Raw genomic sequence first — 132,394 nt, 5'->3', positions numbered from 1 at the left:
CTCCTTCTCACTCCTCCATATCACTACTCCATGTCACTCCTCCATGTCACTCTTCCATGTCTCTCATCCATGTCACTCCTCAATGAAACTCTTCCATGTCACTCCTCCATGTCGCTCCTCCTTGTCACTCCTCTATGTCACTCCTCCATTTCACTCTTCCATGTCAATACTCCATGTCACTCCTCTATGTCACTCCTCCTTGTCGCTCCTCCATGTCACTCCTCCATGTCGCTCCTCCACATCACTCCTCTATGTCACTACTCCAAGTCACTCCTCCTTCATGTCACTCCTCCATGTCACTCCTCCATTTCGGTCCTCCATATCGCTCCTCCATGTCGCTCCTCCATGTCACTCCTCCATGTCAATACTCCATGTAACTCCTCCATGAAGCTCCTCCATGTCACTCCTCCTTGTCACTATTTCTTGCCCCTCCATTTCACTCCTCTATGTCATCCCTTCATGTCACTCCTCAATAATACTCCTACATGTTGAGCCTCCATGTCGCTCCTCAATGTCACTCCTCCTTGTCACTCCTCCATGTCGCTCCTCCACATCACTCCTCTATGTCACTCCTCCATGTCGATCCTCCATGTAACTCCTCCATGTCAATCCTCCATTTCACTCCTACATATCACTCCAACATGTCACTCCTCCATGTCACTCCTCCATGTCACTCTTCCTTGCTCCTCAATGTCACTCCTCTATGTCACTCCTCCATGTCGCTCCTCCACATCACTCCTCTATGTCACTCCTCCATGTTGAGCCTCCATGTCGCCCTTCTCCTCCATGTCACTTCTCCATGTCACTCCTCTATGTCACTCCTCCATGTTGAGCCTCCATGTCACCCTTCAATGTCACTCCTCAATATCACTCCTATATGTTGAGCCTCCGTGTTGCTTCTCCATGTCACTCCTCCATGTCACTCCTCCTTCTCACTCCCTCATATCACTACTCCATGTCACTCCTCAATGTCGATCCCCCATGTCACTCCTATATGTCACTCCTCCATGTCACTCCTCCATATCAATCCTCCATGTCTATCCTCCATGTCGATCCTCCATGTCACTCCTACATGTCACTCCTTCATGTCACTCCTCCATCTCGCTCCTCCAAAACACTCCTCTATGTCACTCATCCATGTCACTCCTCCTTCATGTCATTCCTCCATGTCACTCCTCCATTTTTCTCATACATATCGCTCCTCCATGTCGCTCCTCCATGTCACTCCTCCTTCTCACTCCTCAATGTCGCTCATCCACATCACTCCTCTATATCACTCCTCAATGTTACTCCTCCATATCACTCCTCCATGTCACTTCTTCATGTCTTCCATGTCACTCCTCCAAGTCTCTCATCCATGTCGCTCCTCCATGTCACTCCTTCATGTCACTCCTCCATGTCACTCCTCCATTTCGCTCCTCCATATCGCTCCTCCATGTCGCTCCTCCATGTCACTCCTCTATGTCACTCCTCCATGTTGAGCCTCCATGTCGCCCTTCAATGTAACTCCTCAATATCACTCCTACATGTTGAACCTCCGTGTTGCTCCTCAATATCACTTCTTCATGTAATTTCTCCATTTCGCTCCTCCGCGTCAATCCTCTATGTCACTCCTCCATGTCACTCCTCTAGTTCACTCCTCTATGTCGATCCTGCATGTCACTCCTCCTTCTCACTCCTCAATGTCACTCATCCACATCACTCCTCTATATCACTCCTCAATGTTACTATTCCATATCACTCCTCCATGTCACTTCTTCATGTCTTCCATGTCACTCCTCCAAGTCTCTCATCCATGTCGCTCCTCCATGTCACTCCTACATGTCACTCCTCCATGTCACTCCTCCATGTTGCTCCTTCTTGCTTTTCCATGTCGCTCCTCCATGTCACTCCTCTATGTCACTCCTCCATGTTGAGCCTCCATGTCGCCCTTCAATATTACTCCTCCATGTCACTCCTCCATGTCACTACTCTATGTCACTCCTCCATGTTGAGCCTCCATGTCGCCCTTCAATGTCACTCCTCAATATAATTCCTACATGTTGAACCTCTGTGTTGCTCCTCAATATCACTTCTCCATGTAATTTCCCTATGTCGCTCCTCCACGTCAATTCTCTATGTCACTCCTCCATGTCACTCCTCTATGTAGATCCTCCATGTCACTCCTCCATGTCATTCCTACATGGCACTCCTCCATGTCACTCCTCCATGAAGCTCCTCCATGTCACTCTTCCTTGCTCCTCAATATCACTCCTCCATGTCACATCTCCATATCACTCCAACTTCTCACTCCTACACGTCAACCCTCCATGTCACTCCTCAATGAAACTCCTCCATGTCACTCCTCCATCTCGCTCCTCCACATCACTCCTCTATGTCACTCCTCCATGTCACTCCTCCTTCATGTCACTCCTCCATCTCACTCCTCCATTTTGCTCCTCCATATCGCTCCTCCATGTCGCTCCTCCATGTCACTCCTCCTTCTCAGTTCTCAATGTCGCTCATCCACATCTCTCCTCTATATCACTCCTCAATGTTACTCCTCCATATCACATCTCCATATCACTCCAACTTCTCACTCCTACACGTCAACCCTCCATGTCACTCCTCAATGAAACTCCTCCATGTCACTCCTCCATCTCGCTCCTCCACATCACTCCTCTATCTCACTCCTCCATGTCACTCCTCCTTCATGTCACTCCTCCATCTCACTCCTCCATTTTGCTCCTCCATATCGCTCCTCCTCCATGTCACTCCTCCTTCTCAATTCTCAATGTCGCTCATCCACATCTCTCCTCTATATCACTCCTCAATGTTACTCCTCCATATCACTCCTCCATGTCACTTCTTCATGTCTTCCATGTCACTCCTCCATGTCACATCTCCATATCACTCCAACTTCTCACTCCACCATGTCAACCCTCCATGTCACTCCTCAATGAAACTTCTCCATGTCACTCCTCCATGTCGCTCCTCCTCATCACTCCTCCATGTTGCTCCTCCACATCACTCCTCTATGTCACTCCTACATATCACTCCTCTATATCACTCCTCCATGTCGATCCTCCATGTCACTCCTCCATGTCAATCCTCCATGTCACTCCTACATATCACTCCAACATGTCACTCCTCCATGTCACTCCACCATGTCACTCTTCCTTGCTCCACAATGTCACTCCTCCATGTGACTCCTCTATGTCACTCCTCCATGTCGCTCCTCCTCATCACTCCTCCATGTTGCTCCTCCACATCAATCCTCTATGTCACTCCTACATGTTGAGCCTCCATGTCGCCCTTCAATGACACTCCTCCACGTCACTCTTCCTTGCTCCTCAATGTCACTCCTCCATGTCACTCATCCTTCTCACTCCTCCATATCACTACTCCATGTCACTCCTCCATGTCGATCCTCGATGTCACTCCTAAATGTCACTCCTCCATGTCACTCCTCCATGAAGCTCCTCCATGTCACTTCTCTGTCACTCTTCCTTGCTCCTCAATGTCACTCCTCCATGTCACTCCTCTATGTCACTCCTCCTTGCTGCTCCTCCATGTCACTCCTCCATGTTGCTCCTCCACATCACTCCTCTATGTCACTCCTCCATGTAACTCCTCCTTCAAGTCACTCCTCCATGTCACTCCTCCATTTCGCTCCTCCATATCGCTCCTCCATGTCGCTCCTCCATGTCACTCCTCTATGTCGATCTTCCATGTCACTGCTCCATGTCATTCCTACATGGCACTCCTCCATGTCACTCCTCCATGAAGCTCCTCCATGTCACTCCTCCATGTCACTCTTCCTTGCTCCTCAATATCACTCCTCCATCTCGCTCCTCCACATCACTCCTCTATGTCACTCCTCCATGTCACTCCTCTTTCATGTCACTCCTCCATCTCACTCTTCCTTGCTCCTCAATATCACTCCTCCATATTGCTCTTCAATGTTGCTCCTCTATGTCACTCCTCCATGTCACTCCTTCTTGCTTTTCCACGTTGCTCCTCCATGTCACACCTCTATGTCATTCCTCCATGTTGAGTCTCTATGTCGCCCTTTAATGTCACTCCTCAATATCACTCCTACATGTTGAGCCTCCGTGTTGCTCCTCAATATCACTTCTCCATGTCATTACTCCATGTTACTCCTCCACATCACTCTTCTATGTCACTCCTCCATGTCACTCCTCCAGATCACTCCTACATGTTAAGCCTCCGTGTTGCTCCTCTATGTCACTCCTCCATGTCGCTCCTCCATGTCACTCCTCTATGTCGATCCTCCATGTCACTACTCCTTGTCATTCCTACATGGCACTCCTCCATGTCACTCCTCCATGAAGCTCCTCCATGTCACTCCTCCATGTCACTCTTCCTTGCTCCTCAATATCACTCCTCCATGTCACTCCTCTATGTCACTCCTCCATGTCACATCTCCATATCACTGCTCCTTCTCACTCCTCCATATCACTACTCCATGTCACTCCTCCATGTTGATCCTCCATGTCACTCCTACATGTCACTCCTCCATGTCACTCCTCCATGAAGCTCCTCCATGTTGAGCCTCCATGTTGCACTTCAATGATACTCCTCCATGTCACTCCTTCTTGCTGCTCCACGTCGCTCCTCCATGTGACTCCTTCTTGCTGCTCCACTTTGCTCTTCCATGTAACTCCTCTATATCACTCCTCTATTTCGCTCCTCCAACTCACTCCTCTATGTCACTCCTCCATTTCACTCCTCCATATCACGTCACTCCTCTATGTCACTCCTCCATTTCGATTTTCCATTTCACTCCACCATGTCACTCCCCCTTGTCGATCATCCATGTTGCTCCTCCATGTCACTCCTCTTTGTCACTATTTCTTGCCCCTCCATTTCACTCCTCTATGTCATCCCTTCATGTCACTCCTCAATATCACTCCTACATGTTGAGCCTCCATGTCGCTCCTCAATGTCACTCCTCCATGTCGCTCCTCCACATCACTCCTCTAAGTCACTCCTCCATGTCGATCCTCCATGTAACTCCTCCATGTGAATCCTTCATGTCACTCCAACATATCACTCCAACATGTCACTCCTCCATGTCACTCCTCCATGTCACTCTTCCTTGCTCTTCAATGTCACTCTTACATGTCACTCCTCTATGTCACTCCTCCATTTCCTCCTCCACATCACTCCTCTATGTCACTCCTCCATGTTGAGCCTCCATGTTGCCCTTCAATGATACTCCTCCATGTCACTCCTCCATGTCACTCCTCTATGTCACTCCTCCATATCACTCCTACATGTCTATCCTCCATGTCGATCCTCCATGTCACTCCTACATGTCACTCCTCCATGTCACTCCTCCATGAAGCTCCTACATGTCACTCCTCCATGTCACTCTTCCTTGCTCCTCAATGTCACTCCTCCATGTCACTCCTCTATGTCACTCCTCCATGTCACTCCTTCTTGCTGCTCCACGTCGCTCCTCCATGTGACTCCTTCTTGCTGGTCCACTTAGCTCTTCCATGTAACTCCTCTATATCACTCCTCTATTTCGCTCCTCCAACTCACTCCTCTATGTCACTCCTCCATTTCACTCCTCCATATCACGTCACTCCTCTATGTCACTCCTCCATTTCGATTTTCCATTTCACTCCACCATGTCACTCCCCCATGTCGATCCTCCATGTCACTCCTCCATGTCACTCCTCCATGTCACTCCTCTATGTCACTCCTCCATGTCACTCCTCCATGTCGCTATTCCATGTGACTCCTCCATGTCATTCCACCAACTCACTCCTCCATGTCACTCCTCATGTCACTCCTCTATGTCACTCCTCCATTTCACTCCTCCATGTCACTCCTTCATGTCGCTACACCAACTCACTCCTATTGTCAATCCTTCATGTCGCTACACCAACTCAATCCTCCTTGTCACTCCTCCATGTCACTCATCCATATCATTCCTCCATGTCACTCCTTTATGTCACTCCTCCATGTCACTTCTATATGTCTTCCATGTCACTCCTCCATGTCACTCCTCCATGTTGCTCCTCCATGTCACTCCTCCATGTCACTCCTCCATGTCACTCCTCCATGTCACTACTCCATGTCGCTATTCCATGTCACTCCTCCATGTCGCTACATCAACTCACTCTTCCATGTCACTCCTCCATTTCACTCCACCACGTCACTCCTCTACGTCACTCCTCATGTCACTCCACCATATCATTCCTCCATGTCACTCCTTTATGTCACTCCTATATGTCATTCCCCCATGTCGCTACTCCATGTCACTCCTCCTTGTTACTCCTCCATGTCAAAAATCCATATCATTCCTCCATGTCACTCCTTTATGTCACTCCTCCAAGTCACTCCTCCATGTCACTTCTGTATGTCTTCCATGTAACTCTTCCATGTCCCTCCTCCATGTGACTACTCCATGTCACTCCTCCATGTTGCTCCACCATGTCAATCCTCCATGTCGCTACACCAACTCAATCCTCCTTGTCACTCCTCCATGTCATTCATCCATATCATTCCTCCATGTCACTCCTTTATGTCACTCCTCCAAGTCACTCCTTCATGTCACTTCTATATGTCTTCCATTTCACTCCTCCATGTCACTCCTCCATGTTGCTCCTCCATGTCACTCCTCCATGTCACTCCTCCATGTCACTCCTCCATGTCGCTATTCCATGTCACTCCTCCATGTCGCTACATCAACTCACTCTTCCATGTCACTCCTCCATTTCACTCCACCACGTCACTCCTCTACGTCACTCCTCATGTCACTCCACCATATCATTCCTTCATGTCACTCCTTTATTTCACTCCTATATGTCATTCCTCCATGTCTCTACTCCATGTCACTCCTCCTTGTTACTCCTCAATGTCAAAAATCCAAATCATTCCTCCATGTCACTCCTTTATGTCACTCCTCCAAGTCACTCCTCCATGTCACTTCTGTATGTCTTCCATGTAACTCTTCCATGTCCCTCCTCCATGTGACTCCTCCATGTCACTCCTCCATGTTGCTCCTCCTTGTCACTCCTCCATGTCACTCATCCATGTCACTCCTTTATGTCACTCCTCCAAGTCACTCCTTCATGTCACTTCTATATGTCTTCCATGTCACTCCTCCATGTCACTCCTCCATGTTGCTCATCCATGTCACTCCTCCATGTCACTCCTCCATGTCACTCCTCCATGTCGCTATTCCATGTCACTCCTCCATGTCGCTACATCAACTCACTCTTCCATGTCACTCCTCCATTTCACTCCACCACGTCACTCCTCTACGTCACTCCTCATGTCACTCCACCATATCATTCCTCCATGTCACTCCTTTATTTCACTCCTATATGTCATTCCCCCATGTCTCTACTCCATGTCACTCCTCCTTGTTACTCCTCAATGTCAAAAATCCAAATCATTCCTCCATGTCACTCCTCCATGTCGCTACTCCATGTGACTCCTGCAAGTCGCTCCACCAACTCACTCCTCCATGTCACTCCTCCATGTCACTCCTCGACATCACTCCTCTATGTCACTCCTCCATGTCACATCTCCATGTCACTCCTCCATGTAGCTACTCCGTGTCACTCCTCCATGTCGCTACACCAACTCACTCCTCATGTCACTCCTCCATGTCGCTACTCCATGTCACTCCTCCATGTCTCTACAACAACTCAATCCTCCTTGTCACTCCTCCATGTCACTCATCCATGTCATTCCTCCATGTCACTCCTTTATGTCACTCCTCCAAGTCACTCCTCCATGTCACTTCTATATGTCTTCCATGTCACTCCTCCATGTCCCTCTTCCATGTCACTCCTCCATGTCGCTACTCCATGTTGCTCCTCCATGTCATTCCTCCATGTCACTCCTTTATGTCACTCCTCCAAGTCACTCCTCCATGTCACTTCTATATGTCTTCCATGTCACTCCTCCATGTCCCTCCTCCATGTCTCTCCTCCATGTCGCTACTCCATGTCACTCCTCCATGTCGCTACACCAACTCAATTCTCCTTGTCACTCCTCCATGTCACTCATCCATGTCATTCCTCTATGTCACTCCTTTATGTTACTCCTCCAAGTCACTCCTCCATGTCACTTCTATATGTCTCCCATGTCACTCCTCCATGTCCCTCCTCCATGTCACTCCGCCATGTCACTCATCCATGTCCCTCCGCCATGTCACTCCACCATATCAATCCTCCTTGCTGATCCGCCCTGTCAATTCTCCATGTCACTCCTCCATATCTCTCCTCCACGTCAATCCTCTATGTCACTCCTCCATGTCACTCCTCCAAGTCGCTCCTCCATGTCACTCCTTTATGTCACTCCTCCAAGTCACTCCTCCATGTCGCTACTCCATGTGACTCCTTCATGTGACTCCTCCATGTCACTCCTTTATGTCACTCCTCCAAGTCACTCCTCCATGTCGCTACTCCAAATGACTTCTGCAAGTCGCTCCACCAACTCACTCCTCCATGTCACTCCTCCACATCACTCCTCTATGTCACTCCTCCATGTCACATCTCCGTGTCACTCCTCCATGTAGCTACTCCATGTCACTCCTCCATGTCGCTACACCAACTCACTCCTCATGTCACTCCTCCATGTCGCTACTCCATGTCACTCCTCCATGTCGCTACAACAACTCAATCCTCCTTGTCACTCCTCCATGTCACTCATCCATGTCATTGCTCCATGTCACTCCTTTTTGTCACTCCTCCAAGTCACTCCTCCATGTCACTTCTATATGTCTTCCATGTCACTCCTCCATGTCCCTCCGCCATGTCACTCCTCCATGTCGCTACTTCATGTCACTCCTCCATGTCGCTACACCAACTCAATTCTCCTTGTCACTCCTCCATGTCACTCATCATGTCATTCCTCCATGTCACTCCTTTATGGCACTCCTCCAAGTCACTCCTACATGTCACTTCTATATGTCTTCCATGTCACTCCTCCATGTCCCTCCTCCATGTCACTCCTCCATGTCACTCATCCATGTCCCTCCGCCATGTCACTCCACCATATCAATCCTCCTTGCTGATCCGCCCTGTCACTTCTCAATATCACTCCGCCATGTCACTCCTCCATGTCACTCCGGAATGTCACTCCAGAATGTCACTCCTCCATATACCTCCTCCATGTCACTCCTCCATATCGATCCTCTTTTTTTGCTCCTCCATGTCGCTCCTCCATGTAACTCCTCCCTGTCTTCCATGTCACTCCTCCATGTATCTCCTCCATGTCAGTCCTCCATTTCGCTCCTCCATTTCACTCCTCCATGTAACTCCAGAATGTCGCTCTTCCTAGTCACTCCTCCATGTTTATCCTCCATGTCGCTCCTCCTTGCTCCTCCATATCACTCCTCCATGTCGTTCTTTCATGTCACTCCACAATGTCGCTCTTCCATGATACTCCAGAATGTCAATCCAGAATGTCCCTCCAGATTGTCACTCCTCCATGTCCCTCCTCCATGTCACTCCTCCATGTCGATCCTCTTTTTTGCTCCTACATGTCGCTCCTCCATGTCACTCCTCCATCTCTACCATGTCACTCCTCCATGTCACTCCTCCATGTCGATCCACCTTGTTGCTCCTCCATGTCGATCCTCTATGTAGCTCCTCCATGTCGATCCTCCATGTCGCTCCTCCATGTCACTCCTCCATGTCGATCCTCTATGTTGCTCCTCCATGTCGATCCTCCATGTCACTCCTATATGTAGATCCTACATGTCACTCCAGAATTTCACTCCAGAATTTAACTGTAGAATGTCACTCCTCCATGTCACTCTTTGTTGTTGATCCTCGATGTCACTCCTAAATGTCATTCCTCCATGTCACTCCTTCTTGCTGCTCCATGTCACTCCTCTATGTCACTCTTCTATTTCACTCCTCCACGTCACTCCTCTATATCACCCCTCCATTTCACTCCTCAATATTACGTCACTCCTCCATGTCACTCCTTCTTGCTGCTCCACGTCGCTCCTCCATGTCACTCCTCTACATCACTCCTCTATGTCACTCCTCCATGTCACTCCTCCATGTCACTCCTCCATCTCACTCCTCTATGTCACTCTTTCTTGCTCCCCCAAGTAACTCCTCTATGTCACTCCTCCATGTCACTCCTTCTTGCTGCTCCACGTCGCTCCTCCGTGTCTCTCCTTGTTGCTGCTCCATGTCGCTCCTCCATGTCACTCCTCTATATCACTCCTCTATTTCGCTCCTCCAACTCACTCCTCAATGTCACTCCTCCATGTCACTCCTTCATGTCGCTCCTCCATGTCTCTCCTCCATGTCACTCCTCCATGTCGATCCTCCATGTAACTCCCCCATGTCAATATTACATGTCGCTTCTCCATATCTTCCATGTCACTCCTCCGTGTATCTCCTCCATGTCGCTCCTCCATGTCACTCCAGAATGTCACTCCAGAATATCAACCTTCCATTTCCTCCCGCCATGTCACTCCTCCATGTCACCCCTCCATGTCACTCCTCCATGTCACTCCATCTTGCTGCTCCATGTCGCTCCTCCATGTCACTCCTTCTTGCTGCTCCATGTCACTCCTCCTTCTCACTCCTCCATATCACTCCTCCACGTCACTCCTCCATGTCAATCCTCAATGTCACTCCTCCTTCTCACTCCTCCATGTCACTCCGCCATGTCACTCCTCTATTTCACTCCTCCATGTCACTCTTCCTTGCTCCTCAATGTCACTCCTCCATGTCACTCCTCTATGTCACTCCTCCACATCACTCCTCCATTTCGCTCCACCATATCGCTCCTCCATGTTGCTCCTCCATGTCACTCCTCCATATCACTCCTCTATGTCACTCTTCCTTGCTCCTCAATGTCACTCCTCTATTTCGCTCCTCCAACTCACTCCTCTATGTCATCCCTTCATGTCACTCCTCAATAATACTCCTCCATATTGCGCCTCCATCTCGCTCCTCCATGTCACTCCTCCATATCACTCCTCCATGTCACTTCTTCATGTCTTCCATGTCACTCCTCCATGTCTCTCATCCATGTCGCTCCTCCATGTCACTCCTACATGTCACTCCTCCATATCACTTCTCCATGTCGCTCCTCTATGTCAGTCCTCCATGTCACTCCTTCTTGCTTTTACACATCGCTCCTCCATGTCACTCCTCCATGTCACTCCTCCATGTCACTCCTCTATGTCACTCCTCCATGTTGAGCCTCCATGTCGACCTTCAATGATACTCCTCCATGTCACTCCTCCATGTCACTCCTCTATGTCACTCCTCTATGTTGAGCCTCCATATCGCCCTTCAATGTCACTCCTCAATATCACTCCTATATGTTGAGCCTCCGTGTTGCTTCTCCATGTCACTCCTCCATGACGATCTTTAAATTCACTCCTCCATGTCCGTATTCCATGTTGCTACTCCTTGTCACTCCTCCATGTAACTCCTCCATGTCACTCCTCCATGTAGATCCTCTGTGTCACTCCTACAAGTCACTCCTCCATTCACTCCTCCATGAAGCTCCTCCATGTCACTCTTCCATGTCGCTCCTCCTCGTCACTCCTCTATGTCACTCCTCCATGTGACTCTTCCACGTCTCTCATCCATGTCACTCCTACATGTCACTTCTCCATTTCGCTCCTCCATATCGCTCCTCCATGTCGCTCCTCCATGTCACTCCTCCATGTCAATCCTCCATGTCAATACTCCATGTCACTCCTCCAAGTTCATCCTCCATGTCACTCCTCCATGTCACTCCTCCATGTCAATCCTTCTTGCTTTTCCACGTCGCTCCTCCATGTCACTCCTCCATGTCACTCCTCTATGTCACTCCTCCATATTGAGCCTCCATGTCGCCCTTCAATGTCACTCCTCAATATCACTCCTACATGTTGAGCCTCCGTGTTGCTCCTCAATATCAATTCTCCATGTCATTACTCCATGTCGCTCCTCCACGTCACTCTTCTATGTCACTCCTCCATGTCACTCCTCCAGGTCACTCCTCTCTGTCGATCCTCCATGTCAATCCTCCATGTCATTCCTACATGGCACTCCTCCATGTCACTCCTCCATGAAGCTCCTTCATGTCACTCCTCTATGTCACTCCTCCTCGTCACTCCTCTATGTCAGTCCTCCATGTCACTCTTCCTCGTCACTCCTCTATGTCACTCATCCATGTCACTCTTCCATGTCTCTCATCCATGTCACTCCTCAATGAAACTCCTCCATATCACTCCTCCAAGTCACTCCTCCATGTCGATCCTCCATGTCACTCCTCCATGTCACTCCTCCATATCGCTCCTCTATGTCACTCCTCCATGTCACTCCTCCATGTCGCTATTCCATGTGACTCCTCCATGTCATTCCACCAACTCACTCCTCCATGTCACTCCTCATGTCACTCCTCCATGTCACTCCTCTATGTCACTCCTCCATGTTGAGCCTCCATGTCGCCCTTCAATGTCACTCCTCTATGTCGATCCTCCATGTCACTTCTCCATGTCATTCCTACATGGCACTCCTCCATGTCACTCCTCCATGAAGCTCCTCCATGTCACTCCTCCATGTCACTCTTCCTTGCTCCTCAATATCACTCCTCCATGTCACTCCTATGTCACTCCTCCATGTCACATCTCCATATCACTCCTCCTTCTCACTCCTCCATATCACTACTCCATGTCACTCCTCCATGTCACTACCCCATCTCACTCCTCCATGTCACTCCTCCATGTCACTCCTCTATGTCACTCCTCCATGTTGAGCCTCCATGTCACCCTTCAATGTCACTCCTCAATATCACTCCTACATGTTGAGCCTCCGTGTTGCTCCTCAATATCACTTCTCCATTTCATTACTCCATGTCGCTCCTCCACGTCACTCTTCTATGTCACTCCTCCATGTCACTCCTCCAGGTCACTCCTCTATGTCGATCCTCCATGTCACTCCTCCATGTCATTCCTACATGTCACTCCTCCATGTCACTCCTCCATGTAGCTCCTCCATGTCACTCCTCCATGTCACTCTTCCTTGCTCCTCAATGTAACTCCTCCATGTCACTCCTCTATGTCAATCCTCCAAGTCACATCTCCATATCACTCCAACTTCTCACTCCTCCATGTCACCCCTCCATGTCGCTCCTCCTCGTCACTCCTCTATGTCACTCCTCAATGTCACTCTTCCTCATCACTCCTCTATGTCACTCCTCCATGTCACTCTTCCATGTCTCTCATCCATGTCGCTCCTCAATGAAACTCCTCCATGTCACTCCTCCATGTCGCTCCTCCTCGTCACTCCTCTATATCACTCCTCCATGTGACTCTTCCACGTCTCTCATCCATGTCACTCCTCAATGAAACTCCTCCATGTCACTCCTCCAAGTCGCTCCTCCATGTCGATCCTCCATGTCACTCCTCCATGTCACTCCTCCATATCGCTCCTCTATGTCACTCCTCCATGTCACTCCTCCATGTCGCTATTCCATGTGACTCCTCCATGTCATTCCACCAACTCACTCCTCCATGTCACTCCTCATGTCACTCCTCCATGTCACTCCTCTATGTTACTCCTCCATGTTGAGCCTCCATGTCGCCCTTCAATGTCACTCCTCAATATCACTCCTACATGTTGAGCCTCCGTGTTGCTCCTCAATATCAATTCTCCATGTCATTACTCCATGTTGCTCCTCCACGTCACTCTTCTATGTCACTCCTCCATGTCACTCCTCCAGGTCACTCCTCTCTGTCGATCCTCCATGTCAATCCTCCATGTCATTCCTACATGGCACTCCTCCATGTCACTCCTCCATGAAGCTCCTTCATGTCACTCCTCTATTTCACTCCTCCTCGTCACTCCTCTATGTCAGTCCTCCATGTCACTCTTCCTCGTCACTCCTCTATGTCACTCCTCCATGTCACTCTTCCATGTCTCTCATCCATGTCACTCCTCAATGAAACTCCTCCATGTCACTCCTCCAAGTCGCTCCTCCATGTCGATCCTCCTTGTCACTCCTCCATATCACTCCTCCATGTCGATCCTCCATGTCACTCCTCCATGTCACTCCTCCATGTCACTCCTCCATGTCGCTATTCCATGTGACTCCTCCATGTCATTCCACCAACTCACTCCACCATGTCACTCCTCATGTCACTCCTCTATGTCACTCCTCCATTTCACTCCTCCATGTCGCTACACCAACTCACTCCTATTGTCACTTCTCCATGTCGCTACTCCATGTCAATCCTCCATGTCGCTACACCAACTCAATCCTCCTTGTCACTCCTCCATGTCACTCATCCATATCATTCCTCCATGTCACTCCTTTATGTCACTCCTCCAAGTCACTCCTCCATGTCACTTCTCTATGTCTTCCATGTCACTCCATGTCACTCCTCCATGTTGCTCCTCCATGTCACTCCTCCATGTCACTCCTCCATGTCACTCCTCCATGTCACTACTCCATGTCGCTATTCCATGTCACTCCTCCATGTCGCTACATCAACTCACTCTTCCATGTCACTCCTCCATTTCACTCCACCACGTCACTCCTCTACGGCACTCCTCATGTCACTCCACCATATCATTCCTCCATGTCACTCCTTTATGTCACTCCTATATGTCCTTCCCCCATGTCGCTACTCCATGTCACTCCTCCTTGTTACTCCTCCATGTCAAAAATCCATATCATTCCTCCATGTCACTCCTTTATGTTACTCCTCCAAGTCACTCCTCCATGTCCCTTCTGTATGTCTTCCATGTAACTCTTCCATGTCCCTTCTCCATTTGACTCATCCATGTCACTCCTCCATGTTGCTCCTCCATGTCAATCCTCCATGTCGCTACACCAACTCAATCCTCCTTGTCACTCCTCCATGTCACTCATCCATATCATTCCTCCATGTCACTCCTTTATGTCACTCCTCCAAGTCACTCCTCCATGTCACTTCTATATGTCTTCCATGTCACTCCTCCATGTCACTCCTCCATGTTGCTCCTCCATGTCACTCCTCCATGTCACTCCTCCATTTCACTACTCCATGTCGCTATTCCATGTCACTCCTCCATGTCGCTACATCAACTCACTCTTCCATGTCACTCCTCCATTTCACTACACCACGTCACTCCTCTACGTCACTCCTCATGTCACTCCACCATATCATTCCTCCATGTCACTCCTTTATGTCACTCCTATATGTCATTCCCCCATGTCGCTACTCCATGTCACTCCTCCTTGTTACTTCTCCATGTCAACAATCCATATCATTCCTCCATGTCTTTCCTTTATGTCACTCCTCCAAGTCACTCCTCCATGTCACTTCTGTATGTCTTCCATGTAACTCTTCCATGTCCCTCCTCCATGTGACTCCTCCATGTCACTCCTCCATGTTGCTCCTCCATGTCACTCCGCCATGTCACTCCTCCATATCGCTCCTCTATGTCACTCCTCCATGTCACTCCTCCATGTCGCTATTCCATGTGACTCCTCCATGTCATTCCACCAACTCACTCCTCCTTGTCACTCCTCATGTCACTCCTCCATGTCACTCCTCTATGTCACTCCTCCATGTTGAGCCTCCATGTCGCCCTTCAATGTCACTCCTCAATATCACTCCTACATGTTGAGCCTCCGTGTTGCTCCTCAATATCAATTCTCCATGTCATTACTCCATGTCGCTCCTCCACGTCACTCTTCTATGTCACTCCTCCATGTCACTCCTCCAGGTCACTCCTCTCTGTCGATCCTCCATGTCAATCCTCCATGTCATTCCTACATGGCACTCCTCCATGTCACTCCTCCATGAAGCTCCTTCATGTCACTCCTCTATTTCACTCCTCCTCGTCACTCCTCTATGTCAGTCCTCCATGTCACTCTTCCTCGTCACTCCTCTATGTCACTCCTCCATGTCACTCTTCCATGTCTCTCATCCATGTCACTCCTCAATGAGACTCCTCCATGTCACTCCTCTTAGTCGCTCCTCCATGTCGATCCTCCATGTCACTCCTCCATGTCACTCCTCCATGTCGCTCCTCTATGTCACTCCTCCATGTCACTCCTCCATGTCGCTATTCCATGTGACTCCTCCATGTCATTCCACCAACTCACTCCTCCATGTCACTCCTCATGTCACTCCTCTATGTCACTCCTCCATTTCACTCCTCCATGTCACTCCTCCATGTCGCTACACCAACTCACTCCTATTGTCACTTCTCCATGTCGCTACTCCATGTCAATCCTCCATGTCGCTACACCAACTCAATCCTCCTTGTCACTCCTCCATGTCACTCATCCATATCATTCCTCCATGTCACTCCTTTATGTCACTCCTCCAAGTCACTCCTCCATGTCACTTCTATATGTCTTCCATGTCACTCCTCCATGTCACTCCTCCATGTCACTCCTCCATGTCACTACTCCATGTCGCTATTCTATGTCACTCCTCCATGTCGCTACATCAACTCACTCTTCCATGTCACTCCTCCATTTCACTCCACCACGTCACTCCTCTACGTCACTCCTCATGTCACTCCACCATATCATTCCTCCATGTCACTCCTTTATGTCACTCCTATATGTCATTCCCCCATGTCGCTACTCCATGTCACTCCTCCTTGTTACTCCTCCATGTCAAAAATCCATATCATTCCTCCATGTCACTCCTTTATGTTACTCCTCCATGTCACTCCTCCATGTCGCTACACCAACTCACTCCTATTGTCACTTCTCCATGTCGCTACTCCATGTCAATCCTCCATGTCGCTACACCAACTCAAGCCTCCTTGTCACTCCTCCATGTCACTCATCCATATCATTCCTCCATGTCACTCCTTTATGTCACTCCTCCAAGTCACTCCTCCATGTCACTTCTATATGTCTTCCATGTCACTCCTCCATGTCACTCCTCCATGTCACTCCTCCATGTCACTCCTCCATGTCACTACTCCATGTCGCTATTCTATGTCACTCCTCCATGTCGCTACATCAACTCACTCTTCCATGTCACTCCTCCATTTCACTCCACCACGTCACTCCTCTACGTCACTCCTCATGTCACTCCACCATATCATTCCTCCATGTCACTCCTTTATGTCACTCCTATATGTCATTCCCCCATGTCGCTACTCCATGTCACTCCTCCTTGTTACTCCTCCATGTCAAAAATCCATATCATTCCTCCATGTCACTCCTTTATGTTACTCCTCCAAGTCACTCCTCCATGTCCCTTCTGTATGTCTTCCATGTAACTCTTCCATGTCCCTTCTCCATTTGACTCGTCCATGTCACTCCTCCATGTTGCTCCTCCATGTCAATCCTCCATGTCGCCACAGCAACTCAATCCTCCTTGTCACTCCTCCATGTCACTCATCCATATCATTCCTCCATGTCACTCCTTTATGTCACTCCTCCAAGTCACTCCTCCATGTCACTTCTATATGTCTTCCATGTCACTCCTCCATGTCACTCCTCCATGTTGCTCCTCCATGTCACTCCTCCATGTCACTCCTCCATGTCACTACTCCATGTCGCTATTCCATGTCACTACTCCATGTCGCTATTCCATGTCACTCCTCCATGTCGCTACATCAACTCACTCTTCCATGTCACTCCTCCATTTCACTACACCACGTCACTCCTCTACGTCACTCCTCATGTCACTCCACCATATCATTCCTCCATGTCACTCCTTCATGTCACTCCTATATGTCATTCCCCCATGTCGCTACTCCATGTCACTCCTCCTTGTTACTCCTCCATGTAAAAAATCCATATCATTCCTTCATGTCTTTCCTTTATGTCACTCCTCCAAATCACTCCTCCATGTCACTTCTGTATGTCTTCCATGTAACTCTTCCATGTCCCTCCTCCATGTGACTCCTCCATGTCACTCCTCCATGTTGCTCCTCCATGTCACTCCGCTATGTCACTCATCCATGTCCCTCCGCCATGTCACCCCACCATATCAATCCTCCTTGCTGATCCGCCCTGTCACTCCTCCAAGTCGCTCCTCCATGTCACTCCTTTATGTCACTCCTCCAAGTCACTCCTCCATGTCGCTACTCCATGTGACTCCTCCATGTGATTCCTCCATGTCACTCCTTTATGTCACTCCTCCAAGTCACTCCTCCATGTCGCTACTCCATGTGACTCCTGCAAGTCGCTCCACCAACTCACTCCTCCATGTCACTCCTCCATGTCACTCCTCGACATCATTCCTCTATGTCACTCCTCCATGTCACATCTCCATGTCACTCCTCCATGTAGCTAATCCGTGTCACTCCTCCATGTCGCTACACCAATTCACTCATCATGTCACTCCTCCATGTCACTCATCCATGTCATTCCTCCATGTCACTCCTCCAAGTCATTCCTCCATGTCATTTCTATGTCTTCCTTGTCACTCCTCCATGTCCCTCCTCCATGTCACTCCTCCATGTCGCTACTCCATGTCACTCCTCCATGTCGCTACACCAACTCAATTCTCCTTGTCACTCCTCCATGTCACTCATCCATGTCATTCCTCCATGTCACTCTTTTATGTCACTCCACCAAGTCACTCCTCCATGTCACTTCTATATGTCTTCCATGTCACTCCTCCATGTCCCTCCTCCATATGACTTCTCCATGTCACTCCTCCATGTTGCTCCTCCATGTCATTCCTCCATGTCACTCCTTTATGTCACTCCTCCAAGTCACTCCTCCATGTCACTTCTATATGTTTTCCATGTCACTCCTCCATGTCCCTCCTCCATGTCTCTCCTCCATGTCGCTACTCCATGTCACTCCTCCATGTCGCTACACCAACTCAATTCTCCTTGTCACCTCTCCATGTCACTCATCCATGTCATTCCTCCATGTCACTCCTTTATGTCACTCCTCCAAGTCACTCCTCCATGTCACTTCTATATGTCTCCCATGTCACTCCTCCATGTCCCTCCTCCATGTCACTCCGCCATGTCACTCATACATGTCCCTCCGCCATGTCACTCCACCATATCAATCCTCCTTGCTGATCCGCCCTGTCAATTCTCCATGTCACTCCTCCATGTCGCTCCTCCACGTCAATCCTCTATGTCACTCCTCCATGTCACTCCTCCAAGTCGCTCCTCCATGTCACTCCTTTATGTCACTCCTCCATGTCACTCCTTTATGTCACTCCTCCAAGTCACTCCTCCATATCGCTACTCCATGTGACTCCTCCATGTGACTCCTCCATGTCACTCCTTTATGTCACTCCTCCATGTCGCTACTCCATGTGACTCCTGCAAGTCGCTCCACCAACTCCCTCCTCCACATCACTCCTCTATGTCACTCCTCCATGTCACATCTCCATGTCACTCCTCCATGTAGCTACTCCATGTCACTCCTCCATGTAGCTACACCAACTCACTCCTCATGTCACTCCTCCATGTCGCTACTCCATGTCACTCCTCCATGTCGCTACAACAACTCAATCCTCCTTGTCACTCCTCCATGTCACTCATCCATGTCATTGCTCCATGTCACTCCTTTATGTCACTCCTCCAAGTCACTCCTCCATGTCACTTCTATATGTCTTCCATGTCACTCCTCCGTGTCCCTCCGCCATGTCACTCCTCCATGTCGCTACTTCATGTCACTCCTCCATGTCGCTACACCAACTCAATTGTCCTTGTCACTCCTCCATGTCACTCCTTTATGTCACTCCTCCAAGTCACTCCTCCATGTCACTTCTATATGTCTTCCATGTCACTCCTCCATGTCCCTCCTCCATGTCACTCCTCAATGTCACTCATCCATGTCCCTCCGCCATGTCACTCCACCATATCAATCCTCCTTGCTGATCCGCCCTGTCACTTCTCAATATCACTCCGCCATGTCACTCCTCCATGTCATTCCAGAATGTCACTCCAGAATGTCACTCCAGAATATCACTCCTCCAAATACCTCCTCCATGTCACTCCTCCATATCGATCCTCTTTTTTTGCTCCTCCATGTCGCTCCTCCATGTAACTCCTCCCTGTCTTCCATGTCACTCCTCCATGTAACTCCTCCATGTCAGTCACTCCTTCTTGCTGCTCCATGTTGCTCCTCCATGTCCCTCCTCCATATCGCTCCTCCATGTCACTCCAGAATGTCACTCCAGATTGTCACTCCAGAATGTCACTCCTCCATGTCCTTCCTCCATGTCACTCCTCCATGTCGATCCTCTTTTTCGCTCCTCCATGTCGCTCCTCCATGTCACTCCTCCATCTCTACCATGTCACTCCTCCATGTCGATCCACCTTGTTGCTCCTCCATGTCGATCCTCTATGTAGCTCCTCCATGTCGATCCTCCATGTCGCTCCTCCATGTCACTCCTCCATGTCGATCCTCTATGTTGCTCCTCCATGTCGATCCTCCATGTCACTCCTCCATGTAGATCCTACATGTCACTCCAGAATTTCACTCCAGAATTTAACTGTAGAATGTCACTCCTCCATGTCACTCTTCGTTGTTGATCCTCGATGTCACTCCTAAATGTCACTACTCCATGTCACTCCTTCTTGCTGCTCTATGTCACTCTTCTATTTCACTCCTCCACGTCACTCCTCTATATCACCCCTCCATTTCACTCCTCAATATTACGTCACTCCTCCATGTCACTCCTTCTTGCTGCTCCATGTCGCTCCTCCATGTCACTCCTCTACATCACTCCTCTATGTCACTCCTCCATGTCACTCCTCCATGTCACTCCTCCATCTCACTCCTCCATGTCACTCTTTCTTGCTCCCCCATGTAACTCCTCTATGTCAATCCTCCATGTCACTGCTTCTTGCTGCTCCACGTCGCTCCTCCGTGTCACTCCTTGTTGCTGCTCCACGTCGCTCCTCCATGTCACTCCTCTATATCACTCCTCTATTTCGCTCCTCCAACTCACTCCTCAATGTCACTCCTCCACGTCACTCCTCCATGTCGCTCCTCCATGTCTCTCCTCCATGTCACTCCTCCATGTCGATCTTCCATGTCACTCCCCCATGTCAATATTACATGTCGCTTCTCCATATCTTCCATGTCACTCCTCCGTGTATCTCCTCCATGTCGCACCTCCATGTCACTCTAGAATGTCACTCCAGAATATCAACCCTCCATTTCCCTCCGCCATGTCACTCCTCCATGTCACCCCTCCATGTAACTCCTCCATGTCAGTCACTCCTTCTTGCTGCTCCATGTTGCTCCTCCATGTCACTCCTCTACATCACTCCTCTATGTCACTCCTCCATGTCACTCCTCCTTCTCACTCCTCCATGTCACTCCTCCACGTCACTCCTCCATGTCACTCCTCCATGTCACTCCTCCTTCTCACTCCTCCATGTCACTCCGCCATGTCACTCCTCTATGTCACTCCTCCATGTCACTCTTCCTTGCTCCTCAATGTCACTCCTCCACATCACTCCTCCATTTCGCTCCTCCATATCACTCCTCCATGTTGCTCCTCCATGTCACTCCTCCATATCACTCCTCTATGTCACTCTTCCTTGCTCCTCAATGTCACTCCTCTATTTCGCTCCTCCACGTCACTCCTCCATTTCACTCCTCAATATTACGTCACTCCTCTATGTCACTCCTCCATGTCACCTCTCCATGTCACTCCTCCTTCTCACTCCTCCATGTCACCCCTCCATGTCACTCCTCCTTCTCACTCCTCCATGTCACCTCTCCATGTCACTCCAGAATGTTACTCCAGAATATCAACCCTCCATTTCCCTCCGCCATGTCACTCCTCCATGTCACCCCTCCATGTCACTCCTCCATGTCACTCCTTCTTGCTGCTCCACGTCGCTCCTCCATGTCACTCCTTCTACCTGCTCCACGTCGCTTCTCCATGTCACTCCTCTACATCACTCCTCTGTCACTCCTCCATGTCACTCCTCCATGTCACTTCTCCTTCTCACTCCGCCATTTCAATCCTCCATGTCATTCCTCCATGTCACTCCTCCATGTCACTCCTCCATTTCACACTTCCTTGCTCCTCAATGTCACTCCTCCATGTCACTCCTCTATGTCACTCCTCCATATCGCTCCTCCATGTCGCTCCTCCACATCACTCCTCTATGTCACTCCTCCATGTCACTCCTCCGTCTCACTCCTCCATGTCACTCCACCATTTCAATCCTCCATGTCATTCCTCCATGTCACTCCTCCATTTCGCTCCTCCTTATCGCTCCTCCATGTCTCTCCTCCATGTCACTCCTCCAAATCACTCCTCTATGTCACTCCTCCATGTAACTCCTCCATGTTACTCCTCCTTCTCACTCCTCTATGTCACTCCGCCATTTCAATCCTCCATGTCATTCCCCCATGTCACTCCTCCATGTCACTCCTCTATGTCACTCTTCCTTGCTCCTCAATGTCACTCCTCCATGTCACTCCTCTATGTAACTCCTCCATATCGCTCCTCCATGTAACTCCTCCATGTCGCTTCTCCACATCACTCCTCTATGTCACTCCTCCATGTCACTCCTCCTTCTCACTCCTCCATGTCACTCCACCATTTCAATCCTCCATGTCATTCGTCCATGTTGCTCCTCCATCTCACTCCTCCATATCACTCCTCCATGTCACTCCTCCATGTCACTCCTCCTTCTCACTCCTCCATGTCACCCCTCCATGTTACTCAATGAAATTTGACTCACTCAAATCTTAGCATGTCGGAAAATTTAATGAAAAAACAGTCATAGTTTAGCATGCCGAAAAATGTCAAGAAAAATGTCCATTGTATATGTCGAAAATTTCATGAAAAATATCCATTGTATATGTCGAAAATTTCTTAAAAAAAATCATATGATATTGTATGTCAAAGCTTTCACGAAAAAACAGTCATAGTTTAGCATGTTGAAAAATGTCATGAAAAAAAGTCATCTTTCAGCATGTTGAAAAATGTCATTGAAAAAAGTCATAGTTTAGCATGTCGAAACATTTGTGAAAAAAAGTCATAATATAGTATGTCGAACAACTTATTATAAAAAGTCATAGTATTGTATGTCAAAAAATTTCATGCAATAATACTAATAGTATAATATGTCAAAAAATGTCAAGAAAAAAAGTCATAGTTTAACATGTCGAAAAAATTTCATGAAAAATATCCATTGTATATGTCGAAAATTTCTTGAAAAAAAAGTCATACTCCTAAAAAGTTATAGTTTTGTATGTCAAAAAAATTTCATGAAATAATCTTAATAGTATAAAATGTCAAAAGATTTCATGAAAAAAAGTCAAAGTATAGTTTTTTCCAAAAATGTCAATAAAAACAGTCATAGTTTAGCATGTCGAAAAATTTCATTGAAAAAACTTCATTGTATAATATGTGAAAAGATTTCATGAAAAAAAAGTTATAGGCATGTCGACAAAGATTCATGTATAAAATTTCGAAAAAATTCATGAAAAAAATGTATTGTATAAGATGTCTAAAAATTTCTTGAAAAAATTCAAAATATAGTTTTTCAAAAAATGTCATAAAAAGTTATAGTATAGCATTTTGTAATTTTTTGAAAAAAAATACAATATAGTATATATTGTATGTTGAAAAATTTCATGAAAAGAAATCATTGCATAGCATGTCGAAAAATTAATTGTATACCATATCGAAAAATATCATTAAAAAAAGTCAAAGTATTAATATGTCGAAAATTTAATCAAACGAAATCTTAGCATAGCATGTCGAAAAATGTATTGAAAAACAGTCATAGTTTAGCATATCGAAATATTTCATGAAAAATATCCATTGTATTATATGTCGAAAATTTCTTGAAAAAAAAGTCATACTATATTGTATATCAAAAATTTCATGAAAAACTTAATTGTATAATATATCGAAAAATGTCATTAAAAAAAGTCATTGTGTAATATTTTTAAAACATTCATGAAAACAAGTCATAATATCGTATATCGAACAATTTATTATAAAAGTTATAGTATTGTATGTCAAAAATTTCATGAAAAAAATTCTGTCGAAAAATTTCATGAAAAAACTTCATTGTATAATATGGTCGAAAAAATTCTTGAAAAAAGTCAAAGTATAGTTTTTAAAGAAATGTCATGAAAAAAAGTTATAGTATTGCATTTCGAAATTTTTGAAAAAAAGTCATATTATATTGTTTGTTGAAAAATTTCATGAAAAGAAATCATAGCATAGCATGTTGAAAAATGAGCGGAACGTGCCCGCTGTGTGATGCTGTGGGTAAGTTTGTCCGGTGCTAGCCTCCGCTATAATAAGTTGTTAGTAATATAATTAAAGTTGTTACACAATGTGGAAAAGTGTTCAATTATTTCTCTTTGTTGAGCGGAAAGGTGCCCGCTGTGTTCCGTGGCGTTCCTGGAGGTGGCAGCAGAGCATAGTTAGCTGCATGTGGGCCTCTTCTGTTGTTGAGGAAGATAAAACTAAGGGACATTTGGAGTTTAGGGTAAAGAAAACACTAGCTACATTACATTACATTTAATTCATTTTAAATTGATATAACTATGTGGATGTGGAAATATGTTTTATGTATTTCATGTTTATTCCTTTACAATGTAATTGTAACCTGTGTTGAAATGTACCACTATACGATCACAATGTACGACTCGAGTTTTCATCACTAAACTTGCGTTAACTGTCTTTCTCTCCCAAAACCACCCAAGAATGCATTTCTCCTCAAGATTCACTAAAAAGTGGATTCATATAAAAAATGTGAAATTTCTTCACAGAAAAACATTTCTTGCATTGGAAACATACAAAAAAGGATAAATATGAAAGGGAAACACAGTTTTCCAAAATCTAATATAATAGTTTTGGATTCCAGGAATCAAACTTTCAGTCTGAGCTGAATTCCATGTAAAACGCTAGTTTTCATCACTAAACTCGCTTAATATGTCTTTCTCATCCAAAACCACTCAGGAACGCATTTCTCCTAAGAAACACTGAAACGTGCATTTATATGAAAATGATGTAATTTCTTCAGAAATAAATCTCTATATTGGAAACATACAAACAAGACAGAAATGAAAAGAATCATGTTTTCTCAAATTTTACATTAGAATTCGCTTCCAAGTATCAAATCTTCATTCTGAGCATCAATTTCTTTGCAAAAACTCTTTGTTTTTCATCACTAAATCGGTTTAATATCTCTTTCTCTCCAATAAACCACACAGAAAAGCATTTTCTCCTCAAGAAACACTGAAAAGTGCATTTATATGAAAATAGTAATTATTTACAGAAACACATCTGTTATACTAGAAACATACAAAACAGGATGAATATGAAATGAAATTGTTTTCTCAAATTTTTACATTAGAATTCGCTTCCCAGTTTCAAATCTTCATTCTGAGCTGAATTCTATGCAAAACTCTTGTTTTCATCACTAAACTCGCTTAATATGTCTTTCTCATCCAAACCACTCAGGAACGCATTTCCCTCAAGAAACACTGAAAAGTGCATTTACACACGTAGGCAAATTGTTGGTACCCTTCCGTTAAAGAAAGAAAAACCCACAATGGTCACTGAAATAACTTGAACTGACAAAGTAATAATAAATAAAAATTCACTGAAAATTAACTAATGAAAATCAGCTATTGTTTTTGAATTGTGGTTCAACAGAATCATTTAAAAAACAAACTAATGAAACTGGCCTGGACAAAAATGATGGTACCCTTAACTTAATATTTTGTTGCACAACCTTTTGATGAGGCAATCACTGCAATCAAGTGATTTCTGTAACTCTCAATGAGACTTCTGCACCCTGTCCACAGGTATTTTGGCCCACTCCTCGTGAGCAAACTGCTCCAGCTGTCTCAGGTTTGAAGGGTGCCTTCTCCAGACTGCATGTTCAGCTCCTTCCACAGATGTTCAATAGGATTTAGATCAGGGCTCATAGAAGGCCACTGCAGAATAGTCCAATATTTAGTTCTTAGCCATTCTTGGGTGTTTTTAGCTGTGTGCTTTGGGTCATTATCCTATTTGAGGACCAATGACCTGCAACTGAGACCAAGCTTTCTGACACTGGGCAGCACATTTCGCTCCAGAATGCCTTGATTGTGTTCAGATTTTCATTGTACCCTGCCACAGATTCAAGACACCCTGTGCCAGATGCAGCAAAGCAGCCCCATAACATAACCTAGCCTCCTCCATGTTTCACATTAGGTACAGTGTTCTTTTCTTTGTATGCTTAATTTTTGCGTCTGTGAACATAGAGCTAATGTGACTTGCCAAAAAGCTCCAGTTTTGTCTCATCTGTCCAAAGGACATTCTCCCAGAAGCTTGTGGCTTGTCAATATGCATTTTGGAAAATTCCAGTCTCGCTTTTTTATGATTTGCGTTCCTCCTCGGTTGTCTTCCATTAAGTCTACTTTGGCTCAAACAGCGACGGATGTGCAATCTGACACTGATGTACCTTGACCTTGGAGTTCACCTCTAATCTCTTTAGAAGTTGTTCTAGGCTCCTTTGGTTACCATTCGTATATCCGTCTCTTCAATTTGTCATCAATTTTCCTCCTGCGGCCACGTCCAGGAGGTTGGCTACAGTCCCATGACCTTAACCTTCTGAATAATATGTGCAACTGTAGTCACAGGAACATCAAGCTGCTTGGAGATGGTCTTATAGCCTTTACCTTTAACATGCTTGTCTATAATGTTCCTTTCTAATCTCCTGAGACAACTCTCTCCCTTAGCTTTCTGTGGTCCATGTTCAGTGTGGTACACACCATGATACCAAACAGCACAGTGACTTCTTTTCACCCTTTAAATAGGCAGACTGACTGATTACAAGTTTTGAAGATACCTGTGATGCTATTTACAGGACACACCTTAGTTTAACATGTCCCTATGGTCACATTATTTTTACATCTTTTCTAGGGGTACCATCATTTTTTGTCCAGGTCAGTTTCATTAGTTTGTTTTTTTAAAATGATTCTGTTGAACCACAATTCAAAAACAATGTCTGATTTTTCATTAGTTCATTTTCAGTAAATTTTTATTTATTATTACTTTTGTCAGTTTCAAGTTATTTCAGTGACCATTGTGGGTTTTTCTCTCTTTAACGGAAGGGTACCAACAACTTTGCCTACGTCTGTATGATTAATTAGGCTTTTTTAGGTACAGTATGTATTTATTTAGCCTATTTATCTTCTACCGTATTTAAGCTCCTGTGCTTAAATAATGTTACACTTTATAGAATGACCAAACTATCTTCTGGCTTTTATTTTGGACATGTTTGCCTTCACTTCCGGGTCATGTGACTTGCCATTTTCCGCTCTTCGACTCAAAAGAGGAAAATGACCAGAAACTTGAAGAAACTAAATTCGGATCGTTTTTTTTTTTTCGTTTTTTCGTTTGGAAACAAAAACCAACAGAGGCACCACATGATTTAATTTTTCTTTTTTGGTTTAAAACGAAAAACTAAAAACCCACGTGACTTCTGTTCTTCAATCAAAATGAATAATGATAAAAGGAGTTAGCAAAAACAAAAACGGCCCGGGTTGGGTCCGTTTTTCTTTTTTGATCAGAAACCGAAAACGAGGAAAAAGGCAGTTTTCTTGTTTTTTGGTTTTAAACGAAAAAATAATAATTGGCCAATCAGAATTGAGTATTCAAACACAGCCGTGTAATAACACTGGATCTTGATTGTCACAGTTTTACAGTATAATAAGTCTAATAACTAACTCTAATAACTCACTTTTATAAAGAGGTAATTTTTACAAACTTTAATATGATGTCCCTGGACAAACATGTAAATTAATCCCAGGTAAATATTGCTAGCTAAATAAATAGTTGTTTATTTAAGCCCAAATTCACATCCATGGGGCAGTTAATTATATTTATGGTAATTATTTTCATTCTCAGATTCAACCCACAACCTTAGGCTAACCTACATACGTTGTATACAGGTTTACAGTTCAATTTATTTTTATATAGCGTCAAATCATAACAGAAGGTTATTCTCGAGACGCTTTTTATATAGAGGAACCTTACACCATAGTTTAGATACCCAACAAGAGATTCCACCAATACAAGTAGGACTAAGTAGAACTAATAACAAAAATCCATAGCAGTGGATGTAAAAGAGTGATAATACAACTGTTAAGTGCCTGTTGCATAAATGTGTTCATGATATATAATTAGTAATTGATCACATAAGTTCATGCAATAAATAAATAAATAGATAATTCATTTAATGTAAGGTTAAAAATTTAAATATGATGTGAGTAAATTATTTGTTTCATACAGTTCAAATGTGTAACAGGTAGAAGTGTTTCAGTCAAAAGTACATTAGTCCACTGTGTTTTACGTTCCGCCCCGGAACCAATGTTCCCTGTGTAGTACCACTACGACGGAATTCATGAGGGACTGAAACAATCCAACGTAAGTGAAGGAGCAGATGCCTTTCGCGAGCTCTGTAAAGTGTTTAAAGCTATGATTATCGACGTCTGAAGCTAAAAGCAGACAGTCAAAGAGACTTTCAAAGGACCTTTCATGGACTCAAGAACCTCTTTTCATGACAAGCGGCCAACGAGGTATTGTTGTTCTACCTGTAAATGCAATTTAACTCATGTTTCCCGCCAATTTGTATTTTTCCTTTGTTCCTCATGCTATGTCAAGTGTATTTTACCGATATGCTTGTGCTATGTTGATTCGTAGTTTTCACGGGTGTGCATGATGTGGACTGAGAAGTGAAGCATCAGAGAAAGACGTGTCCAAGCAATAAACGCCCGTATCAAAGAACCGACCTGTGTCTGTGTTGTTGTGAAGAGAGCTACAGTGAAAACTCGCCTGCCTCAACACGGGTAGGAGAGACGACACCGCAGCGGGTAACGGCGCGACGGAGATCCAGCAACTGACTACGGTTGATGCTATAGGAACCAGTCACAGCGTCATAGTGCGACAAGTGACACTGCTGTGCAACCATCAGTTGAGCTAAAGAAAGAATGTGCACTTTGTGTGTAAAACTCAAGTCAAAGAGATAAAATCCAACAGACATCATCAAGGCTCTCGAAGCTGACTTCACAGAGCACACTGCAGACGATAACCTAGTCTCTCAGGAAGACCTTCTCTTCTTGTCTAAAGTGAAAGAAGGTATAAGGCAGAAAGAAGATGGCCACTATGAACTCCCACTTCTTTCAAGACAGACAAACCTAATCTCCCATGTGAAGAGGAAATGGTGGGAGAAGTAGAAACGACTGACCCTGAGCTTCGCAAAGCACATGTTCACGCAGTCAAGACGAAAGAAGTGGATTCAATGGCGAACCACTTCACTAAGTTTTCTGACTGGTCCAGAGCCGTGAGAGCAGTCGCCAGGCTCAAGAGATATGTCAGAGAATTCAAGGCACTTCAGGAAAAGAACGAACGAAGCAACCAGTCTGAAGAAAGAAGAGAAGCAGAAATCTCATTATCAAGTTGGTGCAAGAAGAAGCCTTTGCTGAAGACATTCAAAAAATCAAACTCCAGAAAGAAAACACCCTGAACAAGCACAACAAGTTACACCAGTTGAATGCTTTCTTGGACAAGAACAATGTCCTCAGGGTGGGAGGACGGCTATCCCAATCAGCCTTACACCATGACGTAAAGCATCCCGCAATACTTCCGAAGAAATCTCATGTGTCAGCCCTGCTCCTCAAACATCATCATGAATGTATACACACCAAGGAAGAGGCATGACTATGAACGAGTTGCGGTGCAAACGGAATATGGATCTTAGGATGCAGAAATGTTGTCTCCTCACATATTTACAAGTGTGTGAAGTGTAGAAGATACAGAAGAACTACAGAGGTTCAACAAATGGCAGATCTGCCGGAAGAGAGAACTGAGACATCCCCTCCCTTTACCTACTGCGGCATCGATTGTTTCGGCCCTTTCATCGTAAAGGAAGGAAGAAAGGAATTAAAACGATATGGATTGTTGGTTTACCTGCTTATGCTCGAGAGCAGTACATATAGAAACACTTGACGGACTGACAACAGACGCCTTCATGAATGCGCTGCGCACATTTGTAGCCATCAGAGGACCTGTACGTCAATTAAGATGCGACCAGGGAACAAATTTCATGGGCGCCAAGAGAGGTTTTTCTGAGTTGCTCAAGGGAATGGATCAAGAACGTCAAAGAGCTATCGGTTGTGAATTTGTGATGAACGTCCCATCGGCAAGCCATATGGGTGGAGTCTGGGAGCGCCAAAATTCGAACAATCCGAAGCATTCTAACTGTCATGCTTGATAAGTCAGCAAGCAGACTCGACACTACAACTCTGAGGACGTTTCTTTACGAAACAATGGCTATAATCAACAGCAGGCACTAAGTGTCGAACATCTTCCCGATCCTACCGGTCCAGAACCTCTCACACCAACCATATACTAACCATGAAATCATCAGTTATTCTGCCCCCTCCTGGACAATTCTGCAAAGAAGACCTCTATCTGTGTAAAAGGTGGAGAAGAGTGCAGTTCCTAAGCCAACGAAATTTTGGCAAGATGGAAGAGGGAATACCTGCTCAACCTTCAACAACGACAGAAATGGCAAAGAACATCCCGGAATTCACAAGTAGATGACATTGTGATTCTACAAGATGACAGCTCACCAAGAAACGAGTGGAAGCTCGCCAGAGTGTCTGTGCAAGCTCACCCCAGTGCAGACGGCATGGTGCGAAAGCTGAAGCTACTAGTCAGTGACACTACACTTGATAAAGGAAAACCACATACTAGATCCAGTTTACCTTGAAAGGCCTATCACAAAGTAGTTACCTTGCTAGAGGCCAACTAAGTCACATACATAAGATCAGTCATTCCGACTTAAAACACTTTGTTGATTATTTTCATAATCTTTGTTTTAAAGAAAATCCACATTCAGAGTTAATGAGGTGATTTGGTGGGAGTGTAAGTGCCGTTGCATAAATGTGTTCATGATATATTAATTAGTAATTGATCACATAAGTTCATGCAATAAATAAATAAATAGATAATTCATTTTAATGTAAGGTTAAAAATTTAAATATGATGTGAGTAAATTATTTGTTTCATACCGTTCAAAATGTGTAACAGGTTAGAAGTGTTTCAGTTCAAAAGTACATTAGTCACTGTGTTTTACGTTCCGCCCCGGAACCATGTTCCCTGTGTAGTACCACTACGACGGAATTCATTGAGGGGACTGAAACAATCCAACGTTAAGTGAAGGAGCAGATGCCTTTCGCGAGCTCTGTTAAAGTGTTTAAAGCTATGATTATCGACGTCTGAAGCTAAAAGCAGACAGTCAAAGAGACTTTCAAAAGGACTTTCATGGACTCAAGAACCTCTTTTTCATGACAAGCGGCCAACGAGGTATTGTTGTTCTACCTGTAAATTGCAATTTAACTCATGTTCCCGCCAATTTGTATTTTCCTTTGTTCTCATGCTATGTCAAGTGTATTTTACCGATATGCTTGTGCTATGTTGATTCGTAGTTTTCACGGCGTGTGCATGACGTGACTGAGAAGTGAAGCATCAGAGAAAGACGTTGTCAAGCAATAAACGCCCGTATCAAGAACCGACCTTGTGTCTGTGTTTGTGTGAAGAGAGGCTACAACAACTATCAGAATTAATATCGTTGGGTCATCCTCAGACGGGCTTTCCAGCGGAGCTTCCAGCTATCTCAGTCCTCCATACATCTGGCTAGCTCGCCAGCACTGTCCAGCATCTCTCCTCAGTACGTCCATGTATGTTGGTGTGGAACGGTCCCTGCGATCGATGCCCCCTGCGTTAGTTCCCGCAGCACCAGCATGCTTGCTGGGAGTTCTTGATGTCTTTGGCAGTGACCGAGAAGTCTCATTTCCAGGCTGCCACTTTGTCACTAAGCCTTGGTAGTCCCCTCATACAGACGGAATTAATTAATGATGGTAGCAGTTGGTGTCAAGCAGGCAGCAGACGCGACAGCAGATGCAACCACAGTTCGCAGGACACATTAACTACACACTACTAAAGAATGTGGCCCATATGTGACCCAGACCAGCTCTGAATGGTGGTCTGAAAGATCCAATCTCAATGCGTCCTGAGTGCGTTCACACCTGTACTTTGAGCTGTCCACTTGAGGACGCATGTTAATACCAGGTGTGAACAGGGCCATTGACTCATGAATGGGATCACTGGTGGACTCTGTTAATGGGCTGCACGGAGAAACTGTAGTAATGCAACTCATGGATGCCAAACGCAATAAAACTCAAAGCAGAACTACATCACCCACACTGCATAGCGTTGTAACGTCATCACAACAGGAAGTATCAGAGGCTGGGCAGAGTAGCGTTGTTGGTGAGAGCAGTGAGAGCAGTGTGGACGGCAGGATGGGAGAAGAAGTGGAACGTTACTGTAGATCAGTGTGTCCCCTTCCGCCCAGCGCCTAGGACGACGCCCAGTAACAACACCCGCCCATTAGGAGCAAGTAAATCCGACGGGCGAGGCTTTGTTCCCTAGGTTCTTCCCGGTGGACCGTTCACCTAGGATGGAAAGGGCGATGGAGCAGCTCAACGTACAGCTCAGTCGGCTGGACCCCGCCTCCTCCGCCGGGCCAGGACCGTGGAACTCCGGAAGGTAAACGAGACAACATGCTAACGAGACAGGATGCTAACGGCTGGAGCTAAGAGACAGGATGCTAAAGATGCTAAAGGCTGGAGCTAACACAGCTGAGCTGCCAGTGTAAACAGCGTCATAGTCATAGCGAGGTGTCATAGCTCACTGTGAGGGTCATAGCTCACTGTGAGTATAGTCTGTAGGTAACGTTACTGTCATACCGAGGGTCATAGCTCACTGGGTCTTCTTTAGTTCTGGAGGTAAACGTTACTGTCATACCTAGGTGTCATAGCTCACTGTGAGGTGTCATAGCTCACTGGGATTCTATAGTCTGGAGGTAACGTTACTGTCATGTCTGTTGAATTAGTCAGTATGACTTTCCACCTTTTTGACTATTAGCTTGGACAGCCTAGCATACAGGAGCAGCCAGGTAGTTATTATTCACTCTGACCTGGCAGCAGCAACTGAAGCTCAGTTTAATTAATACAATTTAAAAAAGAATTGTGCTACTGAAATTCTCTCAAACTGGGCTGTTTATGAGAAAGCATGATGTTTTTATGTAGGTGTTTGCAATCTTAACTCTATAGCCTAGCCTATAGTCTGCAATATGACAAGCACATGTATGTAGTCTTATTATGACTGACTTGATACCAGGAGCTACAGTAGGAATACTTGACCTGTAGTCACAAATGCTGCACCTGAAATGGGTTTGTATAAACATTCCTACGGTAAAGATTAGTGTTGGAAATGGTATAGCATCTCACATAGGGCTAGGGTTATTACTGATGTGAATATAATATAATACAAAAATGTTTTCTATAAGTATTCCTCTGAGTAGGCTAATTGGTATTTTTTGTCGGTGGACCTGTACAGTAACTTTAGAAACTATAGCTTTTAACTAAACATGAGGAGCCCTGGGAAAGTAGAAGTCAGAGCACCCTCTTTGGCCCCCACCTCCTGTTGCTTTACAAAAGCATAATTCAACCCACATTACTGTGATGAACCTCAATCACACATATTACACACATGGTTATCGCCCTCTTCTTGCCCCAGACCATAACCACACAGCCATCATTCACAAAACACTCACCATAGCAAATTACATTGATCACCCCCTCAATGAATCCACAGCTATAACGCCACCAACAACCCCACACTCACCGCTGCCACACACACACACGTTAAAGTTACGCCGCGCTGACCGTACTTTATGTGTGTGGCGTTGGCGAGCACGAAACCACCGGCAATGCTACAGCTGTTAACGTAGCACAAATTGACACACTGTTTGTCGGTCACTCGCTATCGTTACACCGGGCAGACACACAGCTGACAACCTGCTAAACTAACTAATGTGCGGTGGAGACTTTTACTGGGAAAGTTGCTGCATGTCCGCGACACTATACACGCCAGCATCGTAGCTTGCTACAGTAACTCTCCTGACAGTGGTCTGTTGTGTTCATACACTGCAGTTGGCGCACCGCCTGCATGTGAGGCACTAATCTTGTCAGTTAACGGTTTAACAAGGGTTGGTTAATTGGTTAAGAATTTTTTTCAAAATTAGCATTCCTAATATACACACGTAAGCAAAATTGTTGGTTACCCTTACGTTAAAGAAAGAAAAACCCACAATGGTCACTGAAATAACTTGAAACTGACAAAAGTAATAATAAATAAAAATTCACTGAAAATTAACTAATGAAAATCAGACATCGCTTTTGAATTGTGGTTCAACAGAATCATTTTAAAAAACAAACTAATGAAACTGGCCTGGACAAAAATGATGGTACCCTTAACTTAATATTTAGTGTACAACCTTTCGAGGCACTCACTGCAATCAAGTGATTTCTGTAACTCTCAATGAGCAACTTCTGCACTGTCGACAGGTATTTGGCCCACTCCTTGTGAGCAAACTGCTCTAGCTGTCTCAGGTTTGAAGGGTGCCTTCTCCGAATGCATGTTTCAGCTCCTTCCACAGATGTTCAATAGGATTTAGATCACGGTTCATAGAAGGCCACTTCAGAATAGTCCAATATTAGTTCTTAGCCATTCTTGGGTGTTTTTAGCTGTGTGTTTTGGGTCATTATCCTGTTTGAGGACCATGACCTGCAACTGAGACCAAGCTTTCTGACACTGGGCAGCACATTTCGCTCCAGAATGCCTTGATTGTGTTCAGATTTCATTGTACCCTGCACAGATTCAAGACACCCTGTGTCAGATGCAGCAAAGCAGCCCATAACATAACCTAGCCTCCTCCATGTTTCACATTAGGTACAGTGTTCTTTTCTTTGTATGCTTAATTTTTGCGTCTGTGAACATAGAGCTGATTGTGACTTGCCAAAAAGCTCAGTTTTTTCTCATCTGTCCAAAGGACATTCTCCCAGAAGCTTTGTGGCTTGTCAATATGCATTTTGGAAAATTCCAGTCTCGCTTTTTATGATTTGCGTCCTCCTCGGTTGTCTTCCATTAAGTTCTACTTTGGCTCAAACAGCGACGGATGGTGCAATCTGACACTGATGTACCTTGACCTTGGAGTTCACCTCCAATCTCTTTGGAAGTTGTTATAGGCTCTTTGGTTACCATTCGTATTATCTGTCTCTTCAATTTGTCATCAATTTTCCTCTTGCGGCCACATTCAGGGAGGTTGGCTACAGTCCCATGTACCTTAACCTTCTGAATTAATATGTGCAACTGTAGTCACAGGAACATCAAGCTGCTTGGAGATGGTCTCTATAGCCTTTACCTTTAACATGCTTGTCTATAATTGTCCTTCTAACCTCCCGAGACAACTCTCTCCTTAGCTTTCTGTGGTCCATGTTCAGTGTGGTACACACCATGATACCAAACAGCACAGTGACTTCTTTTTGACCCTTTAAATAGGCAGGCTGACTGATTAAAAGTTTGAAGACACCTGTGATGCTATTTACAGGACACTCCAATTGTGCCTACGTGTGTATATACACACGTGGACAAAATTGTTGGTACCCTTCCGTTAAACAAAGAAAAACCACAATGGCCACTGAAATAACTTGAAACTGACAAAAGTAATAATAAATAAAAATTTACTGAAAATTAACTAATGAAAATCAGACATTGCTTTTGAATTGTGGTTCAACAGAATCATTTTTATAAAAACAACTAATGAAACCTGGCCTGGACAAAAATGATGGTACCCCTAGAAAAGATTGAAAATAATTTTGACCATAGGGACATGTTAAACTAAGGTGTGTCCTGTAATTAGCATCACAGGTATCTTCAAACTTGTAATCAGTCAGTCTGCCTATTTAAAGGGTGAAAGTAGTCACTGTGCTGTGTTGGTATCATGGTGTGTACCACACTGAACATGGACCACAGAAAGCTAAGGAGAGGAATTGTCTCAGGAGATTAGAAAGAAAATTATAGACAAGCATGTTAAGGTAAAGGCTATAAGACCATATCCAAGCAGCTTGATATTCTTGTGACTACAGTTTGCACATATTATTCAGAAGTTTAATTTAAGGTCCACGGGACTGTAGCCACCCTCCCTGGACGTGGTCGCAAGAGGAAAATTGATGACAAATGAAGAGACGGATAGTACGAATGGTAACCAAAGAGCCTATAACAACTTCCAAAGAGATTGGAGGTGAACTCCAAGGTCAAAGTACATCAGTGTCAGATCGCACCATCCGTCGCTGTTTGAGCCAAAGTGGACTTAATGGAAGACGACAAGGAGGTCACCAAATCATAAAAAAACGAGACTGGAATTTCCCAAATGCATATTGACAAGCCACAAAGCTTCTGGGAGAATGTCCTTTGGACAGATGAGACAAACTGGAGCTTTTTTGGCAAGTCACATCAGCTCTATGTTCACAGACGCAAAATGAAGCATACAAGAAAAGAACACTGTACCTAATGTGAAACATGGAGGAGGCTAGGTTATGTTATGGGGCTGCTTTGCTGCATCTGGCACAGGGTGCCTTGAATCTGTGCAGGGTACAATGAAATCTGAACACAATCAAGGCATTCTAGAGCGAAATGTGCTGCCCAGTTTCAGAAAGCTTGGTCTCAGTCGCAGGTCATGGGTCCTCCAACAGGATAATGACCCAAAACACAGCTAAAAACACCCAAGAATGGCTAAGAACAAAGTATTGGACTATTCTGAAGTGGCCTTCTATGAGCCCTGATCTAAATCCTATTGAACATCCTGTGGAAGGAGCTGATAACATGCAGTCTGGAGAAGGCACCCTTCAAACCTGAGACAGCTGGAGCAGTTTGCTCACAAGGAGTGGGCCAAAATACCTGTCGACAGGTGCAGAAGTCTCATTGAGAGTTACAGAAATCGCTTGATTGCAGTGATTGCCTCGAAAGGGTTGTGCAACAAAATATTAAGTTAAGGGTACCATCATTTTTGTCCAGGCCAGTTTCATTAGTTTGTTTTTTAAAATGATTCTGTTGAACCACAATTCAAAAGCAATGTCTGATTTTCATTAGTTAATTTTCAGTACATTTTTTATTTATTATCACTTTTGTCAGTTTCAAGTTATTTTCAGTGACCATTGTGGGCTTTTTCTTTCTTTAACGGAAGGCTACCAACAATTTGTCCATGTCTGTATATATATATATATAAGTTGGAAACTTGTGTTTGGTTGATTATTTCTCTGTTGTTACAATGCTAATTGGCATTGTATTTTTATATAGTTGGAAAGCCTGTTTATTTACCTTCACAATGATGTCCAACTTGTAAGGAGCATGCATTTGTGGGATGAGCAGCACAGCTGATTATGTGGGTAGCACCCAAGAAAAATTTGCCAAATGCTCTGCCAATGCTAAACAGTGTATTCTCCTGTTGGTATTGACTCTTGTTTTGAGTTGTTACACTTTATTCATTTAATACACCGTCAGGAGCCTCAGTAGCAGGTGGGAAGATCCATACGCAGCCCACAACAGCCTTGCACCTCCTCCTCATGCTGGTCACCAACCTGGTCACACGTTGCTGTGGGATGGCGTTCCATTCCTCAACCAGGATTGGTTGCAGGTCAGCCTGCGTGGTTGTGTTGGTCACTCTAACACGTACAGCATGCCTAAGCTGATCCCACAAGTGTTGAATTGGGTTGAGGTCTGGACTCTTTGCAGGCCGTTCCATTCTCTCTACTCCCACATTGTGGAGGTAGTCTGTAATAACCCTGGCTCTTTGGGGGCGAGCGTTGTCATCTTGGAGGATGAAGTTCCAGATTGTGGAGATATTACTGTAATTTGTTCTGGTCAAAAGCTTTCTGGGCATCAAGTTCAAGAACAGAGATTTTAGAATCTTGGTCATATTTGGATTACATTATATTAATCAGCTGCCTGACATTAAAAAGGAAAAACTACCTGGAATAAATCCAGTTGGATCGTGGTGGATTATGCTGCTATGCACTTGCTAAGTGTGTTAGCAAGAATTTTTATTAAAGACCTTGAGATCACAGCCGAGGAGGGCAATAGGACAATATGAGGTTTAGATCGGGTCTCATCCTTATTTTGTATTTTCTAAGTCAATCTCCAAGATTATAGGGATAGTATGCACTGAAAGTGTTTCTAGAACTCAGCAGGGAAGTTGTTGTCAGGTCCGATGTGATTTCTTATTTGGCATCATCACAAGTCTTAAACCAACTGTCAGAACCTGTTGTAAATGTCCTGAAGGAGATGAAAATAACTGTAAATAGTTGTTGAGTCCGTGACGTTTTGGTAGTCAAATATTTTGTTGCATTTTGCTCAGGTTTTTGATGGATATAAATAAAATACACTAGGTTGCAACCAGGTCTGTGGCATGTCATTGAACATTTCTACTAGCCACACAATTTTTTGTCTGCCACTTCGGAAATCTATGTAGAACGCTTTAGAATTGTATAACTAAGGTTGTGTATTGGCAAGAATCTGGCGATGCAATACGATACACATCATGACACAGGTGTAACGATTCAATATATTGCGGTACTGTAAGCAAAGCGATATAGTGTGATTTTTTTAAAAAAATCTAAATTTAGGAAAACTGTTTATAGTTTAAAGAAACTTACCACCATATGCATAAAATCTGAGTAAAACATTTTTTTTGTGCAATCAGAATAGTAGGATCTGCATTTGCATTTATCACACAGTGGTAATAGACACTACAATATGGATCATGTAACCTTAATCCCTGACTATTTTTTATACCCCCGCGACAACGTAGTCAGGGGTATATAGCGCTCTGCATGGCCGTCCCTTCCGGTTCATTTCTGGAGCAGAACTCGGAAACTATTTAACTTAGGAACTCAAATTTGGTATGATGGTTGACAGTGTGGTCTAGTTGTGCTTTTTGGGGGTTTACAAGTCCAGGGTGCCCTACATTTTTGATAATAACAAGCTAGATTGTGCTCAATTCATAGTTTTCAGTCACGTGACTTGGGCAGAGCCTGGATGGCAAAACCAAACCCCCAGGCGGACCACAAGGCTGTCAAATTTTTATTTTTTACAATCAGCAAATGTTTAGATCACCTTTTAAACGAGGAAAAACAAATATATATATATATATATATATATATACGAACTGCAAGTCTTAGGCACATGTGACCCATATACAGTACCTGCGGTATTTTAATCATTGAAGTGGAAGTAGACAACTTTTCAGCTATCTAGCAGGCTAGCTTATCAACTTTTTTGGTCATAACAGCATCTAATAACTTTAACCACTGCTCATTTTAGAAACGTCACCACAACAAAACCTCGTCTTTGTTTATGTAATGTTGCGTTTAGATTGGTTTCCCATAAGCCTCGCTTTCACTGTGCAATTCTGTCTGATACTGGGAAAATTTGGGCTTATTAGCTCACTTGCATGCTAGCTACATCAGCTAACGCTGACATCTATAATCCATGTCTGTTTGATAATCTAAACAAAGAAGACGTTTTCTTGCGGTGGCCTTTTCTAGCTAACGCTGTCTGGTTATTAACTCCTTGATCAGAACAGAATATAGTAACATCATCACTGCTCATTTTAATGAGCAGTGATGAATGCTACTATATTCCTGTTCTGATCAAGGAGTTAATAACCAGACAGCGTTAGCTAGCATAGCTTGCTAGTTTGAAAAGTCTGTCTCAGCTACGTCCCCGGAGCTGTACTTTGGTGATGTTTAGCTACATAACGTTATATCTTGTGGAGACTCCATCCCTTATACTGTCACCAAGAGGAAAGTGTAACGTCACAGTTATCTGTGCTTTCAATCTGGAAGGGTCACTACTTGCTTTTGTTTGCGAGGTGAAGGAAAAGAAATTAACGTTGGTTACTGTGATCAAGCTAGCTGTCACTCGCATCTCCGTAGTTAAACCAGCCGCTGGAGACGGACACAGGCGAAGCAGACGTAGTAACACCACTGGAGATGGACACAGACAGATTAGACGAAGTAACACGCTTTGTGAAGCAATGTCTGGAAAATTATTTAAATGGTTGAATGGTAAATGTAAGTAAGTAAGACTTTATTTATATAGCACATTTCATACAAGAGTTGCAGTTCAAAGTGCTTTACATAAAACTCAATAAAAACAAGCAGCAAGAGCAGTGCATGGAGTCAACAAAATCATGATAAAGTAATAAAACATTTTAGAACAGTAGAAATAGTAAAATATAAATAGTGGAGGATAAAATTCGTAGTGCAAGTTACAGAGAAAATGCTCTTTCTGGTAAAAAGATAGGTTTTAAGATGTCTTTTGAAAATGTCTAGCGTGTTTGCTTCCCTAATATTTATGGGTAGTGCGTTCCATAATTTTTGGGGCGTAGTTGACAAAGGCGCATCACCAATCTTCTTACGACTGCTTCTGGTGACCTCTAATAGACCTGCATCTGATGATCGCAGTGTTCTAGCTGGTGTGTAGTTTGTAAGGGAGTTAGCAATGTAGCTAGGTCCTTGTCCATTTAGAGCTTTGTATGTGAGGAGGAGGACCTTGAAGTCAATTCTGAAGGTTAACAGGAAGCCAGTGTAAAGTAGCTAGGACAGGACTGATGTGTTCTCTCCTCTTAGTTTTTGTTAATAATCTAGCTGCAGGTTTTGAATGAGCTGGAGTCTTCAGTGGTTTTCTTGGGAAGACCAGCGAAGAGTGCATTACAGTAGTCCAACCGGCTGGATATGAAAGCATGAATTAGCTTCTCAGCATCATGTTTGGTTTATGAATGGTTGTACCTTCGCTATGTTCCTGAGGTGAAAGAAAGCTGTTTTGGTCACTTGTAATGTGGGAGTTGAAATTCAAATCTGCGTCCAGGATGACACAGAGGACTTGTCACCTCAGGTTTAAGCCAGGGGGTTAAACCTCCTAGGATTCTTGGTTAGGCATCTCTCTTTTTGATTTGGGGCCGATAAGTAGAACTTCAGTTTTGTCCTCATTAATTTGAGAAGGTTATTGTTCATCCATTTGTTTATTGCCAATAAGCAGTTTGTAATGGAACTTTATGGCTGTCGCATCGTTAGGTTCAGCGGATATATACAATTGTGTGTCATATGTTTTGATCCAGTCAGTACACTATCAGTGAGCCCAATAAGCTTTTCAAGTCTATTGATTAGGATGTCGTGATCAATGGTATCAAATGCCGCACTAAGATCTAACAGGATAAGGATAGATACTTTATTTGCATCAGAGTAAGTCTGAGGTCGCTAATTATTTTGGTGAGAGCAGTTTCAGTACTGTGATTTTTCTGAAACCTGATCTGAGAGACTTCCAAGATGTTATTTCTTCAAGAAAGGAATTTAATTGGACTAATACTATCTTTTCCAATACTTTACTAATAAATGGAAGATTTGATATCGGTCTGTAGTTTGCTAGTGTACTGTTATCCAATTTGGGTTTCTTTAATAGGGGCTTTACAACAGCTGTTTTAAAGGCATCTGCGAAAACGCCAGTTCTAAGGGATGTGTTTATAATGTCTAGGACCGGACCTGAGACACTATCAAACACTCGCTTAAAGATATGTTGTGGGTATAGGATCAATATCTGAGGTTGTAGAGTTACATTCGCTGACGGTTTTGGAAAGTTCACTTAGTGTGATACATGTAAAAGTGCTCATGGTTACGTTGCAGGATCTACTGATGTCAGTTTCACCTCCACTAGTAGTGATACTAGCTATGATCGAAATTATTTTGTTCTTGAAGAATAGGGTAAGCTCTTCACATTTAGCTGCTGAGGATAGTGGGGGGACAGGGACAGTGTTTAGCAGCTGGTCAATGGTGGAGAAAAGAACTCTGGAATTTCTGGCGTTTTTCCTGTAATAATGCTGGAAAAATAATCTTTCCTTGCTAGACGGATGTTTTGTTATAGGTATATAGTGCATCTTTATAGATATCGTAGTGGATAGTGATCTTTGTTTTTCTCCATTTTCTCTTTACTGCGCGGCATTTTCTTTTATTTTCACTAACATTTTTATTTCTCAGCCATGGGGAGGTTCTGCTTGTAAACTTCTTTTGGTTTTCAGTGGAGCTACAGAGTCTAACACAGATGATAGTGCATCATTGAGGTTCTCTACCATTTCATTCAGAGAGCATTCATGACTAGTTGGCTCATATAGAGCAATCTGCCTCAGAAATGTTTGCTGTAGCTTCATCATCTAGATGTCTTCTTTGGACTAAGAATTATTTTGTGGTTTCTGTTAAGGTGATTTCCACATCAAAAAGTATACAATGATGGTCAGAGAGGGGTAGATCAGTTATTGAGATTATTATTGATGTTTAGTCCAGTTGTTATTACTAGATTTAGTGTGTTTTCGTTGCGGTGTGTTGGATCTGTTATGTGTTGAGTTAGATCGAAACTGTCGAGGAGATTTAAAAGCTCAATAGTTCTTGGGTCTGCTTTTTATTTACGTGGATATTTAGGTCTCCGTTTAGAACTACTTTGTCATATCTGGTGATACATAGTGATAATAGTTCAGAGAATTTCTGTATGAATATTGGCGAGTGCTTAGGTGGCCAGTATATAATAACAAGCAGTATTGATTCAGTTTTGAGCTCTATAGCAAGATATTCAATTGATGTAAATTCACCTAGCTCGGCGATTTTGAACAACAGTTTTGATGAGAAAATAGCTGTGACTCCTCCACCTCTTTTGATTTCCTAGAAACTTGGTGGAAGCTGTAATCAGGCGGACCGCTTCTATCAGTGTTGCTGTTGCCGTGTCATCGTTTAGCCAAGTTTCTGTTAGACAGATGCAATCTAAGTTGTTTTCTTTGACCAGGATCGTAACTAGAAAGGTTTTGTTTATTTAGAGATCTGACATTTAGAAGGGCCAGTTTCACCTGTGGGTATTAATAGATAAAACAGGAGGAGATATATTTGTAACATGGACAGTTTTCAGACTTCTAGGACGAGTTTCAGGTTTGAGCTGGTTTTGACCATGGAGATGGGAGAGACGGCTAGCTCTGTCGTAGTCGCTTGGTTGTATGGGTGTTTCAGTTGCAGTCAGTGTCGGTTGTAGTCCGCTCTCGTCAGGGACGGTGGCACGTCTAATTTAATTGCACAAATTCACAATCCTCTGCTCTGGGTTTTGGTTCCGAGAAGGTGATGTAGAAACACAGTCCAGTCTCGTCTTCTCTTCGGTTTGTGCATCAAATTGAAGAACAACCCAACAGTGTTGTAAAAGCTGAGCTGTCGCTGGCGGAGAGTGGAGAGCAGCTTTGTTTTGCCCTCCAGGTGGGCGTTCCATAGGGCTGTGACGTCACATGAAAACTATGAATAGGACTAATGCCATTAGGTCCAAAAGGCAAAACCTTTGGCCCTACTTTAGTGGGGGTCAAGCAGTGAGCGAGGATATGAGAGCCATGCTCACATTTGCCTGTTTGTTTGTTTTTTGAACAATGTCTTTATTGTTTTTTTTTGTTATATAAAACATCAGCATTATTATGCAATATATTCAATACAGGATTTACTTTAACAAATATAACATACCCCACCCACCCACCCGTTCTCTCTTAACTTTTCTCTTTCTCACAGGGCCAAATCAATATACAGCTTCACAGTATCACCTCACCTCTAACGAAATGAAGATACAACATTAGCAGAAAATAAATATATAGAAAATAAATAATAAATAAAATAAAAAGATTTTCCCAAAACATGAGTTCATTCCCTTCTGAGGGACTACCACTATTGTGAATTTTTACGTATCCTATCTTAATTATCCTCCTGTATAAGCTCACCAATATCACTATTTTTATGAAATCATTAAATGATTTCCAATTTCCTCATAAACACCCATTTTGTTTTTCAAGGTATATGTTTATCCTCTCCATTGACATACATTGTGCCATATTTTTAATGCAAGCGCCCAATGTAGGTGCGTCGGATTTCTTCCAATTAAAAGCAATCATTCGTTTTTGCCTGCAATATAGCAAAATCAATAAATTTACATTCTTTGGTTCTCAGATTGAGATCTGATGGGTACAAATGTAGCAATATCATGTTGGGGTCTAGTAGGAATGTTTACAGACAAAATGATCATGATTTTATCCATCACCTCCCTCCGGAATTTCTTAATTTTGTCACACTCCCAAATGCAATGTATAAGTGTTCCTTGAGCCTCATTACATTTAAAGCAAGTGTCAGGTATATTACTGTTATATTTATTCAATTGACAGGGGTTATATAAGTCCGCATCAACCAGTTGTATTGAAGTAGCTTCAAATTAGTGTTAGCTGTTTGTGTCTGAGCCTCCTTGCACACTATGTTCCAATTATTATCTGAGATGTCCTCCTTTAAATCCACCCTCAATGCGTCAAGTTTGGATATTGAGGTCTCCTTGGAGCCTAGATGCAAGCCAGTTGTATACTAATGAAATAAACCATTACTATTACAATTTTTGGTAATAATTTCTTCTAAGGATGAAAGTGCAGGAATTACTAATGACTGGATCTGCATAGAGGAAATAAAATTCTCAATTGCAAATATTAAAGAAATGCTTCTTTGGGATGTTATGTACTAGAGAGATTTCCTCAAAGGTCATTAGAACCTCTTCTTTATAAAGGTCAGATATTTTACTAACCCTTTCTTTGACCATAACTGGAATCCAGCATCCAGCCTGCCTGGTTGAACGAAACATTGCCCCAAATGGGACTATACAAGGAGTTAGCTATATTCATATATTCTTTTACCTCGTACCAGACATTAATCATATTAAGCACTATGGGGTGGGTAGTTGAGCTCTTAGATGTTTTGGAGTGGCTGAGTACAGATACAGATTTAATGTATCTGAACGGCACACACCTCTATATCCATCCATGATGGAGTATCTGCCAATAGAGGAAATAGAACATCATAGTTCTCAGCTGTGCAGCCAGATAATACCAATAAAGATTGGGGCACTTCAACCCCCTGTATCAAATGGAAGATACAACAGAGACAAGCGAACTCTTGGACACTTCTTATTCCAATAAAATTTTGTAATGAGTGAAGTAATTTTTGCAAACATTCCTTCCGGTGGTGCCAAAGGGATATTTGAAATAATATGTGAATTTAGGTAATATGCTCATCTTTAACGTGTTTATTCCCCCTATCAGAGAAATAGGCAGAGGCATCCATCTTTCTATAGATATGAATGTTGAATCCATTATACGGTCGTAATTTATTAAGGCTATATTTTCTACTTGAGGTACTAATTTTGATGCCCAAATAAGTAAAACTGGTTGAAAACTTAAAGATAGATATATGTCGGTCAGGATCTTGTCTCTCATTTTCATTAAGCAACATAAGTGAGGATCTTGAAGCGTTCAATTTATATCTGGATATTTACTGAACAGGTTCGATCAGATCTACAGTGCAGGTATGGAGGTGTTTAGTTGTTTTAGGAACAGAATGACATCATCCGCAAAGAGAGATATTCTATGATCCCTGTTACCAAATTGGATCCCTGTATCTGCCTGTTAGCTCTAATTGCTATTGCTAATGGTTCAATAGCTAGAAAATAAAGAGAAAGAGAAATAAATAGAAGCGGGGACAAGGGTGAACCTTGAGGGCAGCCTCTTGCGGTATTGAAGGAGTCAAACACCACTTCATTAGTTAGTACTTCAGCTATAGGGTTGAGATGTAGTAATTTAATCCAATTACAAAAGGTGTTTCCAAATCCAAACCTGGCAATAACATCAAAAAGATAGGGCCACTCAACCCTAATCAAAGGCTTTCTCTACATCTAGGAGAGAAGAGCTGTATCCTTTTCTCCCTTTTGGTTATATACGATATTAATAATACGTCTTACATTATGAAACCCTTGTCTTCCCTTTATGAACCCGTTTTGGTCATCCCCGACAATTCCCTTAAAGTACACCTTCTAGCCTCTTTGCCAGGATTTTACTGAAGATTTTTGTATCTCGTATTTATAGACTTATAGGACGCATATTCTCACATTTAGTATTTGCTTTACCCGGTTTTGGAAGAAGGATAATCAAACCTATCTCAGTGAGACAGATTAGATAACTATTAATGTAAGATTCCAAGTACATCTCGTAGAGAGGAGTTACAATTTTTCTTTAAAATGTTTATACAAGTCAATTGGGAGGCCATCCGGCCCTGCTGTCTTTCCAGCCTTTAATGCACTAATGGCTTCTGATAACTCAGCTATGCTTAGTTGTTTATCCAAAGTTTTTCTTACTGTCCTCAGAAATTTTAGGAATATAAGTTTGTCTAGGAATTCCAGTCTGGGTATCAGAGCTAACAGTATATTCAGATCTGTAAAGGTTTTCATAGAAATTTTTAAATGCTGTATTAATTTCCAATTGAATCAACTATGATACTCCCGCTTGCATCCTCAATATTAGTAATTGTCCTCTCTGTTTGCTGTTGTTTGATGCGCCACGCAAGGAGTCTACCAGGCTTTTCACCTGGTCGTTAATAGGTTTGTTTAAGCCTCATTAAATTAGCGGCAGCCTTATCAGATGTTAACTCATTGTACTGAGTTCTAAGTAGTAATAACTGCTTAGCAATGTCATGTTTATCCTGCCCTTCCTGAAAACTTTTATTCTCAAGCACTTTAATTTGGGATTCCAAATCTCTCATTTTTTTCTGTGTTTCTCTCGTTCTTCTGCTCGTATAACTTATAATTTGACCTCTAATAAATGCCTTGAAGGCTTCCCACCTAATTGTGGCAGAAGTTTTGGATGTGTTAAACTCAAAGTAAGTATGGAATTTGTTCTCCTAAAATCTGTAGAAACCTTGAGTTCTGCATCCATTTTATTTGAATCTCCATTTAGGGGATTGACGTATCAATTTTGGCTCCTACGTAGACCATGGATACAGCTGCATGATCCGAGATTACTATGCTGTTGTAATGGCAGCCTCTAATGTTAGAGAGGAGTTCTGCTGACACCAAAAAGTAATCTAACCTATAATAAGTTTTGTAAGTAATGGAATAACATGAAAATTCCTTTCTTTGAAGGGTTCAGGTGTCTCCACATATCTATTAAGTTCAGTTCTTTTATAAAATGATGTAATGTTTTCCTAGATCTTGTGTGAGTATTATCTATTCCGAAAGATCTATCTTTTCTTGGATCTAGGACACAGTTCAAGTCCCAGCGATAATGTATTTGCCTGGTAGTGTTGAAATTATCAGAAATAAATTATTGTAAAAATTAACATCATCATTATTTAGTCCATATACATTAATGAAATTAAGTTGTGTAGAGCAAAGACGACCTTTTATGATTAACAATCTTCCGTTGGGATCTTTGGTTACCCCTTCAATCTGTAATGAATAGACTTGGTGTATTAATGTCATTACACCTCTAGAATTAGTAGAGTATGAAGCTGAAAGGACCTGTACTGGCCACCTCCGTTATATCTTTGATGTCTCATCAGCCAATAGGTGCGTTTCCTGCAAGAACAATATCTTGGCCTTTAGCTGTTTTATTCCTGTTCATCACCTGTTTTACTTTAATAAGTTTATGTAAGCCTCTACAATTCCATGAAATACATTCAACTAAGATATTCGCCATTAATTGTTTGCGATAGTACGTACACATAGTGGTGTATCCCCCCTTTTTTAATTAGTTCCTTGATGTTTCTGAAACTAATGTAGAATATGGGATGAAAAGGCAATAAAGTTGGTAACTACTAGAGTAAGGCAGACTCAACTGTAAAATAAAACTATCATGACAACTAGAGTAAGGCTGACTCAACTGTAAAATAAAAACTATCATGACGACTAGAGTAAGGCTGACTCATCTGTAAAATAAAAACTATCATGACGACTAGAGTAAGGCAGACTCAACTGTAAAATAAAAACTATCATGACGACTAGAGTAAGGCTGACTCAACTGTAAATAAAACTATCATGACAACTAGAGTAAGGCTGACTCAACTGTAAAATAAAAACTATCATGACGACTAGAGTAAGGCAGACTCAACTGTAAAATAAAAACTATCATGACAACTAGAGTAAGGCAGACTCAACTGTAAAATAAAAACTATCATGACAACTAGAGTAAGGCAGACTCAACTGTTAAAATAAACACTATCAATGACGACTAGTAGTAAGTAGATTCAACTGTAAGTTATCAGAGTGTATAGAAATAGCTGGATTCAACATAATGTATATCAAGATGCCTGGAGTGAGGTAGATTCAAATATAGATTCTCATATCTAGAGTGAGGGTCTCAAATGTCAGTACTCGTGATATCTAGATTATAACTAGATGCCTTGAGAGAGGCATATAACACATATACACTCACCGGCCACTTTATTAGGTACACCTTGCTAGTACTGGGTGGTCTTCTGCTGCTGTAGCACATCTGCTTCAAGGTTGGACGTGTGTGCGTTCAGAGATGCTATTCTGCGTATCTTGGTTGTAACGAGTGGTTATTTGAGTTAACTGTTGCCTTTCTATCATCTCAAACCACTCTGCCCATTCTCCTCTGACCTCTGACATCAACAAGGCATTTCCGTCCCACACCAACTGCCGCTCACTGGATTTTTCTCTTTTTCGGACCATTCCTCTGTAAACCCTAGAGATGGTTGGTGCGTGAAAATCCCAGTAGATCAGCAGTTTTTGAAATACTCAGACCAGCCCGTCTGGCACCAACAACCATTGCCACGTTTCAAAGTCACTTAAATCCCTCTTTCTTCCCCATTCTGATGCTCGGTTTGAACTTCAGCAAGTCGTCTTCACCATGTCTAGATGCCCAAATGCATTGAGTTACTGCCATGTGATTGGCTGATTAGCTATTTGTGTTAACAAGCAATTGAACAGGTGTGCCTAATAAAGTGGCCGTGTGAGTGTATATCACAAGTCCTTTCAGTTAGCTAAGCATAAGATCTATAAAGAGTGTGTCATGTCAAAGCTTTAGCATTAGACTTATTAGTGACCGTAACTTCGGAGCAGGTTGTGTCCTCCTTAATCTCCAGGCATCTGTTCTCCAGCACCCCAATGTATCTGTCCACGTCCGCTGGTGTGTCAAAGACAGCTGTGTGCTCTCCTCAACACCGTGCTTATTGTCTCTGTTGTTTGTAAACTTCTGCTGACAGATCCGGGAGGAATCTTATTTTGTTGTTTTGTACAGCACCTCTTTCTTGGTTTCTCGCAGCTCTAAAGATGTTCTCTCTGTCTTTGTAGTGGAGGCATTTCACAATAAAAACTCTCGGAGCATAGCTGGGCCTTTGGCTCGTTATTCAGTGAGCCCTCTCCAGAACGGGAGGCAAATGTTCAGATTATCCGCGATCCATTTTCTCCATGTAGGAGCAGGTGTTAGATCCTTCTTCTTTCTCGGGTATGCCAGTCAGTATGCGGATGTTGTTGCGCCGGCACTCCTGCACTCCAAGTCTTCTACTTTGGTGGCGAGAAGTTTTGCCTTCTTTTCAAGTTTATCCCATGATGCCTTGCAGCGTGTTAACATCGTCTTCAGTTGCAGATATGCGGCGCTCCGCTTCGGCGATATTGACCTCTACATTCTTTAATGTCATACTGAACGACCTTAATTGGCTGCTAGTACGCTGTCCATTTCAGTATGAAAATCTTGTTTTGAATGACTGTATAGCCTTCATGATGTCCATAGAAAGAGGGATTTTCCATGATTTTAGTGCTGTCGGTGTTAACCTGTCTCTGGGAGGCCTGCATGCGCTACCTCTTCCAAGTCAGATCCCGACACGTTTTCTTCGTTACAAACTCCTCCAGCTGTCTTATGTTTGTCCTTATTTCCTTTTTTTCGGCGCATTCGCTTGTAGTTCACCTATATTGTGAAATTGTGACACTTTTGATAGAGATTTGGATTACTTAGAAAGTATTAATTTCAGGATTAGCAACAGGGCAGGGCTAACCACGACTACTCAGCACTCCGCCATAACGGAAGTCCACATTTGCCTTGTTAATTTAGGAATTGCTTTTAAAAATAATATTTCTTAATATAAGGAAAACATATCTGCCATGGTGGCAGGTCACGTGAATTTTTTCCCTGCCACAGCCAACATTTACCCTGTATTGTGGCAGGTGGCAGGTGCTAATTTCATTCCCTGGTTGCAACTAATAATCATTTTCATTATTCTAATCATTTGCTCTAAAATATATATACAATCTGTTAGGATGCTTCTGTTGCTGTAAAAGTTAACAAGAACAGTGGTAGGGAATTTTTCCCTGCTTATGTTCCTTAAGAAATACAGCTGTTTCTGAGCTTTTTTAACCAGAGTGGAGATTGTGTGATAAACCATGTCAGGTGTGGCCACAAAGTTTTATCAGGTCTCTCTTGAGAATGAGACTGCGTTGTCTCAATGAGATTACGGTGTCCGTGTCTGAACTGAACTGTGACGAAAGCGCCCCTGTTTTCTATTTATTCCTGTTGCTGACTCTTTAAACACTGTAGCTCACATATGTATTTCCTCCAGTCACTGTGATAAGGTTCCCACAAAATTTCTAAATCCGTCCTTCCTCTTTTAGGCCCAGCCTGCTCTCAATCATCAACCACTCTCTCACATCCGGGTCTGTTCCTGACTATTTCAAAACTAGCCAGTGTTCAACCGCTTCTTAAAAAACCCTCTCTCGAACCCAACTCAATTAGATAATTACAGACCAATCTCCAAACTACCATTTATATCAAAAATTCTAGAGAAAGATAGTTACGGAACCAACTTCTGAAAGTGGTGGAGGGGCACAAAATATTCGATAAATTCCAATCAGGCTTTCACCAAAAACATAGCACAGAAACAGCATTCCTCAGAGTAACCAAATGACATCTTAATGCATGCAGACAAAGGTGAACACTCCATACTCATCCTACTGGAATTTAACTGCTGCCTCTGATACCATCGATCATACTATATTACTTGATAGGTTGCAAATGGGTTAGCATATCTGGTACAGCTCTTTAAACTGATTTAATTTCATACTTAACTAACAGATATTTCCATGTTTGCATTAAGAATCCTGTCTCCTCATCAGCCGCTTTGGCGGTGTGAGTCCCTCAGCGGCGGTTCATAGACCGATCCCCTTCTCGTTGTACATGCTTCCTCTGGGTCATTTGTTCAGCAGCTTTCCTGACGTGTCATATCATTGTTATGCAGATGACACTCGGATCTATTTTTCAGTCAAAACCAATAACCTCAATCAACTTTCCTCCCTCCATGACTGCTTAGCAGCAACCAGTCTTTGGTTGACTGGATGTCTCCCAACTTTCTCCACGTAAACCCTGATAAAACAGACATTCTTTTAATAGGACCAGGACAATTTTGCCACTGCAGTTCATCAGTTTGTTGGCCCACTTCAATCCAATATCAGTCCTACAGCTAAGAATCTTGGTATCATCTTTCGCCCGGAATATGACTTTTGACCACCATGTCACTAAACTTGTCCAGACCTGCTTTCTCCAGCTAAGAAACGTTGCAAAAATCAGATGCATCTTGTCTTCCACGGATCTTGAACTATTAATTCACACTTTCATATTCTCCCGTCTAGACTATTGTAATTCCCTCTACACCTGCCTCAGTCAAACTGCTTTAAATTGCCTTCAGTGGTTCAAAATGCAGCGGCCAGGTTATTAACCAGAACTAGCCATCGGTCTCACATAGGGCTGGGCGATATGGCCTAAAAATAATATTGCGATATTTTTAGGCAATATCGCGATACTCGATATATATCGCGATATTTTCAAATATCCTCTAAGCACTTCATAAATGCCTCGATTTAACCCTTTGATGCATACAATCACACCAATATGATGATTCTTGTAGTCACTGCAGCATATGTCTGCATTAAGACCTTCTTGTTTATATTCATTAGTGGTTTCTATTTGAACTATTTTAATCTGGCAATGCAAAAAGGGGGAAATCACAAGTTAAATTTAACAAAACAGTATCCAACTGTATTCACTTTTAACCAATAGTATCTGGCCAATATATGCTTTATATATTTTGATAAATACATAACACACACACACACAGTTTTTAATGACGTTGAAATATATGTAAAGTAACTTATTGTTATGTTTACCAGTAAGCTGTTATAACATTGCTGATAATAACAATGATTATTTTCCCAGCAGTGTAGAAAGACTCACCAATAGCGAGGTGCAGCTGTGGCCAAAACTGCAGTCTTGTCCACTTATTCAGGCTCACAGCTTTAGTTTCTGTTAGCTGGACGTTCATTATTTTGGATCAAGTGTCTTAATGAGTCTTTTGAATCCGGGCTTTTCAACTACGCTAACGTTGTGATGTAGTTTACAGCGGTCGTGATTTCTTTGCATTTCGCACTTTTTTTTGTCATATGGGATTGCTTTGGAAAGCGAGAAATCCAGAGACATTTGCCTCTGGGCTGGTTCTGGTTGCTTTGGTCGTGTTCTCGCTATCGGTACTCGCTTTGCTGCTTCAGTTCTTTCGCTTTCTCCGGGCTCCGGGGCTTTCTCTCTCCGCTGCTTCCCTCCATAAACAAAAACACGCTGGCCGATCACGTCACACAACTCGCCCAGGAGAGTGGTCTGGTGGAGGCGGAGTCTGTGACGTGTGTGTCTGTGAGAAGGAGCCGGAGGGAGAGAAGGAAATGCCAAAGCAAGTTTCAAAGCGAATCTCATGCCGGCAGGGTGGCTTAAAACATTACATAACAATTTGTAGTCGATGTTCGCGATATAGTCATTTTATATACCGCGCGATTGGGACAAGCCGCGATACATCGAACTATATTCGATATATCGCCCACCCCCTAGTCTCACATCACCCCTGTTCTGGCATCCCTCCATTGGCTTCCTGTAAAATCCAGAATCAACTTTAAGATCTTGCTAATTACATATAAGGCACTGCATGACTCGCCCCCCACTTACATCTATGATCTCCCTTGTTCCATATTTGACCTGTGGAACACTTCGATCCTCTAATCTCGTCCTTTTATCCATTCCCTGCTCAAACTGCAAACCCCCCCCCTCCGATCTTTCAGAGCTGCTGAATCTCTGGACTGTTTAAAGCAGCTTCTAAAAACCCATCTCTATAGGCAAGCCTTTTCCATAGGCACTCATCCACATGTGTGTTGTGTCTGTTTTAGTTTGATCTGTTTCTCATTGTTTCTGTGTTTCATATTGTAATTTTTCCTTGTTTTCATTATTGTTTGATGTTTCATTGTGTGTGAAGCACTTTGTAATGGTGTGTTTTAAAAGGTGCTATATAAATAAAGGTATTACTTACTTACTTACCTACTTACTTTGAAAGTGCAGCAATGGACGGAGAATGGCTGATGGTGAAGATCCCTTAACGTTAGTTGTTAGCTGTTAGCACCCAGTGGCAGCACGGTCCTGCTTTGTTAAATAACAGAGCTAACAGCTAATGTTAACGGAGGTTCCACTGAGTTACACTATGATGTGTTCATCTCATTTATTCAGTAAAAGGTCTGCACTCTCTGAGTGCCTGTATAGATTTTACATACGTTTAGATTTGGGCCACCAAAATGCACCAAATTAAGGGGCTATGTGGCTCGTCGGGCCAGTGCTTAAAAACATTTGCGTCTGTCCTTGAAGTCTCATCATTGCGTGTGATCCGGCAAGATGATCGTAGTGTCATCGTTTACAACAGAGTTCTCTTCATGTCGGGGTTTTGAACAGCATAAACGGGAGGGGGGCTGAGCACACAGCCCTGGGGGACTCCAATATTTAACACTAGAGTGGACGATGTGTGACCACCAACCTGAACTGCTTGGGGTCTGTTTGTGAGGAAGTCCAATATCCAGTTGCACATTTTGGTACTCAAGCCCAGAGTGCCAAGTTAACCAATCAGTTTCATAGAGGAGTATGTGTTGAATGCTGAGCTGTAATCAACCAACAACATTCTGATGTAGCTGTAGTTATTTCAAGATGTTTGTGGGCTTAGTGAAGGGCAGCGAATCTGTTTGTTCTTAATTCAAACTGGTGAGGATCCAGTTTGTCTCTTTGGAAGTGTTCAGTTAAAATCTAATAGTTTTATTTTTCTTCTGTGTTTCCCTCTACAGACAATGAGACTGCCGTGTACACACTTATGCCAATGGTCATGGCTGACCAGCACAGGTGAGCATCAAACCAGACTGACTGTACAGCAGAGTAGTGTATTAGCTAAGGGTGTAAACAATAGTTTTTACAACGATACGATTGCATGGTTCCGATACGATTCAAGGACGATATTTGGCTCATCTAGAGCAATACGATCAATTCATGACTTGAAATCAATACAGTAAACTTTTTTTTTTGCCAAAGATTCAATCAGTGTGACTGAGAATAAATATCTGATACTGGACAGAGCAGGGTCAGGATTCCTCAACGTTTTGACAATGAATAATGGCAAATACATACAGCTTTATTAGAAAATAATAATAATAAAAAAGTGCAACTGCAGGACCTGCTGATTCAGTTCTCAAGATACAAGGCAGTGCAATATGTAACAGTACATATAAGAAACCAACTTCTATTCAAGTAAATGAACATTGATTAACCTGCCTGCTTCTGTCCTCATCTTCAATATAAATGGTAGATCAATAATACAGAGATCAACCGCTGATAGTGATCAAACAGCTGATAGTGATCAACCAGCTGATAGTGATCAAACAGCTGATAGTGATCAACCGCTGGATAGTGATCAACAAGCTGATAGTGATCAACCGCTGATAGTGATCAAACAGCTGATAGTGCTCAACCGCTGATGGTGATCAAACAGCTGATAGTGATCAAACAGCTGATAGTGATCAAACAGCTGATAGTGATCAAGCAAGTGATAGTGATCAAACAGCTGATAGTGATCAAACTGCTGATGGTGATCAAACATTTGATAGTGATCAAACTGCTGATAGTGATCCAAACAGCTAACGACAGAATCATTCCTCTACAAATGCTGTTTAAATAATCTGCTGATAGTAATTCAGTAGTCCACCTACAGGGTTCATCTGGGGTCTTTTCATACATTAAAAAACAGCTGGAACAACATGTTAAAACTACGTTAGACTAATGTTAGTTGAGTTTCTGTTCTGTTTTTTGCTTTACTCCCTTGATGCTTTGCCTCACGGACCCCCGCTACCTGAATGTTGAGCGAGCATCCGTTAAAACAGTGAGACGACACACGTCAGCTAAAAGCACAATATCACTCTATATTTCAGCTGCTTGGCAGTAATGTTAGCTGAGACAGACGAAGGTCTCTCCATGAATCAATGCTGATCCTAGTGTTGGCTTTTCCTGTTGGTCTGGAGGAGCTGCAGCAGTTATTTCTGCACAAACGTCCACTGTACATTCACTAGATATTCTCAGAGCTAAACTAACTCTTCTGCAGTGTGGTAGTAGTGCGCGCATGCAGGTGAGTACAGTAGAGACTCCGGTCTTGGAAACCAAAGCTACGGTCTCCCTCGCGTCCTCCGACCGCGGCCAACACTGTTTAACAGACGGGCTTCACTAGATACAACCAAGAGGTTTTGGTGCTTCACTGTAGTTTGTGTTGGAGTCTGAGTCTGAACAGCGTAGCGACACGTAAGTGCGTATGGGACACCGACCCGGATTGATTTATACGAGTAAGAAGTTACAAACAGTCCCTTTAACGACTATTTGACAAATCGAAAATCATAACCCTTCGCTAATAAATATGATGACGGGGAAAGGAAAGTAATTTTCTCTGAATGAAAAAACGGAAAGCGCCTGTGGGTGAAGCTGCCCTCGTCAAGTGATTGATAACGCCTGAAACTCTGCCGACCTGCTCCTCTACCGGGTGAGAGAGCGAGGAGTCCAATGCGCCGTTCGTCTGCATGCACACCATGGATGCATGCTCGCGCTGCAGAGGGCAGAGCTGGCAAGCTGGCGCATGTCTGGAGAGTGAACCGGAGTAACGTTTAACATTTCTTTACTAATAAAAGTGCTAAAAATCACTTTCATATAACGTTTGTCGTCCTTAAATACAAGGTACAAATCCTTAGTATCCATACAATCGTACCTATGGATGTAGTTGGATAGTAGGAATATAAATCGATACATTGATGTAGTAGATGAATCATTGCTCCCCTAGTATTAGTGTTGACACACTTTGAGCTCAGCGCTTGAGGAAGAATGCATGTGTCGTGGCATGCTTATCAGCTTTTGCTAGTAGTCTCATTGTGTCTTTACTTTCTTATAATGGGTATGGTGAATTTTTGTTGTTGTCTCCAGAGGAAATGATTTACTTGTTGCATCCTGTCTCTAAAAGATCAGTGTCAGAGTTGCTGCTCAACTCCAAGTTTGATGTGAACTACGCCTTTGGACGAGTGAAAAGAAGTCTGCTACACATCGCTGCCAAGTAAGATATTATTACCTCCGCCAAGGCCGAAGGCCTAGGAAGGAGGTCATGTTTTCACCGGCGTTGGTTTGTTTGTTTGTTTGTACATTAACAGGATTACACCAAAAGTCCAAGATGGATTTTAATGAATTATTTTGGAGGGGTGGGGTGTGGCACAATGAACAAACCATTAGATTTTTACGTGGCTGGCATATTTTTACAAATTCTGATCAGCCCAAGCATTAAAACCACAGGGTAGAACACATGCGCTGTGTAACTAATGACGCATTGGTGACGCGTGACCCCGCCTCCTTCTGAGAGCAGAGAGATACGTGTGTGGATGTGTGTGGGAGCTGCTGTCCGTCCGCGGTGAGAAAGAACAAAGCAGTAGATGACGGGATGAGAGACAACGTAGTGTAACGTTATACAGACATAACAAGGCTGCTGAATGAGAGAGGCATCCACCGATACGTTACACTGAAACACACCGTGTTAATAATAAGCCGACCACCTCATGGTACCGCCAGCTGGGAGGTGTGTTTAAAGTCACGCGTTGGCGGAGGTCTGCGCTCTCGAAGTGCCATTTCAGTTCTCTTCAAATAAGAGTAAGCACACCCTTAAATTTTGGCGTCTTTTATACATGCAACAAAGATGGGTAATTACGTTGGAAGAAAATTTTGATTTGAGGTGCAGTCTTGTGCTTATAGTAAGTTGTGTGTGACAACACACGGGTTCATATTAGAGCTAGACCAGCTAATATTAGCTTATTGCAGATATAACAATATGGGTGTCGGGTGAGGTAATTTAGAAACAGTGTCTTCTTTACATAGTTTGTCCATCAGAGACTTTTTACAGTTGATATTTCAACTGTAAAATGTCCCGCTCAGTGTTTTAAGGAAAAAAAAAAAATATATATATATTTTATAAGTAATATAATTAAATTAAAGACAAAGTTGTGGCTGGGTTGGGTACAACCGGTGTTTGAGCAAACACAGCTTCTTTTTACAGCGCGCAGATCATGAACAAGTCACCAGGATTTACCAGCAGCTTCTTTCACTAGAAGAAGTGGAGTGTTGCATGAAGATGTCGGGCATGGAACAATAATTCTATCTGTTAAAAGTTTCTCAATAATGGGAGCCATTTTTTTCTTCTGCATCAGCTCTCAGAAGGTACCGTCGTTTGTTGGGCCTGTAAAATAAGGGATCATAGGGGGAAATGGATCTACCAGTTGAACTGTTCTGTGAGCGCTTATTGTGCAGTGGAAAGGGTGACTCCCGCCCCCGCCCCGATGTTCACCTTTTAATCTGTGGCTAAATCAGTGTCACAACAGGACACACCCATGCCCTTACCCATAATGTCATTCTTACATCATAATCTAAAGATGAAGAAACAAGCAAAACCACAAAATCCTCCGTGACCCTGATACATTACCTTGCAACCCGAGACACACACTTACAGGTGTGTAAATCATGCCTCAAAGACTAGGGATGTCATGATACCAGAAATCTAGTAGTCGATACCAATACCAGTGAATTTCCACGATTCTTGATACCCAATTCGATACCATGGTAAAAGGAAAATGATGAGACTTTATTCCTCAGGTATAGCTCAATGACTGTAAGAAAACAGCAGAGGCTGTACACGCACACACACTCTCTCTCTATATATCCTCAGATTGCAAGCAGTAGTTTAAATTCACTGACATGGTGACAGACCAATAAATATTTATTTAAAATGCTAATGTTATATTTTGATGATGGATGACACAGACCGATTAGGATGATAGCCCACTGCTACGAGCTATGGTTACATTATGTTAGCTAAAATACGGTAGCCTTCAGCAGTTTGCCATTGCAAACGTTGTATGGAACATACTTGGCTCAAAAACAATGCCAGTTGTCTCAAACAAAAATAATGGTAACGTGTAGGATATATCAGGATAAAGATAACAAGTAGTTGTTAATTTAACGTTAACATGAAACTCACTCACTGTCCTCCTCGCGGTGATTATCCCATTAACGTAATGGTTCCCTCCCTTATAGCATTGGGTTTAAATCAGAAATATTGCCAAATAAACACTTTTTCTTTTGGCTTCAACACCACTTTTTGTCTGTCAACTCTCTGTCATCCCGTGTGTGTGAAATCTGACTCCTGCTACTCTGAGCTGAGACTCCGTACGGAGCAGACTCTTTCACTCTCAGTTTGTAGCGTCTGTCGTCCGACTATGTATTGATAACACGGCGCTGATATACCAAAATGAACTAAATGGGTTTTATTTCTGTAAAAAACAACACCGAGCCTAGTTCTGCTGCGCGATTTGACAGCACGATTGTTTGGAGGGCGAAATGATGGAGCTCCATTTCTCATGCTTCTGCGTAGGAAAGCAGCGTCAAGTAAATGCATAGTTACTGACGCCCTACATGGTTACGTAGTTGCTCTGTGTTCTCTCTGTACAGCTGTGGGTCAGTGGAGTGTCTGGTTCTACTGCTGAAGAGAGGAGCCAACCCAAACTACCAGGACATCTCAGGCTGTACCCCTCTGCACCTCGCTGCTAGGAACGGGTATGGGCCTCATACTACATTTCATCTTTCGTCTTAACATGTTTGTATTCAAAGTCTTATGACACTTGGTCCAGTGAGTTCACTTTTACACATACCGACCTTACCTGGTTATTTGCTGATTCTTCTAAACACATTGTGTGAATCCTTGAGGTCCAGCAAACATATTGAATTAATTTCCTTCCTCATACATCAAATATAAAGCCAATTTTTAAATACTGCATTGTTTACATCTGTGTTTACTATAATGCAGTCTTCCCTTCCTTTTGTTGGCACATTACTGTCTTTCTTGGCACATGTGAAACTATTGGCAGGAATGTGGATTCACGATGCACATGTGCATGCATGTGTAACGCCACAGGATGCTTTGAACTCTCCTTAAGAAATGCTGCCAGTGGCCTTAGTGCGTAACAAGATTTTTTTTGTCCTACATTACTTCCCCTTATTGATTATTCCAGTAATATGTATCATCCCAGACAACCTCCAGCCAGTATGGTATTGCTCTTTAAAATGAGATCACCCAGACATCCAGTGGCTGGCCAGGCTAACATTCACTTTGTTCCTGTATTTCTGCTGCTTGATTCGAATGTCATCTTATCAAATGGTTGACATTAGTGAGACATGTAACTTGATGGATCTATTACTTTGATTTTTCCTTTTTAAATGCTTGCTTGTTAGTCTTGTAGATGTTATTTGCATGTAGTCATAGAAGTATGAAATGGCGTGAAACAGAGTGACACTGATACTTAACACTTTCCTCCATGTTTCCCTCAGACAGAAGAAGTGTATGGGCAAACTACTGGAATACAACGCTGATGTGAACATTTGCAACAATGAGGGACTGACTGCTGTGAGTGGACTGTAATCCCCCGGCTGTGGTTCATGTTGTATTGAATGTCTTAAAATCATTGTAATCATCGTTGCTAATTAAATGACTGTAGTGTTATCTCTGTGACGGGTGGTTAATGAACTCCTCCTGATTGTCCATGTGAACTTCTGCTGCAGATCCACTGGTTGGCAGTGAATGGAAGGACGGAACTCCTCTATGATCTGGTCCAGCATGTGTCCAACGTGGATGTGGAGGACGCCATGGGGCAGACAGCTCTACATGTAGCCTGTCAGAACGGACACAAAACTGTAAGCCAATTCGAAAATATCTCTTTAATTGAAAAAAATCTGATCTGTATTTTTAGCCCTAGTTAGAGCATAGGACTCAAATGTTGGCAACAGATGTTGGTCTTTGGCTTGATAAATTGAAGCCACTGTTCAGTCCAGCTGGGCGTTAGGAGCAGCATGGCTTCTAGGGGCTGCTTGTTAGGCTCTTTTGTCCCAGTGAGGTCTACAGGTAAGGGAAGGAACATACTGTAAGCCGGTGTTGTCAGGCGTAAGGTTGCCGTTTATTGAAAAATGGACAATCAAAAAAACAACATGAGTCAGTAGCAAAGACGCAGCGAGCACATGCAAAACACAGACACACACTCACACACACACACACACACACACACACACACACAGCCGTGTCAGCAAAGGTAGACGAGTGTAGGAAAAGGCTGCGGATGGCTCCTGATAACTTAGATTCACAGCTGTCTAACTGACCAAACTCCCCCAAAATAGAAACTATAAATAAAACTCTATCCTTCCTACACTTATCGTAGAAAAACAAAACACAATAGTGGCAGCCACCCCTTTTGCTAGTGTCTCTAATAACAGAGGTGCTCAGCGTTCTGTATTCTATACTAAAAAACTAATCCCTGCCCAGTCAGTCCCAAAACACAATACACCAGTGCCTCTATTTAACAACTTGTGCTATTACAAACGAAGCTAACAATTACCCACAAAGTCAGCAATTTCTAAGCACAATGTAACTGCACCGGAGAAGCACAGTGGCGGACTGATCACATGAAGGTTAATCTTGGCAACAACACAGAAAAATAACACGGCCCATAGCATACTGTAGGCCTTTATGGCCTGTTGTTTGAGGGCAGTAAAGGTTGCGTTTTACCGGCAGTAAAAGCAGTTGTTGACAGGCTACAGAGCCCCTGTAAGCTCACTGTGGGAAATGTACAGTATCTCTTAACTACTTTTGTGTTGCCTCAGAATACTTTCTATATTCTCTTTGATCCGTATGTGTGTTCAGGATCAGCTTCACCTCAATGCTTAGCTAACACATCCTGGTCCATTCACTGCACCCTCCTGTGAGTTAGTGTTATAACCATTAAATACATATACTGCATGTCATAGTGTTGTAATGATGCAGCCTTTCACTTGAGTTACCTAATGTGACCATAGCATGAGCCAGCCACAGCCAAAGGCTGCTGTCCAAGCTTGGCCCTCCTCCAGAATTATGGATAATATACCAGATGTTGTCCACTGGAAAGATTCCCTCATTTCATAAGCTTTTATCCTATTGATGATTGAAAATGTAGACACCAAAATCATTTCTGTAAATCTTGAAATTGTTATACTTGAGTGTTGCTGAAATCCGTTTTTTCTCTTGTTATCCAGTATGTCAGTGAAATATTTGCCAGTATGTGATCCCAGTGTGTATTTTGTCAACTTAGACGGTGTTGTGCCTTCTGGACAGTGGAGCGGACATCAACCGGCCGAACGTCTCTGGAGCCACGCCTCTTTACTTTGCCTGCAGGTGATGTCATCAGTGATGTCATTAGGCTCGTTGGGGATGAGCCAGGCCTGTGCAGAATCGATCACCGGCGATCGCCGTGCATGCCGGTTAGATTTGACTTGATCGCGGCTTGCTCTGGTGTTGTGCACACGTGGGCAACGATGACCTCACGAGATCGAGGCGGCCGCAATTGCTCTCCACCATCTGCAAGACCCAGGGCATTGTGGGAAACGCCTGGCTGTCGCCTGATCAAAGAGCTGATTGGCTCTTAGTTTTGACAGCAAACACCATGTGTTGTACAAGTCAGACATAAAAATATTAAAGGATAGAATCCAACACCAGACGCACATTTCCACATATATTTACAAACAAATATAGATAAATCCCAACGTGGTCTGAAAACTACAAGTGGCCTACAGATTGGATCTAACAGGATGTCATTATTTCTGTGACTTCCCTGTAAATTCTTTTGGAAACAGCTTTCTGTCTCCGCCCCCTGCTGCTGCCGCCTGATCTCGTCTACTTTCCTGGCGAGGCGCAGTTCATCTCCAACGAGCCTGTTGTAATGTTGATGATTCATATTGTGGTCTCAACTCACCTATCTTACTCTTACAGCCAATCCCCACTGAAAGCGTTTTTAGAAGCACTTTTGACACTTGTCACTCGCACACCTCCCAGAACAGATGCACTTCCATTTTAATAGATGTATCAGTACACACTGACTCCATGAGTTGACGTCTGACGGATACCTCTCGCGTTTTTTAATGCGCCAAATCCATTTTTCATGTGTTTAGTGAAGCATAATCTACAAAGACAGCTGTTTAAATCACACAAATATCCTGCTGTATGTGTGCTTTGAACTTATTAACGGTATTTACACTGAACAAGGCATTGTCTGTGAGCTCACCTGTTTCACCACAGGAAGATTCCCCTCACTCGCTACGGTGGGCGGGGAATTAGTAAGGGATAATGTACAGCGAGTCTGTTATACACACGTAGGCAAAATTGTTGGTACCCTTCCGTTAAAGAAAGAAAAACCCACAATGGTCACTGAAATAACTTGAAACTGACAAAAGTAATAATAAATAAAATTTCACTGAAAATTAACTGATGAAAATCAGATAATGCTTTTGAATTGTGGTTCAACAGAATCATTTTAAAAAACAAACTAATGAAACTGGCCTGGACAAAAATGATGGTACCCTTAACTTAATATTTAGTTGCACAACCTTTTGAGGCAATCATTTCAATCGAGTGATTTCTGTAACTCTCAATGAGACTTCGGCACCTGTCGACAGGTATTTTGGCCCACTCCTCTTGAGCAAACTGCTCTAGCTGTCTCAGGTTTGAAGGGTGCCTTCTCCGAATGCATGTTTCAGCTCCTTCCACAGATGTTCAATAGGATTTAGATCAGGGCTCATAGAAGGCCACTTCAGAATAGTCCAATATTTTGTTCTTAGCCATTCTTGGGTGTTTTTAGCTGTGTTTCTGGTCATTATCCTGTTGGAGGACCCATGACCTGCAACTGAGACCAAGCTTTCTGACACTGGGCAGCACATTTCGCTCCAGAATGCCTTGATTGTGTTCAGATTTCATTGTACCCTGCACAGATTCAAGACACCCTGTGTCAGATGCAGCAAAGCAGCCCCATAACATAACCTAGCCTCCTCCATGTTTCACATTAGGTACAGTGTTCTTTTCTGTGTATGCTTCATTTTTGCGTCTGTGAACATAAAGCCAAAAAGCTCCAGTTTTGTCTCATCTGTCCAAAGGACATTCTCCCAGAAGCTTTGTGGCTTGTCAATATGCATTTTGGCAAATTCCAGTCTCGCTTTTTTATGATTTGCGTCCTCCTCGGTTGTCTTCCATTAAGTCTACTTTGGCTCAAACAGCGACGGATGGTGCAATCTGACACTGATGTACCTTGACCTTGGAGTTCACCTCTAATCTCTTTGGAAGTTGTTATAGGCTCTTTGGTTACCATTCGTACTATCCGTCTCTTCGATTTGTCATCAATTTTCCTCTTGCGGCCACGTCCAGGGAGGTTGGCTACAGTCCCATGGACCTTAACCTTCTGAATAATATGTGCAACTGTAGTCACAGGAACATCAAGCTGCTTGGAGATGGTCTTATAGCCTTTACCTTCAACATGCTTGTCTATAATTTTCTTTCTAATCTCCTGAGACAACTCTCTCCTTAGCTTTCTGTAGTCCATGTTCAGTGTGGTACACACCATGATACCAAACAGCACAGTGACTTCTTTCTTTCTTTTGACCCTGTAAATAGGCAGACTCATTAAGAGTTACAGAAATCACTCGATTGAAGTGATTGCCTCAAAAGGTTGTACAACTAAATATTAAGTTAAGGGTACCATCATTTTTGTCCAGGCCAGTTTCATTAGTTTGTTTTTTAAAATAATTCTGTTGAACCACAATTCAAAAACAATATCTGATTTTCATTAGTTAATTTTCAGTGAATTTTCATTTATTATTACTTTTGTCAGTTTCAAGTTATTTCAGTGACCATTGTGGGTTTTTCTTTCTTTAACGGAAGGATACCAACAATTTTGCCTACGTGTGTACATAGCAACGGTCTGTTATACATAGCAACAGTCTGCTATACATAGCAACGATCTGCTATACGTAGCAACGATCTGCTATACGTAGCAACGGTCTGCTATACGTAGCAACGGTCTGCTATAAGTAGCAACGGTCTGTTATACGTAGCAACGGTCTGCTATACGTAGCAACGGTCTGCTATACATAGCAACGGTCTGTTATACATAGCAACGGTCTGCTATACATAGCAACGGTCTGTTATACATAGCAACGGTCTGCTATACATAGAAACGATCTGTTAATAGCAACAGTCTGTTATACATAGCAACGGTCTGCTATACATAGCAACGGTCTGCTATACATAGCAACGGTCTGTTATACATAGCAACGGTCTGCTATACATAGCAACGGTCTGTTATACATAGCAACGGTCTGCTATACATAGCAACGGTCTGTTATACATAGCAACAGTCTGCTATACATAGAAACAATCTGTTAATAGCAACAGTCTGTTATACATAGCAACGGTCTGTTATACATAGCAACAGTCTGCTATACATAGCAACGGTCTGCTATACATACCAACGGTCTGTTATACATAGCAACGGTCTGCTATACATAGCAACGGTCTGTTATACATAGCAACGGTCTGCTATACATAGCAACTGTCTGTTATACATAGCAACGGTCTGTTACACATAGCAACAGTCTGTTAATAGCAACGGTCTGTTATAGAGAAATTACAGACCGCAGAATGCCATGATTGACCAATCAGAATCGAGTATCCAACACAGCCGTGTCATAAAATCAATTAGTCAATACATAGATCTACAAACACTGTTGATTTCTCCCCATGGAGCCGACATGAAACTATTTTGGTTCAGCAAATGTCTGCTCTCAGTCAGCCTAGTGAAGGCAGCTTAGCAAGCCGCTGACAGAGGGGCAGAGACATTTACGGAGGACAGTCAGTGAGGATTGGATGACCGAATGCTTATGTGCTGCTCACGTCTTGCCCACATCTCGCTTCTAGTTGGGATTCCCAGATACACTTCTTAACTGTTCAGGAGTAGAGATGTACTGATGCATTTACACTTCTGAAACTGTCTTACTCTTCCTTTAATTTAGAGAATGACTAAACCAACAGGAGATGGCCTTTCACATTATTAATTCACATGCCAGAATACCAAAATAACCCAGAATTATAACGATGTAGCCAGTATTTGACAGTCCATTACTGTGTTATTCTGTAGTCATGGCCAAAGAGACACCGCACAGATCCTGCTCTCTCGAGGTGCCAAATATCTTGCTGACAAGAATGGAGTCACTCCTCTGGATCTCTGTGTGCAGGTGAGGGGTTTTTAACCACCTCTTAACCATTCTTGCACTTTTCACTTTTAGTGTTGTGTTGAATCAGTTCATGTGGTTACTGTCCCACCGTGTGTGTGTGTGTGTGTGTGTGTGTGTGTGTGTGTGTGTGTGTGTGTGTGTGTGTGTGTGTGTGTGTGTGTGTGTGTGTGTGTGTGTGTGTGTGTGTGTGTGTGTGTGTGTGTGTGTGTGTGTGTGTGTGTGTGTGTGCGTGCGTGTGCGTGTGCGTGTGTGTGTAGGGTGGATATGGGGAGACCTGTGAGATCCTCATCCAGCACCACAGTAGACTTTTCCAGACCCTCATCCAGATGACACAAAATGATGATATGAAAGAGAACATGGTCAGAGCAGTTTGTCTCTACATTCATTGATTAGCCCTGTGAATACACTTCTATTGACGTGTGTGCGTGTGCAGCTCAGGCAGGTTATGGAGCACGTCTCTCAGCAGAGCGACAGTCATTACCTGAGGATCTTGACCAGTCTTGCTGAAGTGGCTACCACCAATGGACACAAGCTTCTCAGGTATATTTGATTCACATATTTGCGTTCTTTTCCTTATTTATTTTATGTTGCATACACATTGATCTTTTTATACAGAACTTTTTTACTTATTCATTGTTGTATATTTAGGAATTGTTTAACATTTTTAGGGAAACACTAATTAACTTTCCATCATGCTGGTGACATAAATACAAATTTAAACTGGTACAGATTATAGATTATTGAACAGTTGTATGTCCTGCTCCTCCATCATATCAAACTGTCTCTTTTTCTAACTCATACCTCATTGGTTTAGTCTGGAATGAGCTTCAGCTGCATCATGATTCGCCTGAAGAACCAGTTTAGTGAATTAAGATTAAGATGCACAAATTGATATTTGAGTCATGCTAAAATGTGTCTGACAGCCCCTCACGTTCCCTCCGTCCATTCTCAGCCTGTCCAGCAGTTTTGAAGCTCAGATGAAGAGTCTGCTGAGAATCATTCGTATTTTCTGTCATGTGTTCCGCCTGGGGCCTTCATCACCCAACAATGGCAACGACATGGGCTACAATGGCAACAAGACGCCTCGCAGCCAGGTCTTTAAGGTTAGTAGGAGCAGTTTATTGTGATCTGTCTGTGCTGTGCAAAAGTGTGAGATTAAACCAACCAAACCAACAAAAAAAAACCTTTTTTAGTTTAATACTATATCAAAACTGATGTTCACCAATTTTACTTTTTAAATCATGATTTGGTTAGTTCTGGGGCATTTGATGAGAAAAGTACGCACAGCTAAAAGACAAAAAATCAATTTGAAATCTGTGCTCTGTTTTCTGCTCCTAAAATATTTTTTATTGGCTATTGTAGTGCAGTGTTTCGATCGGTCAAAGATCTCCACCAGGCATAAAACACAAATCAACATGACATTTTATATGTATAATCTATCTCAAAACTATAGCAACAGGCAACAAGTGCACAGTCTTAATAGCCAATGGAGACCGGGCAATGGAGTAATCATCAACCACAGGTGACAACAGTTGAGAATTAAAGCTATGAAAAACAAACCAAAAAAAATCCAGTGGCTGTGAACTTGAATACAACTGAACATAATCTTTCTACAGACAAATATATTGGAGGCAACATAAATAATGTTATTGGACCAATATATTGACCAATACTGGCTTATTATGAATATCTCAGTATCAGCATGCAGTATATGTTTGCCAATAAGTAAGAGGAAATGTCACTGCAGAAATAACAAAGAAATTAGTTCATATAGAAACCGTGTCTCCATTGCATAGTTTGTCCACCAGAGAGCACTAACATGATTATTTTTGCACTGTCTAATGTCCTGCTCACTAATCTACCCCATTTAAGTGACCACTGTCACAAATGTTTATGTTAAAGAAAAGAAAGAAATTGCAGTTGATTTCTGTTACTCTCAGATATCAATATTTGCCTCAAAATTCAGTATCTGCCAGGCTACGCTCCAGCTTTTGGAATTTGAAATGAAACAATCACGATGTGGTTTAATACTGACTTTCAGCTTTTATGGGGGTCTGAGGTTGATGAGAGGGAACCAAAACAATGAGCTAAAAGCCTCCAAAAAACTCCACAAAGTTGTTGATAATTCTTTGTGGGTTTGTATCTACGAGTGTCTCCCTTTCATATAACACATAGTCATGTGAGCCTTTGTTAATATGAAAATATTGATTACTTCTGTGTAGGGTTTGAAAACGTCATGGTGGTAGTATCAAAAACAGCACTGGGACAAGAGTGGAACTTTGTGTAGTGAATTGCTTCTTTTATTGGCAGATAGCTGGTAACACTGGCACATGATCACACTGACTTGACTGTATGCCCTTTCAACTAAAACAGCACCAATAAGAATTGACTCCATTGGTTGCAGATGTGTGCGAGACAGATGGAGGTGGAGACGATACAAAAAGATGAATGTTCCTGGACAGGTTCTGCTGTCTTTGATGTGAGCCATGGACATTTTTTATCATTTGCAGTTAATCATAAACCTCTGCATGTCAAATACGTTGACATGTTGAAATTTGGGTAATATGATCTCTGGAACCCTGCAATCTCATAATCTGATGTACTATTGTCAAGGTAGCTGGGAGTTAAATAATGATTTCCTGTGATATTTAATGTTCCATTTGAAGATGTTTGGCCCTGTGGTATTTTGGTGGGTTTGAACAGAGTTAGGGTTGGGCAATATGGATCAAACCTTCTTTCATGCTACATGTAATTTTATATTGCAATATAGATATACAGTATGATATTGTTATCTTTAAAGATATGTAATTATTTCAGAATATATGTCTCTCAAGGTCCTTCCAATCCTGTAAATCTAATATTGTCATAAAGCAGTTCTGCTCAATCACCTGACACAACAAAAACTGTTAAAGCGGCAGTGACTTGCGTATAGATAGTAGAGCAATATCTCTAAGTAGGACTCATTTCATAGTAATATTGCCGAACCATGAATAGTCTTCATCCTCTTGAGGTTGAAACCAGAATAAAATCACCTAAAATAGGGGTGTAACGATACGATGCGATTTCCATGGTTCCGATACAATTCAAGGACGATATCTGGCTCATCTAGAGCGATACGATACGATACGATTCAATGATTTGAAATCGATACAGTAACTTCTTCTGATTCAATCAGTGTGACTGTGAAATAAATAACTGATACTGGACAGAGCAGGTCAGAATTCCTCAAAGTTTTTCTTGTGAGGGAATCAGGGATAAATTAATTATGGATATGAACAAGTAAACAACGATTAATGGCAAATACATACAGCTTTTATTAGAAAATAATAAAAAGTGCAACTGCAGGACCCGCTGATTCAGTTCTCAAGATACAAGGCAGTGCAATATTTAACACTACATATAATAAACCAACTTCTATTCAAGTTAAATGAACAGTGGTTTAACCTGCTGCTTCTGTCCTCATCTTCAATATAAACGGTAGATCAATAATACAGAGATCAACTGCTGATAGTGATCAAACAGCTGATAGGGATCAAACAGCTGATGGTGATCAACAGCTGATAGTGATCAGACAGCTGATAGTGATCAAACAGCTGATGGTGATCAACCAGCTGATAGTGATCAAACAGCTGATGGTGATCAACCAGCTGATAGTGATCAAACAGCTGATAGTGATCAACCAGCTGATAGTGATCAAACAGCTGATAGTGATCAAACAGCTGATAGTGATCAGACAGCTTGGGACAGAATCATTCCTCTACAAACTCTGTTTAAATAATCTGCTGATAGTAATCAAGTAGTCCACCTACAGGGTTCATTTGGGCTCTTTTCATACATGAAAACATCTGGAAAACCATTTTAAAACTACTTTAGACTAACGTTAGTTGAGTTTCTGTTCTGTTTTTTACTTTACTCCTGACGTCATAATTCCCTTCGCCGTGAGGCTGATGCTGCGTGCACATAGATATCATGATGGGGAAAGGAAAGTCATTTTCTCTGAATGAAATATGACAGCGCACGGGGAAAGCGCCTGTGGGTGAAGCCGCCCTCGTCAAGTGATTGATGACGCCTGAAACTCTGCCGACCGGCTCCTCTACCGGGTGAGAGAGCGAGGAGTCCAGTGCTCCGTTCGTCTGCATGCACGCCTTGGATGCGTGCTCGCACTGCAGAGGGCAGAGCTGGCGCATGTCTGGAGAGTGAACCGGAGTAACGTTTAACATTTCTTTACTAATAAAAGTGCTAAAAAACACTTTCATGTAACGTTTGTCGTCCTTAAATACAAGGTACAAATCCTTAGTATCCATACAACTGATTTTATATCGATATACGTCTCCCGTGAAGGACAACTTGCCGAGTACCTATGGATGTAGTTGGATCGTAGGAATATAAATCGATACATCGATGTATTAGATGAATCGTTACACCCCTAATAAAAAAAGTTTTTCTTTTTACTGTTGATGTGGAACATTTAATGATTCTATAAATAACCTTTCTAAAAAGGATTGTTGTGGGACTTGACAGGATTCTGCTCTGGCATAACCTTCAAATGATACAGGACTTTCTTTTTTTAACGGGTTTGTTCACCCAAGTAACAGAAATCCAGTGTATATACATATACAGCTATGCAGATAGTTCTGGTTTTATTTGGTTTTAAGACATCTGTCTTTCAGATTTCTGCCTCCACCCAAATACAGTGAAAATGAGGAGATTTCATTGGGACTATTTCTTCCGTAGAAAGTAGTCCCTATGAACTACAGTCCACAGAATTTGGATTATGCAGAAAAACAAGGACACTGTTTCTGGAACCAGGTGTTGCTGTTATGAGCTCCACAAACAAAATTCCATTCACTTCTATTATATTGATGTGGAGGCGAAAAAGAATCCGAGACAAATATCACAAAACCTGATGAAATAAAACACAACTCTCTGTTGCTAGATGGCACAAGAGGTAAGTAATGAAATGTATTTTTGTTAGTTGGATGAACCAACCTGTTGAAAGCAAACTTCTATTCTGGTGCAACTGACAGGGTATCCTCAGGTCCTTGAAAATCTTGATAATGTTCCTTAATAACAACCTTTAGTAGAGTCAGAAATTTCATGGCTTGTACTCAGTTGGACAAAATTCATTAGTGTTAACTCAATCCCAGACAATGTGTGTTGAATGAAGCTTTGTAAAACCTGCAGACACCCTGAAGGCCAAAGTCCCTCCTCTCTTGTTATGTCCTCATGGATCACTCCCTTTGTTTTCTCCTTGGTCCTGTGTGCCGCTCATCTCCTGTCTGTGTCTTTGCAGCCACTGGAGCTGCTGTGGCACTCCCTGGACGAGTGGCTGGTCCTTATCTCCACAGAGCTGGACAGGAACAGGAAGAACCCGTCTTCCTCCTCATCCAGCAGCGAGATAGCCTCTCTGCTTCTCAAACAGCGGGAGGTTGACCACTCGGGTTCCATGTCAAAGCTACCCTCCTTACTGGACCCTCAGACCGTCATGGAAACAGAGCTGTACGCCGACGGGGAGGACGTCATCTCCATGACGGCCAATCGGCTCAGTGCTGTGATCCAGGCCTTCTATATGTGCTGCTCCTGTCAGATGCCTCAAGGGTCTGTGCTCAAGGAGCTAATGTCATGTTGGTAGAATGCATGTTGGTAGAATGCATGTTGGTAGGACCTCTACAGGTCTGTTTACATCACAGCTCCTACGTACTGCTCTCCATGTTCCATCAGGCTCATCTCTCTCTTTGTTTAAACCATTCTCCAGGTCCACAATCATACGTAATGACATCATTAAAGATGCTTAACTAACAGCCAATAGAGGCGTGTTATTGACATGCCTGCGGAAATGAGCTGCCTGTCATTTTACCCTGCTTTCCATCAGGAAGTGATGTCTTCTATTATTATCCAACATCATTTTCAGGGGAGGAGATTTCTCATTTCAGATAGAAATGAGTGAAATTGTAAAACACATGCTGTTGCTGAGATGGTATTGCTGTCGGTGTCTTTTCCTTTCTCACTTCATCTTCCTCACTCTTTACCTCCCTCTCTTTCCTCACCCAGAATGACGTCCCCTCGCTTTATTGAGTTTGTCTGCAAGCATGACGAGGTGCTCAAGTGTTTTGTAACCAGGTGAGTCAATGTGGCCCTCTGCCGTACTTTAGCACCTAGAGACTGGCTATTGATCCAGAAACTTCTTTCCCCTACATTTATTTCCACTTTTATCTCTTTGTTCTCTCACTTAGACATGTCTTGTTTCTCACTCTGTTCATCCCTCTGCCTCCAGGAATCCAAAGATCATCTTTAACCACTTCCATTTCCTCCTGGAGTGTCCAGAGTTGATGTCACGCTTCATGCACATTATTAAGGGCCAGGTAAGACCCCCATTTCCATAAACCGTTTCTCATGTGTATGTTGATTTGATTTTTTTCTTATAGTTTGAATTGGTTGTTCCTACTTCTGCACAGTGAAACATGGCAATATACAGTAGATTTAGTGTACATGTAAAAGTGGTATTAACATATTTTCATAATCTTAAAAGAATAGTATGGAGCCCCCCTAGACCACCAGGAGAACATTTTATTAACTCGTTCCCTCGAGTTAGTAACTCGAGGGAACGAGTTCCTTCATAGTGCACTTCCTCCAGTAATTCCTAACAGTCAAGTCATTGACTTTGGTAAAGTGTGAAAGATATTGACAGATTCAAACTTCCTGGAGCAATAACTCATAACTGGAACATTGTTAAAACACCAACGAGGGCTCTTTCTAACCGTGGTAAGGTAGACAACGAGCTACAACCTCATTTAAATCACAACAAGCCGTCCTCTGAGCAGGACACATAGCATCGGTCTCTATGTGCAGCCGGCTGTGAGACGAGTGGTCAGGGACCGTCCACAAAGTGCAACGCTGAAAAGAGATGCTATAAAATATCAATAACTTCACTGTTATACAGTGTAGTATCATCAAAATTACTTCACACATCAATGGTTTCTTCATAGCTGTACTACAACACTTAGTTTGAAAAAATATACTTTTTTCATAATTGTGGTGAATTTTTAATGGGAAAAATATTCAATAACTTCAGTAGTATACAGTGTGGTACCATCAAAATGTCTTCACACATTAATGTTCACATTCTGGTTATACTACAATAAAATGTGATTTTGTACAATTTTGGGTTATTTTTATTGGGAAAAATATTCAATAACTTCACATAGAGACCAATATTATGTGTCCTACTCAGAGGACAGCTCGTTGTGATTTAAATGAGGTTGTAGCTCGTTGTCTACCTTACTACGGTTAGAACGAGCCCTCGTTGGTGTTTTAACAACGTTTCAGTTATGAGTTATTGATCTAGGAAGTTTGAATATGTCAATATCTTTCACACTTTACCAAAGTCAATGACTTGGCTGTTAGGAATGACTGGAGGAAGTGCACTATGAAGGAACTTGTGCCCTCTAGTTACGAACTCGAGGGAACGAGTTAATGACATTTTCTCCTGGGGGTCTAGGGGGGCTCTGTAGAATAGTTCACCCAATATGGAAACTCAGTCATCTACTTAACTAACCCCTATGTCAGCTATAGGACCACTAGATACAGTCATTTAGCCATTTTAGCCCATTTATGAGAGAACATGTACACTCTGCATATCCCAAGCATTCCACAGTAGGGCTACAACTAATGGCTAAATGTTTTTTGTATTACCTATTAATCTGTCAATTATTTTTTTGATAACTTTTGAATTTATAAAATGTCAGAAAATTGGGGAAAATGGTCCTTATAGTTTTCTGAAGCTGTTTTCTGTAGTTCCAGTTAGTTTCTAGCAGTCCAAAATGCAATGATAATTCATTTACAAAAACACTAAGATGAGGACTGAATTGATTATAGGGATGCTAATTTTGAAATATTTTCTTAACCGATAACTGACCCTCGTTAACAGATTATTAACCATAAACCGATAAGATTTGTGCCTCGCATGCAGCAGTGCGCCAGCTGCAGTGTATGAGCACAACAGACAACTGAGTCCCCGGTTCACCGTGCGGGAGTGTTAATTTAGCAGATAGATAACTTAGATGCTGCGTGTAGTGTCGCGGACATGCAGCCACTTTCCCAGTAAAAGTCTCCACCACACATTTAGTTTAGTTTAGCAGATTGTCAGCTGTGTGCTACGTTAGCAGCTGTAGCTCTGCTGGTAGCTTCATGCTCGCCGTAGTCACACACATACGGTCTGTTAGCGCGGCAAAACTTCAGCGAGTTTCCAACAGGCCGTGTGTGTGTTGTTGGTGGCGTTCTAGCTGTGAACGTAGGTGTAGCAGTGTGTGTACACTTTATTTGTCGCTGAATAAATGCTACGAGGCTACAACTCCTCCGCTAAAGCGAGCTATAGACCCGAGCCAACTTCCTGTATCTGTAACTCTGGCATAGACTGTATTAACATTTCTTTTAACCGTTTTAACCGATAGCGTTAATCGGTTAAAATGCTTAATGTTGGTTAACGGTTAAACGGTTAATTATTAACATCCTTAATTGATTAGCTGACTAATCATAACAACACTATACACCAGTATCGTCAATTGACTGTAAGGTAACAGGCAAATATTGATAATCGATTAATGAAGTCATTTATGGAGCATGTTTTACTTGTTCTAGCTTCTCCAAGCTCAAAGGATTAGCTTCTTTTCTCTGTTTTATATCATTGTAAACTGAATAGACGTGAAGATGTCACCTCTGGCTCTGGGAAACTGACATTTTTCACAGTTTTCTGGCATTTTATAGACTAAACAATTACTCAACAAGCCACATATACTGTATATAGACCGGTTAATCAATAATGAGAATAAAAGTCAGTTGAAGTATGCATCTCTGAATGTGAATCTGAAACTGTAAAATCTCTGTAAACACTATGGTCACAATTCTTTACAAAATAAATTCAAGGTATACTTTTCAGTAATGTTTATTCGATTTGTTGTTGGTGATGTGAAAAAAAGCCCCGTGATATATCATTCTGATTTAAAAAAAATATGTATTGGCCTTCAGAGGGGCTGCACGGTGGTGCATTGGCTAGCACTGCCGCCTCAAAGTTAGAGGGTCGCAGGTTCGAATCCGGCCCTTGGGGCCATTCTGTGTGGACTTAGCATGTTCTCCCTGTGTTGGCGTGGGTTTTTTTCCGGTTCTCCGGTTTCCTCCCACAGTCCAAAGACATGCAGGTTAAGTTCATTGTTGACTCTAAATGTCCCGTAGGTGTGAATGGTTCTTGGGGACAGCTGTCACTCAGAGGGTAGAGCAGGTCGTCCACCGATCGGAAGGTCGGTGGTTTGATACCCGGCTGCTCCGGATCACATGTGTTCCGATGTGTGAGCGAGACACTGAACCCCAAATTGCTCCCAAAGGCATAGCCATCGGTGTGTGAATGACTCCTACTATGCCTCCTCGTGGCAGCCCACGGTAACTGGGGTTTTGCGACCCTCGGCTGAATTAGTAGGAGATCTCGGAGCTGCAGTGGTCCCTAGAGGTGTTCCACCAACCACTGCCCCATTGCCACGTGGGTAAACCTTGGGAGGTACGATGGCTAGGGGAGTAAACCCTGATCACAAATCTGCAGTTGGGGACAGGCACAGGCGGAGTCCAGTAGACCGGACAATCGGCAGTCCCCTGCAGCTCCATCCAGATGAAGGTCGTCACGAGTTTCTCATGCCACTGGAAGTCTGTCTGGTGGAGTCAAGATGGTGGGAGTGAGGACTGCGCACCCACACCCTCACCCTAATCCTCTCCCTGCGCAAGCCCCTTGCTCCAACCCCCCTAAAGCCCTGTGGCGATATGGAATGGTGGCAGGCACAGGCCAAGGATGTGGCTGGGAGTGCCTAGCCAAACCATGCACGCAGGCGGCAATGGAGTGATGGTCGCCGAGATACGGGATGGAGCAGCGTGTCTCCTCGGCAGCTTCCATTGCGTCTGAGCAGCCCCACACTGCTCACCCTGAATGGGGAAGGACCTAGAAAAGGTGGTCTGAAAATTGTCTGCTCCTCCTACTCCGGACGGTAAACCGCAACCGTCGGAGCATCCCTTTACTGCGGTCGAAAAACAAAGAAAATTAACTTGCACGTTGCTTCGTGGAACGTTCGCACGCCCTTGGATATGGCTGTAACACCTGACAGACCCCACCGCAGAACAGCACTTGTGGCTCTCGAGCTTGCTAAGTACAAAATTGACATTGCAGCACTTAGCGAGACCAGGCTACATGGAGAGGACTCCCTGACAGAAGTCGGTGCAGGTTACACTTTCTTCTGGAAAGGGGTCCCCGAAGGCACACATCGCCTCCATGGTGTGGGTTTTGCATCCCTGACTCCCCTATCGGCATCAATGAACGACTGATGACGTGGCGCATTCCCCTTACAAAGGGACGCTCTGCCACCCTCATCAGTGCCTATGCACCGACCTTGGATGCAGAACACAATGTCAAAGAGGACTTTTGCAGAAGTCTTGACTCCATCATCCAGAAAACCCCAGCTACAGATAAGCTCATACTTATGGGAGACTTTAATGCCAGAGTGGGCACAGAGCATCATGTATGGAGTAAGATCCTAGGCCAGCATGGAGTGGGGAAAATGAATAACAACGGGCTACGGCTCCTCTCCCTCTGCGCGGAACATCGCCTGGTCATTACCAACACCACCTTCCAGATGAAGAACAGGCTTAAAACCACCTGGCAACACCCCCGCTCAAAACACTGGCACCTCCTGGATTACATCATCGTCCGCCAAAAGGACAGACAGGACGTTCTCATCACCCGCGTCATGCGCGGGGCTGAATGCTGGACTGACCACCTTATGGTCAGATCCAAACTCCGTATGGGTATTCAACCACGTCGCCCAAAGACCATCCCAATCAGAAAACTAAACTGCACAGCACTCAACAAACCCCGACACTATAGGCAACCTCCGACAAGTCCTTGCAAGAAACCTCAACCAAGTTCCAGAGGACCCCACTGATTGGTCAGCTCTGCGCACAGCCATCCACGCTGTAGCCTCGGAAGCACTTGGCCTGTCAAGGAAACGTCATCAGGACTGGTTTGACAACAACTCCACAGAAATAAAATCACTCCTCAAAGCAAAGCATGAAGCCCACATAGCTCTCCTGGCAAACCCTGGATCCTCCACTCTGAAAGCCACTTTTACCAAAGCAAGAGCTACAACCCAGCATGCGCTCCGGACCATGGAAGATGCATGGTGGATGCAGAGGGCACAAGAAATCCAAAAGTTTGCAGACTGCAACAACACCCAGGGCTTCTATGATGCCATCAAAGCCATATATGGCCCCAGGAAGCAGACCATCGCCCCTGTCCGATCAGCAAACGGGAACACTCTTCTCAAGGACCGCCATGATATTCTTGGCCGCTGGGCGGATCATTTTGAGACCCTCCTCAACCACAGAAACCCTGTTGATCTCCATATCCTCAATAAACTCCCAGACCTTCCACCAATCCTCCCTCTTGACACTCCACCACAGTTCTCTGAAACTCGTAAAGCCATTGAAAGCCTAAAGAACAACAAAAGTGCAGGACCTGATGGCATCCCAGCAGAGATCCTCAAACATGGGGGGTTCCTCCTCACACGCCGCCTACATCTCCTGATCATAAACATCTGGAAGTCTGATATAGTCCCTCAGGATTGGAAGGACGCTAACATTGTGGTCATCTACAAACAGAAGGGCGACAGAGCCATCTGTGGGAACAGCCGCGGAATCTCTCTCCTCTCCACCGCAGGGAATGTGCTGGCAAAGATCATGCTCAATAGGCTGGTGGAGTACATTTCGGAAAGTGCTCTCCCAGAAACGCAATGTGGCTTTCGGAAGACCAGATCCACTACTGACATGATCTTTGTTTTATGGCAGATGCTGGAGAAGAGCAGAGAACAACGCAAGGACCTGTACATAGCCTTCATCGACCTCAGCAAAGCCTTTGACACCATAAACCGTGAGTTGCTCTGGAAACAGCTCTCAAAACTTGGGGTACCACCCAAGTTTCTTTCCATCCTGCAGCAACTGCATGATGGGATGCAAGCCAGAGTTCTCACAGGAGGACTCCAGTCAGAGCCCTTCAAGGTCAACACTGGGGTGAAACAGGGCTGTGTCTTGGCACCGGTCCTGTTCAATCTCCTCCTCTCAGCCACTACCCACCTCTTCCACCATACCCTGGGACACAGAGATGGAGTTCACCTGGAGCACCGCCTTGATGGAAGTCTATTCAACATCTGACGGCTCCAGGCCTACACAAAGACAAAGACATGCCAAATCCATGACCTCCAATACGCATGACTGCGCTGTCTTTGCACATAGCCCAGAGTCCATGCAGCATACCCTTAACACAATCTCCAGCCTATACCAGTCCTTTGGTCTCCAGGTCAATGTTCAAAAAACCAAAGTCATGACACAACTCACTACCCAACCTCCTTCACTCCCTAACTTTCAAATAGGTGGTGTTCCACACCAGTTCACCAGTTCACCTATCTTGGCTCCACAATCTCCTCAGACTGCTCCCTTGACACTGAAATAAACAGTCGCATCAACAAAGCCTCATCAGCCTTTGGGCGACTCCGTAGAAGGGTATTCTAGAGGGTATTCCTAGAGTCTCCAAAAGTAGAATGGGAGCAAGAGCCTTCAGCTATCAAGCTCCTCTTCTCTGGAACCAGCTCCCAGTTTCAGTCCGGGAGGCAGACACCGTCTCTACATTTAAGAGTAGGCTAAAGACTTTCCTCTTTGATAACGCTTATACTTAAGCTGCTATAGGCCTAGACTGCCAGGGGACTTCCTATGACACACTTAGCTCCCCTCTTCTTCTGTATATACTCATGTCCCATGTCCATGTTGTTACTAACTTCATTCCTTCCCGGGAGTCCTTGTGCCTCCTTGTCTCGAAGCTAACCGTGGAGCGGGATCACACCTGGAGCGAGGTCATACCTGGAGCGGGATCACACCGGGAACGAGGTTATACCTGGATCTTGGTGGTCTCCGGTATTGTGGCTGCATCTGCTACCGCGTCCGGTGCCTGCTTGACACCAACTGCTACCATCATTAATTAACTACGTCTGTACAAGGGACTACCAATGCTAACGAGGGATTACCAACACTTAGTGACAATGTGGCAGCCTGGAGAATAACACTTCTCGGTCACTACCAAAGACATCAAGAACTCCCAGCAACCACTATTGGTTTTATGTTATCAGTCCTACTTGTATTAGCTATTACAGCTGCTAGACTACTATTGTGGCTGCTTCTATCTATCTATCTATCTATCTATCTATCTATCTATCTATCTATCTATCTATCTATCCCCCCATCCGGTCTCGGCAGATGGCCGCCCGCCCTGCGCCCGGTTCTGCTCCAGGTTTCTTCCCAGTAATCGGGGAGTTTTTCCTGGCCACAGTGCGCTTGGTGGATACTGTTGGGTCTCTAAACTATGGTGTACAGTCATAGACCTGCTCTATATATAAAGCGTCTTGAGATAACTTCTGTTGTGATTTGACGCTATACAAAAATAAATTGAATTGAATTGAATTATTCCAAAACAAAAACCTAAAGATCAGTACCAAGGTGGCTGTTTACAACGCGGTATGTGCCTCTACTCTGCTCTATGGGGCAGAAACATGGACCCCATACAGACGGCATATCAAAAACTTGGAGGCCTTCCACATTCGATGCCTCCAAAAAATCCTTGGCCTCTCTTGGGAAGATCGGGTGCCTCACACAGAGATCCTTTCCATGACCAACTCCATCTGCATGGAAGCAGCACTAGCAAAAAAACATCTCCGCTGGATAGGGCATACTATCCGCATGCCTGACCACCGCTTGCCCCGCCAAGCCCTCTATGGGCAAATCAGCAACGCAAAACGGGCTGCTGGCGGACAAAAGAGGCGCTACAAGGACTACACTAAAGACCTCCTCAAGCGCTGCAACATAAACCCCACCCATCTGTAACATCTGGCACTTGATAGGTCAGCCTGGCAGGTCACCTGTGCCAGAGCGACCGAACAAATACACCACACCACCCAACAGAGGAGGACCGAAAGGCGTGCCCAACGACACCAGCGGGCAGCCGGCATTACAACAACATCTGGGCTCCCTTGCCCCATCTGCGGGCGAGTGTGTGGCTCACGCATCGACCTCCACAGCCACATGAAGTGGCACCAGCGCCAACGACGCTGAACCCCCTCCCCCACTCCCCAACCCCCTGGAGCAATCGTCATCATCGGACACGATGGACAGCTAAGGAGGAGAATGAGTATTTAGATTAGATCCTAATCTAAATGGGCAAAGTTGGAATCTTAGCAGCCTCTGCCATCAGTGTATGAATGTGTGTGTGTGTGTGTGAATGGGTTAATGCTGACATGTAGTGGAAAGAGATTTGAGTGATTACCCGATATCAGCTGGGATCAGCTCCAGCCCCCCCGCGACCCTGAATAGGATAAGGTGTTGCGGATAATGAATGAATGTATTGGCCCTCAGAATATATTGTCGATCAAGCTTTCTTTACCTTAAACATGTTTTTACTGCATTTCTTTACTGCAATTTCTTGTTACTTATTGGCCGACATGTATGCTGATGCATCTATGTTATACTGAATATAATACATAGGCTGATTTATTAACTTCTCCAAGTTATTGGCCGGGCTTATGTTCAACTCTTCTCTCAGCAATTTATTACAAAAATTATTAAAGGTTCTTCTCACCTAGACAGGGTCTGAAATTAGCACCCGCCAACAAATGGGGGTAAATCGGATGAAATCGTCAGGCCATCCGCCACTTTGGCAGAAAGGGAAGATGATGGGGATGAGAATAAGAAGGGATCCTAGTTGTCCGATTCCTTGGCATGTCATGCCTCCGTGACTACCGATTGCTCTTTGATGCTTTCCGACAGTTACGTATGCACAATGACGCATACGCAAGCCATATCATGTTTCAGATTGTTGGGTGCCGGAGACATGGCGGAGACAAAAAAAAGTGCTCAGAAGCGTGGCGCTACTACTGCTAAACCTGAGGGAACGCACTCTGTTTTCTCCCTGATAATGCGACACTGTGAACAACAAATCTGTGTAGAGATCAGCAGGAGGAGAGTTAGTAACGTTAGCTGTTAGCAGCCGTTAGCAGCACAGTCCTGCTTGGATAAATAACGGAGCTACAAACGTTAACGGAGGTGCCATTGAGTTAATATTATGAGGCGTTCAAACTCTACTCATTAAAATGACCATTGGGTGAAGGTAAATTACAACGTTATCATGATGTGTTCAAATGTAATCTCGTAAAATTAAGCTTTTGGTGAGAAAAGTTGTTTTGAAGGAGATGTTTTCACAGTAATACAAAATAGATAATAGAGATAGAATTATGACCTGTTTAACCTCCTAACACTAGCTCTAAACAGTTTATAATACATCATAAAAAGTATTGAGGAAAATATTTTTTTTAATCAAAGCAAATATTTAAATAATATTTAAAAGTACAGTACCCTCCCACCCCCCATAAATAGGCCTCTCCCAGAAGCTACGGTGTAATTCCAACACTGTAATTTACCATGCATATAATGTTTTTTATGTAAAATATATCGGACATTGAATGACATCAGATCTAGAATGTTATTTCTTCATTTAGAGCAGAGATTTTAAAAGTGGCAGACAAAAGAAATACTTGCCTGCCACAGTGGCAGGAAGTGAGAAAAGTTAATTTCAGACCCTGCTCCTAGGTGTACCCTTGCTGTCAGGACCTTGTAAAACCAGCCATCATTTATTAGCTCCCAAACAGAGTAAAATGTCTCCAATCAACCTATGCTGCTTGATTTGTCTGTCTTCTAAGCAGACTACACTAGCTCCAAAAGCATTTACCTTATTCTTCATTCTCTACTTTGATAACCCCCAGTCTGTGTGTTTCTGTGTCTTTAGGGACTTTATAGAAAGTGACTTTGAAAGTCCTGTCTTCACTTCTGGGGCATTTGACAGTGTTAAAACCACGACGATAACACTTGTCTTAAGTTCCATTTATATGGCTTCATAAATTTTAAGTGCTGCTCCGAGTTGTGTGCTGTTCCCTCACTCTTCAGTATTCATATTTGAGCTGCAGCGTTCGAGCCTCGTTACCCATGGATTATGTCTCGCCTGGGAGAAGGCCCTTGTTTTAATTACAGACTTTAACCTGGTGAATTTGATTTCATCTCCTGATTCCTCAGTATGCCCCACAGCCCCAGGGGGAAAAGCCTTTCTCTCTCTTCCATGCTCATCCTTCATTCTACCTCCAACGCTTAGAGAACAAAGGCATATATTATGCAAATAGACCCCAGCCTCATCTCTGTATTACAGACGAGTATTTCACCACTGAAGGCTTTCCGAGCCATCGGTTGAGACTGAAAAATCCAGTATGAGAGTTGAAAGCATAGCGAAGTGGTAATTAGTTTAGGAAAGTGCTGTGCAGTGTGGGATGAAGTCTTATTTTCTCTCTCAGCCCTTCAAGGATCGCTGTGAGTGGTTCTATGAGCATCTGCTGGCTGGCCAGCCCGACTCAGACATGGTTCATCGTCCGGTCAACGAGAACGACATCCTGCTCATCCACAGAGGTACAAAAGCTCCTCACAAACAGACGAAGTGTGTAGTGGTGAGAAGATGTAAATTGCACTCCAATGTAATGTTGCCTGACTGTCTTAATGGCTGTGTAAAGGAAATTCTGAGATTTATTTCTAAACATTTATTTTATAAATGTTGGAAAATTATTACTGAAAACATGTGAAAGACTGTGAACGTTGTGGTACTGTATTGTGGAGTTAGACCGTTTAACTGTTTTTTTTGCCAGTTTTGTGTTCAGGATTTTTTAGGCAGAGCTGAAATCATGGCTCGATGACAGACTGGAGTCATCCCTATCATACCTCCAACTTTCATGATTGTTTTTGTATTGTATTGTATTTTTCTGATTATAATCCATCCCATGTCCTATGTTTATTTATTCTTTTTCTGTAAACTTGTAAAAAATTAATAATCTATGAGTATGGAGTACCATGGCCACGAATGTCTTTGAGACTACCAGGACCACAAAAGTAAGCACTTTGTCCACGGTCTCAGTGGCAATGTCCGGGCGTAGGGCGCTGTAAAGCTCGCGGCCGCGAATCCGCGGGCCACCCTTGCCCCGAGCTTTTCCAAGCCGACCGACCGCCTCGGATGAAATGCGCCCGGTGGGGGCCAGCCAGCACCGGGGAAAAGGTCCCACGAGGAGATCCTTCCACACCGAGCAGCTGTCCCCAACCCACCGAGTTGAATCCCCTGGGCAGACTGCGCGTCGGGGGCTGTTACCTCACACCGTCCACAGGCTGAGCCTCGATCAGAAGGACTCAGGCCCCCGAGCGACACCGGGCAAGCGGTCATCCATACGCCACATTTCCCCAATCCGCCCGTCGGACGGCGATTCCGCACTGGGCTCTTCCCTCTTCGCTCGCCACTTCTGAGGGAATCCTGAATGCCTGCACCTTCCCCACTTGTGGGTGTGGTTTCAGCCATGGATGTATAAAGAGAGGTTTCAGGTTTCAGGTTTCAGCGCCTTCAGCGACACGCCCCAAGCGTCTCAGAGCAGAGAATACTGCAGATTTTTCCATGATTTTGAAAGCTCGGAGAAAAAAAGTTTGGAAATTAGTGTTTTATGGATTATTTCTCTGTTGTTCCAATGCTAATTGGCATTGTATTTTACATAGTTGGGAAGCCTGTTTATTTACCTTCACAATGATGTCCAACTTGTAAGGATCATGTATTTATGGGATGAGCAGCACAGCTGATTATGTGGGTAGCACTCAAGTAAAATTTGCCAAAATGCTCAGCCAATGGTAAACAGTGTATTCTCCTGTTGGTATTGACTCTTGTTTTGAGTTGTTTGGTGGATTGGATGATTGAACTCTCTATCAGTAACAAGGAACAAACAAGACATATTGATTCATTTAATACACCGTCAGGAGCCTCAGTAGCGGTGGAAGATCCATATGCAGCCACAACAGCCTGGCACCTCCTCCTCATGCTGGTCACCAACCTGGTCACACGTTGCTGTGGGATGGCGTTCCATTCCTCAACCAGGATTGGTTGCAGGTCAGCCAGCGTGGTTGTGTTGGTCACTCTAACACGTACAGCACGCCCAAGCTGATCCCACAAGTGTTCAATTGGGTTGAGGTGTGGACTCTTGGCAGGCCGTTCCATTCTCTCTACTCCCACATTTTGGAGGTAGTCTGTGATAACCCTGGCTCTGTGGGGGCAAGCGTTGTCATCTTGGAGGATGAAGTTAGGTCCCAGATTGTGGAGATATGGGATCGCCACTGGCTGCAGAATCTCATCCCGATATCTCACTGCATTGAGATGGCCTTCATTGATGACAAGCCTTGTTTTGCCAGTGAGGGAGATGCCAACCCACACCATGACACTGCCCCCACCAAAAGCTGTTACTTGATCGGTGCAACAATCAGCATAGCAGGTGAATACACTGTTTAGCATTGGCAGAGCATTTTGGCAATTTCACTTGGGTGCTCCCCACATAATCAGCTGTGCTGCTCATCCCACAAATGCAGGATCCTTAAAAGTTGGACATCATTGTGAATCCACCAGGTTCTTCCTGTTGCTGTCGAACCCCAGAATCTGCCTCATCCCGTCCATGAAGGCGTCGTCCACTGCAGACAGGAAACAGGAAGGAAGCGATGTGATGAAATCTCTCAAGCTCTTCAGATCTATCAGATGATAAACATCTTGAGATAGATGTTCAACTGTCAGGAGAGAGGGACCGCTGGCAAGCTGCTGCCGCGCCTCCTCAGTGATTTGTTTGTTTATTTGTTTATTTGATTGTTTTGCCTCAACCTGTCTGCTGCATAGTGCTGAGACTGTCTGCTTCTTGGCAGAAGTAGTGCAAGAGTTTGGTTGTTCATGTGTGTTTGGCGCTACTGTGTTTTACTTTACACCCGGTAGCTTGGAGCTAATTTCGTCGGTAAAGGGGCTCACCTGTATGGGACTGTCGGGTCTCCCCTGTGCTTACTGTGGCTGGATTCCCTGATCTGGCACACGCCTGGTCGAAGCTGTCTGCTGTCTATCCTGCCTGCTTTCCTGGGTTCCAAGTGATCCTGTGGTTCACAGCACAGTGTGGTCTCGCCCACTGGCTAACCAGCTAACCTGCTAACCGGCTGCACGTCTCAGCGCCGTGTTTTGGTCTCCTCGCCCGGGTGTAGCCTGCAGCGCTACGGCTACAGCCAACACACTCAACCGCTCCACCTCTACCTGGCTGGCTTCGTAGCCTCATCATCATCATCTGGATTACAAAACTCTTGGATTACAGACAACTCTCCACTTCATCATGTTGGGCATCAAACTCCTCATCTGGATTGCTCTGTGTTTCACCGTCACAAGCGCCACCCTGCCGCTGAAATACTCTGCAACGGAGCTGCTGTCTCTCCGATCCCACTACACGATCCCTCCAGCTCTGCTTCCACATCGGGACATCCTCAAACGACCCAGATACGTGCATCGTGGATCAAGACGGAACTTTCAGTCCACCAAGCACTACAACAACAACAACAACAACAACACAAGCATTCCCTCCTTCTGGTCCACTAAGCCCCGCCCCCCTCGCACTGCCACCCGTCCTGTCAATCATAGTGTGTTGTCCCCCCTGCACAAAGCAGCCACCTATGCACCACTGGTCTGTTTAAAACTGGCTCTTTTTAACATTAGATCCCTCACTAGCAAGGGTCTGCTGATTAATGAATTTATTATGGACAACAAACTGGACTTCTTATGCCTCACTGAGACCTGGCAACAGCTAGATGATTTCTCCCAGCTCAATGAAGCTGTCCCACCTGGCTTTAATTACACCAGCAAACCCCGTGCTTCAGGGAGGGGGGGCGGTCTTGCTGTACTTTATCGTGACAGCATTAAAGTCTGTACAGTCACCGTCCCCCCTCATTCCACCTTTGAATGCTTAGCCATACAACTCACAGGCTCCACACCCATCATCATTATCACCATCTACAGACCCCCAAAGCCCTCTGCCCTCTTTATCACTGAACTGTCAGCATTATTAACCTCTGTGTGTGCCATGTCCCCTACTGTCATCCTTCTAGGAGACTTCAACATCCACATTGACAATTCTTCTGGTTTTACAAATGATTTCACCTCACTCCTTGAATGTCTAGATATCACCCAATATGTCAATTTCCCAACCCATAACAAAGGACACATACTTGATCTAATCTGCTGCACTGGTATCACCCCTCATAACCTCACTAATGCTGACCTCCCCATCTCTGACCACAAAGTCATCCTGTTTGAAATCGACGCCCCCCTATCCAAAATAAAAGAGCAACGGACCATCTCCTTCAGAAACATCAAGCATATCAACCCCACAGATCTCATCACCCTTATTAACTCCTCCCCCAGTCCTCCCCCATCCTCCTCCCCTGCTGAACTGGTGATCACTACAACAACTGTCTCTCCTCTTCCCTGGATACCCTGGCTCCCGTGAAAACCCGCACAGTCTCCTTCACCCACACCGCTCCCTGGTACACCCCTTACCTCCGCCATCTCAAAACCACCGGCCGTCAACTAGAGCGGTTATACAAAAAGACTGGACTTTCAGTGCACATCCAACTCTACACAGAACACCTCCACCGTTACAAGAACGCTCTCTCCACCGCCAAATCCTCCTACTACTCCAACCTCATCAGTACCGGTCAAGGTAACACCAGAACCCTCTTCTCAACAGTAAACCACCTTCTTCAGCCTCCGAGAACCCTCCCCCAAAATACCTCCACTGATCACTGCACTGCCTTTCTGGAATTCTTTGAAAACAAAATCAACACCATCCACCAACAGCTGGCCTCATCCTGCACCTCCCCATGTGACCCACCCTGGATGGCAACCTCCTGCCAACCACTCATCAGCACCCTCTCTAACTTCACACCCACAACGGAATTAACCATCACTGAGCTCATCCATAAAGCCAAACCCACTACCTGTCAGCTCGATCCCCTCCCCACCATCCTCGTCAAAGCCTGTCTGCCCTCCATCTCCCCCATTATCACAAGAATAATTAACTCCTCCCTCACCACTGGTACTGTACCCCCCACCCTCAAAACTGCTGCAATTACACCAACCCTCAAAAAACTCGGTGCTGACCCAGCTGATCTGAACAACTACAGGCCCATCTCCAACCTCACCTTCATCTCCAAAACCCTTGAGAGAGTGGTCGCCGCCCAACTTCAGTCCCACCTCAACTCAAACAACCTCCATGAACCCTTCCAATCTGGTTTCCGCCCCAAACACAGTACTGAAACAGCCCTGGTCAAAATCACCAACGACCTCCTCCGTGCAGCTGACTCTGGATTGCTTACCATCCTCATCCTCCTCGATCTCACTGCTGCCTTTGACACCATCTCCCACCCACTACTCATCACACGTCTGACTGATATTGGTATCACTGGTGTTGCACTCACATGGTTCTCCTCATACCTCACCGACAGACAACAATTTGTAAAACTGGACAATCACAGATCAAGGTGTTCCGCTGTTTCACTGGGTGTCCCCCAGGGGTCAGTATTGGGTCCACTCCTGTTTATCATTTACCTCCTTCCTCTCGGCACTATCCTCCGTCATCACAATGTCCTATTCCACTGTTATGCCGACGACACACAGGTCTACATTTCAACTACACCCACTGCTGCCCTCCCACCCGCCTCCCTCACCGCTTGCCTACAACACATCAGGAGCTGGATGAGCAGGAACTTTTTAAAACTAAACAGCAATAAAACCGAGGCCCTGCTCATCGGCTCCAAAAACAACATCTCCAAATCTCAACCCACCACTGCTCAAAACCTCACCATTGATGGCTTTTCAGTACCATTCTCAAACCACGTCAAGAGCCTTGGGGTCACCCTGGACAGCACCCTCTCCTTTACATCCCACATAAAAAACGTCACCCGGACTGCCTTCTTCCACCTCCGCAACATCTCCAGACTCCGCCCATCCCTGTCCCACTCCAGCACTGAAATCCTGGTTCACGCTTTTGTCACATCCCGAATCGACTATTGCAACGCTGTCCTCTCTGGCATTCCCATCAAACTACTCAACAGACTCCAAATCATTCAGAACTCTGCCGCCTGGATCATCACCCGCACCAAATCCTCCGACCACATCACCCCCATCCTCATCCAACTGCACTGGCTCCCTGTTAAATCCCGGATTGACTACAAAAACCTCCTGCTCACCTACAAAGCCCTCCATAACCTCGCCCCCACCTACCTCACAGACCTCCTCCAGGAGTACGCCCCCTCCCGTTCCCTCTGCTCATTATCAGCCGGACTTCTGACTACCCCCACCTCACGCCTCAGCACCATGGGAGCCAGGGCTTTCAGCTGCTCTGCTCCCAGGCTCTGGAACTCACTCCCCCCACACATCCGGCAGTCTGACAATATCACATCATTCAAATCCCTCCTCAAAACCCACCTGTTTAAACTGGCATACTCTCTCTAGCACTCATCATCACCCATCCTATGTGTCTGTACAAATATGTCTCTGTCATGTCCTGTTGTTTTTATATTGTTTTATCTGTCTATGTTTTAATTAATTCTTGTAAGGTGTCCTTGGGTGTCCAGAAAGGCACCACCAAATAAAATGTATTATTATTATTATTATTATTATTAAATAAACAGGCTTTCCCACGATGTAAAATACAATGACCATTAGCATTGTAACAACAGAGAAATAACCCATCAAACACACATTTCGAAACTTTTTTTTCCGAGTTTACTTGGCGATTTTTTTAATCATTCAGATTTGGCTGGGTGGTTAGTAACACATTTTTCTGTGGTGTGACAAACTCCGAATGCATATTTACCTCCGCCAAGGCCGAAGGCCTAGGAAGGAGGTTATGTTTTCACCGGCGTTTGTTGGTTAGTTTGTTTGTTTGTTTGTTGGTGTGTTTGTTTGTTTGTTTGTTTGTTAGCAGGATTACTCCAAAAGTCCGCGATGGATTTGAATGAAATTTTTTGGAGGGGTGGGCTGTGGCACAATGAACAAGCCATTAGATTTAGCGACGTACATGAAACCTGCCTTGGCGGAGGTCTGCGCTCTCCAAGTGCACTATTTTTGCTTTACACAGACTTTAAATGCACACAGAATGAGTGAAGGTAGATATGTGCCAGTTGTTGGTACAGTGTGACCATTTAAACCATGTTAATGCCAAAAAAGACACCAGGATTCCTCCCTGAAAGAAGCCTTATCAATTGGATTTGCAGCTGCATCATGCAGGTTGAGGCATGTTTTATTTTAAGCACTGCATTAAAAACATGCAAGAGGCTGCGTTAGTGTGGGAGTGTTTTTGCAGGTACCAGTGAGATGATGAAAAGTGATCAAGAAAGGCCAGTTTGAGTAATAAAACCATGCATTTATAATACTATGAGACATCTCATAGTATATTGTCGCTACTACAATCTTCTTGTAGAGAAATCTACCAGAAATGCACAGCTGCGTGTTGGCTAACAACAGCTGCATGTTGGCACCTTGGCTGTACCAACACATTGGTCAGATAGAAATGAAAGAGGTTTTTCATGCATTGCTAATGTCGGTCTAAACAACGCTAAAGGCCTTTGAGTTCTCTGCATCTTTTTGTTTTACCGTATATTATAATTTTTTTTTAATCTCACGAACAGATTCCATATTCAGGAGTAGCTGTGAGATGGTTTCCAAGTCCACCAATGAGAAACTCAAGCAGGGCATCGCTGTTCGCTTCCATGGCGAGGAGGGAATGGTGGGTTTCTAAATTCATATAACACTGTATGAGTTGTGTTTGAGTGGTCAGCTGATGGACCAGCAGTACTCCATGTGTCATTTAATCCACAGCAGTGAGCTTTGTTGAATTAGTCTTTGTGTTACAGGGCCAGGGTGTGGTTCGGGAGTGGTTTGACATCCTGTCCAATGAGATCATCAACCCAGACTATGCTCTGTTCACTCAGTCAGCTGATGGTACATGTTGTTTTCCTATGAGGTCAGATCAGTCTCAATATTAATGAATGCACACAGAACGATTCACAAATGCAGTTTGTGATTTATATATAAATGACTCTCCACAAAAATATTTTCAATGCACATAAAAATAGTTATCGTTGTATATAAATGTAAAAAAAAAGCCACAGATAAAAAAATAAGGTTCATAAATATATTTCTGATGCACACACAAAAATGTCTTGTTTTAAATAAATGTGATAGAAATACACAAATATATGAATTGAAAAGTATTTGCAAGTTTAATCAAAAACATATTTGGATGTTTTTACAATGATAGAGAAACTGTTGAACCTGCATTAACAAACTGCTGTCATGTGTCAACTTCACTGCATCTGTGTGGGTTTTATGAGACTCCCCTGACGTGCACCGATCTACAAATGCATTTTATCTGTAGCCAATTGGATGTCTCCCTCCTTCTCAGCTAATCACATGTGTCCCCACGGGCTATGACTTTCGTCGTGCACAGGGTGAACGCCAACAGGGAAAGTAGTCAGACAGCTAGCTTTGGTAAAGTGGTACAAACCTTGGACTTGTGTATCCAGCTAAGAGTTTAAACGATCAAACGTGGGCAGATACGTTTGTGAATATCCCCAAAAGAATCCAAAGATACAACTGGATCGAAGGTTGGCAAGCAAACATATAGCTTGGCTATATGTTTGCTTGCCAGATGATATAGTGTATGTGTCTGGCAGCTGAATGAGGTCTGGTTTACTGTGGAACATATTCATTAAGTTGAAGGTAGCTAGCAGCACAATAGCAGTCAGGGCAAAGTCACAATATCATCTAGCTAAACAAACACATAGCTAACGTTAGCTAGCGTTAGCCAGTATATCAAACTAATACAGGCTGGTCAAGTCTCCTCTGACAAAACGCTTCATTGTAACATCGACACTGCAAGCCAAGGCACTGATTTCCATGACAGTATTAGCTAGCAAGTTAGCTACTTCACTTAGCTAATGTCAAATAACACCCCGCCGGGTGCTGGTGGTCTCTCCTTCAACATCGTGGATGTAATCTTCAATCCAGTCGCTGTATCTCTTTGGATTCTTTTGGGGATCTTTACAGACGTATCTGCCCACGTCTGATCATTTCAACACTTAGCTGGATGCACAGATCAAATGTTTAAACCACTTCGACAAAGCTCTCTGTCCTCTATATATCCATGTACTGTTTTCCGTGTTCACCCCACAGATGTATAAAGAGAACTGGATCCAGCATTGGATCCCGTTCATTCCTATGAGAGTTGCTCAGTGGCGCATGTAGCCTAAAAGGCTCGATTTCTGTCTGGAAAAGTACCCGGAACCCTGGCAGGGTAGCTTCCGAGATGGTTGGCGGAGTAGCGTCCGCTCGGTCACATGACTCGGTCACGGGGTCCTAACGTCACGCCATCGTCACGGCTTGAGCTCCAGCCTCAGTCTGGGTCTCACTCACATGAACGGAGAAATAACTCTGGATTCGGCTATTAGCGCGTTTTACAACCTTAAAAACCTAATTTTTTAAATAAGGGCTATTAGAGTGTTCGAACTGGGGAGCTGATTTACCTAAAAAAAAATTATCCGCTGAGTTACAGACGTCTCTTTCCCGATGGAAGTCTACGGGAAAAAGTATTTTTGGGCCCGATGGCATCACATGACGAACACGGAAGTTGCAGTACCGCCGTTTGGCAACTATGAAAGTTGGGATCGACGACCGGCGCTCTTCCTCTGGGCTTGGTTCACCCCACCCCCTGTGCATGACGTAAATCATACCCTCGTGGGTACTCGCTCATGTGATTGTCTGATAAGGAGGGAGACATTTGATTGGCTACAGATAATTCCCTGTTGAAAAAATGCATTTGTGGATCGGTGCACCTCAGGGGAGTGTCATAAAACCCACACAGATGCAGTGAAGTCACACATGACAGCAGTTTGTATATAAATGTAACAACATCCAACTATGTTTTTTATGAGAATGCAAATACTTTTAAATTCATATAATTGTGTGTTTATATTACATTTATTTCAAACAAGACATATTTGTGTGTGCATCAGAAATATATTTGTGAACCTTATTTTTTTGTTTTTTTTTTACATTTATATACAACGACAACTATTTTTGTGTGCATTGAAAAATATTTTTGTGGAGAGTCATTTATATATAAATCACAAAATACATTTGTGATTCCTTCTGTGTGCATTCATTAATATTGAGACTGATCTGACTCCATATTTTCCTTCCTGTAATAACATTCTGTGTCACGGCAGAACTTTATCATTGTGTGTGTGTGTGTGTGTGTGTGTGTGTGATCTACAGGTACCACCTTTCAACCCAACAGTAACTCGTCGGTGAACCCAGACCATCTGAACTACTTCCAGTTCGCAGGTCACATCCTGGGTCTGGCTCTGTACCACCGCCAGCTGGTCAACATCTATTTCACCCGCTCCTTCTACAAGCACATTCTGGGTAAAAGAACACATATAACATACAGTATGTGTATATAAGAGTCACACTAGTGTGTTTTTGATAATATATCACATATGGGGTCATTTGCCCTTAACCCTTTAAATAAGCTTGACGCAGTTTACATAAAAAATGAGCTCAACTCACTGGAATCAGTGTGATTTGCCCTTTCCTGTGATTGTGGAATCAGAGTAGAAATTATATTAAAAAGACTTTCCTTATAACTTCAGATCTTGCCTCAAAATCACGAGACAGAGAAAGATCTGTCAGAGGTAGGAGAGTAAAACCAGGCAAGCGCAGTGCCCTTAATACCAACACAGTTTCCAAGGCGATTTACAAGGATATCGTGGTCGACCATATCAAATGCGGAACTCAAATCGAGCAGAGTTAAATAAGAACAAGCACCAGAATCATCGGCGACCAGTAAATCATTGTTAACCTTAATGAGAGCTGTTTCTGTGCCATGCTGGCTGCCGAACCCTCATTGATATCGCTTTAAAATATGACTGTTAGTCATGTGTGAGATGAACTGAGCGGCAACAGACTTTTCTAAAATTTGAGATCAAAAAGGTAAGTAAGTCAGGAGAGGGTCGAACTATTGCATTTTTAAAAGTGGGTGGGACAGAGCCAGTAGATAATATGAGCAGTTGATAATAGAGAGAATAATTGGGTCAACATTCTGAAATAGCTCTTTCAGAAATCAATGAACTCCTCTAACTCTAGCATTGACATTAGCTTGAAGTGAGACATAAGCTGCATCCCAAAGGTCTTAATTGCATCCCTGTTTCCCTCACTTGCGTCTTTTCCTTGCGTCTTAGTCCCTCCCACCAGGGAAGCATGGAGAGACGCAAGGAAACCATACAAGGAGAGAGGAAACGAGGAAATACGATTTAAGAGACATGAGACAGTCGTTTCCTCTGAAGCATCACGTGAAGCGACGTCCGTTTCTGATGACAGCAGCAGCTGATCACATCTGGATCAAATGTCAGTCAGCTTTGACAGCTGTTTGTGTCTGAACTGTACTAATACTAATAAAGACAAGTGCAAGCTGCAAGCTGCAGTCTGTATTTCTACTGTAGACTGAGTCCTGCTTAGAGGCTCAGGAAACATCTCTACTGGCACAATATCTTTATATTATTTATTCATTATTAGCGTCTGTAGTTATTGATATTCTGATTGTGAGCTCATTATTTCATAACCCAGAATATGACTACGGTGTTTTTTGAACACTGGACATTATTTATTAGGCTAAAGGGAAAATGTAAATGATGTAACTCATATCAAACCGACGTTCAGATATCAGCCTCATGTGACTGAATGGAAATGATGATAAATGATGTAAAAGGTGTTTGTTGCTGACAGACAGACAGACCCTCCTTCTCTCTCTGACTTTAATAGTATCATTAATAAAAGTTAACGGGGCTAATAACAGATCATGAAAAGAAAAATCTTTCTAATGAATGCAGAAAGTTATTTTAACCCTGTTTGTCAGGTTTTATAAACCCCTCTCAGTGACGAGCTCCTTCACTGGCGGTGTGTGAAGCAGAGATACGGCAGGTCCTTCTGCTGCTGTTCAGAGCTTCAATTAACACAGATTTGAACTGGATGGTGAATCAGAAGACAACTAAACTATAAAACGTTTAATATGTGATCTGTTTTCACTCCGGTATGAAACTCCAGTGATGTTGTGAGGTAAAGTTAACAGATCAGTCTGATCGGCAGCAGTGTCCAATCAATAACTGATATCCAATAAGGGGGCGTGTCGGTCGGTAAAAGACTTCATAGCTCCTCCGGCAAGCCTCCTTGATCCTCGATACTCGCTCCTCGATGCACAAATAAGAGCTTTGGGACGGTCTTCAAGATGGCGCACCAGAACAACTTCCGGTTCGAGCGAGGAAACGAAAATTAAGAGCTTTGGGATGCACCCATACTGTAGAGGGTTCAGTGCTGATGAGATCATTTCTTCTCACAGGTGTGATATGGCGCCTAATGTCATCTATTTGATGTAGCAAATGGTAGAGAAAGTGCTCACATGTCTCAGTGGATGCTTCCATATGCTGGCTAGGAGAAGGGTTAAACACTGGGGTTGTGGCAGCTACTAGCAATCAAATCAAAGAAACAAGAATACCTTGCTTCTTTAACTCTGTGCTGACAGGCCAACATCAAGCTTTTTAGGATATCAGGAGATACCTTGAGTTTGTCTTTCTTCCATTTTCGCTCAGCTCACCTAAAATATATTGCCTCTTTAAATCCCTTGTAGGTCATTAAGCCAGGGGAGGGTGTTTTTACTTGTTTCATCTTGATAGAGACAGAAGCGGGAGCAAGGTGTGGATGATCATAGCCTTGTTATCAGAGACATTACAATCTAGCAACTCAATATTATTTAGAGGAACATCATAAGACAGCACAAGGTCAAGGTTATGTCCCTTATTATGAGTAGGATTTTTAACAAACTATTCAAGATTAAAAGGGCAACAAACATGTATATTAAAATCACCAAGGATAAGAACTATATCATATTTGGCAATAATAAATGAAAGAAGTAATACAATCAATGTAAGCTTTGGGTGACCTATAGATTAAAAAACGGCAGCAGATGCTGGGCATTTAAAAGAAAACTTAAAGAAGAAAAACTAGGAAGAGAGACAGGAGTTCTAGTTGTAGTTGTTATTAAAAATGACAGCCTAGGTTGATTAAAACAAGAGGAGTTAGGGGGACAGAGTCTCCAGGGCTTAACCTGGACTCAGTGATGAATAATAAATCAGTATTTCTAGACATAATACAATCTTGGCATATAAATGACTTGTTTGCCAGGGACCTCACATTAAGAAGACTAAACACAGCTGAAATACTGGAGAGGGAATCAGCAGGAGATGGAGTTGAAGGGTGTAATTGATGTTGAGTTGATGATGTCTTTGTGGTTGAAGTGGATGATATAGGAACTACGTTTGCTCTTCAGTTGGGTCTCTAGGTGGCATGGTCTAATGTGAGCTTAATAGGTATAGTGTTGGTGGAGGAGTGTTCAGCAGGACCCAGGGAGAGATGCTCATCAGTATGGACAGGAGTGGCGTGGGGTTGTGCTGAGGTAAAAGCAATACGCTGGATGAAGTTTGCAGCAAGTTTATTTAACACCCTTAATGTTGGGGTGCAGGCCATCCGATTTGTAAAGGCCATGTCTTGTCCAAAGTGTTTAATAAACTCCTCCCCAGTTGCAGTGCAAAAGGTTTTTAGCCATTCATGCAGACTAGAACCACTGACATAAAAAATGATAGCATTTCTGAGAAGCCTAACATTGAAAAGCCTGATAATTACAATACATGACTGTTTGACAATATGCCGAGCTAAGACATGTAGTGACTGGAGAGAAAACAGTCTCGGGTTCAGAGTGTTCAGAGTTGGATAAGATTGGTCATTTTACACATTATTGTAGTCTTGATGGTACCCTGATATGATTCTAGTGATGTTTTCATAATATTCCAGACAAGTATATTACTAGGCATAACAGTATTCAAATTATTACAATGTGCACTTTCTTGTTAGATATTTTTATTTGTAATATAATTTATCCCTTGATTATTATGTTACGGGTTTCCTTTGTTTTAAAGTAGTGCGGAGTGGAGAATTATATAGTCCCATACATTTGCTAGATTTTCCGTTCTAACATTTAGAAAATCTGAGAGAAATGGAGATGTTGAGCCCTAGAGAATATCAAAGTTGACATTTTGTGTTATTTAGTAAGTCTGTGTGTTTTCCAGGTATCCCAGTGAGCTACCAGGATGTGTCATCCATCGATCCAGAGTATGCAAAGAACCTGCAGTGGATCCTGGACAACGACATTAGTGATCTGGGTCTTGAGCTCACCTTCTCTGTAGAGACGGATGTGTTTGGGGCGATGGAGGAAGTGCCGCTCAAACCCGGAGGGACCAGCATCCTGGTCACCCAGGAAAACAAGGTAGGTCACCACAAACACAGTCGGAGGCATAATGAAGAAATGTCATAATTCTAGGTCAAATAGAGACCAATTAGAACAGTGTTTCTGATCCTGGGGCTTGGGTACCCCAGAAGGGGTTGCGAGTTGTTTATTGGGGTGGGAATTAATAAAAACAGGAAATTCTGCTGCACAAAATGATGTATATGTTTCAGACTTTTCTCTAATATTTGCTTTTTTCTTGTGATTGCATTGTTCATGAAACAAAACAAAATCAAGGAGACATTGCTTCTTATTAAATGGTCCAAAAACAAAAAATACAAAAGGTCGGCAACCTCCCATAAAACCACAAGCTGTCTTTATGCTAAGCTAAGCTAACCGGCTTCTGGCTCCAATTTCATATTTACCTGACATGAGAGTCAGTCTGTGGAACTATCCCGTGGTTGGTAAGGTAAGGTTGAGTATTAAAGGGCCTCTATTTAAGAATCAGAAATTACTTGTTAAGAGTGACACCTGTCAATGACGTCAGCGTCCTGTTACTCGCGCTTATGCTCGCACTACGTAGACGTGAGTGAGCATTGGTCAAACTAGTGAGGCGACACACACAAGACTGAACGTGATTGACAGCTCAAATCACAATATCACTATATATTTCACATGCTTGGCAGTGATGTTAGTTTACCCGTCCAGTAGGAGTTTTGTGTTGGAGTATGAGTTGTGGTGGAGGCTGGTCGTTTGTTTGCATTATCGGACTCCATTTCCAACCGAACTTTAGCTATCGTTGCACACGGTTAGCCCTGTAAGCTGAGCTGAAGAGCGGAAAGTTACTCGCGAGTGCACATGACGTCACATCGTTGGATTTTCACAGAAAAAACTTCCCACATTCTTCCCATTAAAATCAGTCTACGGGGTGAGAAAACCCAGAAAGTCCCTGAAGGTCTCATTATTTTGGTCAGGTTACAACCTGTTGACACACTGGCAACAAAAAACGATTAAAAAAGGTTTATACCTGTAAAAACTTCCATACAGTCCCTCTAAGCAGCAGGTCATGTGTATAAATACTTATAGCCAGGCACCAGAGTATTTGGTGTTTGAAACCAGCTTGCATAGAATGCTAGGCTTTGTCAAAAATCCGGTTGTCTTGATTTAAAGGACCAGTGTGTAACGTCTGGCGGGATCTAGCGGTGAGGTTGCAGACGGTGAGTACCAAGCGGGTAGAAAACAACCGACATGAAAACAGGAATGGCCTTCTCTAGAGCTGTTGTAAGAGTAGTGTAGGTCATTTAGAGATTAGCAGACCAAGTGTGTAGAGAGTGTGTGTACGTTCGAAGTGAGTGGTGAAGCAAGCAAGAAAGAGAGAGCGGCAGCGAATGTGTGTGACACGAGCGAAAAAGGTGAGCCAGTGGAGCAGAACACAGAGTTAGTTTATGTTCAGTGGAAGTTTCAGTTTGTGCTCCTCCAGACCAACAGAGGTTTCTTGTGTCTTGTTACCGGGCGGCTGAGTGGAGTGACGGAGGTTAACTCCGGAGCGAGCAACGTTATGGAGTTAACAGAGTTCCGTGGAGAGGACCTGCTCCCTATAGAGATATAAACGGCTCATTCTAAGCTAACGAAAACACAACCATTCTTATTATCAGGTGATTATACACTAAAGAAAACATACTTATTAATATTATATTCCATTTCTGCCAATAGATCCCCCTAATTGTTACACACTGGTCCTTTAAATGTGTGGCAGCCAAGATTAGAAACAGCCTACAAGATGATGTGAGACACTCCGAGTATCTTTTGACGGATTTTGGTTTGAGTATTTGGACAGGTGTCTTACATGTATGTTGTTTATGACTAAATAAAGTCAAACCAAATCAATCCAAACATCTCAGAAAACTAGTGGAAGTCTGTGTGGAGTTGGTTGATTAAAGATCAAACTAAGTGTGGAGACTATTATTATATAGGATATAGTATTTTTGTGGTGTCATGCTGCAGCAGTGCAGCTGAAGGTGGCATTAATGACTGGCTTAAGTTCCCCTGTAGTATATTCATCCATACTTGGTCTCCTATGAGCAATTGATCTCTCTCTTCTAACTAATTGCCAAGAAGAGTCCCAATTAGAGAGTGCAGTACTGCAGTGTTCCTGTAGATGACACTGTGTTGTAAAGCAGAGAACAGTCCAACAGGAGCCAAAAGAAGAACTATGTATGTGCTCTGTCTCTTTCTCCTGTCATCACTGTCTTCTTGGACTTTGGTGTGTGTGTGTGTGTGTGTGTGTGTGTGTGTGTGTGTGTGTGTGTGTGTGTGTGTGTGTGTGTGTGTGTGTGTGTGTGTGTCTGTCTGTCTGTCTGTCTGTCTGTCTGTCTGTGTGTGTGTGTGTGTGTCTGTCTGTCTGTCTGTCTGTCTGTCTGTCTGTCTGTCTGTCTGTCTGTCTGTCTGTCTGTCTGTCTGTCTGTCTGTCTGTCTGTCTGTGTCTGTCTGTCTGTCTGTCTGTCTGTCTGTCTGTCTGTCTGTCTGTCTGTCTGTCTGTCTGTCTGTCTGTGTGTGTGTGTGTGTCAGGCCGAGTACGTCCAGCTGGTGACGGAGCTGAGGATGACGCGAGCCATCCAGCCTCAGATAAACGGCTTCCTGCAAGGATTCCACACCTTCATCCCCCCCTCGCTCATCCAGCTGTTCGACGAATACGAATTGGTTAGTCATCCTCCTCAGACCTCCCTGTCTTTTCCTACTTTTCCTCCTCCTCCTCTCATCCATCGTCTTCTTCTGTTGGCATTCTCCTTGTTCCCCTCTGCCTGCCCACCCGCTCGGCTCTGATGCAGGGATTGATTAGCCATGTCTGGATGGGGGGCTGGGAGGTGCTAGGGTGACTTTGAAGCCCATCCCTCTTCTCCAGCTCCGTTAGAGGTTTTTTTTCTGTGTCGGCAGATTTCACGTCCTCACTTGTGCAATGATCAGTAGTGTAGCATGATAATTATCCAGCCTCAACCATGCTGTCAGTGCATGGCAACTGACAACTGAACAGCCTGTTTGGTGTTTTCACAGCACAACAGCTGTTTCCCTCTCACTCTGATCAGCTGCTTTCAGCATCGTACATGTACCTAAAGTTTAAAGGATGAGGATGGCAATATTAAATATTTTTCTTATTAACAAAAAATCCCATGTGCAGGGTCAAACAAACAATGAATGTAAGTGCAGACCTCAACCGCACTGGGCATAACAGCCTTGACTTCCCCTCCCCCTCTCCTAATGGGGGGTCAAACCACATAGTCTGATTGAGATTTGAGCATGCCAGCACCTTAGGGAGGAACGCTGTATTTGGCCACAGAGTGACACCTAAGCCCTCACAGCTGTCAAGCTAGCAGCTTGTGGAAGATTTCAGTGATGTGCATGAGTCCATGGGCAGAGTGGAGCTAGGTAGGTAGGTTTATTACAGTCCTGCGACAGTCACAGATACCAGATCTTTTTCTTTTTCTTTTTTTTTAGAGCATGTGATTTATTGATTGCTGTCAGGATATAATGAGAGTTGCAGATCAGACCAGCCATACCAGCTTTCAGTACTGGACAGTTTGGGTACTCAGTGCTACAGGCACATTTTGGTCTGTGCCAAAAAGTAGTCAGGTTTGTTACCCAGCTCTGCAACTGTGGCCCTGGTCACACCTGGTATTAACATGCGTCCTCAGTGATCGGATCACAAATGGACAGCTCTCAGTACAGGTGTGAACACACTCAAGACGCATTGAGGACACATTGAGGTTGGATCTTTCAGACCACATTCAGAGGTGGTCTGGGCCACATATGGCCACATTCTTTTCTCGTCTGCTGTAGTAGCCGTGTGTTTACTACGTGTTTATTTGCATATAGAGCGGGGAAGTGAGATCCGATCACAAGTGGTCACTGGAGACCCATGTGGAGACACATTCTAATACCAGGTGTGAACAGACATACTTCCGTTTTTCTTTGTTTTTTTTTACCGTGGTATCGAATCGGTATCGAGAATCGTGTAAATTCACTGGTAAATGGTAAAATGGACTTATATAGCGCTTTTCTAGTCTTCCGACCACTCAAAGCGCTTTACACTACATGTCAGTATTCACCCATATTCATACACTGATGGCAGAGGCTGCTAAGGTGCCAACTTTGCCCATCAGGATCTAATCTAAATACTCATTCACACGCCGATGGCTATGCCTTCGGGAGCAATTTGGGGTTAAGTGTCTTGCTCAAGGACACAGCGACATGTGACCTGGAGCAGCCGGGGATCGAACCACCAACCTTCCGATTGGTGGACAACCTGCTCTACCCACTGAGCCACAGCCGCCCCTGGTATTGGTATCGACTACTAGATTTCTGGTACCGTGACATCCTGGTAGCGTGACTGATCCACATTAATGTTATTACAAAAATGTAGTGTTTCCGCTGTCAGTTACAGTTTCAGTCACAACTGATGGCCAATTCAGTTTTCAGAGCCTGAGCACTCCTGGCCTTCGATTACCTTACATACAAAGACAAAGAGAGCACAGGTATGAATACTCAGTGTTGACTCAAAAGTCAGATCTGTCCCTAAGAATCAATGCAGGTGAAGGGTTATCCATGAAACTACAACATGCATCATATCAGAGGTGGACAATATTGGTTGATTCACCCTAAAACTGTGGAATTTATGCTGTTACCACCTTGAATGTGTTTTTAACTGTAGTCTTTCTTCATGCTGTGTGTGTGCGTGTGTGTGTGCAGGAGCTCCTGCTGTCAGGGATGCCAGAGATCGATGTGCAGGATTGGTGCAGGAACACTGAGTACACGAGTGGCTACGACCCTCAGGAGCCAGTCATCCAGGTAGGCTTTTTCTTCTGCCAGCCTGACATGGACTGAATTCTGTACGACTACACGATTATGTTTCACTTGAATCATTTGGGTGACGATGATTTTTATAGTCAGGTTGTCCAAAACATAGGTGGGGGGAACCGCGGTAGCCTACCTGGTAGAGCATGTATCAAGGCTGAGACCTGACCGCTGCGGCCCAGGGTTCCAATCGGAACTGTGGCCCTTTGCTGCATTCATACTATCACTGTCACTATCATTAAAGGGACTATTTGTAACTTTGTACGCGCATAAATGTAGCGGGTCGTCACACATGCGCGCTCGCATATGCGCGTTCGCGTGTAGCCGCTGTACCCTCCTCCTCTGCCTGCTCGCCTTCACTCAGACAGCTCAGCTCGCTCCACCTCTAGACGTGAACGCGCGTTCACTACACACTGCAGAAGAGTTAGTTTAGCTCTGAGAATATCTAGTGAATGTACAGGGGACGTTTATGCAGAAATAACTGCTGCAGCTCCTCCAGACCAACAGAGGTTTTCCGTGTCTTGTGAAGTGACGGAGCTCTACAGAAATTTCCGTTGTCTTCTCGTTACCGACCGGGTGCCGGTGTCTCCTCTGCTCTCTCCGGCTGCGGGCGGAGAGAGCAGGGAGACACGCTGGAGAGCCCCGCTGCCTCAGCCTGCACTTAGGTAGGAAAAGCCAACACTAGGATCAGATCTAAATCATGTTCATGGAGAGACCTTCGTCTGGTCAGCTAACATTACTGCCAAGCAGCTGAAATATAGAGTGATATTGTGGTTTTGGCTGACTTGTGTCGCCTCACTCTTTTGAGTGATGCTCGTTCAGGTATATTGAGAGCGAGCAAGCGCGAGCCCGACGCTGACTTTCGTTGATTTCACGGCCACAGGTGTCGCTGTTAAGAAGCATTTCTGAAAGTTACAAATAGTCCCTTTAAAGGCATAAAAGCCCCAAAAAAATCTTTAAAAAAAAAAAATGCAATGAAAGCAACATTTACCAAGAAATGCGGGTATATATATGTATGTATATATAATTTTTTTTATTGATGATGCGTTTCTGCTGTGTTTCTGCAGCTGCTGATGCTGTCAGCTCTTTCCTTCTACATAGAGTTTGCCTTTCATAATGACCATTTCATTTCATTATTAATGTTATTTATATTTATTTTAGACAGAGAAAGGTTAAGAAACGTGTGGTAATTTGTAAATAATAGTAATAATCCACAATTAAAACCCCGTACTATATTCATTCATTGAGCTCTCCAAGTCACTGCAGAGCTTGTCCGGGACATATTTAAGAATAAAAGCCTTATGAAGGAATTCTGTCCACAGAAAAAACACTTGAGGGCTTTTATTTTTATTTTGAAATAAAAGCAGGAAGTGTTGATTTAAAAAATATTCTTTTACTTTTTTCATGTCCGTAATATTTTCGACAGATATAGACATTGAAACTGTAGTAATGTTGCTGATATGATGTCCATATACCTTCATTGTCTGTTGTTGGTGTGAATCGTGCGGCTCGTGTCGAAAATAGGCGTGACCTCGGATCTCAGCCGTGCGTCTCATGCGGGCTGTGTGGCTGCTCTAACCTGTTAACATAGACGCCAAAATAAAAAACAACACTAAACGCAGCCGCCACGCTCTGCTGACGTGGGCGGTCTGTCCTGGGCTTTAGTGTGAGAGCCACATGTGCCCACACGTTGGATCTTTACCGCTACATCTGACATTAGCTGGACAGATCCTGTTATCCTCTTACACAGCTCTTATTCATCAAGCTTGGCATTTTTACAACTGTGAATTCTAAAATGTTTCAGAACCTGGATATAACCCTGGCAGGTGCCTCTTAAAACAGTTTGTGTGTTCAGTGGTGTGATCAAATTTTCGCAACTTACAGGAAAGATCACCCAAAGTTGAAAAAAATAATTTCCCAAGAAAAATTATGAGGATAATGTTGAAGAAGACGGTTGATACCCCAACAATACTCCTGTTCCTTGATGATAAAAAGCAGATTAATACAGTAAATAAATAAACAAGAGATGAAAAATGCAACTCTGAACCGTTTTAGCTACTCTACTCAGAACTATATTCATGTCACTTTGCACAGCTGTTTTCTGGATAAACAGAACCACCTCGCCTGATTCTGTCTGCCATCAGCTAATCAGTCTGTATGTGTTTCTCAGTGGTTCTGGGAGGTGGTGAACAGCCTGACCCAGGAAGAACGGGTTCTTCTGCTTCAGTTTGTCACTGGAAGGTTTGTCTGTCGGATTTCCACTATAGTTCTTGATAAAGAAAAATGTGTGAACATCTATAAATTAGTAATAAAGTGTCCTTCTTTATCAGTTCCAGGGTTCCTCATGGTGGCTTCGCCTACCTGATGGGTGGCAGCGGTTTACAGAAGTTCACCGTTTCTGCAGTGCCATACACCTCCAACCTACTGCCTACCTCTAGTACCTGGTAATGACAGTCTCTCTCTATTGACTTGGTTCTATTCTAGCCTGTAGTGTGTGAGTCTGGTCTTGGTCTTGAGTCCTGTTTGTATTCTATTATCCTTGACCTGTCAGGGTCTCTTGGTTATTTTGACTCAGATATGCCACGGGTATCACCTGCTACAGTCTTTGTCCTCAAGTCCAATTGGCCTTTTTATTTTGGACTTTTTCCTGCCCACCATCATGTGATTCTCTCATAGCATCAGGGCAGCTGCTAGCCATTTGGGTGCCCTAGGCATAATTGCTTTGTGGAACCCCCCCCCCCCCCCCCCAAATTAAATAAAAGCAACAAATATTTTTTTTAATTTCTTGAATTTTTTTGAATACAAATATTTTTTTTAATATTTGTATTCATAAGAACTGTTCAATTAGTCACACACATAAAGCTTTGTCCACACAAGGAATGTCAGGAGCTCGTGGCGGTTGCCTAGCTAAACCACTGTGTGATTCACGTGTCGGGTGTTCACACCAGCTGCGTTTCTGCTGATGCTGTCAGCTCTTTCTTTCTACACAGTTTGCCTTTCATAATGGCCATTTCATTTCATTGTTAATATCATTTATATTTATTTTAGACAGAGAAAGGTTAAGAAATGTGTGGTAATTTGTAAATAATAGTAATAATCCACAATTAAAACCCTGTACTTTATTCATTCATGGAGCTCTGCAAGTCACTGCATGTTCTACAACACTGTCTTGCACATATTTCAGAGTAAAAGCCTCATGTTAACAATTGAAGGAATTCTGTCCACAGAAAAAAACGCTTGAGGGCTTTTATTTTGAAATGAAAGCAGGAAGTGTTGATTTAAAAACAAATCTTTACTTTTTTCATGTCTTTGACATATTCTACAAATGTCTAGACATCAAATCTGTAGTAATGTAGCTGGTATGATGTTAATATATAGCAATAGATCATCTTCACTGTCTGTTGTTGCTGTGAACCGAGCGGCTCGCGTTAAAAATAGGCGAGACCTCGAATCTCTAGAAGAGACGCGCTGAGACGGGCTGTGTGGCTGCCACAACCTGTTAACACAGACGCCGAAATAAAAAACAACAGGTAACGCAGCTGCCACGCGCTGCTCAGGCGAGGGTCTGGACAAGCCAGGCTTGAGTTTGTCAGGCGCAGTGGAACAAACCACAGGATGATGGAGGAGGTGGGCACCATCATTAGGGTTCAAGCCCCAAAGGGGCAGAACCCTTCTAAGTTTGTGCCGATTTGTTATTATTCGTTGTCTTATGCCGCGGCTCAAATTGCCGTGAGCTGGAATAAGCTAGAAGCATGAAACTTGGCCCAATAACTGGAAATGATGTGCAAATGCTTCCCAAGAAATATGGGAAATGCCAAATGGTGGCGCTGTAATTAACGCCCAAACACGCGATTTTGGAAAGGCCACGCCCCTCACACCGTAAGTCCGATTGACTTGAAATTTGACACACATGTCCAGCTCCATGTGTTCTACAAAAAAGCATCTTGGACCACTAAATTTGCATACCTAAATTTTACGCCATTTAGAACTTTTTGAAAAACACATTTTTGACATCTCCTCCTAAACCGTACGTCCGATTGCTACCAAATTTTCTGTGGATCATTATTGGACTCAGCTCATCTAAAGTTGCATTAAGCTTGTTCTGAAGATGTTGACCAATGAATTTCGCAAAGGTCGGAGCTTAGCAAGAAATTGGCCGTAATTCATTGACCATTAGTTCACTCATCGTAAATCTTGGTGGATATCTTCTTCGAGCTAGAGACATGAAACTTGGTACCATAACTATAAATTATGTCATAATGCTTCACATAAAATGATCTCAACTGGCCTGATGGTGGCGCTACAACTTTTTCTAAAATGTTAAAGGCCACGCCCCTCACACCATAAGTCCAATTGACTTAAAATTACATAGACTTTTCCAACTCCATGTGATCTACAAAAAAGCCTCTTGGACCACTAAAGTCCGCCTTCGAGATTTTCCGCCTTTTGAATTTTTTGAGAAACACATTTTTGACATCTCCTCCTTAACCGTAGAGACGAATGCTGGCAAATTTTCTGTAGATCATTATTGGACCAGGTTCATCAAAAGTTGCATAAAGCTTATTGATATCTAATTTCCTTTTCCAGAAATTCACCAATGAACTTTAAGAGAGTTGAGCTTATCACTGACAGCCAAAAAAGTGAAAAATTTTAAAGGTTGGCCCCCTCACACCTAAAGTCCAATTGACTTGAAATTTTAGACACTAGTCCAGCTGAATGTGTTCTACAAAAAAGCCTCTTGGACCACTAAAATCCGCAAACTACGTTTTCCGCCATTTTGGAGCTTTTGAAAAACAGATTTTTGACATCTCCTCCTAAATCACAGATCTGATCTTTCTGTGGATCATTATTGGACCAAGCTTATCAAATGTTGCATAAAGGTTGTTTATATATCATTGCATCTTGACGATATTAACCAATGAATTTCAAAAGGGCATGGCTCAGCACATAAACTGACTTAAGTCAACAACCATTTGGCCAACAATTACAAAACTTGCATGATATGTCCACAAGAGTACCTGAAACATGCCCTGAAAGTTGTATTCAAATTGAACATTAGGGGGAGCTACGAATGAAAATATGGGCATGGCATAACACAAATCAGACTATTCATCAGAAATTGTTTTTGTCCAATCAATACAAAACTCAGGATATATTCAATAACAATGTTGAACCACATGTGTAAAACTATTTTGAAAAGGCTCAAAAGGGGGTGCCATCAGTTCCAAACATGTGCATGGGCCTGGCACAAATTTGGCCATAAGTCATTCACAGTTTGTCCAAAATCACCAAACTAACTGGATATTTTCAATTAATCTGTTGAAACATGTCCCCAAAATGCCAAGAAATATGACTGGCGGGACATTGACTGATAATTGTAATGATAAAACAAGTGTATGATTGGTCTCACCCCTCAGAATTAAACCAGCTGAAGTGACTTTGCTGACATGCAGCTTTGTTTTTTGCATTCAGCTGCGTCCTGAGCGAAAAAAGGCTAGAAATGCCGCTTGTGGCTTTAATTCCTTTTATTATTTCAAGCAAATATGTATGTCTTTTATTGCCGATAATGGTCTAATGATGCCAATTGTAGTTGTGCACTTGTGCTTCATCTTAAATTTGAATCATTCATCATTATGATTATTACAATGATGATCATAATTGTGGTGCCCGCTCCTGCACTTGGTGCCCTACGCACAGCGCGTGACGCGCGTGGTGGGAGCGGCAGCCCTGCGTAGCAGACTGTAGAGGCTGGTCTGCTGTCAGTCACCCGTCGGTTCCCCTTAGAACCCTTATTTAGAGTGCAGGTACTGCGTATTTTCCATTGTGTGTCTTTGCCATTCATAATAACAATAATTTCCTTGGTAGTTTTCTGAAAATAACTCTCCAGTTTGGTATTAATGACATGTTGTGTTATCCAAGACTTATTGATGAAAATTAGATCCATTTCAACCCAAGTACATACTTTTTTTGTACAGTATATGCTATATAGGGTCTGAAATTAGCACCCGCAACCCGTCAAATGCGGGTAAATTGTTGGCAGTGGCGGGTGAAATCATCATGACACCCTCCACTTTGGCAGGCAGGGAAAATGCTAGTGTTGGGAATAGAGAACAGTAGTTCTCTGCTTTCTTGGCATCTCATGCCTCTGTGACTATTGATTCCTCTTATTGATGCTCCGACAGTTACGCTGCACATTGACGCATACGCACGCGGAGCCATGGCGGAGAGAAAAAAAGTGCTTAACAGCGTGGCGCTACTAAACCTGAGGGGACGCACCCAAATTTCCCTGATAAATCAGTGTTTAAATCAGCAGGAGGACAGTTAGTAACGTGAGCTGTTGGCAGCCGTTAGCAGCACAGTCCTGATAGGATAAATAACGGAGCTACCGACGATAACGGAGGAGCCACTGAGTTATTATTATGAGGCGTTCACGGTATGCTCAGCAAAATGACCATTGGGTGAGGGTAAATTACAACGTTATCATGATGTGTTCAAATGTAATCTTGTAAAATTACGTTTTTGGCGAGAAACTTCAATAAATCCAGTAGTTTGAAGGAGATGTTTTCATATCAATATAAAATAAATGATAAAGAGAGAATTATGACCCGTTTAGCTTCCTAACAACTTAACAAGATTTGTTTCAATCAAAGCAAATATTGAAATAATCATAATCATTTGAATTGTTTTTTTATGCAAATAACCACTATTAACAATACCAAAGTACAGTACTGTGTAAAGTACCCTCCCTGCCCCCATAAATAGGCCTCTCCCAGAAGCTTCGGTGTAATTCAACACTGTAATTTACTATGCATATAATGTTTTTTATGTAAAATATATCGAACATTGGATGACATCAGATCTAGAATGTTTTTCCTTCATTTAGCGCAGAGATTTCAAAAGTGGCAGATAAAGTCAGAGTGGCAGAAATACTTGTCTGTTACAGTGGCAGGAAGGGATACAAGTTCATTTTAGACCCTTATGCTATGTGATATTATTCTATATAATACAGTATAAATATTATATATATATAATTATTATAAATACTTTCCTCCTATATAGTTGTTTGCCTGGCATGAACCTTTCACGTTTGTGTTGAATCAGTTGATTGCGTCCTACATACACAGTATTTGATCAGACTACAGCACTAGTTGCTTCCTGTTCCTAAATCCAAAGGACTTTACTGAGGGATTGAATTCTATCACAGTTGAACAACAGTATGTAGACAATTACATGAGCACTATTTAGTTCTTTGCACTCAGTCATGACTGGTTCTCAGAAGTTGTCCCAGTTGGACTCAGTGGTCTAACAGCCCTGGTTCAGTGTCGTCCGTCCTACTGTGTTGGAAGGATCCAGTGTCCTTTTATTCTTCACTGGAAGAATGGAAGCATGTAATGATCTCCCTCTTTCTGCGCTCAACCCACTTAAAGGTTAAGGAAGGAATAAACAGACAAACACACCCAGTACAAATGGCTCTACAAGCCTTAACTGAGGGACATTTGACAACTATTACTGAGCACTAGAGGGCAGTGTGTCTCTACAGTGTTGTTGGCAGTGGGTAGTGGGTAGTGGCAAACAGGGACAGGTCTCTGCATGCTTGAATGTGCAACAGGTAATTCACATCGCTGCAGGCTTTCATCAGAACTCCACCACTGGCTAGATGGGTCTTCGTGACCACAGCGGGTTGACCATGACCCCCCAACCCCCTTTTTTTCTCCTCTCCACAGTATCAACATGCTGAAACTCCCAGAATACCCGAGCCAGGAGGTCGTGAGAGACCGGCTGCTGGTCGCGCTGCATTGTGGGAGCTACGGTTACACCATGGCGTAGACATCCTATCATTTGCTGCTGCTGTGAGGGTCTGCAAACTCCTGCAGCACTCTCTCCTCCACAGACACTCTTTTTGTAGTCAAGCGCTGCTTTTGCTGGATGAAAAAGGGAAATCCAGATTGTTATTACTGAGCTGCTGGAGAGGCCCAACGGACTGATGGAGACCACAGGTTCTGGATCTCCATACCTGTGCCACCACTTCTACTTTTTTGATTGAAGCTGGTATCTGGTAATTTATGCAAATAATAATTTAATATCTTCTAAATTTAACTATTTTCATGCATACGTTTATTTATGAAATGACAGAATTTATACCATGAATCGTCTACTTAAAACACAGGATAATAATCACAATAAAACGTATTCATGCATGCTTACTGAATGTCAAAAATCAATTTAGTTTAAGGACCTTTCTGTATGGAACCAGTATAGAATTGATCAGTTTCAAACATGGAACAATAACACTGCATCATATCCATATCACAGCTTCACAGTGCAGATGTCTTTTAGGGGCCAGTACCAGGCCCACATACCAGCAAACTGGTAGAAGAAATCCAATCCAAGTTTTGTTTTCGTCTCATTTTAAGATTTTTTTTTCTCCATATTTGAACAGTCCTTGTCTTCTTGTCTAGCTCTTCTCCTCTACCAAAAGCACTTACCATCAAGGCTAGGTATTATCAAAGGTTTAAGATGCCAATATTAGACCTGATCTTTTTGATACCTTATTGCACTGTATGGAAACCAAAACCTTTTATTTTTTAACAAAATAAGCCAAACTTCAGAAAGTACAGTAAAATCAGTGCACTCTATGGCCAAAATATGTGGACAGCTTAACATTCATGTCATTCCAGAACCATCGGCTGCTATAACAGTCTCCGCCCTTCTGGTGGAACCCTTCTGAGCATCAGTGAGGTCCAACACTGGTGCTGGGTGATGAGGTCTGGCTCTCAGTCGGAGTTCCAGTTCATCCCAAAGGTGTTGATGGGGTCGAGGTCAGGGCTCTGTGCAGAGGCATGTACTATGAAGCAGGATTTGGCGTTAGCGAGGTAACTTCAGGGTTAACCCTTCAGGGTTTTTAGTCCTACGACGGTAACTGATGCTGAACAGCTGACCTGCTCCGCAGCAGGTTAGCTGTTCCAGATAAGAGATCAACTCATATGAAAGCACCGCCTACTGACCAATCAGAGCTCGGTGAGCCGATCCTATGATAATATTACACACATATGAAGAAGTTACCATCATAATCCGACTGAAAACAACACAGTTTAAACTGACAGATGCAGGAAGGACAGCTGACTGGATGCTGTGGGTGTTTACCACTTTGAATTCTGTTTTTATATTTATCTTTTTACTTGCTCTCAAGTCTGTTTCACACCACCGGAGACAGAGACGGACATGCAGGTGAAGTATCACGGCCCCATCTAGACGACTATATCTGACTTTTCAAGCCGTTAAATTAATTAATTAGTCAGTTAATTTATGCATTCACACATCGGCTGCATTTGGCAGCTTCAACTGTTACTATCATTCTGGATTATGTGTTTCATTTCTTCATATTTGTCTAATATTATAGTTTGCTCTTGGTTTGTAAAATGTAGTCTCTGCTGACAGTATACTTGTCCATGTTTGTGATTGGTCAGATGCTGTAAATGTGAATGCGCTCGTATCCCGACTGAGAAACCCTGGGTTGATTTACCTAGTTGATAACCAGCGCCATAAGACCGCTTAGCGGGATCTCAGTTGTTGGGTTAGTTAAGCCAGATATGAAGAAGACACCGTGAGTATGTTGAAGTGGCTTCGTAGTACAGACCTCTGGTCAGTTCAGTTCTTCCACACCAAACAGGAGGAGGAAGTTCTTTATGGAGCTGTCTTTGTGCATGTTGAAACAGGAAAGGGCCAAACACAAACTGACAGTAGTAGTAATATTAACATTGACCATCATTGGAACTAAGGGGCCCTAACCAGGAGAAACGGACCCAGACCAAAGTACACTAAAGTATGTGGACCAAATTGTTAAGATACTTTTGCATGTAAAGCTGCAAACAATGATTATTATTATTTATATTAATATTATTGTACTAACACCTTGTGAATACTGTATTGGTTGATTCCAGTATTTCTAGTCTGAATATTCAGCATTTCCCCACCAGAGGTGTGTCCTGTGTGTGGTGATGGGTTCAGCATTTAGACCTTCATGTTAATACATATACAGAAAATATCAATCAACAAAAATAAATCAAATATGTGAGTTGGGGTAGTGATGATGGTTTCATGACCTTAGTATTTCTAAAATATAGATATCTGACCAATCAAATTACAGTGATGACATTTTCAGACAATAAAATAGCAATACAATATAGTGGGTGCTATCATTGCAGGAAAAAAAACATTTTTTTATTGATGATGATATTGATTTCTTAGCAAAACTGAGTTATAATTTCATTTGTTGTTTAATGTATGTTGTTTATGTAAGGCTGGAGTTCTCCCGCTGTGATGGAACATGAGACACTGTAGACTAAATACTCTGATGTAGGTATTGGACGTACTGTATGGCTGAGGCCTTCTCCATTTGTCTACATAGCTGTATGTGCACGCTCCTCCATCCCATAAAGTGCATGTGATTTACTATGTGAAATTCCTTTTTAGTTTTGAAGTATTTTGCTGTCATCTGTATTTGTGCTTAATGAATGAATCTTCTTTAGTGATGGCTTTCTGTTCGCTGTCACTACACACGTACACTGTGTGTTCCTGTTTAGTAGACTTTCACAAGGAGCAATACAATATATCGACATGATGAGCGTTTGCCTCGCAGGGCCAAAAAATAAAAGCCGAGATCATTTGAAATACCTTCTTTAATTTCTATTTTTGCTGACCAAACATGCTGAAATGTGTTTTTATTCTAAAAGAGATGGGGGATCATGCCATGACGTTTTCCTTCTTTCTAATTGTAAAGGGAGTGTATAAGTTGATTTCATATTTCATATTCTCTATCAGTATTGTTTTGAAGGCCTTGACTGAAATGCTTTTGTAAACTGCTGTTAATGTTTATCAAAAATTGATACTTTATAGAGTTTACTGTAAATGTCTTCAGTATCAAATGATGTATTTTACCATAAATATATGTTGTGCTTTGAGATTTTATTCAATAAAATTTGTTTTGACAATCTAGTTGATTTGGTTGTAACTCACACAGGCTCCTCCCTCTCCTGGGGTCTCATTTATAAAACAGTGCATAGAATCCATACTAAAAATGTACGTGTGCACAAAAGCCGGAAATGGCGTGCGCCAAAAAAAAATCAGACTTATAAAACTGTGCATACGCACATCTGCACGCCATCATAAATCACAGTCCACCTGGAAATGTGCGCACGTGAATCCGCCTCATATTCCGCCCACTACACGCCCACTTTCAACCATAAATGGTCGATGCAAAGCACCTCATGAATGTTTCTGCATGTGAATGAGCCTGTTGATCAGTGGATCTTTACGGTGAATCACGGCGACTCCCGAGAGGAAGACAGAGAAAAGGAGTTTTTCTGACACACAGATGGAGGAGCTTGTAGGTGAGGAGGTCTCTGAACACTCGTTCCCTCCTGATTCTCTCATTCAAGTCACGTAGTCCTCACAGTGACGGTATATCCACCAGCACCATGCAGCATGTTCCGAGTCTCACCGCTGTGTTTATATCTTTACAGCAATCAGACTGATTCATTCACTTGAAATGATCAAGACAATCAGTAATATCCCCCACCTGGATATCATTAGAAAAAGGAAGTTTGACAGGTGTACACTATTTATTTATTTATTTATTTATTTAAGTTGTTATGGCGAACTTGTCCTGCATTATGATTAGGACTGATAATGATAATGAGGATATGGAGAGTAACGATTGTGTGAGAGCTGTCACTGGTTTTATTTACACACTTTGTTAATTTACACAAGCCATACTGGTGAAGATGTGCTGGGTGGATGTGACTGGTGAAGATGTGCCGGGTGGAGGTGACTGGAGGAGGCAGAGTGGCGCACCGCTGTGGCGCACTGAGACAGTCTGATAGTTGCATCGGATAGCCATTTTCATTTTGTCTATATGCATACTGTATCTGTCCCTATCTAATAAACCATAAATAAATTAATAAGTCATGTCATCCCTGCAGCGATTTTACACAACAACTTTATGAAAACTAATACGGTAGGCTACTTGGTGATATCTGCACACTATTAGAAGATCTTATTACAACTATTGGCGCTCTGTTCTGCCATTCTTTAATGCTATTTGATATAATCTTGGATTTCTACAACCGTTGATGATGATTTCAACAGCTGCTCCTCAGCTGACTGCGAGTGTCGGTAGTCCGGTCCTCTCCTCTGAGCTCCGGAGGAACGTGATGGAGACAGCGCTGATGAGATATTGAGCGGAATTTGATTTGAGATTTGAGTTGATCTTTTACATTTGTAAGGTGCTTATGGAATAGTTATGGCCCACTAGCACAAAGAACACTGCTGTTTTAAATGTTTATGATAAAGTAGATATAAGTATGAAGAGAATTTAAATATGTGAGAGGCATCATTATACATATAATGACATTTAATGTCTACAGTCTGGCTTCGACCCACCACCACACCACCTGCGTCTCCAGTTTCCCCTGCCTCGGTGCCTCCATAATGTGCGTACGCACAGGTCAAAGTTTCCGTACCGGTGCGCACATTCTCCCATCAAGTTTGTTTTTATAGATCACAACTGTTGCGTGGGAAGTGGCGTACGCACATTTCAGGCCCCGTTTTGTGCGTACGCAACGGTTATAAATGAGACCCCTGGACTCTATGGTTAGTACTCTCCTCCAGTCACGAGCACGCATTCGCCCACTGAACTTTGCATAAATGTAGCCAGCCAATCAGGACATGCCTACCCGAATACGTGCAGACCCCACAGTATAGAAGGCAGCATGCACAGCTGTCAGCCATTCCTTTCTCTTCATCGAACAGCGATTTGCTCACTGACTGCTCATCTCCATGGGTGGAGTTGCTGCTAGAACCTCGTCATATCCTGGCCTCTTCACCGGAAAGGATCTTCAAGACGCCTGCTTCGAGTGCCTCGGCGCAGGCCGCAGAGAGAGGAGAGAGGTGTTCAGCAACCACCAGCCTGCCCGACCTGCTGAGTGCTGCCCCCCTGATTCGACTCCAGCAGCGGTGACTTCCGAAGCTTCGCAGTGATGCTTCATTATGATGAGAACAGGCCGGAGCTCAAGATCAATCGTCTCAGGGCATTGCGGTCTGCAGATGATGACGACGACAATATCTCATTGGTGTCCGGTACGATCTGCAGAAGTCCGCTGCCAACATCTTTTCGCCCGGTCTTTCACTAAACGGACGATCGGCTACAGCTGCTCCCCCGCTCCCACCCAAGGCAGTGAGCCTTTGCCATGGTTTTACAGCCCAGCTCTACCAGACATCTGGCAGTGTGTCGAGTCGTCCAGCCAGCAGCCACTGAAAACGAGAACCTGGTTCCAGTGGATTCTGTCATGGTGCAGAGTCACACAGAGGCATATTACCCCAGTGTGCCCACCCTCGACGAGGGCCTCGCGGCAGAGCCGGCCCTAGGCATAGGCGGTATAGGCGAATGCTAAATTTATAATTCCAAAAGCCTGGATTGAAAAGTTTGTTTTCGTTTACAAGTAATTAGTGTGATGAATAATTTTCAATTGGCTGAATAAGAGAGAACTTTATCAAAAAAAAATATATAGATATATAGATATATAGTATTGAACACGTCATCATTTTTCTCAGTAAATATATTTCCAAAGGTGCTATTGACATGAAATTTTCACCAGATGTTGGTAACAACCCAAGTAATCTATACACACAAAGAAACCAAAACAAATAAGTTCAGAAATTAAGTTATGTGTAATAATGTGAAATGACACAGGGAAAAAGTATTGAACACATGAAGAAAGGGAGGTAAAAAGGCATGGAAAGCCAAGACAACAGCTGAACTCTATCAGTAATTAGAAAGCAATCCGGCCCTTTGTCAGTGCAAATTAATATCAGATGGTTCAGTCCCAACTGATGGCCTATAAAAAGGTGTCTTATTACCAAGGTGTCACACAAGAAACATCTCATTATGGGTAAAAGCAAAGAGCTCTCTCAAGACCTTCGCAACCTTATTGTTGCAAAACATACTGATGACATTGGTTACAGACGCATTTCTAAACTTCTGAATGTTCCAGTGAACACTGTTGGGGCCATAATCCGGAAGGGGAAAGAACATCATTTCACCATAAACTGGCCACAACCAGGTGCTCCTCACAAGATTTCTGACAGAGGAGTGAAAATAATTCAATTAAAAGACAGTCATGTTAATGCCAGTCAGATGATCCACCATCATTTCACAGGGTTAAAAGTAGGCCAAGTATACCAAGAACTGGATCATACGGAGAATAATTTCAATTTGAATATCATGGTGATCAGGCAGAGTCTAATTCAAATAGAACCTATACCCTCCTATTTTTCACTGTTTGATGGTTAAATTATGTTAGCTATACCAGTAGTACTTTGTTTTCTCAATGTGTTACTGTTACTGGTGTATTCTGGTCGGATTTAATTGTTTAATTTATAAAAACAAGATTTGATCTTCAAAAAATATTTTTCAAAAAGGGAGTATTGAAATAAATGCGGGTGTCTCATTATCGAGGTCAATGTGGTTAATTATAAACTGCAGATGGATGTGTTTGCACACATGCTATGGCCAGCAAAGCTGCTTCATACCTGCTACTACCTACTAGGGATGTGCATTCCAAGCAAAAATACTATTCGAAAATCACTGGGTATTATTTGATTATTATTCAAATAATACCTCCCCCCCTCTCCACACACACACACTCACACATATCCCCCCCTGCGGGCAGAGACAGACACGGGAAAAACTACATGTAGCGTCGGCACATTTTCCCATCGAACACTATGGATTAAGAGTTTTTTTCAACCATGTTTTTGGAACAGTGGAAGAGGCCGGTGGAAAGACAAACCAAGATGGTTTTGGTGAGTTTTATTTTGTTTCTGTCGGGTTTGAATGACAATATGCTTAGGTGCTGGAACAGCTGACCTACCTGCTGGAACTACTAGGAGCGCTGCGTCGCTTGTACGCGGACACGACGTCGGGGTGCGAACATGGCGGTGCGGGGGGGGTCTGCCCGGGGAGGGTGGTCCGGTGCCAACAGGCCTGGCACGCCATTCAGAACCTTAAACCAAGTGCGGCCCGGCGGCCTCAACCTGGTCGCCTGCCGTGCGCTTCCGGGTACCCAACTCTCCTTCCTCCTTTGGAGGGAGCACGGGTGTTTGTGGAAGCGGCACACACACACACACACACACACACACACACACATACAGCCCCCTGCGCTAACAGAAAAGAGCCGAACTGAACCTGCCACACACGTTTTACCGGTAGTAACGTTACCACCGGGCAGCGCCTGCAACGGTTAATACAAGGGAAATAAATATGTTTTAGGATGGGACGAATCATCGAAAAATCTAAAATCATGACTCATCCCTACTACTTACTATAAATGCTGCTGATTTAATCCTTCCTCGGCTGCTTTATACCGTTCCATCTCTCCATCTCATCCCTCCCTGTTGGAGAGAGGGAGGCCGCAGCAGTTCTCAGTCATTTTGGTAGTCCAGTGCAGAACTGACTCACATGATGGCGGCCCAGCCCTGCCAGGCTGAGGAGGACTGGTCTGTCTTTACAGGTTTAGAGCAGCAGGTCTACTGGTGCTAAATAGCCCCTAACCAGCATTCAGTGAGTCCAACAGCTGCTGCAGCTCTGTCCTAACGGCACATTATTGATACCACTCCAGAAAACAACATCAACCTAAAGCCTAATCAATGCCCTGTAACAGAAATATGAATCCTGTGCAAGGCAAGAAAATACTTTAGAGTACTATCAAAAAGCTCTTAAAGGGGAATACATCAAATCAATTCTTAGAATAAAGCACCTATGGTAGCAAACAATGGTAATCATATACGATGTGCTATTAGCAACTGAATAACTAAAAGTGAAAAATTATTGATGAATACTTAATGTTGAAATTTAAGTACCCTGAAATATTTAACTTTGGAAACCCATCTAGCTGAAGTCATGTGGGTTGATTTTCCCTCTTTAAAATGGTTTATTGTTTACAAATTCAATTTCAGCAACCTGAATATAGATTTTAAAATGTTGTATATTTCAGTTTGCCAAATCCAGATTTGAAAATTGAGGTCTGGTAAAAAAAAAAAATTGAAACTTGAACTTTCAGACTACCAAGGATACGTCTTCCTATTATTATTATTATTATTATTATTATTATTATTATTATTATTATTATTATTATTAATAATAATAATTATTATTATTCTGTATTTTTGGTAGAATAAACAGTTGAATCACATGACCAACCAGATTGTTTTACGATGATTTAATTAGTTATTTTTTAATAATATTTACTATCATATGGTACTACTTATTGGGGGATTTTATCATTAGCTGCAAGGGCTTAAAGGGATAGTTTGGGTGTTTCTCAGTGGGGTTGTAGGAGGTACTTATTCATAGTCAGTGTATTACCTACGGTACACGGCAGTCGGTACGCCCCAGTTTAGAGAAACAGACAGGAGTACCAGCACAGAAGCAAAGCAATGTACTGCTGTGGACGGGGGCATCCGTTTAAGTGTACAATATATTTAGAATATTTTCCGATGGGGATCTTAACTGAAAGTGAAACTTGTCTGTACTGTTTTTGTTAACGGAGTCTGGTGGCTTTGAACAGAGCATTCCCATTGGAAAGGGCTGTCTGACGGCAAGATAAAGAGATGAAAATATTCTAAATATATCGTACACTTAAACGGATGCCCCCGTCCACAGCAGTATTGCTTTGCTCCCCTGCTGGTACTCCTAGTTGTTTCTACAAACTGGGGGCATGCCAAGCGCCGTCCACTGTAGGTAATACACTGACTATGGATACGTACCTCATACAACCCCACTGAGAAACACCCAAACTATCCCTTTAAATTATAGTAAGAATCACCATGGGCATCATCAGACAGTTGATATTTGATTTGTATGAAAGGCTGCTCTACTGGCATATACAGTATATCTACTGGCCACATATCTGTCTAACCTTATTCTTCAGCACAGTACCTGGTCCCCATGGCAACCCCTACCACCCCCCAATAATGGACTGCACTATTTAAACGCAGGATGCTTGCCATAGCAACAACTTCCTCCCAACATTGGTCTGGTATTGCCATGGTCACAGCTTTTCAGATACCACTGTTTCCTGCTGGCAGGCCTGAAACATAAAACAGGCTTTCACTGAGGTTTGACATTTACAACTGGCTCTGTGTCACAGTGTCACAGCCAGCAGAGTGCACCTTCACTTTTATACATCTACACTTTACCTATTGTCTATCCACTGTATGGTGTTCTGTAGTGTTAAACAGCACAGCGCTATTTTATTTAGTAGTACAACATTACTTTCCAAATGACTTCCCTTCTTACTGTGTTTCCACTGTGCAGCCTTCAACACTTATACAGTACACCTCACACTAAACTAGTAGTACAACCTCACACTATACTGGTAGTACAACCTCATACTATACTAGTAGTACAACCTCACACTACTAGTAGTACAACCTCACACTATACTAGTAGTACAACCTCACACTATACTTGTAGTACAACCTCACACTATACTAGTAGTACAACCTCACACTATACAAGTAGTACAACCTCACACTAAACTAGTAGTACAACCTCACGCTATACTAGTAGTACAACCTCACGCTAAACTAGTAGTACAGCCTCATGCTATACTAGTAGTACAACCTCACGCTATACTAGTAGTACAACCTCACACTATACTAGTAGTACAACCTCATACTATACTAGTAGTACATTTGGCCAAAATGTAGTATGTAGTATGTAGTATGCGAACAAAAGCAAAATCTACTGTATGACAAAACTAACCGGATGTCGTACTGATTTCGAAAAAATCTACCTCGCCTATGTATCCCAAAATGCAAAGCGCCGGACCGCTACAGGCTACGGTTACAACAACAGCAGCCAAAAACGGCTTGTTTTTTACATTTTTCTGAGCCATTTCATCACTAAATTCACTTCTGAAAGTTTTTGAAGACAAGAAATCAACTGTGTAGATTTAAAATATTGACAGTTTTATGATACTAATCGAACATTTGTTCCACCGTTTTCGGAGTTGAGAAGCTCCACAAACTGCCGTCACAGCTAGCTAGCGCCTGGCGGGGTCGCTGCCAGCCAGCCGGGTAGTCACGCTCACAGACCGCTATGAGCTGGCTGGAGCTCTCTAGAGACCGGTCTGTAGACAAGAGGCTTTTATTTCCTTGTTGACGGACAGTTTGTTTAAATATCACAACACAGATGTCCGTTATAAATTAACAGGGACCTGTTTTTATCTGCCTTTATGGAATTGAAAAGCTCCACAATCACCCGCCGGCATAGCTCGCTGGAGAGACGGCTACAGAGCAGCAGAGTGGAGAGGGAAGAGGAGAGGAGAGGGAAGAGGAGAGAGAAGAGGAGAGGGAAGAGGAGAGAGAAGAGGAGAGAGGAGAGGCGAAGAGGAGAGGGGAGGGAAGAGGAGAGAGAAGAGGAGAGAGGAGAGGCGAAGAGGAGAGGGGAGGGAAGAGGAGAGAGAAGAGGAGTGAGGAGAGGAGAGAGAAGAGGAGAGGAGAGGGAAGAGAAGAGGAAAGGGAAGAGGAGTGAGGAGAGGAGTGAGAAGAGGAGAGGGAAGAGGAAAGAGAAGAGGAGAGGGAAACAGGAGAGGGAAGAGGAGAGAGAAGAGGAGAGAGAAGAGGAGAGGGGAAGAGGAGAGGGAAGAGGAGAGAGAAGAGGAGAGAGAAGAGGAGAGGGAAGAGGAGAGAGAAGAGGAGAGGGAAGGAAAGAGAGAAGAGAAGAGGAGAGGAGAGGGAAGAGGAGAGGGAAGGAAAGAGAGAAGAGGAGAGGAGAGGGAAGAGGAGAGGGAAAGAGGAGAGGGAAGAGGAGAGGGAAAGAGGAGAGAGAAGAGGAGAGGAGAGGGAAGAGGAGAGGGAAACAGGGGAGGGAAGAGGAGAGGGAAAGAGGAGAGGAGAGGGAAGAGAAGAGGAAAGGGAAGAGGAGTGAGGAGAGGAGTGAGAAGAGGAGAGGGAAGAGGAAAGAGAAGAGGAGAGGGAAACAGGAGAGGGAAGAGGAGAGAGAAGAGGAGAGAGAAGAGGAGAGGGGAAGAGGAGAGGGAAGAGGAGAGAGAAGAGGAGAGAGAAGAGGAGAGGGAAGAGGAGAGAGAAGAGGAGAGGGAAGGAAAGAGAGAAGAGAAGAGGAGAGGAGAGGGAAGAGGAGAGGGAAGGAAAGAGAGAAGAGGAGAGGAGAGGGAAGAGGAGAGGGAAAGAGGAGAGGGAAGAGGAGAGGGAAAGAGGAGAGAGAAGAGGAGAGGAGAGGGAAGAGGAGAGGGAAACAGGGGAGGGAAGAGGAGAGGGAAAGAGGAGGGAGAAGAGGAGAGGAGAGGGAAGAGGAGAGGGAAGAGGAGAGAGAAGAGGAGAGGAGGGAGAAGAGGAGAAGGGAGGGAAGAGAAGAGGGAAACAGCGGAGGGAAGAGGACAGGGAAACAGGAGAGGGAAGAGGAGAGGGAAAGAGGAGAAGAGAAGAGGAGAGGGAAGAGGAGAGAGAAGAGGAGAGGAGAGGGAAGAGGAGAGGGAAACAGGGGAGGGAAGAGGAGAGGGAAAGAGGAGGGAGAAGAGGAGAGGAGAGGGAAGAGGAGAGGGAAGAGGAGAGAGAAGAGGAGAGGAGGGAGAAGAGGAGAAGGGAGGGAAGAGAAGAGGGAAACAGCGGAGGGAAGAGGACAGGGAAACAGGAGAGGGAAGAGGAGAGGGAAAGAGGAGAAGAGAAGAGGAGAGGGAAGAGGAGAGAGAAGAGTGAGCACAGCCTCGCCATAGAACAGGGGCGACACAGAAAGACCTGGCTCCCTGAAGAGCAACGGCTGTGCTCTCACTGCAGCCTGAGTGAGCCTGAAACAGAGCTACACTTCCTCACCAAATGTGAGAAATATAAAAACATCAGGGAAATATATTTCAAAAGAATCAATTTAAGAACTAAAGGATTTCTACAGCTCTCAGATGAAGAGAAATTATCCGTCCTATTGGGGAGGACACTAAGAGCAGTGAGCTGGTAGCAGTCTATGTTGCTGCCTGCCATAAACTGAGGGACAGGGATACTGAGGGACAGGGACAGCTGTCTGCACCTTGTTGTTGTTTGATTGTTTGTTAATTTGCTTTGTTTCCTGTTTATATCGTTGTTCCAATTGATTGATTGAAAATTATTTTTTATTTTATTCTATTGATGTTAATGAAATGTAATTATTGTAAATATGCTTTGGCAATATGTACAGTGTTACGTCATGCCAATAAAGCCATTTGAATTGAATTGAATTGAGAAAAGGAGAGGGAAGAGGAGAGGGAAGAGGAGAGAGAAAGAGGAGGGGAAGAGGAGAGGGAAGAGGAGAGAGAAGAGGAGGGAAGACGAGAGGGGAAGAGGAGAGGGGAAGAGGAGAGGGAAGAGGAGAGAGAAGAGGAGGGAAGAGGAGAGGGAAGAGGAGAGGGGAGGAGGAGAGGAGAGAGAAGAGGAAAGGGAAGAGGAGAGAGAAGAGGAGAGGAGAGGGAAGAGGAGAGTGAAGAGGAGAGTGAAGAGAAGAGGAGAGGAGGGGGAAGAGAAGAGGAGAGGAGGGGGAAGAGAAGAGGAGAGGGAAGAGGAGAGTGAAGAGGAGAGAGAAGAGGAGGGAAGACGAGAGAGAAAAGGGAAGAAGAGGAGAGAGAAGAGGAACGGGAAGAGGAGAGGGAAGAGGAGAGGAGAGAAGAGGAGAGGGAAGAGGAGAGAGAAGAGGAGAGGGAAGAGAGGGAAGAGGAGAGGGAAAGAGGGATGACCCTTTTTAACATTCCTGTAATATCTGGAGGAGATCAGTCCTCTGTTTAGTTGCTGGAACTGAAAAAGCAGTTTGAGTAACGTAAATGTTGTGGATCAATATTTTATATATCCCGTCTCCCTTCGTTGATGATCCTGTTTGTCTGACTTCACTATGAGCTGTTAGAATAAATAGTTTAAACCTGCAGTATCTTATAAAGTAAACTAATAGAACATAACACTGTACAGTACACTGCAAATTTCCCCACTGCGGGACTCATAAAGGAATATCTTATCTTATCTTAACAACTAAGTCAAAAATGTCAAAAAAATCTAAGTTGTATTTTTCGATAATATTGTAATAGTGGTACCAATTTGTTTTTTTGTCCAGTGCTTTAAGAGCTGGTTTAAAGGCTAACGCCTCATCTAACATACTGCTAAATACATCACTTTAACCGTCACACACTGCATACTACTGAGGAACGCAGTATACAGTATACAGTATACAGTATACAGTACATACTGCGTTCCTCAGTAGTATGCAGTAGGCGGTTTAGAATACAGCCAGGGTCTTTCGCCCCACATCGTGTACCTGTTCTAGATTGTGCCCACTTAACCACTTGCTTTTTGTTACTATTCAGCCCTCATTTAAGCCGTATGGGACACACGCTGCATTGAATGTTAAAGGGCCCCTGAAAACTGACTTTCTGAAAAGAACGACATTCACACAATACATTCTGAAGTAATGTGCATGAGACTTGATCAAAGATAATAGGTTACCAATCATCAATTAAGTAATACATAAAAATGGTAATCAGTGAAAGTTTATTTGAAGTATATACATTTTAGGAAAAACAAGTATCCCAGCCAGCATGTCCACATGTTAGTAATGATTGGTTTACATATATGATTTTACGTGGCGTGAAGATGAGCTACGTAGCCTAGTCACCCTCAGTTCTCTCGTATACCATGGCCAAATCAAAGCTGAACTATAAATCCCAGCAGCACGTGGCGGCAGCGTTACCTGCTGTTCTTTATTTTGGCGTCTGTGTTAACAGGTTAGAGCAGCCACACAGCCCGTGTGAGACGCGCGTCCCGGCTGTGTCTCAGCTAGAGAATAGAGGTCTCGCCTATTTTTGACGCGAACCACAACACAGCAACAACAGACAGTGAAAGTGATCTATTGACTGTATATTAACATCATACCAGCTACATTACCCCAGTTTACATGTCTGTATCTGTAAAATATGTTAAGGAGATGAAAAACAGAACACTTTGTTAGGTTTTGTTTTTTCAGTTGGACCCCAAAGCACAGACTGGCACAGGTAAGGAAAAACAGGTGCAGGCGGAGCTAGCCCCACCCCCTGCCACACACATGCCCTGCCATGAGAAAATAACAGAGGGGAAGGGAACAGAGAGAGCAAGCAAACACAACACAACCAACAACAGAATCATAACAGTAACCCCCCCTCAAGGGACGCCTCCTGGCGTCCTACCCGGCTCGTCCGGGTACTGAACATAAAAGTCTCTAAGGAGATCAGGGTCCAAAATGAGAGAGCGAGAAATGCAGGAGCGCTCCTCCGGCCCATATCCCTCCCAATCCACCAAGTATTGGAACCCCCGACCTCGGTTCGGCTGGAGGGCACAGAGGGCTGGTGGAAACTGGCTTAAGCAGTGACACATAAAACGCTGGATGAACATTCAGAGAGGAGGGCAACTTGAGTCTCATAACACTGGGGTTAATAATGCCCCAGTGTTCAATCTCAAATGGGCCAATGTACCTGGGGGTCAGTTTTCGGGACTCCACTTGGAGAGGGAGATCACGAGAAGAGAGCTAGACCCTCTGACCGGGCTGGTAATTAGGGGCTGGTGTGCGGTGGCGGTCAGCCAATCTCTGAGCTGTCCTAGTCTCACGCCAGACTCGACGGGCATGCCGAAGATGCCCCTGCACTGAGGGGACTGTCGCGTCTGTCTCCTGGGTAGGGAAGAGTGGGGGTTGGAAACCATTTGATGCCATGAAAGGAGACATACCAGTAGCAGAGGAAACCAGGGAGTTGTGGGCGTACTCAACCCAGGGGAGGTTGATGGACCAGGAGGCTGGATGAAGAGAGGTAACTCAACGAATAGCCGCCTACAGATCTTGATTTGCCCGCTACGTCTGCCAGATGACAGGCTGGCCGACGCCCCCATTGCCCGGCAAAAAGCCTTCCAGACCTGGGAGGAGAATTGTGTCCAACACAATGTCCAGAGGAATACCATGCAATTTAAAAAGATGCAGTATGAGCAGGTTTGCAGTCTCTAAAGCAGAAGGTAGTTTAGGCAGGGGAATGAAGTGTACAGCCTTGGAAAAACATTGTGTTTTTTTGATGGTGGTAAGCCAGTGACGAAATCTACGGCGATGTAGGACCAAGGGCGGTGAGGGATGGGAAGAGGGCGAAGTAAACCAGCGGGAGCACGATGAGATGCCTTACTGCGGGCGCAGACGGAGCAGGCGGAGACGTACTCCTTGGTATCAGCTGACATGGAGGGCCACCAGAAGCGTCGCTGAACGAGGGTCAGGGTACGATGAAAACCCGGATGACAAGTTAACCTGGAAGCATGTCCCCACTGGAGCACTGGAGATCTCGCAGGCGGAGGCACGAACAGCCGGTTCGGTGGACAACCCTCGGGAGCCAGATGATCCTCCTGGACCACCCCTTCAATCTCCCATCTGGCTGATCCCACCACACAGGCAGATGGCAAAATGGATTCCTCCGGTGCCTCTTCAACCGGAGGAACGAACTGTCGAGATTCACATTCCTGGAGCCCGGCCGATAGGTGAGGGTAAAGTTGAATCGACCCAGGAATAGAGCTTTTACAACCCAGAGTTGGTGTAGGGGTAAAGGAAGTAACATACAGCCGGTGTTATCAGGCAATCACTTGTTTTATTGCCGTGAATGAAATTAAAGCAAAATAAAGCATACAATGGTTTGAATTATAATAACCAAAAACGAGGGTTTCGGGTGGCGTGAAAAGGAGAAAACATAGGCACACACCCTATCCCTGAATAATCCCTAACAAACAGACAACTAATCAACTGCTCTACTCACAAGGAAATATAAACAAAAGAGTACCTCAGACTAGTTAACATACACACTCTAAAGTCCACTGACTCCAGTTGGACCTGTACACAATATTCTAGTTAACAATTCACTAAACAATCAAGAGGCACGGGGGAGAGATCAGTCATAATCACTGCCCGCCATAGCTTAGTCACAGCTGACTTTTAAATCTTGACACGCGGCACAGCCGACTGGTGATTGGATAACGAGCGGTGATGTATCGGAGGCAGGACCACAAACAGCGGGAAACTGAGGGCATCCACCTGAGGGCGGTCCGGAGGCGTGGACCTGAAGGGGATCCCCTAGATGTGACATCATCTCGGAGCGGAGGGACAGCAGAGCGCACCAAAAGAAAAGAGTGAATAGGAGAGCGCAGCACAGCAAAATAAACAACCATAACGAACGGTCACTCTGAGACCGTAACAAGAGCCCACCGGGCCTCGCGCGAGTTGAGCCTGCGAGTGGAACGAAGGTAAGAAAGATTCCTATGGTCTGTCCAGACCACGAGTGGGTGAGCTTCGCCCTCCAGCCAGTGCCTCCATTCCTGGAGAGCCAAAATCACTGCCAGAAGCTCCCAGTTCCCCACATCATAGTTCTTCTCTGCCGGGGTGAGCCAGCGGGAGAAGAAAGTGCAGGGATGCAACTTCTGGTCGGAGGTGGAGTGCTGGGAGATGACCGCCCCCACGCCAGAGTCTGAAGCGTCCACTTCAACTACAAACTGAGCTGTAGGATCAGGGTGAGACAACACAGGTGCAGAGGTAAACAAAGACTTAAATTTAAGGAAAGCAGTCTCAGCTACAGCTGACATAAGTTTGGTTAGCAGTGTATCAACTTTACTATAGTCACGAATAAACCTGTGATAAAAATTGGCAAATCCTTGAAACCTTTGAAGTTTCTTTCTTGTTGGAGTAGGCCATTCGGCCACTGCCTAAACCTTGGCAGGGTCGGTTTTGGTCTGCCCTTTCTCCACCACAAAACCCAAGAAACTGACAGATGACACGTGAAACTCACATTTCTCAGCCTTGACATATAATCTGTTCTCTAGTAGTCTTTGCAACACTAGTCGTCAGAACATGTTCTTGGGGTGAGCGAGAAAAGATTGGTTTTGGTCTGCCCTTTCTCCACCACAAAACCCAAGAAACTGACAGATGACACGTGAAACTCACATTTCTCAGCCTTGACATATAATCTGTTCTCTAGTAGTCTTTGCAACACTAGTCGTCAGAATATGTTCTTGGGGTGAGCGAGAAAAGATCGAAATGTCATCTAGGTAGACGAAAACAAAACGGTTAAGCATATCACGTAGAACATCATTAATGAGAGCCTGAAACAGATCAGGAGCATTTTTAAGACCAAAAGGTCTTCAAGTGTCCCAGAGGTGTGTTGAAGGCAGTCTTCCATTCGTCCCCCTCCCTTATTCTCACCAGGTGGTAAGTGTTGCGGAGATCCAGCTTGGAAAAGATGGCGGCTTGATGGAGGGGACCGAAAGCAGAGTCAATGAGAGGAAGGGGATACTTGTTCTTAACCATGATGTCATTTAAACCCCTGTAGTCAATACAGGGGCAGAGAGTCTTGTCCTTCTTATCGACAAAGAAGAAACCTGCTCCCAAAGTAGAGGAAGAGGGACGGATGAGTCCAGCAGCAAGAGAGTCAGTGATATAATTTTCCATAGCCTCCTTTTCAGGTCTAGAAATATTATAAAGTTTGCTGGACGGATAGGGGGCGCCAGGGAGCAAGTCAATACCACAGTCGTAGGGCCTGTGAGGGGTAGCGATGACGCGCGATCTTTACTAAAAACCTCCTGGAGGTCGTGATACTCAGAAGGGCCCGAGGTGAGGTCAACTGGTTTAGATGGCGCGGGTGTGGTAGTGACAGAATGACAAAAAAGACTCCAATTAGTGATGGAAGCAGTAGACTAGTCAATGTGTGGGTTGTGGAGTTTAAGCCAGGGGAGACCTAACACTAAAGGTGCAGTGGGTGAAGAAATAATGTACAGTGAAATGGACTCGTGATGATTACCAGACAGGAGTAGTGAAACTGGAGCAGTACAGTGAGGGATACGGGCGAGGAGCTTCCCATCTAGGGCGAACACGTCTTTGGGCTCAGGAAGAGGCTCGGAGGGTAGGTTGGAGCGAGAGACAAAAACAGAGTCAATACAATTTTCATTGGCACCAGAATCAACCAGGACTTGTAGAGGTACGGAACTTGAGAGCATGACACAGTACCTTTGAGCTGAATACGTTTGGTGGAGGGTAATTCCGTAGCTGTATGAGCCCGCTCTTTTGGCGGCGTGGGGATGATGTTGTCCGCCTGCCCGCAGTAAATGCAGAGCCTCTGAGAGAAACGACGTTGGCGTTCCGCAGGAGTGAGCCTCATCCTCCCCACCTGCATGGGTTCCTCGAAGATCAGAATCAGAATCAGAATCAGAAAGGTGTTTATTGCCAGGTGTAAGGGGTATACACGAGGAATTTTCTTTGGCTTTGTTGGTGCGAGACAAATAGTATAATAACAAGAATAGATAAAACGTTAGAATAAAATAAGAATAAAAATGTACAATTTACAAAATAAGCTATAAAAACAAACATGATATAAACAAATAGTGCAAATATTGCCGGTGTGCAAACAAAACAATCAGGTATCAGAGGGAGAGAGAGGGAGAGAGAGGGATACTGTAGGGGGTGGTATTGAGAGTGTATGAGAGAGGGGGAGAGTTAGAGTTAGCTGCCCTCCTTAAGGTCCTGGAGGTGTACAGCTCCTGGAGGGAGGGAAGGTTGCAGCCGATCGCCTTCTCTGCAGCACGGATGACCCGCTGCAGCCTGGCCTTGTCCTTGGCAGTGGCAGCGGCGAACCAGACGGTGATGGAGGAGGTGAGGATGGACTCGATGATGGCCGAGTAAAAGTGCACCATCATGGTCTGTGGCAGGTTGAATTTCTTCAACTGCCTCAGGAAGTACATCCTCTGCTGGGCCTTACTGATGAGGGAGCTGATGTTTAGCTTCCACTTGAGGTCCTGGGCGATGGTCGTGCCCAGGAAACGGAACGACTCCACCGTGTTAACTGGGGAGCCGCGCAGGATGAGGGGGGGGGAGCGGGGCTGAGTTCCTCCTGAAGTCCACTGCCATCTCCACTGTCTTCAGAGCGTTAAGCTCCATGTGGTTCTGGCTGCACCAGGATGCCAGATGGTCAACCTCCCATCTGTAGGCAGACTCATCACCCTCGGAGATGAGGCCGATGAGGGTGGTGTCGTCTGCAAACTTAAGGAGCCTGACAGATTGGTGTCTGGAGGTGCAGCCGTTGGTGTACAGGGAGAAGAGCAGTGGGGAGAGAACGCAGCCTTGGGGGGCACCGGTGCTGATAGTCTGGGTGTCGGAGACTTGCTTCCCCAGCCTTACGTGCTGACTCCTGTCTGTTAGAAAGTCTGTGATCCACCTGCAGGTGGAGTCAGGCACGCTCAGCAGGGAAAGCTTGTCCTGTAGCAGAGCTGGGCTGATGGTGTTAAATGCGGAGCTGAAGTCCACAAACAGGATCCTGGCATAGGAGCCAGGGGAGTCCAGGTGCTGGAGAATGTAATGAAGGGCTAAATTTACTGCGTCATCTACAGACCTGTTGGCTCTGTAGGCGAACTGCAGTGGGTCCAGCAGGGGGTTGGTGATAGTCTTTAGGTGGTGGAGCACAAGGCGTTCAAAGGTCTTCATTATAACGGAGGTCAGGGCGACGGGTCTGTAGTCCTGAAGACCTGTGATCCTTGGCTTCTTGGGGACCGGGATGATGGTGGAGGCTTTGAAGCAGGCCGGCACCCTGCAGATTTCCAGTGATGTGTTGAAAATCCCTGTAAACACTGGAGACAACAGGTCTGCACAGTGTTTCAGGGTTGCAGGTGAGACAGCGTCTGGGCCGGCTGCCTTGCGGGGGTTTTGTCCTTTGAAGAGCCTGTTGACTTCCCCCTCTTTGATGGACAGAGGTGTGAAGGGGGGGAGGGGTGTGCACAGGCTCGGTACTTGTGGAGAAAGCTGGGGGGGGGGCTGGTGTTAACAGTGTTAACTGCTGGTGGCTGATGGCTGGGGGGAGAGGAGATGTAGTCAGGACTGGCACTTTGTCTGTCGAATCTGCAGTAGAACTCATTCAGCTCATTTGCCAGTCGGAGGTCATTCGTGGAGTGGGACGGTTTGGGCTTATAGTTTGTGATCTGCCTCAGCCCTTTCCAGACTGAGGCTGAGTCGTTGGCTGAGAACTGCTCCTGTAGTTTCTCTGAATACTGCCGTTTGGCCTCCCTCACCGCCTTGCCAAACGCGTATTTAGCCTCTTTAAAGCCCTCCCTGTCACCACTCCTAAATGCCTCTTCCTAAACCAAACGAAGCTGTCTGAGTTTGGCTGTGAACCAGGGCTTCTCGTTGTTATAGTGAACCCTGGTACACAGCTGTCCTCACAGAAGCTGATATACGACGTCACAGCCTCTGCATACTCGTCCAGACTGTCAGTGGCGGTCCTAAACATCTCCCAGTCTGTGCAGTCCAGGCACTCACGCAGATCCTCCACCGCCTCGCTGCTCCACTTCTTGGTCGTCCTCACAACCGGTCTAGCCAGTTTGACCCTCTGCCTGTAAGAGGGGATGAGGTGGACCAAGACGTGGTCGGAGTTTCCCAGCGCAGCGCGGGGAACGGTGTGATATGCCTTATTGATGTTGCAGTAGCACTTGTCCAGCGTGTTCTCCTCTCTGGTCGGACATTTAACAAACTGTTTATATTTTGGGAGTTCCTGTGATAAGTTCCCCTTGTTAAAGTCCCCAAGAACGATAACAAGAGAGTCCGGGTTTTTCCTCTCCACCTCCCGTATCTGGTCGGCAAGCAGCCGCTGCGCGAGCTCCACGTGAGCCTGAGGCGGGATGTAAACACCGACCAGAATGAAGGAGGAGAATTCACGGGGGGAATAAAATGGTTTGCAATTGATAAAAAAGGATTCCAGATCCGGAGAACATGTCCGCAGAAGCACTGTCACGTCCTTGCACCAGCCGTCGTTAACATAGAAACATATTCCCCCTCCCTTTGACTTGTGTGATAGCTCCGGGTCGCGGTCGGCTCGGAACAGCTGGAAGCCGGGAAGCTGCAGCGCAGAGTCCGGTATAGTTCCACACAACCACGACTCAGTAAAACACAAGACTGAAGAGAGGGAAAAGTCTCTGTTGTTTCTCACCATCAGCAGCAACTTGTCCACTTTGTTGCACAGTGAGCGCACGTTGGAGAGGAATATCGCAGGCAGCGGAGTTTTCAATCCTCTCTGTCTGAAGCGATTCAGCACTCCAGAGCGCTTTCCCCTCCTGCGCTTAATCGCTAGAGAAAACAATCCGTGAACTTTCACAAAAAACAAAAGAAATACAAAAAAACAAGAAAAACAGAGCGCACCAATTCGCCGTAGTTAGCGCCATCTTGGAGAGATGGAGATGGAGTTACTGGAGGCCGATGGTGGAGAGAAGGTGGAAGAAGGCGGCAGAGGAGATGCAGATGGTGCTGGCTGATGAGCTTGGACTGGGAGAGGGGGAAGGGCACACTTTGCCTACCTTCTCTCTCCCTACGCCTCTCACGGAGGCAGTTATCTAAGCGAATAGCTGACGAAATTAGCCCTACCTCGTCTCGGGCAGCTAGCTCATCCTTTAAATCAGGGGTATCCATCCATCTGCAACCGCTTATCCCGTTAGGGGTCGCGGGGGGGGGGGGGGGGCTGGAGCCGATCCCAGCCGACATTGGGCGAAGGCGGGGTACACCCTGGACATATAGACAGACAACCATTCACCCTCACATTCACCACCACCTACGGGCAATTTAGAGTCAACAATTAACCTAACCTGCACCTGGACTGTGGGAGGAAACCGGAGTACCCGGAGAAAACCCACGCTAACACGGGGAGAACATGCAAACTCCACACAGAAGGGCCGCAAGCCGGATTTGAACCTGCGACCCTCTAGCTGTGAGGCGCCAGTGCTAACCACTGCACCACCGTGCAAAGGTCCGGAAGATCATAATGTCTAATATCATACTATTTAGTATGATATATATTTAAGTAGCCTAGTAGTTGTATCAACATCTGCATGTAATCAATACCTGACTGTCAAATCAAATTCAGTACGATTCAAAATCTTTTTGACAATGTTTATTGTCACGTAACATAGAACTGAACATATATGTATGACTGCAGATATGTATAATGTTCTCTCATTAACTAAATAAAAGTAGGGCTGCATTTAAAAATAAGAGAAAATAAATAAAATTTGAAAATTGTGCATGTTCAAATAAAGTGCTTAACTTCAGAAAAATAAAATAAAGGGAGGAAAAGCTTGAATTTTCCCTTTTCTGTTTCACATCTTGACTCAACAGTCTCAACCAATTTTACAGATAATAAATCTCAACACATCTTAACAATTGAACAGTTTTAGAGTATCACTTTCTTCCCCTCTTATATCCCACTCCCCCACATTTTTGCTCAGTGAGAGAATTGAGCTCTAGCTTGTCCTGCCAGGATTTTAAACCTGGGCTTGAATGGAGTCAGGGCCATTCTCATACACATGTGGAGGTGCTTATTGGCGAGCTTGGAACAATATTTAGTTTTGATTATGTTTATTGTGGAGAAAGCTGCCTCGCAGTTGTATGTGGAGCCAAACATGGTCAAGATGTATAGGGCTACTTTCCTCAGACCTGGGCAGGCTATCTCAGGGACCATTTGGAGCCAGAAAGTGGAAGGGTCAGTTCTTACAAACTACTCTTTCAGGGCCACATCTGCTTGGAGATCAACCAATTGCATCTGGAGAGGCCCAGCATTTACCCATTTAAAGTGCTGTGTGACTTCCTTTGAGAACCCCCTGACATCTGTGATGAGAAAAGGGTTCTGAATGAACATGGTGAGCTGCTGTCCAAAGCTGAAGCTGTCAAAACGGTTGCTGAAGTTTACAATCAGCTTGTCAATAAAGTCAACAAAAGAAGACACATCTCTCCGTCCCTGTTCCTGTTCCTGCACTGCTTGGAAGTGTGCACAGTCTCCCTGCAGGTCTTCCTTGAACACCTTGAGTTTCTTCTGAAAGGAGCGGACAGCTGTCATCAGTTCACAAATTGAATTGTCCTTGCCCTGTAGCCTCAAATTCAGTTCATTCAGATGTGAAGTGATATCAACCAAAAAGGCCACATTATCCATCTGTTTCTCATTTTCTAAAAAGAGAGAAAACTGGGTTGCCTTGTGACTTCTTAGCTCTGCCGAAAAAGATGCTACTTTCCCTCCTGATGGACCAAAAGCACGCAAACACCCTTCCTTTGCTGAGCCATCTCACATTGTTGTGCAGCAAAAGATCATCAGCATTGGCATCAACTTCTCTGAGGAATTCCCTAAGCATGCGATGCTGGTAGGAAGAGGATGCCCTGAGAAAATTGATCATTTTCATCATTGTATTCATCACCTCAGCATGCTCATCTGACAGGGAGGCGCAGAGGACAGATTGATGAATGATGCAATGGTAAGCTATGAGCTCAGGATTGTCCTCTTTCAGTCTTGCTACAGCTCCTTTCTCTCTCCCTATCATAGCAGGGGCTCCATCTGTGGTTATTGAAACCACTTGTTTTGGCTCTATTCCTCTCTTCGTTAACATCTCCTTAATGGCCAGGTAGATGTCTTCTCCTCCTGTACTGGTCTGAAGGGGAATGACACCTAACAGGTCTTCAAAGAATGCTTTCTGGTCTGTGTTGAAAAAAACAGAGGTAACAGCTGAGCATTGTCACATAATATGTGTGAGTCCACTGACATATTATGTCAGTGGACTCATCCACAGCTAAGCCTACACATGGTGCCTTATGCATGGCTTCATCTAGCTGGGTTAGCACGTCCTGAGTTCATATTTCACTTTTCTTTGTGGCAGATGATGCTGACATGGGTATTTGCTTTATTTTATCACAAAGCTCTTGTTTTTGTTTTCCCTCAAGTAGTGTTTCAGCTACTGCACTCATGCATTCTTTGACAACCCCTCCATCAGTAAATGTTTTTTTGTGTTGACCCAAAATTCAAG

At 43.8% G+C, this 132,394-nt stretch overlaps 1 protein-coding gene across 3 annotated transcripts; it reads left to right on the top strand.

Annotated features, from left to right (window-relative positions):
• Positions 1-32,224: 32,224 nt before the first annotated feature.
• Positions 32,225-108,699, top strand: hace1 (HECT domain and ankyrin repeat containing E3 ubiquitin protein ligase 1). 3 transcript variants are annotated; one of them, XM_037784186.1, is made up of 25 exons: positions 32,225-32,518; positions 53,900-53,954; positions 56,104-56,193; positions 58,629-58,733; positions 59,505-59,580; positions 59,736-59,867; positions 61,292-61,374; positions 65,162-65,258; positions 65,516-65,617; positions 65,692-65,798; positions 66,211-66,361; positions 67,663-67,737; positions 70,552-70,856; positions 71,310-71,378; positions 71,533-71,620; positions 81,728-81,839; positions 88,944-89,041; positions 89,169-89,256; positions 91,591-91,740; positions 95,493-95,689; positions 98,216-98,347; positions 100,391-100,489; positions 102,666-102,736; positions 102,826-102,939; positions 108,220-108,699. In XM_037784186.1, the coding sequence occupies exons 2-25, from the start codon at positions 53,926-53,928 to the stop codon at positions 108,320-108,322; spliced, it is 2,673 nt and encodes an 890-aa protein (XP_037640114.1). In that variant the 5' UTR covers positions 32,225-32,518; positions 53,900-53,925; the 3' UTR covers positions 108,323-108,699. The 3 variants fall into 3 exon arrangements, with proteins under 3 accessions (XP_037640114.1, XP_037640115.1, XP_037640116.1); XM_037784187.1 differs by lacking the exon at positions 67,663-67,737; XM_037784188.1 differs by lacking the exons at positions 95,493-95,689; positions 98,216-98,347; positions 100,391-100,489; ... (1 more) ...; positions 102,826-102,939; positions 108,220-108,699 and adding an exon at positions 92,556-92,762.
• The last annotated feature ends 23,695 nt before the right edge of the window (positions 108,700-132,394 follow it).

The sequence above is a fragment of the Sebastes umbrosus genome, chromosome 11 (genome assembly GCF_015220745.1).
Source record: "Sebastes umbrosus isolate fSebUmb1 chromosome 11, fSebUmb1.pri, whole genome shotgun sequence".
NCBI classification, from domain to species: Eukaryota; Metazoa; Chordata; class Actinopteri; order Perciformes; family Sebastidae; genus Sebastes; species Sebastes umbrosus.
The sequence above is the reverse complement of the archived record's forward strand: the minus strand, read 5'-3'. Positions and strand labels throughout refer to the sequence as shown.

Bases quoted from the DNA above. Each gene is read 5' to 3' on its own strand.
- hace1 (XM_037784186.1), top strand. From the start codon at position 53,926: ATGCCAATGGTCATGGCTGACCAGCACAG. The intron at 58,734-59,504 runs GTATGGGCCTCA...TGTTTCCCTCAG, and splicing joins CACCTCGCTGCTAGGAACGG to ACAGAAGAAGTGTATGGGCA. The intron at 102,737-102,825 runs GTTTGTCTGTCG...CTTCTTTATCAG, and splicing joins CTTCAGTTTGTCACTGGAAG to TTCCAGGGTTCCTCATGGTG.